The sequence below is a fragment of the Ixodes scapularis genome, unplaced genomic scaffold (genome assembly GCF_016920785.2).
Source record: "Ixodes scapularis isolate PalLabHiFi unplaced genomic scaffold, ASM1692078v2 PGA_scaffold3__209_contigs__length_174095766, whole genome shotgun sequence".
NCBI classification, from domain to species: domain Eukaryota; kingdom Metazoa; phylum Arthropoda; class Arachnida; order Ixodida; family Ixodidae; genus Ixodes; species Ixodes scapularis.
In genome coordinates, this window is record NW_024609868.1 from 40,442,846 (window position 1) to 40,558,601 (window position 115,756).

Genomic DNA, 115,756 nt, shown 5'->3' on the forward strand with positions numbered 1-115,756 from the left:
AAAATATTGATGGCTCGTTATTCCCACCCGCAATGCACCCAAAACAAAAGCGTCAATATGGCAGGATTACTCACCCGAAGGAAATCAAACGAGCAGCATGACGCTTGCGACTCTCCGGCAACGACCGTTTCCAGCTCTCCGTGAATTGGCGCGAAGCCTTAGCACCGTGGATTAGTGCGCCTGCCCCCCTCCTCCTGACCGAACTACATTGGTCCAGTTAAGAGGGACCGGTCCCCTCTTAATATGAAGGGACACGCGTGAATCTTTTTGTCTGTCTTTCCTGTTCAGAGGGACTAACGAAACGGCTTCCTTGGTCTCTCTTAATATGTTGGTGTCCCTCTAGATGTTGCTATTTTATTTTTCAATTTCCCTCTTAAAAAGGGCTGTCCCCCTGAAAGCATTGTTGTCCCCTCTAAAATCAGAGGGACAGCGTTTTTTATGAGGGACCGGTTTTAGAGTGTGGTGTTCCCGGCCAGGGGCCCTAAACTCGTGAAACACAAAGTTTGTCGAAAGTTCGCGGATCGCGGCGATTGGACGTTGGCGAAAAAAGCGCGAAGTCACCATCGTGATAGGCCAATCGGTGCGCTCCGTCGACTTCGGCCCCAACTCTGTATTTGACGAGTTTAGCGACCCTGGGCTCTGTTCTGGATTCTTTGCTTTTTCCTGGTTTATATAAATTATATGATAACGGATATACAATCGAATATTAGACCTTTTGCGGATGACAGTATTATTTATAGATTAAATAATGATTCCAATGATATTAGCATTTTACGAATGACCTCGAAACAACTTCTGTATGGTGTGACAATTGGAGGATGAATTGGAAAAATAATTAGGGCTAGTTCAAAGGTAATATACTTAAACGCCATGCTGTTCGGTGATTAAACTCGGAAGAATCGTGTCGAAATGATAACAAAGTAAAGGAAACTTTATATTTCACGTGTATTCGTTTCGTCCATTGCATACAAAGTGGTAATCCGCTTTGTTGTTCACGAGTATGCTGTTTATCGCTGCGGCCCACACATCCTGCACATGTTCCGCTCCGGCGTTCTGACTGGCTTGCTGGCGCCGTGGCGCCCGCTGTTTTCAAACTCATGCATGTTGTTTGAAACAACAAGAAAAAAAATATTAGTTGTTCGGGCAGTGATTTGAAGTTACACCAACAAAAGAGCTCCTCGGAAATTTCGGAACAGTTTCCGATGATACAAACGGAACAACAAAATCTGTCTTAAAAAAAAAAAAAAAAAAAAAAAAAAAAAAAAAAAACATTTAGCACTGCGTAATAATAATAATAATTATTATTATTATTTTTAAGGGGACGTTGCATTTTTAGTTATCCCGCGAACCATCAACTGAATGCTTGATTTCCTTGACTCGAAGCGGCGAGAACGTGGATAGCGGATTATACCGATTATACTACCTAACAATTAGCGAAGTCGCCTTGTGCATTTGCTCGGTCGGATGCCACGATGCATCTCCGGTTGTCCACGAATGAGCAGCAAAGCGAACCTCCTCACCTTGGCCCAAATGACCGCTCGCGGAGTGCCCACTTATCAAAGGATATCAGCTGCCCCGATCGGCGACGTCCGAGCACGGACGGGCTGACAGTCCGCACGGAGCAGACAAACTCACGTCGGTGTACACATGACACGAGCGGGCAGTAATTACAAGCTAAGCCTAATTGGGGAGCGAATGCTTCACGCGCCAACGCGAACTCTTCCCAACCGCAGTCTTCAACGGCAGACAGGAGAGCCGGAACAGTCTTCAGACCCTAGGCACAGACGTATACAGTGCCGGCGTCACAGCTACGATGGGGCCCTGTTATCGTCGCTCTGGTGCCCTCTTTGCCCCGCTGTTGTGGCTCCTGGTAGGAGTAGGGTCCCGGAGAAGGGACTGCGGGGACCCCGTGGTTCGGACCGCGGAGGCCCGGCTCACTTCGCCTAACTACCCGCTGGCGTATCCGGCGGGCGTGCGGTGTTCTTACAGGGTGCTGCCGTCGTGGCCGGGCGTGTGTGCTGTGCTGCTGAGCTTCGAAGACATGGACATCGAGGGCACGCCACCGAATTGCGAACGGGGAGACGTCCTGCGGGTGCCCTCCACCGGAGACAGCTTTTGCGGCGTCACGCCCCCCGAATCGCTCGGTATTGACAACTCCCACCCCGTGCCATTTAATCATTCCATTTTTCCTGCTGCACATGTCGGTCGCCAAGCCGCGCCAGTTTTCGCAGCGCACCTGGACAGGCGGTAGCTCCCGTTCCTTTGCTTCACGTCTTTTCCGCGGGGTGGTGCCGCCTTCTTTCATGTTTGAGGTTAAATCGGATGGGACGCAAGCCGCCGCCCGATTTAAATGGTTCGGCGGTATCCATCCATCCATCCATCCATCGTAAATACCCCCCCCCCCCCCCCCCTCGCCGGGGCCACAAACCCAATTAAAAAAAAAAAATATATATATATATACATATATCTATATTAGATGAATTACGCGTCGCCGAATGCACATTCTCCGCCCAAATGTAGCGCTAGCGCTCCAAATCGGATGTCAGAGTTTCAAAACTAACCAAATTCTTATTAAAAAAAAATATATATAAGCGATTTTTTTACATGTTGAATGGGAAAATGGAAACCGACGGAGCCTTTGCATACATGGATCTGAGACACAGAACGGGCCCTTTCCCATTAAACTTTAACGAAAATCACTTATAACTTTTGGATAGCGGTTGGTTTGAAACCTTGGCCCCTTAGCACCTTGTTCGGATCGCTAGCGCTACATCTAGGCGGAGGCTCAGCGTTCGGCGATGCATCGCTTAATTTTGCGGTAAAAAAAATCCAGTAATTTTTTTTTTTCGTTGGGGCGGGGGGGGGGGGGGGGGGGGGGGCACGTTGTATGTACGTATTTTCGCATGCATCGCTTTTCTTCTCTAAGTTCCATGCGGATAATTCAACTCTCTACAGATTTAGTTACCCCGGGCCGACACAAAACTCACAGTACGGCCGCTTGACCACAGCGCCCAGCGGAGAAGCAGAACCAAGCGGCCGGGGTCACAGCAACAAGCGTTGTCAGTGCTCGTAAACGTTCGACTCCTTTAGCAAGAAAAAACAAAACAAAAACATTTGCATCTGGTTACTTGATGCTTCTGCAGGCATTCAGTCTTTCGCGTAGCCTTCGTAGAAAAAAAAAAAAAAAAAAAAGACGGTTTTCTTTGGCCATCAACTGAGCCTGTTCCTTGACCATACAATTTACAAAAATGAGGTATACGTATTATATGTCGATTGACCCACATTAGTAACATACCTACTACCTTTTTCCGGCGAGCATACATTATAGGCAAATACCTCTTAGACCGAGCTTACAATAGTCATATGCATTCATTAAATCGGCGGTAATAAAAGAAAATAATGTTCAGTATATCGTTGGGCCGTAAGAAGCCGTTAATGTACAATATTTTGTTTTTGTGTATTCTACGGTGTTCCTCTTTATGCGTAGCACTTGAGACTTTGTGTTGTGTTGTCCTTCCTTTTTCCCCAGTCTTGGGGTTTTGTCTAAAATGTGAAACCATCACCAGCTTGTTTGCGCCCTTTTTGTTCGTTAGCACTTTCCGTTTTGTACACGTGCTCAAGCAGATGCAAGTTTCGCTTGGCAGACAACCTCACGAGGTGGTTGAATGAACCCACCTCATTTTCCATCCAGTGCTGCCGCTGCCGCAGGGCGGCCTTACCCTGGAGTTCAGTTCGGATACGGAGCGGTCCGGCGTCGGCTTCGCTCTACGCCTCGCCCAGGTCCCCAACTCATGCCCGACGGACGGTGAGACCGTGAGACTGAGCACGCGCTGTCGGTCGCATGCCAGTCGACTTTAAACCAGACAATCTAACCTAAACCTAACCTAACCTAACCTAACCTAACCTAACCTAACCTAAACCTAACATAGCCTAACTTAAAATTGATCCTACCCAACCGGTACCGAGCCACGTTGCGTAACGTGGCTCGGTACCGGTTAATAGGGACTTTTCGTAGATCGCTTTCGCTGTCCCACAAAACTCTCCGCAACACGACACCCGGAACTCTACAGCCAAGGCCATCGGCGCGCAGGCGCAGTAGCGGCTTCTTCGTTGCGGGAGGGCTTAGCGGAGGGAGAAACGCGGTCTACGAAAACTCCCTAATAGGGAATTGTAGTAGACCGTTTATCTCCTCCGCTACGGTATCCGGGAAGAAAACGCCGCAGCTGCGCATGCGCTCCGCCAGCCTTTTCTGCATAGTTCAAGGTCTCGTGGCTGATTACGGAGCTTAGCGGGCTGCGGAAACGGTCTACTGGATTTAGAGGGAGTGAAGATTTTCTGCCCCCCCCCCCCCCCCCCCCCTCGAATTCTGCATGTGTAAAAATTTAAGGCGAAAAGAAGAAAAAAAAAAAAAAAAAAGGGGGGGGGGGGGGGGGCGTTACGAGTCATTGGAACTTAATACGCTGACACCCCCCCCCCCCCCCCCCCCCAGATGGTATCTCCGTAATTAAAAATATGATGTTTTTTTGTTAACTAGGAAAAAAATAAAGGAAAATAACCAAATGGGAGAGGTAATACATTACGTATTTTGGAGAAAAGCAAATCTTCGATGAGACAAAAAGTATGCAAACCAAACGACAGTGTTCGATCAGCTGGCGTACTGATGGACAATCATGGACTTACGCAGGAACTAAAAGTATACTTTGAAGACTCTTCTCCATGTGCTCAAGCCGGCGACCGTAGAAAGTGTTACAAAAAAATGCCTCGTCACTGTAAAAAAAAAAAAAAAAAGAAAAAAAGTAATGTGGGTTTTAGCTTTCTAGATGGACCGACTATTCCTGAAGCTAGTGCATATACCGTATACCTTTTATGCATGTTTAAAAGTTGAAATTTCTGGCTGTGCGGACTATCTATACTCGTGCGGACTATAAAGGAACTTTGTTTTTCAAGATTGTTCATTGTGACGAGACGTCACGGGATTTGTGAATGAAAGAGTACGTTAATGATTATTTATGTACAATACAAGCTTCTTTGTGAGCTAAAAATCAGACATCTGTCAAGGTGTGCCGTGTATGAGTCCTGTCGACTAAGCACCAAGTGCGGACTATGCACGGCGTTCGGAGTATCGAAGCTAAAACTTTTGTTTTCGGTCGAAATCGGTACTCACATTTATGTTTCTGACGTCATGCCAAAACTATGGAGCCAGGTGGCGCTCGCTGTGGCGCGGAGTGCGCACAACTTTCGTGGGCAAGAAGGCTGGCTGATAAACAAGATTTGTAGCTTCCCATACAACGTGAATACTGTCATTGAGGGTCCATACTGCCTACGCGAAGTCTAGCCCCAAAATCGGACACAGCGGGATGACGTCATATGCCAGACTTTATGAAGCCATGTACTCAGCCGGTGCACTCAGAACGGAATAGTCAGTCCCCAGAGCACCGACTTTTGAACGCAGCCAAGTCGGGCAGCTGTACGCCACGTGATGGCACAACCAAGGGCCAGTGCACATAAGCAAGGTTTTTACGCCTGCATGTAGCAATGGGATAGAGGAATTTTTATCGGGGGGGGATGGGGGTGGGGGAGCTTGAAGTTCCATAAGTTCCTTCCTCCCTGGCTATGCCACTGGCACGCAGTGACGTCGCCGTGTGGAGGCCGCTTCTCGGAACAGGAGTTCCGCATCGAGGGCCCTTCGGCCAGGTCCGGGGCTTGTCTGTACCTGGTGACCAAGTTCCGCGATGATGTGTGCCAGCTCCAGCTGAGGTACGACCGCTTCTCGGTCGGGGACAACGCCTCGTGCACCCACGGACGCCGACTCATCGTGGCCGGCACGCCCGAATGCGGTCGCAAGCCCCCGGGAAAAGTGGGTGCGTGCACCGAGCCGCCTGCTTTCGCTCTCCGCACGCAGCGTGCGTCGCCCTAAACGTTAGGGAGTTTTCGTAGACCGCGCGAAACACATGTACGACGAAACCTTCCGATCCGACGTCCGGACTGCCGGAACGACCTTGGGGGGCAAGGGTGTTCGTAGCATCGGAGAGCGTTGAAAACCCCCGCCTCCACCGACCGTTGTATTGCCTGGTCGGACGTCGGATCGGACGGTTTCGTCGTACATGTGTCTCGCACTTCTCCTCAACGAAGAAGCTGCTACTGCGTCTGCGCGCCGATGGCCTTGACTGTAGAGTTCCGGGAAGGGTTGCGGATAGCGTTGTGGGACTCCGGAAACGCTCTAATGGCAAGTTTGAGATAGTGTACCTAAAGAAATTACGTCGCCGCCATGATCCAATCCAAAACGCGGTTCGAGCTCGACACACGCACCGTGACGTTCTTTGCGTACGCAAAGCATTAAAAGTAGTCTATTTCGCAAATCTCCGACTGTAATGCTGTGAGAGCGGGATCGAGCGCGATATGACAACGATAACCTAATTAAGACATCACCACAATTCCATGGCTACTTCACGCTGTTTAAGATTTATAGAACTTTTTTTTTTTTTTCTTTTTACAATGAAAGAATATTTTGAGTGAAACGAACGTTTCGAATGTCGTCGTGAGCTCGCCGTCAGCCCAAAATAGCGTGATCGACAGGCCGCGGCCATAGCTGTCATTGAATATCACCGACTGCGTATGTCGTTTCAAGAATGTTGTTCTTGGCAGACCAAGATATGCGGTTACTAAGCACCAGGGTGACCACCTTCCTGCTAGCGAAATGCGGGATACGCTGACCAGGAAAGGGGGGGGGGGGGGGGGTGTAAGAGAAAAGCGGTATTATATTTCGACTGTGGCAACTGCAAAAATTAACTTAGTGCGCAGTCGAGCTGGTGGAAGTTTACCATGATGCTTTTTAACTCGAGACTGGGGCAGAAGAAGGAAACATTTTTTTCCCTGCTTGTGCCCAAGTCTCAGGTTAAAAAGCATCATGGAAAATAATAGCTATTCGAGGAGATATATCAACAGAAGCCACGAAATGGGGCTCTGCTCTCACATTTAATATTGTATTGTCCCAAAGCATATTACACAGCTGCAAATTGTATTGCGGCAATTAAACTCAAATGATTTTCACTCCTAGAGATATATTTTAAGTTTCAATACAACATATGTTAATAAATGTGTCTTAGTGTAAAACATAAAATCGACTGCAGCAGAACTCAATGCATGAAAAGGAAAGAAGCAGTAAATCTTTTACGGCTTCTTGTTTCTTCTCGATTCTTAAATAAGTTTACCAACATGCTCCTAGAGAACTTTCGAACCTTATGTTGTTGTTTTTGACCGTTGTGAGTCGCAGTCCTTTTGCCTTGTGTAATCGTCTTCACTAAAAAAGCAATACATACAACAACAACAAAAAAAAATTCACAGAAACTTTTTTGCATTGACACAGCACGATTTGAAAATAATTACAATAATTTATTTTCAACTTTTGGCGAGCAATTTTTTCTCGCAATATCTCGCTATTAAGGGACGAGAGGCACAACGGCGCATGCGCGTCAGTTCTCCTGCGAGAACGACGGTCGCTTCCCGCAACGCTTGGATAGAAAATGCTGTACCATCGCGATTGCCAGCGACCTCCGCACTTCCCCGTGCCCTGTTGTTCAGCAGCGCCATGAGTTGCGTATAGGGAATTTTACAGCAGTGTGAAATGCGGGACATTTTGAAGATTCTGGTATTTCTTGCGAGACGCGCGACACGAGCCCCCAGTGCGGGACAGTCCCGCCAGTCGCGGGACCGGTGGTCGCCGACATAGAGATCAGTGTGGTCGCCCTACAGAATCTTCGCTGTGGCGATTTCTGATTGTCCGGTTATTTCAAGTTGCTGACGTGGCCACCTACAGTGGCTAAACAAAAGCGCCGTTTCAATCCACTGCAGATGTGTTCTATCTTAAATTGGCTTTAAATTGGTTGTGCCTTCCCAGGCGGTACCGATACAGTATATTATCATATAATGATTTTTTTTCCTCACTTTAATTTATGCAGATGTGTTCGAGTTTCCGTCCCGGACGCTGACGCTGCTCTACTTGGGCGGAGACGGCGCACACGATGACAGCTTTGTCCTCGATTTCTTCCAGGAGGAGTGCCCGGACACTCGCTAGAGTCGAGAGTAAATAAAACACGCTGCAACGTTTACACCTCGCACCTAAAAAAAAAAAAAAAAAAAAGTACTGCTGTGCAGTTTTGACATTTTGTTTGTCAAGAGGCAAGGATAAACATTTCCTATGTTATTCTTCGACACCTTTCAGCAAATTTCACATCTTCTCTACAAGACCGGCGATGTGGAGCAGTCGCGCGATGCGACTAGATCGCACCACGCTTTTTTCCGCGATGATCGCTTTTGCGATGAAAGTTATCACGCGAGTGCTGCACATCGCCGGTGCAGCAGCTTCACTCTGACAACGTTCCACGCACGGTATGTCAATGACATCTTCGTCTCTTTTGCAAGCGTCAGCTATGCTCGATGCATAACGGAGTGCGCGATGCATTGTGGCGGATGAACCGGGTGTTTGCGAACACCTGTAGGGGAGTTCCTCTTTCCACCCGTAATACTACGTTACGTTTCGCACCCTTTGTTGGAATTCGTTATACCAAAAGCGTAGTATCGGCAAAATTCTCGAGCGAAGCCAGGAGCCATATATAAAATCCCGTTCTCATATGCTATATTTACACTGTTTTATTGCTACTAAATACATGAGACCGTGGGACGTATTCGTTAGAGTAAAATATACACGTCTGTTGACGGAAATATTTTCTGTCAATGTTTCTATACCGTGCTTTTTATGAAGGCAATGGATCTGGCCGGAAATCCTTTGAAAATTACGTCCTCTATAAACATGTCAAACAGTGACGTGTGAAAACGACCGTGGAGCTACCTATGGTCAATTATTGAAAGAGCCGGAAATCGTAACAAAGCAGCGCACAAACACACGAAGACGAGCGAAATGAGTACATAACGTTCCGTGCCGCTTGTTTTCGTGTTTTTGTGCGCTTTTTTGTTATCGTTGGACTGTGGACATGACCCAAACTCGCCCACAGCGGCTGTCGGATCAGCAAGTCCGATCGCCAATGCGGACGGGCGCTTCAAACATTCACCAAGGTATATGTACATGGGTAGCGAAGCTTCGGCCAAAAAGCGGTTCAAAACAAATCGCCAGCGACATCGACCTGGAGGGTCACGTGAAGGATGCGATTGAAGCGCGACTAGGAGAGGTGGGGACAAACATTATTAAAATTAATTAGTTTGTGACTAGAAGTATAGTCATTGGTATTTTTAAACAAGCTAAATTAAATTATAGATAATATCAATCATATTTAACGTGCAACAAAATTCAAAACTGTTTTTGTTTTTGCTAATATTATGCATACTTCTTATTAGCGTCCTCTGTACGCCGCTAGCAAAAAGGCCGACTAGCAATAGTGATATTTGCAGTTTTTTTGTAGACCTCGTGGCGCGCGGAAAGGCAGTCTGCTGACGTCCGTCTGCTTGCTTGTGTTTGGGCCTCCACGTGCTCTTCGCTTTTAATTGTTTTAGCGGCAGTTAACACCGTTTCGGGAGTTTTGTTGTTTGCTCGGGCGTGTTAAGCCCAGTTACCTGCGCGGGAACTCGGCTGTCGTGCGCTTGGATCTTGGACGCTACTGCGCCCAAGGGGCTCAACGTCTTTTGCGATGATGAGCACAGCGCGATACGCAAAGAAACGGTGCTCCATGGAAATGTGTGAAAGCAACACCCGCACGGCTGGCATCTCGCTGCACCGGTTTCCCCTCGACGCTCGAAGGTGAGACTTCGCTACTGTCAGTGACATGCCTGGGGTGCTATGTTGCGCTTTTTGGACTCCCAGGAGACTAGGAAGAGGGAAGTGACGTCAACGACACAGCAAACGCAGATTGGATGTTGACAGAAGAAAACGAAATCAACACCCAATCTGCGTTCGCTGTGTCGTTGACGTCACTTCCCTCTCCCTAGTCTCCTGGGAGTGCAAAAAGCGCAACATAGCCCCCCTGCTGTGTGATGTATGCCCCTTGTTCGGTCTCCTCTTAACTCTTGCTAGTTTTACCTAAAACTATAAGGGTTGTCTGGATGTGCACAAGAAGGCGTAATATGTTATACTAGGAATGTTTTAAGTTCGAAATCACTGACTTCGCGGCGTTGTGTACCGTTATTATAAAAGTGCCCACGATATTAAAATTTACCTGTACCGGCCTGGCTCTGAGGAGCCTAGTGTCGTGATCATCGGCGTGGTTATCAGTGGTACAACACAGATATATAATAGCGCATCTGTGCGTAAGACTCGTGTTTTTACTCTTCATGATGTACACAGAGCAGTGATGTCATGCATTTGTTAAGGTCCTTGCACTGATTTGCTTTGGTTTGTGGGCATTTTGGCTACATTTTCTTTTCGTAAGTATTCATGGCACCCTCATAGCACCATGCCTTATCTGCAGGCGCGAAGCCTGGGTTCGGTTCTGCAACAACTGAAGTCTACAGGGGACGACTCCATGGCAGCTACGAGACAGGGTAGTTTTCTCCTTACATTTCGAGGAGTCAGCTCTCATGCGCCCTGGACACCTCCGTCACAATGCGTTGCTAAGTGTGCTTCCCACAAAAAGTAAACAGACCAATAAACATTCCGTGCACTTTGTGACTAAGCATGGTTAACCCGCTCTTAGAAAAATGGTTACCACATGGGGTTGAAATATTGCTTTTGTGGGCTCATAACATTTTTATATTATTTGCAAGGACGACATATGGCGACATTTCCAGCAAAAGTTCTCCAGGTTCAGCAGTTTTGCATGGTGAGCTTTTTCACTGAAACTAACATAAAGTGGCAGCAACTGCCAGCACCACTGCATTAACTCATGGTCTTCATGACTTGAGCATTTTGCAAAAGAACTAGGTGAGATTAGCTGGGAAAAGCTGGTTGAACAAGGACAGAGGTACTGCTAGAAGTTCATTTCAGCCCGGTTTATAATGACATGTTTTACTTGAGGTGACATAATCAACGTCACAGAGCATATTTTGCCTTGCCGACACCCAGTCTTCCATAATAAAGCTGCCCATGAAAGAAAGTGATTTAAATTTTGTGTTAAAATAGGCGAATTCACCATAAATTTGCAGAGGTGAGTGTGACACCCTCATTGAGCTACACATGCTTCGGCAGTTCAGACTCACGGAGCTTCTGTAGTCACCCTGAAGACCAGCCTTCCGAAATGAAACTTTCGTAGGAACAAGGTGATTTTCTTTGTCGTGTGTTAGAATAGACACATAGGAAGGAACTCAACTACTATTCTATGGCCAACTTCACGCTAAATTTGCAAAGAGGATTTCGCCAGCCTCATCGAGCTGCACATACTCCGGCCACTCAGACTGGTGGAGTTCCTGTAGACACCCTGTTGACCAGTCTTCTGAATTGAACCTGTCATAAAGGAAGGTGAATATAATTTTTATGGATTCGAATAGGGGAATAAGGGAGGACTTCCTCTTCTCCTTTGCTAAGTTCACATTAAATTTGCAGAGCGGATTTCTGTGGCTTCATTGGACCACACATACTCGTGCACCTTACTAGAGAACAGTCGACTAGGGGCCAATAATAAGTGGTGGCCGAATATTGCTTGTTCTATCTTTTTATTCCCCTTTCTTTGTGAGCTTGCTTTCTCAAGTGGTAAAAACAGCGCAACTTGACGTAAAACAGGAAACAAGGAGTATACAGACAGGCGCAGTAAAAGTGCATAGAGAGGCACTGTTTCTGCCAGCTTAAATGAACGACCAACTCGTCCAACTTTCCACTCTGTTGAACTTGCTTTCTTACTTGCAGTTTTCACAAAAGCTTTTCTTTCTTTCTTTCTTTTTTTTTTGCGGTTGATCACAGCTGCGCTCTACGTCAAGATGCTGCTCCTGCTCATGAGTCCAGCGGGGACGTGGTTGACATGGAGATTTTGGTTACTACACCGTCGCCTAGAGACTCTCTCTCTGGCTGTGCTGCTGGGCCTTCTCACAAATGTGAGTGCTTTCTATGATGCAAACTTTTTTCTTTTGCAGTTTTTTTGTGTGAAGTTATAAAAGATCAGGCCGCAAAAATAAAAAAGCCAAGGCTCGAAAAACACCAGGGGATACTAAACTTTATCTTGAGAGCAAATGACGCAAGGGGCCACATAACACCAGACCGACTAGCTGGCAGCTACAAACCGAAGTTTGTTCAAAGTTCACCACATTTTTGTTTCACGGTATTGTCATTGTCAAGCACAAAAAAAGACAAAAAGGAATGTTCCACACGCAGGTGTTAACACCGTCAAATCAAAACAACTGAACCGGTTTCACTGAATCACAAGTCTTCCCGCAAAACCTCACGTAAGACAGTGTTTTTTAAAGTTATCGAAAAGCTGCCGTGGTCATAGGTGTGGGATGCTGAGCCTGTCATGGTCCCCTGTCCTATCTGCCAAACTTTAGTTGCTTGTTGTTGTGCGAGCGCTTCACTGTTACAATGCCATGGGCATAAGTAAGGTATGGTCAAGTTTTAAGAAAATGCATTTCACAGTTTGGATGCCTATTCTGACTTGCATGTTTCTGTGTGCGCCCTTGTCTTTTTGGACTATCAGGTCTCTGGCCAACAAGAAGGGCCTAGTCGAACATAAAGATGTACTGTTGCTTTCCCAAACTTGAATTGCATGTGTAGTTTGTCAAACTTACAGTTCTTGTTTAAAGACACTTCAGATCATTGAGGAATGTTCTTGAGCGTGAATAGATTACACATTTAATAAATTGATGCCGAATGCAAGTTTTTCTTGGGGACCTAATCTGGGTCATTTGCCAAATTGCAGCACCCTGCAAAAGCTGCAGCATCGGCAACAAGAAGGTGAACGCCTGAGAGCCAAGGTGCGACAGCTTCAAGAGCGTAACAAGAGGCTGCAAAGAAGGCTGCAAAGAAGGCTGCAACGACAACGTCAGATGAGGACTGTTGCCGAAGTCGTTGAGAGTGTCCGCGTTCATGGGTCTCCTCGTGTCGCCGCACTCGTTGAAGCCCAGCTTAGAATGAGCAATGTGAGCCGGTTCGGCCAGAGATGGTGCAGCCACAACAAAGCCTTGGCTTTAGGCCTCTACTTTCATAGCCCCAAAGGCTATAAGTGTTGCAGGCGACTGCTCAGGCTGCCATCAGTAAGGTCACTGCAGCTATGGCTTCAGCGTGTGCCACTAAAGATTGGATTTTACCCTGGCATTTTCGAGCTGATAAAGAGGCGGGCAGCTGCTTTTCCTCGAGCCGATTGGGCCTGCAGCATAGTTGTTGATGAAATGCACATCAAAAAAGAGCTTTCATACAACCCCTTGTCTGACAGGTTTGAAAGACTTAAAGAACATAGTGGACAGCAAGGCGAAAAACTGGCCAATAAGGCTCTCATGTTCATGGCGAAAGGAGTCGGAACACCGTGAAAGCAGCCGCTTGGCTATTTTTTGCTCACAAAGGCACACCTTCAGATGTACTAAAAGATCTATTTTTCCAGTGCTACAGCGCCCTTGTGGACGCTGGCCTGAAGCCGGTAGCTGTTGTATGCGATGAACGGTGCCAGAACGTGTCTCTTTTTCAAGCATCGTAACTGCCGAAAAGCCTTACGTAGAGATCAATGGCAAGCCACTTTTTTTTTTCCTTTTCAATACTCCGCACCTTTTGAAGTGACTAAGAAACATGTTATTTAAATACGACTAAAAAGTTGGTGATTACATAGTGAAAAGTTCCTACATCAAGGAAGCTTATGAAAAGGACCGTAAACTTGAGATCGGTTCTATGCTAAAGCTGAAGGAGAAGCATTTTAATTTGACCTTCTCGTCAAAGATGTCGGTGAAACTAGCAGCTCAAGTGTTTAGCAATCACTGCGCAGCTGCAATGTACGCCCTTGTTACTTCTTAGCAATTGCCTGCCAGAGCTGTTCACACAGCGAGATTCGTTGAAAGAATCGACCGTCTCTTTGACAGCGTAAATAGCTCGCAGAAATCTGCAAAGACGCCATATGCCTCTGCAATCTGTAACGGCTCTACCCATGAGGAGTTTCTGAAAGAGTGCATTCTGGTTTCTAAGAGCCTGCAAGTACTCGGATGTGGAAGGCAGCCACACTGCATTCGTGGCTTCTGCTTAACAGTTAGGTCTCTACTGCTGCTCAGCAATCACCTCGCGGTTAATTGTGGTTTTTCCCACCTTTTAAACCGCTATCTGAACCAGGACACCCTTGAAAACACTTTTGCTGTTGTACATTCAAAATCAGGTGCAAACATGAACTCCACTTTCCGTCAATTTCAGGCTGCATTCAGGCACCTTTTGATTAGCAACCTATTCAAGCTGTCAGAAAAATCAAACTGTGCTGATGACATGTCTCTCCTTGCTACGTTCCCAGCAGGCCTTTTGGCACCTTCTCCTCGTCTTGCCTTAGGAAGCACAGTTTTTCTTGCCACGGCAGACGATTCGCCTTCAAACTACACTTTGGCAAAAGGAGAGAACAACATGGTTTATTTTGCTGGGTGGCTGGCATCGAAATTCCTCAAGGTTCATTCCTGTGTAGGAACATCCCAGAAATATGAGTTGAGGACAGAAAATGCGTGTTTTTCTGGGGGAAATCAAGTGCTGTTGTATTTGAGTGTGAAAGGAACTGCCGACTCCCACTTTGGAATCCTCTCAGTTCCTTCTGCTTCTTTCATATAATTTGTTGAAGCTTGTGAGGAAGTCTTCGAGACATGTATCAACAACCTAATTTCAAAGGAGAACGTAGGGCGGACTCTTTGTGTCCTTTTTAACCAGAAGCTTTCAAAGTCTCTGACTGTATGTGACGAAAATGTTTATGATAATTTGTTTTCTCTGATTGCCAGAGCCATTCTGCACTGGTTCGCGCGGAAAAAAAATGCTGACTATTTGATACAGTAGCAAAGTGTATAGCTAGGCAGCAAGTGCGCAGACTACGTATGTGAGACCACCCAGAGTACTGTTTAAAGCAGTGCAGGCATGTTCTATTCGAGCCTTTCATTTTCTTCGGTTTCTTGAGGAGTAATGTGGTCCTCTAACTTATTCACATATATAGAGTTTAAAGCTGTGAAGCAAAACTGGCTTATGAAGTGCAGCATACCACAGGGCTCCAAGAGGGTTTACTCCACTTGGCTTCCTTGACCTCCACCAAACAATCGCTGCGTTGCCGTGTAGCAGCACCAGCAGATGCAAGTTAAGATATTTCCAGCATTATGGTACCTTGCCCAAGGAATATGTAGAAAAGTGTACCTTTTCTGTGTATTACAGTGGTGGCCTGAGTTGTCGTCGGAACACTGTGGAACCTCCGAGTTATTAGTGGCTGCCTATCAACTGTCAACGTCCTCACAACGTCCAGCCGATTGTACAATGTCTTATGTTATAACAGTGTGCCTTATGTACCGATCTACTAATTTTCTTCGACCATGACCTTTTGAAAATAGTTGATACCGATTGTATAATTCTAGTGAGTAATCTGAGTGAATGATTGTAAGTGAATAAAACAAATAAAACGCGACTGTTAAAGCGACGTTGGACTTGCATTAGAGTTACTGTTGTGTATTTCATACGCCCAACACACCCCAGCAATTTGATTCACTCTTTTTTGTGACATTACATAATTTGCTTTCAGGTTTCTCACATATTTCCCAGGGATCCTGAAGGAACAAAAAGCAAAACACTGCAGCTGGAGTTTGACCACAGTGCAAAGACACGATGGTTGTGACGAAATGAAACTACTCTCATAGCAGGTCGGCTAACAAAGTCGGCTGCAGAAAAAAAAACATTTCGAACAAAATATAAGAGCAAGGGCAAATAAGGGTGTAAACGATCCAGTATTCCAGTATAGAGTAAACACAAGGTGTAAACACCCCAGGAAAAACCCGAGACTGCAGGTAAAAAGAACGACATATACACTAAAAAGCATCAAACAAAGCTCAAACACGGAGCTATGTTTGAGACTTTTTAGTGTATATGTCGTTCATTTACCTGTGATCTCTGGAATTAGTTTTGTTTAATTTTCGCGCCAAACCGCACGCACGCATGACGTCACGTTTTTTTCCGGAAGTGTCGTCATTTCCTGTTGATTTTTTGTTCCGCCGGAAGTGTCCCCACGACTCATAGATGGCGCTAAAGCAGCTCCATGGGCCGCCATTTTTTCGACATGTGGGCTTCTATGGAAGCTTCGCTACCCATGTACATATACCTTGCATTCACTGCAATAACTTCGAGCAGAACAGTACCCGTTACTTGTAACCTTATAGGTTCTTCTGACCCTAAATACGTCGGATGCTGCGAGCCATCGGAACCAATCCAAGACCGCGTTTGAGTTACGTGACCTTGGAGGAGGAGGAGGGGGGGGGGGGGGGGGGGGGGGGCGCAGTGACGGGCGAAGAGTGCAACGTTCACAGAGCTGGATTGGCTGAGATGGCTGATAGAGTCCGCTGCCGTCCGACGTAAGGTGAAATATAGTTTAAAGCCGACCTCTACTGCAAATTACCACTATGCAGCGATGCCCCAACGGGTCAGCTACAAGCGACCAGTCACGCCTGATTGTACCCTCTTTGCTGCTCCCACACCCGGACAAGCTCCGCCGGGTCCTGAAAGCCATGGGCCGCAATGAGGCCCACAAAGTCTCCCCTATCGCTGGGCTTGCCCCAGAAGCGGAAGGCATCGCTGTGGAGCGGCATCAGCCGGGCCTTTAGCGCCACAATGCCCAGGAAGATGTCATCGAAGCGGAACTGTCGCGTGTACCGCGCGACGCGGTACAGGTCCTTCAGGGCCGGCTGCGACAGCACGAAAGCGCCTGCCGTCACGTAGGGCGGGAACCTCGAGTAGGGATACTCGGACAAGGACAGGTACCACTTGCTCCAGCGGTGTCGCATAGGCCATGATCCCTCGAAGACATAGCCCGCCCAGAGGCGGCCGTCGGGCGCCGACACTCGCTGGGGTGCTTCGTCATCCTCCTGGGCCACGGCCGAGAAGCCCCAAGGGTTACGGACGAACTTCAGCAGGTTCTTAACAGACACGTAGTAGTCGTCGTCCACGAAGAGCACGAACTCTGCACTCGAACAGTAGTCCACGACCCATCGGAAGCCCTGCATCATCTTGATGGTATTGTTGTAGTACGAGTCCACGAAGTCCGCCTGAACCAAGTCGCCGTGGAGGGCGTACTCGGAGTCCACAGCGTCCTGCGTCGCAGGATCGTCGGCGTTCACGCCGAGAACGAAGACGCATCGAATCGGCACGTCCGAGAAGCGCTTCTCGAAGCCCCAGCTGTGGCGGATGGCTTCCCGCCGGTCCCGGTGAGACAGTGCCGATTTTACGACTAGCAGCAACTTGACCCGCGCGGGTGTCTTGGACTCGCGGCTCTCTCGGCATTTGTACTCGTTGCGGATCTTGAAGCGATAACGTTCATACCGGTTCAGCACGGAGTAGGGCGGCTGACCGCCTTCGTCGAGCACTCTAATCAACTCGCGTGTGTCCACTTCGAGCGGATAAGTGAACTTGGAGTAAGGAGTTTCCAGCAGGAAGTCGACGATCCCGGCGTGGTTCAGCAACCAGATTACCAGCGCAAAGGCCAGCAGGGCCTTGGCTTTGAAAGACGTAGAAGAGCGACGACATCGCAGCAGAGGAGACATTGCTGCCTCGCACTTTACTCGGGAAGACGTGCCGGAGGTGTCACCAGGAAAATGGGGGGCGAGCAGAGTCCATCCGGACTTGTTGCCGTCTTCGCCAGCGGCGGCTACTATGGTCATCGTTCGTGCACCGTTGCTCTAGTCCAACGCACGGGAACCATGAACCGGCGTGGCAGGCGCCTCGGCGTCATCGCAAATCAGTTAAGAAGCACATCAAAGTCACCAGAATGCACGATACCTGGCTGCCGACGATTCAGATCTCCACCTTCGCCAAGCATGTGCGAAACGCCCGAAACACAAATCAAGCCGTGGCGACATACCGCGGTCAGTAAGGCAACTACGTGCAACTGATTCTCACACACGTCCCTGGATGGCGCCACGGAAACCCAGAATTCCGCCTATGCTAGACTTCTGGTCGCCGCGGTCGCTGCTACCGAAAAATCCTTCCACCGTGCCGTAATAATAAGAATGTATGCTGCTTGAAAACCCTACGGGGCTCATGGCAAGCCAAGAAAGAGGTAAGAGCAACGCACTTGCAGCCGGCAGGCGGTGGCTGGAAGCCCACTTGTTCCGATTCCTTGTTGCCATTAGGTTCACTGACCCAGTATCGGGCTGACGTCCTTCAAGGGCGACCATGTATGCTGCCGCTCCAGAAGTCATCCAAGGAGCGCGGAACAAAACAAAACAATAATAGAAAATCTCGCGCGTGATGTACTTTAACGAGCAGCTGGGGGCGGAGAGTTGCAACAAACACGGTTTTAAGACGATTTCGTCTTCATCCGCGCGGTAGCTTCCTAAACGCTCTGTCAACGGAGTGTCAGTCCGCTGCGATCGCTCTCGATCTCGATATGCCGACACCTACTAGACGCTCCTGCTCGAAGCGAACCGTTGCCGGGCTTTGCGAACGACGTGCGCGATCGCGTTCGAAACGTCGCTCGAAAATAGGATCCACGTCCAAAGCGCGCGGTCGGTGTCTGTTCGACGCTGGTCGCTTGCTCGGGCTTAGGCTTAGTGGGGAATTTCGTGGCTTCCGATGATCGTGCCCCTTCTGTGCGCTTTATTTCTCTATTTTAATGGTCGTTCCAACACGTTTAGCCGTCGTGATACACTGCACATCTCGGAGTTTCGACAGGGCCCAATGCAACGCGTGTTGTTTTTCTTTCGAGTATGCGTTTTAAACTGATGAAGCAAAAACAAAAACAAAAAAAAAATATGGAACGCCTCTCTGCGGCAGGAGTGCCGCAGAGAGGCGTTTGCGGTAGTCTGAATATCGGAAAGCCTTAAAAGCCGACATATCAGCTGATCTCCCGGAATCATTTTATCCGTGCTCGCCTGTCTGTGGTTCATTCGGTCGCTGCTTGCCGTTTTGTCGAAGGGGAAAAAAAGCAATCACCTGCATTACTTTCTCCGAGATGGCGACACCGGACCATTTCGTCGATTTCGTCGCTACGTGCTGCCTGCATCTCGGCGAACTCGAAAAGGCACGTGCGGCACGTGGAAGAAAGTTTGTTATGAGCAGGAGACGGCAGTCTGCTAGAAATGACGTCACAAGTTTTGCTTGACGCCGAAAGAAAGGTCCAATCAGTTTGCAAAAGCGATAATGGTCTGGCACAGCTGCTGGGTATGCACGTTTCCGGCATGTTGCGCGTGACGTCACGGAGCTTTCTTTTGCTTTTCGAACCTCCGCCGCGGCCGTGCGAAGTCGCAGGCCGAGTGTGCGTCGACGGAGCAAGCCGGCCGCAGTACCTGTACTACGCGGAGCAGGGGAGCGGTTGCGGACCCGATTTCAAGGCCAGCCGGCGATGGAACCGACGATGGAACGATGGGGTACTGACGGGGGAAGGGGGTTCGCGGGCGACGAGCGGGTGGCGAGCGGGCGGCTTGCTAGCAGCATCGCGGATCGCGCGTGGGAAGCGGCGCGTTCACTCGTTCGGTCCTGGCAGCCGCGCAGCCGCGGGTCGCGACTCTCCCCAGACAAAAACAAGTCGTCTCGTGACGTCTGCGCAGTAGTGGGATGAGCATTGTTGGGAGTCGCCGTGGTTGCATCACAGTGACCTCGAGGGTTGGAAGAGTTGAATAACCGAATGCGGCGATTATCAAAAGAAACAGATACCCCCCTCCTCGTAGAAACGCCGGGCCCCGCCGGGCGCGGAATATGAGGAACCCCACAGTTGCGAAAGGATTCCTTTGGGATGGTTTCTGCGCCCGGGATGCGTGAAGGGCACTGGGCTAGCGCGAGCTCTCGCTCAGCTCCGTTCCAAGGTCGGCCAGTGCCAGCTGTTTTGCCGCGCCGATAGGTTATCGCGGAGGAAGTCAGTAGGGCGGTTCGCGCGTCGGTCCACATGTCCCATTTCGGAATTGGGTGTGGACGGGGTCCCGATGGGGGACCGAGGTGTGGGCGGCGTCGCTTCTGCGGCCGGCGGCCGCGTTGCCCCCCCCCCCCCCCCCCCCCCCCCCCCTTCTCGGGAGCACCCGCGGTGGTTGCCGTCGCGGCAGGCCGTGATGCGTGCTGCTTGACATGCCGCGCTCCCGAGCGCTCGGACGGTGACGTCGCGCGACGGCCTTGAGCGCGACAAGGCCAGGGCCGCGGAAAATGGGGGTCTGGCGGGAAGAACAACCCGTGGCCGGAGACCGCCTGGCTCCTCCGCGTGAGCCGGGCCCCAGTCGCGAGGGCCGGGACCTCCCCTCTCGGGGCGGGCTTCAACCCTGGGCCTCTCGGGACCCGGGGTTCGGTCCCGCGGCAATGTGTCCCTCCCAAGGCCGCCCCCTGGCGCCCCTCCAGCGGCGACCGCTAATTATACGCGGCGACGGGGTAGCGGTACGGGCGCCGTGGAAGCGGCAGCCGGTTGTTGCGCACCTGTTGCCTGCCACTCGCGCCGCGGCGGCATGTACAAGAAGGAGCGACCCAAGCTGTCCGTGACCGCGCTGCTGTACGGGTCGGGCGTCGGACCGCCGTCGCCGTCGCCCTGGGGCGCGCCGCCGGGCGCCGCCGGTAAAGAGGGGGGGCAGGGGGCACCCCGCGTCGCGGCACGGGATCCTGACCGGGGTCCGGCCTCGTTGCTTACGCAGCGCCCTCGGCGGGCCTCAACGGCAGTCCCTCGTCCAACGGCGTGAGCAGCAGCCTCGCCCAGCCGTCCTTCCTGCTGGGCGGCTACGGCGGCGGCGGTGGCGGCGGGGCCCCGAGCTCGGTGAGCCAGCGCGGCGATCCGCGGGCCCTGGTTGACCCGGGGCCCGCATTCGCGCAGGGCGGCTCTTCGCGCTACCCGCCCAACCATCCCCTCAGTGGGTCCAAACACCTCTGCTCCATCTGTGGCGACAGGGCGTCGGGGAAGCACTACGGCGTGTACAGGTGAGCGCACCACCCTGCACAGATAACGAGGCCACTTGATTTTCCACGCTGCCTACTGGAGCCCTGCACTTCGGTTGGGACTCTGGTCACCCAGTCGGTCTCAGCTGCTGGTGCAGCACTTGTGTCCAACACGTGCCCGGTGCTGACCCTTAGTAGGGGACATAAAGTACAGGCCTACAGCCTTCCTATCCAGGATTCATGGGAGACTCGCCGAATGGGAAGGTGGCGCAGCACCCTGCTGAGGAGGGACCACTATCCTGAGTATGTCAGGTGTGCGGTGTCCTCCTACAGTTTGTGTCGAGAATTGAAGGAGTGGATGCTGCAAGTGCAAACTTGTGGCGTCGACAGATGCTGCCACTGCTGCGTGGTATAGGCACGGCTACGGTGAAGGACGCTTTAACTTTCTCTGCACCACACGGTAGAGAGTGCCACTCCGAGGGACCTGTGGAATGTCGCAAGTGTGTAGAGCGGATTGTTTTTGCAGTTGTTACTCGATGTAGAAAATTATCTGCATCCTGTACCCTATACAGATCAGGAAAGTCTTAGAGCGTGTACCCTTAGCTTCGGACGTACTCCTGTCCCGCTAAAGTCCAAGCATCTGCCAAAGCTATGAGTTTGCACGCCTGCCAGGCGAGCTTTCTTGCTTCGAACCGTGCAGCGGGGCAGCGCTCTGCTCATCTGCGTCAGCTCGGTGCTTCACCTCGCATTCGGCAAGTCTCCTAAATTGGCAGGGTTGTTATGCACCCCCCAGCACGGCCGTGGTGAGCGTTCCCTTTGACCGGCCGTCTCCGCAGTTGCGAGGGCTGCAAGGGCTTCTTCAAGCGGACGGTGCGCAAGGACCTGACGTACGCGTGCCGGGAGGAGCGCAACTGCATCATAGACAAGCGGCAGCGCAACCGGTGCCAGTACTGTCGGTACCAGAAATGCCTGTCGTGCGGCATGAAGCGGGAGGCGGTGCAGGAGGAGCGGCAGCGCACCAAGGACCGGGCCGACAACGAGGTGGAGAGCACGAGTGGCGGCGCCCCGGCGGAGATGCCGCTGGAGCGCATCCTAGAGGCGGAGCTGCGGGTGGAGCCCAAGGGGGGCTCTGCTCCAGAGTCCCAGGACCCTGTGAGCAGCATCTGCCAGGCGGCCGACCGCCAGCTGCACCAGCTGGTCGAGTGGGCCAAGCACATCCCTCACTTTGTGGAGCTGCCCCTGGAGGACCGCATGGTGCTTCTCAAGGCTGGCTGGAACGAGCTGCTCATTGCGGCCTTCTCGCACCGCTCCATTGGCGTGCGGGACGGCATTGTGCTCGCCACGGGCCTGGTGGTGCAGCGCCACAGTGCCCACGGGGCAGGCGTGGGCGCCATCTTTGACAGGGTGCTCACCGAGCTTGTGGCCAAGATGCGCGAGATGAAGATGGACCGCACGGAGCTGGGCTGTCTCCGGGCCGTCGTGCTCTTTAACCCGGGTGAGGTTTCACTTTGTTTCTTTGTTTTATTTCATTTTATATGTCGCGATAGACCCTTTGCGAAATTCGGTCTGGCCACCTCGATAACTATCATCACCTACATCCGTATAATCTGTACAGGCTAATGGCAGCTTTTGATGGCTGATGAAGGAAGAATTTGAAGACAGGCACCAATGCAGGGCCTGAATATTCCAGACGTTTGTCCGCTGTATTATATTGTTTGATGTCAGCATGACGAGCCTTGTAAGCTTCTGTATGCCAACATCATGCATTTAAGGGTGTCGTGTGAATTCTCGGGATGCTCGTGCCCTCCTTTCACATTTCTGTCACTGGCATTGCCCGTTTCCATCCAAGACAAATCTCCTTGCTCCTTTTCGGATGCCGTGCGACTGTATGTAATGAGTGGTGCTTTTGATGTGTTAGCGCTCATGCAGTCGAGTCTGTTACACGCGTTCGCCTGTATCCTTGCCTCTGCTGTACACAAAAGTTTTTGCCACCATGGAAATGAAACTGATGTTGATAGCTTCGTTTCACAGTGTTCTGGGCAGATCTGCATGTTGCATATGTTTTGGCATCCATCAGTTCCATAAAGCTAGTGAGCAGAGGATGGTACCAAGGATATGTGCATTTATTTTGGCTAGCAGTTCCTTGTACATCAAATCTTTTTCTGGTTTTGCATTTGGGTGGTCGGTTGTTTTGTTCGGTTTGGTTAAAGGGGCTGTGCAACGACATTGGGTAGGAATATTTCTTACTTTACACCAGCTTCCTGGCACTAGTGGGACCCAAGAATACTCAAACGCAACACCACTGACCAAGAAGTGTCTTTGTCGCAGCGGAATTCAAAGGATGAAAGTGGAGCTTTTTTCTCCTTCCAAAACCGCCTTTTGCTCCTTCGCGAAATTTGATGACGGAGCTGTGGGGACAATGGCAACAGAACGATCCCTGGGTATGCGTCATCGGGCTTTGCGGTGACAATATTCAAATGCTGCTCACACCAGGCACGTAGCCAGGATTTTGTTTCAGGGGGGAGGGGGGGGGGGGGGGGGGCGGGGAATCATGACAAAATGCTGTATGAGGGGGAGGAAGGAAAGGAGGTCCCAGCAAAATCAAAGATTTCGGAAGGGGGGCCCGGTCCTGGGGTCTGGCTCACACAGTGGACATGAAGAGTGCATACGCATTCGATCTGGGCTCGTGACAATCAATGCCTCGACATGCTTTCAGGTAGTGGCCTTTGTCCAATTGCTGCAACGACAATAGCCGAGCCATAACGATGTCTGGAACTCAGCGCATGTCCTGTGCTTTGCCAACCCCAGCGCGTGGCTATGATCAACATTGGCGGCATACAGGGATGGGCAGTATTTCAAATACAAGTATTTGAAATACGTATTTCAAATACTTTGTGTGATTTTTTGCATTTGTATTTAATTACAAATTGGGTAATGTATTTGACATGTGTATTTAAATACGAAAACATGAGTTTTTCAAATACAATAGACCCTTTCCGGAATTCAGTCTGGCCACTTTGATCACTATCATCATCATCTAAAAACGGCATATGTGCTATACTAATGGCGGCCTTCTGTTTACTGATGAAGGAAGAAGTTGAAGATGCTCCTAAGCATATGATTCGAGGCCTGTATCATTCTAGATGTTAGCGCGGCGTGAAGCAGGAATTGGACGCAAGAGCTGCGTAAGCGTTCATTTCTAACTCCGTCCCAGTCAATGTGTTAGTAGCACAGACTCGGCTTCAAAGCCCATTGATGTATAGAACTCTATCAAGACGTCTATGTGGGTTGGCGCTTCGTTCCGACTGGCTGCATTTGTTTCGCCATCGACACTAAAAGAGACTGAAAAATAATTGTAGTGAAGTCCACATTCCCGTTTACCATTGACCTTTAAGTGACGGTGCCCCATTAAATACTGCAGACCACAGGTTCATTGCCGCCATTAGTATAATAAAAGATAAACTGCCATTTGAGTCACCAGATGGCACTGAATTCCGGAAAGGGTCTATTGTAATTAAATACAATTTTGTGGGCGAAAATACATCCCTCAAATTTATTGCCACTGCCCAGAGCAGAACAAAACTACGTTCTGCACCGAATTCAGTGTCTCTCAATCAAGCACAAGCGTTTAGTGACTTTATGGTTACGGTGCTAGTCCAGGGCAAGAATACTGACGAAATCGACGTTCACAGGCAGACTGGCTAAATAAGTGCCTGGGATAACTTGTGATGCTTTCCAGCCTGATTTCCATCCATATTTTTGCCTGGAACATTCTAAAGGCGCGGGTCGTCCAGATTTTCATGACTGGTGCGAGTTGCAACAATACAAAGTTCTCTAGCTAGTGCTGCGCGTCTTGGTCGTCTCGGTTGTTTGTCGTTCTTTGTTGGTCTATACCAAAATGTAATCGACAAAAAAAGCTGCTTGAAGCTTTGTAATTTTTTCACCTACTACGTCCAAGCTGATTACATTTTTTTGTGATTATATATCTATTACGTCACTAGAGCCTTGCACACTAACTCCCGAGTTTGCGATGCAAAATTAAAATGAGATATCCAGAAACCCGTTGCAGGTGCCCTGAAGTCGCTGACACAAATTTTGAGGAATGTATTTGTGAAAGTATTTGGAGGAGACCAAATACATTTGGTTGTATTTGTATCTTGTACTTAAATGCTTTTTTGGAAATTTAATTAGATTTGTAATTAAATACATTTTTGACGAAGTATTTTGTATTTGTATTTCAATACATATTTGCATGTATTTTGCCCATCCCTGGCGGCATGTAATCGGCTCCAGATCACGTGGCCGCTTGTTCTGGCTGCGAGTTGAGGGGGTGAATGGTGCTCGTTTTTCTTTAATTTTTTCTGGAACTTCTATTGCGTGGAGTGAAAAACGAATGCGTGTTTCATAGGTCATTAACGTCAGGGATCCGTTTAAGCGGTATTTGCGCAAAGTACAAAAATCGTTGCATCGCCCCTTTAATGAGCCATTGAAACTTCAATGCAGATTGCTCGTTGTTAACATTGTGCCTATAAGCAAATTTAATTTGTTTAAGTATTGAGCGGTTAATAGACCGATCTCGCCAACCAGTTTGACTATGCTGCCGCAATGCATCGAGGGTAGTTTAGTCTTTCTGCCCATGCAACAACCTTGCTGGAGCTCTATGCATGTGGAGCACAAGACGTCACAAGCCTTTGCATGCAAGGCCATCTGCCTCTTGTCAACTAAAGTTATGGTGACGTCACGCATGCCCTGAACGCTTAGTGAGATCGTTATATTTAAAATAGAAAAGTTTAGTGTCTTGCAGTGGATGTGAAGCCTTTTTCACTGAGCTCCTAAACTGAAGTGGTGCGAGTCCCTTATATTACATTTGTAGTTAGGGTGACCACCTTTCTTAAAAAAAAAACTGGCCATGCCGGGGGAGGGGGTTAATTATGTGGGATTGAACTAGTAACAAGAAAAATACAGTGTTGACAGTCTTTAATATACCAATTCAATTTATTTTGACACGAGCTTCCCAATGTGAAATCAATTAACGCGGAGATAATAATACAATAGTACATGTAAGTACAGGAATACAAAACAGTAAACTCAGTAACATGCATAGATATGTACCATTCAGTCAAAAGTAAAGTGCCAAAAACAAATCCCACACCTCTACTCATCCTGTGCAGCAAAGATGAGTAACCACTTGAGCGCTTAGCAAGCCGTTTCTATTGTGCACTGCTCCTGGCGCTTTGGGACACACGCAGGCTACATTTCGCTACGGATGTCACCCTTTCCAGGAGGCATCTGGCGTATGTTTCAGCATATCCTGATGTTCGACCAAAGACCCCAAACAAGTGCCATATTTAAAAAGACACGTTTGAGATTGAAAGCAATGAAGTAAATACATTTTTTTTTTAACGTCATGGAGACGTATGCGACTGAAAAGAAAAGAAGCGGAAGAGTTGGGAAGGAAGTGGAGTCTGCTCCATGAACGGGCGATAGTACCACACGTGTTTGTTAGGATGCTTACCATTGTTAAGTCATAGAACCAAGGTAGATAGGGCTGTGGCGATACAAAACCCTTCTTCTATAGGTGCTTTATTTAGGTACTGGCTTTTGATAGTGCTCCGAGAGTTTTTAATTGAAATGGTACCTTTTTATTTTTTCTTGTGAAAAAGTTAATCGTTCAATGAACTAATTAAACACTTTATTACCAAATACACTGTGCATCTCTTCAAATATAGGTCCTTTGACAGTGGCCATTGCCTATATATTTATTTTTTTTACCCTCAAAGCATAGGCATTATAAGGGGGAGAGGGGAATAAAAAACAACGAGGACAGTGTATGCGGTAGTTAAACAGAGAACTACTAGTTAGCAAAGGTATTGATGTCAGCGACTCTTGGGGTTCTGGGAATAAGTGCTCCACGAAATGAGTTAGGCTGGTAAAACAGGACACTACTTTGTTACTTTGTGAAGATGATGAAGTCGTGCTAAATCAAACAGCGGTGGAATTAACCGAGCCTTGAGCCAAGGACGTGGTTGTAGATTTGACGACAAAGACAAACACGAGATTCTGGGACAATGTGTGAGGTTTGGAAGGAGTAAAGTGTTTTCAGTTCACATTAGACTTGTGGTGCCGTTGTATTTAGCTTGTAGAAAACAAGCAGATTTGTTGGGGGCAACCTCAAGTGAGCGAGATATCTGGTAGGCGATCTCAGATGGGTGTTGCATACTCGAGTTGAGGCTTCACTAATGGCTTATAAAGGAATAGACTTAATGTTGAAAGGGCTAGACAGAAGTTATGTTTAAAGTGGCCCTGCAAGGACTTTTTACTGTTTTTTAATTTGCACCGAACCTGAGCGCACTAAACGTAGTAACTTAGTGAAACTTTTCTTTTCGCGAAATTCGCTTTATTTTAAAAGTTATAGGCAAATTAGAATTACAAAAACAAGCAAAAAATAATCTCCTTCATGACGTCGTAGGTCCTGGCTTGAGTGGCCGTGAGCTAGAGGAGGAATAGTGAGCTCATCGAGCGCTCACGGCCGCCGCAGTCCGTGTCGACGGCGCCAGAGGGCGCCACTAAAGCATGTTCTGGATAGGTTGTATGCAGCGGGCAGCCAAAGCGGCTTTCATTGCGTTTGCTGCGCGATTAAACACTAAATCGGCATGACCCTTCATTGGCCACGAACGACAGCAAACACGGGGTAAAGATCAGTTCAGAATGGGAGCCACTTCGCGCTGCCGTACCGCGAAACGGCTAAACCGCAAGACAAAGCCTCTCGCCGAAGGCCTTCGGAACGCTCGGAGCCGGTTGGATCCTTCTGTCCATACGACTGCAGCGCCACCGCGTATATCCGGGATTTTTCTGTGTCGGCGCCTTATCCCACTACTCCTTTCTAGTATGCGCCGCTTTTGCCACCGCTTGGCGGCGGGTATGTCGACGGGTCATATCTTGTTTCCGTACTTTATAAACTACATTTCTTTCTTTTTTTCATCTATAATAGTGAGCAAAAACCACTTTTATAAATAATTGAAACGGTTTGGCGCCACTTATTTTTTATATTTCGACCAAAAAGAAGTTTTTGATGGCTCTGACCAGTAGTAAGCCCAGGACCAAAGACGTCACATTTTGCGCGCTTTCGGTACCGCGGGTCGCCCTCGTCGGTGGAGGAGGTTTCCGTGTCGTCTGGTTAAAATATGGCGCACTGATATTTAGCTACTCTTTCCTTGCCCGCTGGCTTGCCCGAACCCCAAGAGACGTGGAAACCGCATAAAAGGTAGACGCTTAAATATGATTGCAGGGCCCCTTTAAGGTAACCAAGCAATTTTGTTAGCATTGTTAATTACATAATTTAGATGCAGCTTCCAGGAGAGATTGGCACTTAAGATCACACCGAGATACTTATGGGAGCTTACAAGCTATAATGATGTGTAGGTGCAGTTAAGATGATAAGAGCAGGTGAAGTTACCTTTACGGGCTATGCACATTATTGTTTCCATTTGTCAACGAAGCGATGCAAACTGATGTTCGCTTTGGCTGAAAAATGGAATCTAAATCATCTTGTAGTTGCTGCGACCCTGGGTCACTGGATATAATTTGGTAAGTAGCGCAGTAAATAGTGTGATTGAAGAAGAAACCACTCCGTGTAAGTCGACAAGACATATAAGAAGAGTAATGGACTTAAAACGCACCCTTGAGGTAGGTCAGGAGAGAAGGATGCAAAAAGTTTATACCATTACGTGTTACAAATTGTGAAGTTTGTTAAGAATTATACCTGCCAGTTAGACATGTTTAGTCGGTGTTAAGTTTGTCTAGATTAAGCTATAGAAACATGTGTAATACTTTGTCCAGAGTATAAAAAAAAGTCTTTTGAGGTTTATGATCAAGAGCAGTACTAAAATCAATGATTAAGCAAAGAAGTAAGTTTATCGGAGAAATACTTTCTGAAGCTGTGCTCAGCCGAAGAATATAAATATTCTTCGGTAAAATATTGAGCATCTGCCCGTTCCACAATAAGTGCCCACCCCTACATTTTTTTTTAACATTTGGGAAAATACACAAAATACACAATACATATCGTTGTCCTAAGGGGTGTGCATTTCCCAGTTTTACTTAATCATCTCCAAATCTTAAATGGGCACTTGCTCAAGATTTTATGGTACATTTTGCAGGAAAATCTCGACTTAAGTTTGTGAAACACCCTGTGGGGGGGGGGGGGGTAGGGTAGGGTACAGTACGGTAGGGGGGCGGAGGGGAGGGAGGGAAGGGGGAGGGGAGGAGAGGAGAGGAGGAGGAGGGAGATGGAGAGAGGAAGGGGAGGAGAGGTGGAGGAGGAGGAAGGAAGAGGAGGGGAGGAGATGGAATAATGATTATAAACTGGAATACAAAATGACATGCTGTGGCAACCTGGCAAAACACATTCTAGTAATAAGCAGACAAGTGATTAAAACTGGTCACCCAATGGATAAGCTGTATACTCAGTATTTTTTTTTTTTATCATAGACTACTAGGACAAGCGATCTCCAAAGAAACAAATGTACTAGCTTAAGTGTTGCTACTTTGTTGAGAGACACTAGCTTTCGCTCGCCACCTGTTCAATAGGAGAAGGCTGGAAACAGACCTGACTCTGCGAACCATGTGTTGTTTGTTTGCTCGATTGACAGAGGCTTGATGCTTGCGTCGCTGTCCATGACATTCTACAGTTTTGGACTGGGGAATAGTGTTTGCTATATGCCAACACAACTGCATTCCCATTGTTGTGCGAAAGGTCTGCGGGAAGCGTTCCGACAATGCGCTTTCGTGTTGTTATGCCATCTAGAAGTTGAAAATGTTTTCTTAAGTTCTTTTAGTTGGGCAAGCTGGGGCTGGAAAGACGTTAGAATGCGACTAGATTTCGGCAGAAACGCGTTGGTACCGACTACATAGACTTTCAGGTGTTGGCATGTTGCTAGCATCTCCTATACTCCGTTTCACCTTACGTACGGGTGCTACAAGCTATCCTAGCCAATCCCGGTCTGTGGACATAGCCCGTGATACACTTTCCACGCGTTGCTGTGCCCCCTCTTAAAGGTCACGCAACACTCGCACGACCTTGGATTGGCTCGGATGGATCGTAGCATCCGCTGCGCTCGTACGTAAGGTCAAATGGAGTATAGGCCATTTTTGGGGTTCTTGTTTTGTTTCATTGCATTGTGACTCATCTGCCACAAGATGTAGATGGGCACTTTGGTGCTAGCCCGTCCTAAGACAGCCTTGAATTTTAAGTGCTTGAGGCCGTTTGCTTGACAGGAGGTGCGGACAGCATCAACGCCGACGTGATCGATGCCGACGTGATTCTGTGTAGGCTGGAGAAGCCTGCCTGAAGTGTTCACTTTTTTACACTTCAGAATTTAAATTCGGTGCATAAAATGAAAATGCAATGCATCTCTTTCTTCAAAGCCTTGCAGGTTACCTTAAAGGGACATTGGCACCCCCCCCCCCAAATTTTTCGTTTTATTACAGTGTCAGAAGACTACCCAATCAATATTTTGCTACAGCGTCACATATATTTTTAATGAAGTCAAATATAGCAACTGCTCAGAACTGAAACCGAAACTGAACTGGGGAGGAAGAAGAAACGTGGAGGAGGATAGAGGTGGCAGAAGTCACATGGCTGTGACACTTTTTTTTCCCCCAAACAACGCATTTGCAGCTTTTTAGAAGCCACAAAAAAATGGGTATCATATTTCTTTTCTATCTTTAATATTGTGTGTGTGCCTTCGGTGACCAATGGCTTTGATTATATTTGGTGGTTGTGTCTAAACCATAGAAAACAGCACGTGGCCAAGGAGAAGAGAGTGACTTGAAAGTAAACATCTTTGGCAGAAATTTGTCTGGCTTGGGGAAACAATCCGAAGAAAAGAAAACTCTAACCAAAAGCTCAGAAACAAACAGTTCCAAATGTTTCGGGGTCGACTTGGCTTCTTCAGGGGGTGACCAAATGAAGTGGGACAGCGAAAGCTTCAACCTCTTCTTCCTTTTCTATCGAGTTGATGTTTTGTTAGCGTGACGCAGGCCATGGACGTGAATAGATGGCAAAGCCCTGAGGGACCTGTTAATGTTCCCCGGTGTGTTCTGAATATGCCACGACTCCAAGAACGGACGTTTTCGGATATGTGGCTCCGTGTCTATCACATGCGCGTTCCCGAAGTCGATCCGATGATCAAGTACCTCTCAATATTCCGCGACGGCACTATGCTCGCTATTGAAATTACGCGCATCGTTCTGGTGCATGCGTTCGGGAAAAGATTTAGTTTCACCGATGTAGGCGGTGGGGCACTCTGCACACTGTATCTTATAGACCACGCCTTGTGCTTTCTCCTTTGGAAGGCAATCCTTCGGCCATAGCATCAGCCGTCCTAATGTTGACACTGACTTGTGCGCCACTTGAATCCCTTCTTTTCGGAGCACGCGCGCCAGTGTCTCGCTCGTCCCTTCTAAATAGGGGACACTGATACGTGCAATGGGGTGGGGCTATGTATCTCTCGGCTATCTATGATTATTGCACGTGCAACACTGTCGTCGGGCGACACACTGTACAGAACTGCTTGTGTTGCCGTTTCTTTGGAGGTCAGCAAGGATGGTGCGTTTCTCCTTTCTTCTATCCTTTTCCGACGAGCAGATGGTCATTGCTCTAGACAAGAAAGTAGAGACCACTGATGCCTTGTGACTCGCTGGGTGGTTCAAATCAAAATCGAGGTGGCGTCCGGAGTGTTTTGGCTTCCTTTCGACCGTGAATCTGAGCTTGTTGCCTTGCCTTCTCACCAGAGAATCAAGGAACGGCAAAACTCCATCTCTTTCGCATTCTACAGTGAACTGGATGGCCGGTTCTATGAATATCAGGTGTGCCAAAAAATGGTTCACCTTCGATTTCTTCACGACGCAAAAACAATCATCTACATAGCGGATAAACTCTTTTGGCCTGTTGGCAAAAGTGCTCAGCGCCTTCTGTTCAACCACTTTCATTGTGAGGTTTGCCGTCGTGACAGAAATGGAGGTGCCCATTTCTGTCCCACTGACTTGTTTGAAGAGCTCACCCTTGAAACTGAAGAATGTACTGCCGAGACAGAACTCGAGAAGGCGGCATAGTTCATCCACACTGAGGTTGGTTCTTGAGCCCAATGTTTAGTCTTTCTCGTGGACCTCTCTGGCTGCAGCAACTGCTAAGGGAACTGGCACACTGGTAAAGAATGACACAGCGTCGGAAGACATCATTGTGTCATCATCGCTGAGTTTCACTTGCGAGGCACGTTCCACGAAGTGGCCGGTATTCAGCACATGGGTCGGCGTATTTCCAACAAGGGGAGCTATAGTCCGGTGGAGGTAATTCGATAGCGCTTGGAGTGGTGAAGTCGTAAAGTCTACAATACGTTGTAAGGGGACGTTGGGTTTGTGGGTCTTGGGGGTTCGTAGAAGCTTGGCGCAGAACCATTCCTGTAGATGAGATGCAAGGAAAGGGCTTTCGACTCCGAGTATTGCTTGAAAGTAGAGTGAGCGCAACTCAAACCAGCCAGTTCTCGATCGGCTGTTTTCGGTCGGGAAGAAAACGAATTTCGAGCCGCGAATTGTTTTCTGGGCAGTTGGGCTCACATATATTGTCGCACGCAGGGCTGAGAAAGCAACGCTCGATCACGAACCTCTAGAAAGTTCTCGTTTATTCTTGTTCCAGACGTAACTTCTATCGTTTATCCCTGCTTTAGTTGTTCCAGAAAGTGCGTGTTCATTCTAGCCCGGGCGCGCTACGCTCGAACCTTCTCCGCCGAATCTTCGAGATAGTGACTCACCTTAGATAAGAGGCCGCCAGTTTCGCCCCAGCGTTCAACTCTGCTGCTACGCCGACTTCGACGCCCGCGACGCTCTGTTATTATCTTTTGTACCTTTTTATTTTTGGCACAAGTTCGCCACATTAAACGTTTAATTATTCCTGTTTATTTCTTGTTTATTGGTCACCACCCGTGACAATATATTTTACAAATAAAAACCTTGACGGGCATAAATACCTTGTCAGTGGCCTTCTACGCTTCCGGGGCAGGTTAGCTTCGAGATCAATTGCTTTGTGCCGTTGTCCTCAGTTGCAAGTTTCTTGGGGATGTTATTTTAGTCAAGTTCTACACATATATTTTTAACTGCTGCTGTTTATGCAAGTAATACCTTTTTATCTGTGCCTTTGAAAAGTTTTAGCTTCAGATTTCCGTTTTTTCGTACCATTTTAGAAGCAATAAAGGCCCGTTCACACTCTTGTGACTGCTTGCGACCTCTTAAACCTAGGTTCCTTAAAACTTCTTAAACCAGAGAACACACTGGCGCCAACTATTGGGAAGCAGTGGAAACTCGGCGGTCCGGCATATTTTTTTTTATTTCTCGCGCAATATCCTTTCTTTTTTGGCTCGAAAAGCTTTTGTCAATGTTATAAACGAGCCTTTCAATGGGTATTACGCACATTTGACCTCGGAAATCCCGCAAAACCTTCGCTTTTGTGAAATGCAGTTCTAGGGTCACCGCATAGATGGCGCCACAATGTCAGTGTGTCCCCTCATTCTAGAAACATTTAAGAAGTTGTAAGAGATCTCGTCTCCCTCAGTCGTACTCGGTCGCAAGAGTGTGAACGGGCCTTTAGTCTTTTTATTTTTTTTTGTATGTTTAGTGGGGCCCAAAAAGGTGTGCATCACCAAACTTTGTCCCGAGTTTGCTCCGCCCAAAGGTCTTTTGGCACGGCTTCAACATCCACTTCGAACAGCGTGACAGACAGACAGCAAACGATGCATACCTCACAAAGTTGAGCCACTTCTTTTGTACCAGAAACATACCCTTTTACACCTGGTAACTTGATAATGTACTACTCATTTAGACAATTGCACTTTTAGTTTCCTGAGATATCATCCTTTTAAACCGACTGCGATTTTTATTTTTCCCTGTACCAGATTATTTAGATGAGTGCCTTAGAAAGCTTTTCCCTCCTTTCTCGGCATTAATTTTTTCATTGCAACACAAAGTTTTGCTCTTTGGACCTAGAACTTAGATCTGAATACTTTTTTTCAATGGCTTTATACGTCACGAGTCAGAGTGCAAGATTTCTGGGAAATGTTAACTCTCCATTTTTTTTTTTTTAGTTGGCAATATTTTAAACAGTTTATCTCTGATTAGCAGTAAATAAGTTTCCACATGATACTTTTTTTTTAATGATGCTAAAGTCATAAGATTGATTTTGTTGCTCTCTTGTGTTTGTAGAACGTGCAGCATATTTTGTGCCATAGTTCTTGATGGAGATATTTTTAAAATGTTAGGCAGAAATATTTGTGGTGAACTGGGATTTTGTTTCTTCAACTGCGATAGATCAAAAGCAAATAAGCTCTCCAAAGAGAACACTAGTGCAAAAATGATTGTAATATACTTTCAGTAATGTTTTAGAATATAAAATATTGCCTGCCTAGCGTTTTATGAAAACTTAAGTATGTAATTTCTCAAGTTTATAGGTGAAAAAATCTGGAAAAGTGTGTTGGACGGAAAAAAAAAAGATAGAATTGGACACGTTTTTTAGATTTCCATCCATTCGAGGCATCACCAACAGCTGGCAGGCCCAGATAAATGTAGTTGTGTTAGGCTTGCTTCTAGCTATCAGCGCTGCTCTCTACGCTCGGCAACAGCACAGGCGTAACATTCTATGAAGTCTGCAAACAAAACAAAAAAATTGACATTGGCAATGTGGTAGAAGTCGCCACATGCTTTGAATGTGTACTATCGGGGAAAAATGAAATACGAGCAGAGGAGCGCGTAGCTCTCGGTACAGGCTGTGCCGCCTGGAATTAAGCCTAGGGGCGAGGGTGTGTAGCCTACTCCGATGTGTAGCTCGCAGCTAGAGTGTGCGCTGGCTGAGCGCGCGCTCTAGCTGCTACTAGCGGCAAGCTTCCTTGCGCTGCATGCGTCAAGCGAGCAACGATAGCGGTGATAGCTTTCAGCACACTAAGAGGTGCAATGCCGATGCTTGGAAAGTGCCGAGCGAGGGGCATATACACATCGGAGTAGGCCACACACCCTCGCCCCTAGGCTCACTTCCAGGCGGCGCAGCCTGTACTGCGAGCCACGCGCTCCTCTGTTCGCATTTCACTTTTCCCCGGTAGTACATAGGGATAGCAGCAGCTTCAAATTCCTAAATAGGTGCGTGAACAGGTGCATACATTCTCGATTTTTGGAAGGTATGAAAATGGAGTGCCAATGAAATCAGGTGATCTGGGGGCCCCTAAAGTCGGCTCACATCATCCTTTATCTTCTTTTCTCTTTTTATGTTTTAGTGGCTTAGCACCAAAATGTATCTGATCAGGCAAAAACAGAATCCTGCATTAGAGGACTGCCATTCAAACTTAGCACCGTTCTTTTCTTTTTTTTTTATGCTCATTGACGTAATAAAAGCTAGATATTTAGAAATGTACTAGTCTCGAAATAATGATAATAAATTTATTTGGCTCTGGAGAGCCACGGTTATTTTGTCACTCAGCATAACGAGGTCTCCGTATGCGGCTTTCGAGAGCAGGCAATTTTGATTCTATTTTTTGATGATGAAACAAAATTACCGCAAAAATGGTTTAAAACGCTACCACTTTTTTTAAACTGGTCACTTTCAGTGACCAGTGTTCATCAACTTTGTCTGAGCATCTACCACAAGAGAAAGCCTAGAATTGTCTGCCAGTCTCCCAGGAATTTGGTACAAAAAGCAGCTAAATGTGAGGGAAGCCCGTAGAGATGGATTAACTTGTAGCTTCTTAGATAACCTTTTTCTACACTATAAAATGCCTCCACCTTTGGTTTTGTACTCTACATCTGCCAGACAGTCAGATACTAAAAATGTCAGTGGGTGCTCCAGACACTGTTTATCTCACTTCCAGAAAGGCCATCCCAAGATATACTGGTATAGTAGAACCGGTTTGGTTAAGCCAGGTTTTGCAAGGAAACTTTTCATTATACTGTATTTCGCAAGTATGGTGCCTAGAACGCGTTTTCGACTGGTGTGTTTACCGTATCCAAAAGAGTGGTCCCCCTGTTTCCGCCTGATGACGTCGTAGAATGCTGTCGCCAGTCGCGATCCTAAAAAGGGACGTCGAACGTGCCCTTTTTGCAGAGGCCAAAGGCCTGCGCAGCACTGCCCAGGTGGAGGCCCTCAGGGAGAAGGTTTATGCGGCGCTGGAGGAGCACTGCCGGCAGCAGTACCCAGAGCAGCCGGGCCGCTTTGCCAAGCTGCTGCTGCGGCTGCCTGCACTGCGCAGCATCGGCCTCAAGTGCCTCGAGCACCTGTTCTTCTTCAAGCTCATTGGGGACACCCCCATCGACAACTTCCTCCTCTCCATGCTCGAGGCCCCCTCGGATGCCTGAGGGGACTTGCCCCACCGCCAAGTCTCCTGGGGGGACTTCCCTCGCGCAGAGCTCCCCTCGTCTGTACCATAGCGCGCAAAAAAAAAAAAAATACATCCTTCACAATCCATTGCCTTCGACTCTTTCAAAACGAGGGTCCCTGCAGTGTTCTTGGCCACATTTGCCGATAAACCTCTTAAACGTTAACTCTGGTACATTTTCTCGGTTTCAGGTTACGACTGTTTTTAGTGAAGGAAGTGTCCCTAAACTACAAGGTGTCTTTTTTTTTTTTTTTTCCCCCGTGCCAAGTGTAGTTTTTTAGATACCTTGTCTCAAAATCTTTTTTCGGGGGTCTCCGGCGAAACCAAAACTACCGGCTCGAGCACGATGGCAACACTTGTGAGTGCCGCAGTACTGCAAAACGTACGACTGACCTAGTCACAAGAGCAGTCCTGATCAGTCGGGTAAGATGCTACTGCTGCTCTACTGCTTTGTTTCGTAAATATAAAATATCTGTAGCAATTATTAATACAGATTCATAGTTACAAAACTTGAAAGTATAAAACAGAGAGGACGAGGACGGGAACAGGACATCTTTCATTTAGCAACAACATAGAATGGCACAACGAATAAAACCGCCCCCCAAGGGTCTCAACGTTCTCTAAGAGGGAAAGGAGATTCTAGTTATGAAGGAAAGGGAATACACTAAAAGAAAAGTTTGAAAAGCGCATCAGTAATCTAGTTATTTTCGATTACTTAGAATTAACCTTGGTCATTGTCAGTGATAATGCGGAATTATTCTTGTTTGCAGTCCAAAAAGGGAATTGTACTATAAATATAAAAGTTTAAAAAGCTGTCTCGTCACGACGAGTCATTTGCCATGGGGACTGTTAACAACATTTCTGCACCGTCATTGACAAAGACAGAGGTCGAATTCCTAACACCAAAGATGACTAGAATATTGACACCTCGTCCTGACGCTACAGCTTTTTAAACTTTTATATTTATAGTACAATTCCCTTTTTGGACTGCAAACAAGAATAATTCCGCATTATCACTGACAATGACCAAGGTTAATTCTAAGTAATCGAAAATAACTAGATTACTGATGTGCTTTTCAAACTTTTCTTTTAGTGTATTCCCTTTCCTTCATAACTAGTATCTCCTTTCCCTCTTTGAGAACGTTGAGACCCTTGGGGGGCGGTTTTATTCGTTGTGCAATTCTATGTTGTTGCTAAATGAAAGATGTCCTGTTCCCGTCCTCGTCCTCTCTGTTTTATACTTTCAAGTTTTGTATCTATTAACCAACACGCTCGTTTTCAATTGTAATTCATAAAGTTGCCAGCAAAAAAAGAGTTTGCCACAAATGCAGGTTCTTGCCAGGCTCAAAGCAAGCCCCCCCTTTCTGAGAAGAACAATAGTCTTGGTGGTGTGCAATCCATGTAGCAGAAGCATTGTGAAGCTAATCATAAGCTCGTGCTGAGCAGGAACATACTAAGCTTTGGCCGCTAAGGTCCCTGGATCCTAGGAAAGTAGCGCCAAGCCCCCATATGGCCGTCATTTTGGTTCATGAAATGAGCCGATCTAAATTCGCTGGCGACTGGTAGCTTTATGGACTTTTCTTGAATACAGAGATTTTGTTACCCACACACTGGCAAAACAAGTGCACATCTTTGCATCGCCCCTAGATGCAATGACTGCCTGGCGGCATTGAAAAAAACGTTTTCCGTGTTTGAATATGCAAGGGCAACAATACCATTGTAAGTGGTCTGGGGAGAGAAGCATGATCAATAAGTGGATTGCATGCAGAGACTAAGACTATTATATTAGCGAGGAACGCTATCAGTACGATGGTGTTCCATAGCGATCTTGGTACGACTGGATCTAGCGACTTTAATGATTGCCAGTGAATGCCACCTTTGGCACCATGACTCGGTTCAGCGAGTATGAAGTCAATAATCTGTGTGCAATTGTTGAGAAGCACTTACAAACTACAGCCGCCAAAATATAGAACAAGCAGAAATAATCCGCTGGGACAACTGAAAACTCGGCAGGAACACGTGTAGAAAGAAGTGGCAGTACGAACATGACTTTGATGGGCAAAGTTGCTTGACAAACGGCCAATCCGATAAATGTCCACCGAGAAGCTGGTGGTAGCATTTTTAATATCGATTTTAGAGTGGATCGTGGTTTCCCATTAGTGTAATATTTTGGCAATGCTCGTATTTAATCTCTGTAAATTGATATTGATAATTTATTTTGAGTCGACTTTTGACCGAAGCTTCCCTTCACGGCTAGTTCACACATGCAGCACTGCGTCCTACAGCACTGCATTAACGCTGCACTGTGCGTGTGTTAACTGGCTTTTATTTGGTTCATGCTGCAGTGCTGTACTTCTGCATCTCCCAGTGAGGGCCCCTGCAGGGCACAGGTCGAAACCTGAGTGGTGCGTCGACATTCAGCTAATCGTGGTCGTATTGATTGAAGTTAAGTCTCTGCTGAATCTTGACGGTGCTGGTAATCTACTATGTGCTGATCCATCTCTGCTAAAGCATTCTTTAAATTGTACGGAGCCACCAGCGGAGAAGTTACAATCGTATGTAATGCATATGCCGAGGCTCAATCTAAAATGGGCTTTAGAAATCTGCGCCTGAACGTAGCAGTCTAAACCTTCCATCAGAGGTGTATTTTACAGGTTGGTTTGACCTTGTAAAATTACGAAGCATAGCTCTCTTTTTATATACAAATGGTGCCAAAAATGCGGAAGCATGTAAGCCGGTCGTTTGCTTCCTTTTTCGTCTGCTGCATACTTTTCGTCGCCGGTCAGCGCACGTGCTCCCCTGGTGACCTTGGATGCTCCGTGTTAACGGCGCGCCGATGGACACGCAGTGCCATGGGGTGAGCGGTCATGGAAACCAACGAGCGCAGCGGCCAATGGAACCGAAGGATCAGGGAAACTAGGTGCCGTTTTCGCGCTTCAAACTGATGACGTCGGCTTGCTCCATGGGACAGTTAATGCTTTCGCATTAAAGCCTTGCCAGGGTGAATGGCGGACGGCGAAGCAGACAAGAGTGTCAAATGGCGGGTTTGGTGCACGTATGGATGGACGGTCGGGAACAGCGTCGAAAGGTGTAACCGATCAGCGAAAGAGAGCATCTGCTGCAAGAGCACCGTCATTATGCAACTATGTTTTATTTTTGTTACTTCAAATTTTGCTATCAATGTCTGCATTACAAAAAGATTACGTTCATTTTAATAGACCACGGTCATTGCGGGCAGTCTCAATATATTTTTAAAAGCAAGCTGGGACAAGGAGGTGGCGCCATCTACCAATAAGTACGCTAAACGCAGCCCACCACTCGGCTCTGTCAACTGCATTGCCGTGGACCGTGGCAAGTGTTTTGACCTATTTTTTTTTTTTACAGGAAGGGTCCTGTAATTTTACAAGGTAAAACCCACATCTGAAATATACGCCTTTGATAAAAAATTTAGACTGCTACATGAAGGTGGCAATTTTTACGGCCCATTTTAGACAGAACCTCGTCATTTCGGACAACCTAAACTTGTTCTGTTTACAATGGGATTGGGACATGTTCCCGATTGGCATCCTGCTGTAGATGCTCGAGCAGCTGCTACGGAGTAAATCTGACAAATCGCGGTATCTTTGAGATAAAAACAACTTTCAGTCCTTTTGCTTTTGTAAAACTTGGTTCCAGCAGCAATCAAATTCATAAAATATTTCACTGGTAAAAAAAGTAATTCGTGGTATTACGTCGTGAATAGTTGGGTCACCTATAATCGTATCAAAGAGGAAAAAGTGCCTTTGCATTTCCCTGTACAAACACATTCAGCCATTTCGATTTTTAAGCTAGTGAATGGATCAGAAAACGCCACAGTCCGTGCCCATATTTGCAGCTAGGGGTATGCTCGCTTCACTTAACACCCCACGACAGAATCTTAATAAGTTACTTTATTATTTTTTTTTTTTTTCAAAAGTAGGAGCATTATCTTTTTACGAGACACTGTCCAGCACAAACGGATAAAGAACAAATAAATAGGTGGCACAACACTCGGCAGTTTGTCTGGCTTCCGACGCAGTGTTATTGGTGCAATCGTCGTAATGGGGCAAGCTTCACGGACGAGTCGCAGGTTGGCATCGTTGCACTGGGTATGCACTAGAAGCTTCGTTGAGTGCGACAGGTGAATGGATGCGTCGACATTTGAAACGGCTTGCAAAGCCCCGTTCATATCGCGTTGGGCAGTCTGGCAGCCGACACCCTGAGGTAGGAACACCAGTCGTGGGCGGAGCAGCCCCCGCTGCCTGGACGGAACTTGTAGCGGCTTCCCCTGGCAGGATCGAGCAGTTGGAAGGAGTCCGCGTCTTCGGCGCATGGCACCACCAGCCAGCCAGCCACGCTGCTCTGCTTGCAGGGCTGGCGCTTGAACTGCACGCAATGCTCCTATTACGTAACACCAAACTGCAGTGGGTACAAAAAACAACCCTCCAAAATGAGAAAGATTTGGTCCATGTAGCATGTAATGTGGAAGTCATCTTCGATCTGTACAGAGTAGAAAGAAATCGGTAGCTTAGCCAGTTGACAAAAGTGGTGCATTCGAGGTGTGGTCATCTAACCTTGACGAAGACAAGTGCCACCCCACCCGACAATTGATTTTTGTGGAACTGCGGGCATGCCTGTTGCCTCCATGAGTTTGTACTGTAAATGCTCTGGTACTACTGGTAATTTAGTTTTCACAAATATAGTGGATTGCATGAAAATCAATATAGCCATCACCAACAAGACGACACCAGCAGGATGTTCTCAGGTTGTCACCTTCTGCTGCGCTTTGCCTGCGCATACATGCTCGAGGCACATGAGACATTGCAGCATTATCGACGCAGGAAGCTCGTGCTGTAGGCAGTACGTACAACTGAAGTAATTCTTTAACGTTGTCACTCTGACAGCGACCACCACGAGACGAAAAAGAGGCTCAAGCACTTACGTCCGAGCGCTCCTTGGCCCTGAGGGACTTTGGTGAGTAGAACATGAGGCTGGTGCCCCTGAGCTCGACCCAGTAGCGGAGCCAAGACGAAACGGCGGGCCGCCTGCCCTCCTTGAGCACGGTCTTGCGCCTCAGGCAGCCCTGGCACACCACCGGCTGCCCACAGTCCTCTTCCCAACTGCGGGTGCGGTACTCGTTGGTGCATGCGCTCGTTATCCGCTCGGAAGAGAAACTTATCCACCCATGTGGATACTGCTCACCTATGCTCGTATTCACTTCGAGAATCTTGGTAAAACAAAGTCTGGCTCCTAAAGTGAAGCAGAAGTTTGTCCGCTTCTTGCACAGAAATTGCAACGATGGCCAATTGAAAAAAAATTCCAGGTAGACTGAGCCATCTAGCAGGGAGGTCTACCCACTATCTTTTCAATCAAAGCATTACTCCATTATATGGAGCATTACTCCATTTATTTGGTGAATTATACTCTGTTTTGTGATAACTTGGTGAACTGTGGCGTCTAGGGCCCCGCGACCCAGTAAGAGCGTCAGAGCGAGACACGTGACCCAACGTCACGGGAGCATCTGTGTCACTACGCCAAATGCAAGGCGAGAGGCCAGGAGGACCCGGCTGTCATCTGCTAGCTAAAAGTCGTCTGCTCAGAAACCAACCAACTTCAGGTGAACGTCGACCGCAGCGACATTTCCGTCAGCTAGAATAGCGCACACTTCATGAACAGCTCATGAGACAACCATACGCTCAACTTGGCCGCCAATTTATGACATGTGCTAATGCCAGGTACAGTGCAATGTTTTGAGCGGAAACGGCCAACTACACGGCTGCAATCGCCAGCGATCGCCACCGGCCACGGCGCTACAAGGAGAAAAAAATCGGGAGCGGATACGGATGTTGTTTTACTTTTTTGGTTTAATATAATTGAAACTCATAAATTTGTGATTATTTATTCCTTATTCTTCATAGCCTCTTGTTAGAGATGGAATCGTGCGATTTCATTGCCGTTAAAAGAAAAAAAAGCTTAGAACTACTTTCTGTCGCGGACAGTGCTATTTATTGCTGTGGCAGTAACGAGGTCTCTGTGACCTCACACGGAGTGTTAGCATGTGCCTTGCTTTGGCGCTCTTATTGGGTCCCGGGAGCCGCAGCCTCCATAGTTTGCCAAGTTATCATGAAACAAAGTACACGGTATATGTAGGTGCGTCTTAGAATAGCTATATAAGTTATTTTACTCGTACCTACACGTTTCAAATGCGAAAAGCATTGTTTCTTCCCCCGGCAACCAGGTCTTGTATGAGCTTTGCGCGGCGTATGAACAATGAACAAAACATGCTTTTTTCTCCATCTGACAATGAGTATAGGCAGGTACACTGCACGACACTGCTAGTTCAAACACGACGTTGGCTCTGTTTCACACTTTAATCCGAAACGGTGTTGGTGGGCACCAAACTTTACTGCTTAGTTTTGGGCCTCAAGTGAGCACTTCCCATCACAGTAATTATGATGACAGCGTTCTCATTCTTAAAAAGAAAAAGTTATGTTCGCACAGTGTATATGACATCTTTACCCACCACCCACCCATGTGGTGCGTTACTGACCCACTGGACGCGTTGCGCATACACATGAACACTCGTCCACCCAGATAGTGTGCTATCAGCGACTATATCGCATATTCATGCACGCACCGTTCAACCATAGTACTAGTACATCATTTACCCACACCGGCACACTACCCGCACGGCAAACTGTACAGTAGTGTAAGCTACCCATGCATGTGGACATCTTGCACATTTCCGTCGACACGAGTATGTCATCCGCGCACAAAAATGCACAATAGCTCTCAAAGTGACGTCTAGGTTAGGGTGTCTTCACAAGCACTTTGCTTAGGGTGGTGACATCTGGTCATTTTGTTTTGAACGAAGCACTTTGGCCTAGGCACACTGTATCTGGTGAGCCGGCGCGAGCGTGGAGGTGCCAAAACCGCAAGCTCGGATGGGGCAGACATACCCCGACCCCAGTGGGGTCCCTCCGGGAGGCTCCCAGAGCTCCAGGGAGCGAACCTGGCCCACCCCGGACCACCCGATGGTCTGGAACGGGGCGTCCCCGTGGGGGCCGACCGCCAAGGTGGGCGGGTGCTCCGGCACGCTGTCGTCGATGAGCAGCCTGGTCCGATGCTCCGCAGACGGTGCCGCCGCCTGCCCGCTGTGGCAAGGCAGGGCGCGCTCTAGTGCGGGCACGGGGTTTCCGTGCCGGAACGCGTCTTACTTGGATGCCAGCAGGGGTCCGCTTGTGAAGACGCTGCACACAGAAGAGAAAAAAGAGGAGGCCTCCAAAAGTGCACTCAAACACACAGGTGAGGTTTTGACTCTGTCTACGTGCGGCAGCAAGTTTTACAAGATGCGATTTTCACGAGTCTTTGATTTACTTTGAAGTTCATGAGAGCTGCCAGGAGACGATAAGAGGTGGGCTTAGCAGGATTTCGAACTTGTCTAAAATAGCGTTAGCAAAATACGTCTACGAATCGCGGCTTTACTGCATCTTATATCAAACCTCAATATCTGACTGATGATGTCGCAACTCTGACGCTGCTAAATGCAAATTTGAAAGCTTTACGTGCCAAGCCATGGAGGTAGAAAGCTTCTGGGGAGACACATGACGTCACCTGAAGTGTGGATGGAGTGACATGCCCCCAATGATGACCAATACCAAGAGACACTATTGGACAAAAAGGAGAGCCGACTTACAGCTGTTTTGGTCACCGTCGGTGGGCCGCAAGGGTGGTCAAAACAGCTGTAAGTCAGCTCTCCCTTTCGTCCAATAGCGTCTCTTGGTTTTGGTGATCATTGGGGGCGTGTCACACCACACTTCAGGCTTCATCTAAGGTGGCGTCATGTCGCCTCCAGAAGCTTCCTACCTCCATGTACTAAAGCAACGAAGGGCACCTGATATGCCCCAGAGGATGACTAGCTTCAACAACCTGGGTGTCTTTGAATGTCCAATCGAAATCTCGTTTAAGCAATGCCTTTTCCGCAAAGAAGCCTCTGTAGCATTACGGACACCTCGACCGGGATTTCAACTGGCCAACCGGGGATTTGTAGGCTGGTGCTTTGCTTCGAAGACACCAAGGCAGCTAGTGTAATGCCGCTGTTGGTTGCGATCCCGGCAACGGTACGAGAGTGTAGATGGCTGCTACGGACGTCTATTTTGCTTTAGCTTGCCCCGCAGCCGTCCAGCCAATGGTAACTACAACAACCACGGGTCGGTACGCCATGCCGAAGGTGACGGCTGTGCCCACTCATCTCTTCTTCGCCAGCGATTTTTTAGCCAGACGCCAGGATCACCGCAACGCATAGTATTACACGGCAGCTCCCGCGACACATTTTGATGCCGCTTTGGGGACACTCCATGATGGGTGGTGACATAAGGACGCTAAAGATACCAGGTGATGTCTTTTGGACATTTATGGTCTGGAGTGATAGGTGTCCCCTATTTGTCATTGTTTGGTAAAGAAACAAATGCCTAAACAATTAAAAATAGAGGTTCTTACACTCCGTTTCAAACATAGCGTGCAACGTAGTCAAAGCTAGCGCGCCGGTTTGCACAGCCGACCGCGACTACGTTCGCTCCACAAAATAGTACGGCCCCTGAAAAAAAAAAAAAAAGTCGAAAAGTGTACATCTTTGTAGCTAGTAACTAATAGTGGCGTTATGATTTCGAGGGAACACCGATTCTTTTTCAATAAAAAGGAAAAGATAATGTAAACTACTCCAAATTATTTTCCGTTTTCGTTCGTGCGGCACTCATCGAGTTATTATAATGTACGCTAGAGGTTCAACTGGCGCTAGTGTCTATGCGACTTCCGTGACGCAAATTGAAGCAGACAGCAACCAGTCTACTTTTGCGGTGCTCCTGTGCATTCCTATGGGAAAACGGGCGTGCATTTTGTCTCTTCGCCCTAAAATAACATGAAACACTTTGGTTATTTCGGTCGTACCGAATAGTATGTGTCTTAATTAACATTGTAAAAGTGTAATTGCTTTAGTTAGGGAATTTTTCTTCATCAGTGAGCGATGTTGAACTTCGCTGCATTTCAGTCCCAAACGTGTGTTCCGCAGCAGGTGTGTAAAAACAAGCGACGAGTCAAAGCAAAATTACGATCGAAACGAATATAGAGTGTGTTCAAGGCTCGCCAGCATTCCGGTGACGCTTGTCTATTGATAATATGCCAGTCCTGTCACCATATGAAAATGATCCCGTCGTGCATGAGCGCATAAAAACCTTCAACGTAGAGAATAAAGTCCGTGGGATATGAAAGGTGTCTCTTCGTATCGTTTTCTCTGCCGGGCAGCTTTTATTGCGCACTTGTTCTCAACGATGTCTAGCACGCGGGTGATATTTTGAACGTAGAACACGCAGCTTCGCTCAGGACAGAAAGAATAAAGCGGTACTCACTTATTTAAAATCGGAATAGATTACGTGGCCTTCAATTTATTTTGATCGTACATGCGCTGCGAGTTACTGATCCGGTGTTGCTGCGTAGTTCTTGCCGCCGCTCTTGATTTTCCAGATGTCCTTCGTTCGTTTGGCATGTATATCCCCCATGCTCGAAATCGCCGACGCCGCGTTCGCGCTAACAGTGTCCGACAGTGCACATAAATACACGTACGAAGCCGTTTTAGCACCGTTTTAGTGCGATGAATTCGAGAGAAAAACGCCGTAACTGACCAATTCTTTCGTCGGCCTGACTGAGAAATGTTCCAAACTACCTAGTACGTACGAATTATTTGGGATATTTGCTCTTATGATCGAGCGCAGGGAGAAAATGCACTCACTTTTTCCCATAGAAATGCATTACCGGAAGTCAATTTTCGACTGGTTGCTGTCTGCTTCAATTTGCGTCAGCACACTAGCGCCACTTGAACCTCTAGCGTACATTATAATAACTCTATGGCGGCACTCGCACTCGCTTCGGGTTTTCGGGTTGTGCGGCTGCCCCTGCCTCGCCGGTTTCGTGAAGATGGCGTCTTACGCGGGAAGCTTTCTTTAAAATTAACTGTTGGGCTAGTTGGTTACACATTGTATAAAAATTCAAAAGCGCAAACACCAAGGAAAAGAAGAGGGGACAGGACAGAGCGCTTACTCCAACTGGTAGTTTAATGCATTCCCCGAGGAAGACATAAAAGAAGAATTAGGTATGTGAAGGTAAAAAAGAAGAAGAAGAAAAATTATTGTTATAGTTTATAGACGCATTTAAAAAAATTTAAACTAAATCTTACCCCTTGACACTAGCGAAAAAATTTAATAAAAATTCAGAAATATATACAAAATCAGTAGGGCAAAGATAAGGTTAGAAAACACTAAAATGACCCGCGTTAAGGAAAAAGGTCGAGGTATCTCATCTCTTTCTCGGACAGCGCTATTGATGGTGCGCTTATGCAAGCTCCCCCGAGAGACAATATGGTTTTCGCTTCATAGAGTTCTCGGGATCTTTTTCTATGGTAATGCTTGAGGATCTTAGTCTGTTGGAATATGGGTGTGCAGTGGCAGTCACGGACATGTATGGCGAGATGTCCCGATGGTGATGATTTCAGAGAAAGGTGATGCTCTCGAAGTCTCACGTTCACACAGCGCCCAGATTGTCCGACGTAGACTTTTCCACATGTGAATGGAATTTCGTAGACTACGTTGATGTTGCAGTTGACGTACTTGTGCGTATGCTTGACGGTGCAGTTGTTGTTATTTTCATTTTGCGAATTAATCTTAGGACACAATTTTTTTAGTTTGTTTGGAGCTGAAAGTACCACTGGTACTTCATACTTTGAGCCTATCCGTTTGAAGTTGTGTGATATCTTGTGGAAGTAGGGTATCACTGCCGGTCGCGTTTTCTTGCAATTTCGTTGTCCTCTTCCTTTGGGAGTTGTCAGACATTCTGCTACATCAAACAATAATGAATTGGTGTATCCAGAATCCTGCAGCCTCTGCACTTGTGCTTCGAAACTGCGCTTAGCCGTGTGTTCACAGGACTTGTGCAGGGCCGCTTTGAAGCAACTCTGCACTATTCCTCTTTTGATGATCTTGGAGTGGGCAGAATCAAAAGGTAGGAGTCTTTTTTTGGACCGTGGTGCATAAGTCCAGCAAGTGTGCGATTTTTCAAAGGACAGTTGTAAATCTAAAAATTGAAGCTTGCTATTAGTAGGTAACTCATGTGTGAATTTGAGTCCTTGAGCTTGTGTCATGAAAGTGTTGCTTATGATGTTGAATGTAGCACAATCATATTGGTCAGGTCCGATGGAAAGTAAAACGAGATAGTCATCGACGTATCTAAAGATACGTGTTACAAGGTTTGTGGGAAGGCTCTGGGCTATTGCCCTGTCACAGGTGGAAAGAAAAATGTCGCATAAGACAGGTGCTACACAGGAGCCAATGCAAATTCCTTTCTTTTGGATGTAAGTACTGCCGCTAAAAGTTACAAAGGTAGATGTGAGGTAGAACCTAAGGAGTTCCATGAAAGATTCGGATGGTATGCCACATTGATTTTGAAATGACACAGTTCCATTAGCCTCTATGCAATCGCTGACTGCTTCAAACATTCTTGCGTGAGGGACCGAGTAGAACAAGTCCTCCACATCAAGGGAGAGTCCAAACTTTACTGTTGAAGCACTTGATTTAAGGTAGTCTATCAGAGATTCTGAGTTTGGAATTAGAAAAGGGTCATAGATGTTGAGGCTGTTCAGGTGGCGTAAAAGAAATTGGGACATAGCTCCCTGCCAAGATCCTCGTTCAGTTACTATTACACGAAAAGGGCAACCCTCTTTGTGAGTTTTGGCGGTGAAAAACATTTATAATTGATCACTTTTAGCAGTGTTTATCTGTTTTCTCAATTGGCTTAGATCTAGCCTGCTGCACAGCTGGAGTGCTTTTGCCCTCACTTTTTTTGGATTGAACCTCTCCAAGCAATTAAAATTCTTGTCTATGGAGAACTGGGCTTTATCAAGGTAAATCTCTCTGGTCGTCACAACAAAACCCCCTTCCTTGTCCGATATTAGAAGATTTAAATTTCTTTCTCGAAAGTGATTGACTATACGAGTGAAATGTATCTTCCTGTCGCTTTGAGGGCCAGTTTTTAGTAGTATTTCCATACAGTCAGAAACGCAACTCTGTCGGTTTTCTTCCCGAGCTTTAGAAGCGATATCATGGACGTTTGACACCATATGTATTCCTTGCTGTTGGGGCTCAGTACAAAATTTCGGTCCTTTTTCAAGAACACCTCGTATATCATCCGGAAGGGGCTCGCAGCCTAAGAGCGTAACGGACTCGCCTTTCCGCTGCGTCCTAGATGAACGTAGGTATTTCAGATGAGGGATGTAAGAGCCCCAAAGGAATTCAGTCTTTTGGCTGGCTGTAGTCAGGAAGAACCTGTATCTGGTGACGTGTCCATCATTGGGGATGCCGATGCCGGCAAGGGCGCTGAGACAGGTCCTGTCCCCTCTTCTTTTCCTTGGTGTTTGCGCTTTTGAATTTTTATACAAAGCTTTCTTTTCCTGCTCGGATATTTTCGAAGATTCGTTGTGTGAAGATCTCGCAAAAGTGCAAGCAGGTGATCGCCAACGTGTACGCGAGTTCAAGAACGTGTTTCCCGGAGACGTCGGTCCGTGAGGTCCTGGATCAGTAACGACACCGGAGTGTCTGGCAAGGTGGCGTCCCCGAAGCGAAGACCTCGCAACGTGAAAGTTCCGAGCACGCGGACAGTATTGTGAACTGCCACCTGTTGTTTCTGGTGTTGAAATCGGTCTTATGGCTTCAAAGTGAAACAAGCGTCAAGAAAGAACTGTGTCGGTGATGAATCGTGCCTACGGCTCCGTCTGCTTGCGGGACCTTACAGCAGGCGGTGCCCGTGATTGCATTCCGAAGCTTCTGGGTTCTTCTGCCTGCAGGACCGTAACCATGGTCGGCTCCGTCTGCCTGAGGCACCTTAACCTTGGTCGGCTAAGTAAACGACGCACATGCCCGTGTCTGTATTCCGAGGCCCCTGCTTTCCTCGAAAAGGAAACAACACTCGATCCTGATCTCGAGTGCCGTGTGTTGTGTACGGGGCGCCGGCACCAGAGCGCCGAGATACTGCCGTCTGGATGACTTCTTCCATACACCGGCGAGTATTCTGACTCTGAAGGAAACTTCCATGAAGTCACATCACGTGAGGGAATGCCAAGCCGTCTGAACAATGGCAGTGCGGTCCCCTAATCACAATATTCGTTATATAAAGGACCGTCCACCACACTCTCAAGGTACTCTCTGATTTTCACGCTACCATGTAAATAAACGGCTTTAAATAGAGACGCCCTGGATCTCGACCGTTCTTCCGTTTTGACGAGGCCGGCGCAAGTTCGAGCGGAACACCAGCCCCTAGTCTACCTTCTTATAAATAAAATCAACAAGAAAAGAGGAATTGAAATATGCACTTCCGCAATACGCACAATCTTGCACAAAAAATCGGTCGAGAAAAAAAAAACAAAAAAAACAACTTTGCGCTCTAAGTGGATTCGAACCATCGCCACCGAGATGTCGGAATCGCAAGAGCAGCGCCTTGTACCGCTCGTCCACGAAATCTCGCGGAGTAACACAATTTTGTGTGTTTTTTCATGCGCACTACTTCAGTAGCTTTCCCAGCGTTGCACGCGATGTTTGAAACGGAGTATAGATTCATAAAAGTATAAACTTAGAAGGACACCCAGCAATAAAAAAAATAAAAAAAGACAAACCCATTTTTAACCCCTTGTCGGCTTGGAAAGAAAGAAAGTTTTGCACATAATCTGCACGCCGCGTAAAATACTTCCAAAAGTTTGTTGTCAAAAAAAAAAAAGAAATATGCATTTTGCATTTGAAATGTGTACTTTTTGATCAAAGAACAAGTAACTGATCCTAAGCACACATACAAGTATCTTTATCCATCGCATAATTTGGAAAAAATAACACCCTGCAAGGAGCCAAACATTCTTTTACTACGGTCCTTGAGGTGGAAACGAGTATATATAAACCTATAGTTAAATGTGCACACTGAAAATCTTTTAAGGCATTCATGCCCTACCTATTTATACACTGTTTAGGGGTTAAAAGTGCTAAAAACGACGGACGAGTGGGAGAGACACACACCACAGAGCGCTCTGTGGTGTGTGTCTCTCCTACTCGTCCGTCGTTTTTAGAGAGCGCTCTGTGGTGTGTGTCTCTCCTACTCGTCCGTCGTTTTTAGCGCTTTTAAACCCTAGCGCTCTGTGGTGTGTGTCTCTCCTACTCGTCCGTCGTTTTTAGCGCTTTTAACCCCTAGCGCTCTGTGGTGTGTGTCTCTCCTACTCGTCCGTCGTTTTTAGAGAGCGCTCTGTGGTGTGTGTCTCTCCTACTCGTCCGTCGTTTTTAGCGCTTTTAACCCCTAGCGCTCTGTGGTGTGTGTCTCTCCTACTCGTCCGTCGTTTTTAGCGCTTTTAACCCCTAGCACTCTGTGGTGTGTGTCTCTCCTACTCGTCCGTCGTTTTTAGCGCTTTTAACCCCTAAACATGTTCAACCAACTAGCCCGAATCCAAACCCTTCTGCTATTTATACGCTAATGAAAAATATTGGCACACTGAATCGAGAAGGTGACTCTTTCTGGTTGACGAATTGACGGCAACATAAAACGACTGGACGAGCGTGTCGTCAGTCTCCCCCGCCGTGAGAGAAGGGTGCCAAACTCACTTGGTGCCCAGGCTGCGTGCCTTGCGGTGTCCGGGGGTGAAGCGGGGCTGGGGCCACGGTAGGCTCAGGCCGGCCGCCGAAGCTCCAGGCTCGGGAACCGGAAGGAGGGTCAGGCTGGCCTGACGTCCCGGTGGCTCCAGTCGCAGGGACTCTCTGCAGTACACACACAACGCACGAGTAACGCAGAGCACGACGCTGCTAGCACGGAGATGCTAGAGTCCCTGAATGTTTCTAGAGTAGTGCATTTGATAGCGTCCGCTGCGACTGTTCTATTTTAGCTTTGATCGGCCATGTTGGCACCAAAATGTATAGTTTGTGGAAGGGGTTTCGGGGATGTCGAACCCCGTGTTCCAAGCGGACGTGCCGCAAATTAATTACCGAAGTTAGGATGTGCCCAGGTTGGGACGTGCTACCTGAAATCACCGGTGAGACATGGTTGTCTAAAAGCAATGTTAATGTGTCGCAAAACCTTGTAAACTAAAATTTTATGAAAACATAACGTGCCTGTCATTCTGTACTAACCTTCAATAAAGGTTCCTACAAAAAGAACTTTTTCCATTGGTTTTTACAGAAAAAACGTGCTTTCTAAATGCTCATGGTGACCACAATAAAAAAAAAGAAAGATTGAGCCGCCATCGTGGCGCCATCCAGCTTGGGAGCCTAGGAGTTTCAGGTACTCTGGGAACATTCAGTGACTCTAGGACAGGGGTCTCAAACATGCGGCCTTTGGGCCGCATGCGGCCCACAGGCAACTGGCTACGAGTCCTGGTTCCCATGTCTCGAGCGCTAAAAATGGCATGTGCCATAGTGATCTCATCTCGCTGATTCATTTTCGCTCGAAAGGCAGCTCTGCTCCTTTAACATAGGCACATAGTTTACACTTATCTGTGTTCATTTTCCCTTTGTTTCGCTTTATTTTTTGCCTCCCAGCTTTTTGTAACATACAACAATTTTGCCACTAGGTTGCAAGTGCCAGCTGTTTGTTAAAGGATGCATCTTGGCTGCGAGAACTCTTAATCAGCAGCAGCAACTGCCAAAGATAAAGCTACGAGCTTGAGATTCTTGCCTTAAAAAAAATATTGCCATTAAATGACAAGTACTTGTTAAGAGTGTTGTAATAAAAATCGTCAGGAAAGCAAGGACTGCCAAATTAACTGATTGTTTTTTTTAGAGATATGTTGAGCTTGGTTAATTCCTGAGTGAATTGAGCAACGGGAACGACAGTGTACCTGCTCTCTTGTTCTATTAAAAATGCCAGCACGTTGGAGGGGCCCTGTCATTTTAATTCTTGTTATCAGATCAAGTCAGGGCCAAAACAGACAACCAATAAAGTCCAAAGATGTCACTGGAAAAACTAAGTTTACAAATAGCATAGAGCATGAGATCTGTCTTTAAAATCTTTCGAAACCTCCCCCTTGTCTTACGTTGGCTGGCCTCAAACTTTTCCGTTGCGGGCCATCTGGCCCCCCTACTCAAATGAGCTATAAACCACAGCTCTAGGACAAGCAACTGTCTGTTCATTTCTTTTTAATGCGAAAGCATTAACTGGGTCCCATGGAGCGAAGCCGGTGTTGTCTGTAGCAGCAAAGCGAGCCATAAATTCCCATTGGCTGCAACGCGTTGTGTGGCTTCAAAGCAACGGCGTCATCGTTGCTAAAGAGCCAGCCGAACTGCTGGCGGTGCAGCGGGAAGGGGTGAAGCAGGCATGTGCTGACCTGACGTTAGGCCTATCATTCCGCTTTGAGGTCTATTGTCGGCAACTGGTATGCACAGCTGTTTGACGTGAGGAGGGGACGCAAGTATGCCCCCCCCCGCTTCACGTCATCAAGCACGCGCCGCTCAATTGTATGCTCAAGGACGACGCCGTCCTTGAGGTCGTTCTAGAGGTTGTCCTAGACGTCGTCCTCTAGGCGTCATTCGCAATGACATCCTTGAGGTTGTCCTAGAAGTCGTCCTAGATGTCATTCTTGATGGCGTCTTAGAGGTCGTCCTAGACATCGTCCCCTAGGTATCGTCCTAGACGTCGCCCTCAGAGTGTCGTTCTCGACGCAGTCCTAGAGGTCGTTTTAGACGTCGTCCTCGGCGTTGTCCTAGATGCCGTACTTGGTGTTGATTTCTAGGATGTGGTCCTAAACTTTAATATGTGTAGAAACATTACTCAAAAACATTTCACCCACAAAACTATAATGCTTTCGCCTTCCTACATGTAAGCAGTCTTAAGTGCAGTGATGTGATTGGCCTAAGCAGTAGTGGAGCACCTTTTGGAGCAGCCAAAACAGTGTTTTGGAGCAGCAAAAGTGGCTTTTGGAGCAGATATTCTTAGAAAAAAAAAAAAACTGTTTCAAGTGCTGGACAAACCAAGAACACTTTGCTTACCGCAATAAACAAATTATAGTCAAGTTAGACCACCTGGGAGTCTTTCAACACGTAACTGAAATGCCAATGACATGAGACATTTTGCAATGCTTCAGTTAAATGATATGTATATATGTACCTGCTATAGGTAAATAAGAACCAAAGTGCACTTATTAAAATTTATTTGAAAATGACCAGCTCAGTATAAATAGCACAGCATTAGGTTGACTAGTGATAAAATAAATGAAAGCAGTCTCCAACTGATAAAACACATGACGTAACTACTGCAGTGCAATGCGAAATTGTCGCACGAGCGGAGATGGCTGTTCGATCGAAACCATGCCATTCCGCTCCGTCGCCAACTGGTTCCCAAAATTGTATGCAAAATGTAACTGTCCAGCATACAAAAAAAAACAAAAAAACAACAGTCCAGCGGCACGTGCTTGCCAGGCCGGCAGGCGAGGTACCTGCTAAACACGCAGAAAAAAAAAAAAGAAAAGTACTTGAGCACATTTATGCAAGACACCACGAGCCAAGGTCAAAAAGTTCTTGGAGCGCTTTGTGCAACGACTGAACTCGAGACAAACAAGCGCGCTGTGCGGGTTGAGCGTGCAGACATTGCCTTCTTTTCTTTGACTCACTTCCCTTCACCAACTTTCTTTTGCGGCAGATTTTTCACAGGGTCCCTATCGAAAGAAAGCCCACCGAGAGAAACTATAGGTAATCAATACTTCGACACAGAAGTCTTTGAGCTAAAAAAAGATTTTTGTAGTAGCGTATTAAACAAGAACAGGAATGTTGATGAACATGCGGCGGTATTTAGTTTCGTTTTGGAAAGCGCCATATCTACAGCGACGTGGGGACGGCAACACCCGACGTCGCGCGACCACGGTGACTGGCAGGCAGGGACCAAATATAGTTTCCCATGGCCGTTGCTTTCAGGAGCGAGTGCTTCAGCTCACAAAGGAACTGCCGCCGCGCAAAAATGTGGTTTCGTTTCATAGCATGACGACATGGCTGGTACCCCAGCACGTTAGCGTCGGAGCGCCGCACACGTCCGCGTTTATTGTGAAAAAGAAAAAAAAATAATAAAAAAATTTAAAAACGCGAGACGATGAGGACGCGGAATGAGACATGACGAAACCATGCAAGACCGGAAGAACAATTGATGCAGAGTACTTTGTGTCAGGCGGCTGCTTGCGCCACCTAGCTCACTGCGTGCTCAATAGACTACTTCCATAAATCCTTGCATGCAACACGGCACGCGTTGCGCTCTGGGAACTAGTTGGCCAGGGAGGAGAGTGGCATGGTTTCGGTTTCGATCGACACATCGAAAGAGATCATACACAGAGCGTGAACTATTAACGGCCGTTATCTCATGCTTTCTCGTCTCGAGAGCGTCATTTGTGGTCTCTAAACTAACCTAAATGGCCAGACCTCGAAGCTTTAGCACAAGCTCGAGACGTATAGCTTGTCTTAATGCACGCTTGTTGTATTTTTGTACTTGAGCCTTTCTGTTAGCGTTTCGAGGTATGTGGACGAGCGAGTGCTGGGAATCTCGACGCTGCGAAGCTCGGGGATCTTGCTTGTGTACGAATCAGCAAGCTGTAGCAACCAATAAGTTTGCATACATCGAGCTTGTGCCTTTACATTATTGTTGTTAATCAGGAAGTTTTTTTTCGTACGTCCATAGACGAAATATAACTTTCTGCAATTACTGTTTTTCTTAATACGCCTGAGTATGCGAGGTAAAACTCGGAGTCGCCATTGAAAAGCACCATTTCAACACACTTCTCATCTCTTATCTGTACTGCCCTGCAGCACTGCACGAAGTGAAGTGCCCACCCGTTTGCATTCCACTTATATTCAACATCGCGTATGCCCATAAAATTATTTTGCAATCATATAGGCCCATTCACACATACAAACCGTTTTTAGAAAGGAAAAGTCGAGCACTTGTGTGAAGAATGTCGCACCGTTCGCCGGAAGTGCGCCGGACGGGCATGATCGAACCCCTATGCGGTGTGCCAAACGAACGAAATTATTCAAAGCGCATATGACGGTTGCTAATGGCTATAATATTTGTTATGTGTTTGCTTGCTTTATGACTGATTATGCCGAGATAATTTCAGACACACCGTTCAGGGACAGATCTTGGACGCCAGGAAAAGCTTGTCCAAAAGGCTTAGCGAGGAGTAGGGGACGCTTGTTAGGGCCTCCGTCGTAGCTAGCCTATCTCAGTGTTTGCGAAAACTTAATCTTCTATGAGCATAAAATTTGAGTGTGAGATATGTGATGACACGAGGAAGACATCATAGTAACTTTTGTACAGTAGTGAGGTCGAATTTATTGCGTTTCCTTAAACGTTCATCCGCCAACGCTGGGCTCAACTTTGATAATCCTGTGAGGATGCGGCTTGCTTTTCGCCCAATGAAGTATCAAGAAGCGGACGTTTGGTAGACAAAAATATGTGTAGGGCTCAAGGTGACCAAATTTCAGTCGTAGTTCACTGGTACTAGACGGGATTACTGACATTGAGCTCAAAGATGCACTCGTGGGGAGAGGTGACTAAGCCACGTCTTACTACGTTTGCATATGCACGCACAATATCTGATGTTTCGGGAACCAAGGAAAGTGCCCCGGTCTTCGTTTTGTATCGCTCAAGTATGAGTGTATTGTACATTCGTAAAAAAGTCAGATAATCGAAAACGCAAGCAGCACGTTCGGTCGCGGCGTGATAGCATGAGATGAACCTGCTCAGTCGAAACCGAAACTCAGTGGCCAACTAGTTCCCAGAGTGCACTGCGTGGTATTTCGCCGTGATGGGGCGCGTCGGTTTTGGAAGAAGTCTATTACGGGACTCAGTGTAGTTTCGGTTTAGAAAGGCAACCAAAATTGGTCCTTTGGCGCAGGCTTGGCGCAGATTACCCATATCTTGGTAAAATGCAGCAGGATGTAGCAGGGTTAGCCGCTCGGCGCAGTTTGGCGCAATTGGCGCAGCAATCACATCACTGTAAGTGCCCACCTGTAAATTTTTTTCACAGCAAGGGGGCTGTGCTTGGGACTTCTTACTATACTCTTTTTTTGCCATGACTTTGCAAACAACAAAAACTACTGCTCAAGGCACGTGAGAATGTATCGCTGGAGTGCACTCCCACAAAGAACTTTCATGCACTTCGCTTCATCCCTCCGATTGGCTCGAGTGAGCTGTGGCATTTGCTTTCCACCAGGTCATGTGGAAACGAAGTAGGGAAAATACGAAAGCTGTAGAATTCGAGGACTCACGCCGACCTCTATAGTAAAATGAGAAAAAGCGCCAATGCTGTGTTTGTCCTAGTCACATAGTGCAGTGTGCATTCACTGGGAATGCCAAAGGAAACATGAGACAATACCTCACTCATACATTACAAACTGCTTGCGAGCATAGTATAGCACGTAAGGCCAGGTGCTTAATCTCCACTGTGCAATTTTGAGGAGAAAAGTAAACTAGTTCTGGCATTCTTTCCTTTGGAAACCTTGTGGATATGAAGGGAGGACAGCGAAGCTTGAGGAAGTGCACAGAGCTCTCGGTGAACTCCACCGAGGCCTGTGCGTTTAACCGTGACATCAAAACACTTTGGCGTAATACGGCGCACGAAATGTAGCCCGGGGATCGAGTAGCAAAAATCCAAAAGGCACAGCTCAAGAGCTTGTGTGCTTCGCAAATCAGAAAATGAATGCGTTCCCGGCATACTCCCTCTTACAATCATTCATAATGAAAGGGGGTTCAAACCCCACTCCTTACATCATGTCAAAAGCAAAAGCCAACCAAAGTCGCAGACCTAGAGCCGCACAACCGTGCTTGGCGTCGGCTATTTTGTGCCACGCTGTCGAAGCTATCGTAGCTTCCATGGTGCTGCAGCCCCGTACTGCTGTGAGAGCCTGTGGCTTCGTTTTGCGCGCCATTCCCACGGACCCGCGCAAGTAGGTAGCCTTGACAGTGTCAGGCACCGGGGAAGCTATACCATATTCACCGACAAGGTGAGGAAGGTAGGAAGCTTGTACTGGAGGGGCGACAACGGAAACTCTCCCCTGCTGTTCCTACCCTGCCGCCGATTATAGCCTCAACAGCCCAAAGTAGTCGCTTCCGAGTGTACCGTAATGTCTCAAAAGATGCCCTGCCCTCGAAAGATAACCCACCCCTTTTTTGACACGATTTACTATTTTTCTACCAAAATGCCGAAAGATAGCTTCTTTTTTTTTTTTCGTCTTGTAATTGCACTGCCCTGATTAACGGTGACCTGGGCCGAAATGGGGTTAGTTAGCTAAAGCGCGAGATGAGCGAATATTGCTGACTAAGGACAGTTGTCTACGCTCCAATGACCCTCAATGTGAAAACAAGTTTCGCACATCACAGAATACAAAAGTAGCATTCTTTTAATATTTCTCGATTGCATACGGGAAGTTAGTCCACTCCTAGTTTTCATCCGATTTGCTTTCACTTTTAGGTTGGCTATCTCTGGGGATATTACACTGGCTCGTCTTTTTGTTCCCCCGTAAGCCCCGCCAAGCGGCCGACCTGTAGTGGTCTTCCTCGAGGAACTTCTGCAGCTCCTCCAGGTAGAACGGCCTGGCCAGCTGCGCCTGCAGGGGGGGCAGGGGGGTCAGCGCCAGCCGCAGGCAGGACCGCTGCAGGGACCCCAGGGCCTCCAAGGTCGCTCCCAATCGCTGCTCCCAGTCCGGGCCCGCACCCCTAGGGATGCACGGGGATGAACGTATTCGGTCAGTTGGCAACACTGGTGCCGTGAAATACTGAGCACCACCAACCGTACAGACGACAGATGGACACTGTGATACTGCCTATGCCTGCGAGGTAGTAGAAATTGGAAATGCAGACTAGAGGACTGGCGGGAAAAAACTGTGAAGAGGGAGGGGTGCCCCAGCAACAAGGCTTAAAAAGACACTGACACCCCCCTAAAAAAATTTTTTTTTTTTTGTCATGCGATTTAATATGGTGTGTGGGTGGGGACTACCCAATCAACTTATTGCTGCTGTCACGTATATTTTAAAGAAAGCAAAAAAAACTCAGCTGCTCCAAAACCGAAAGACAAGCACGGGAGCTCATGGCTGGAAAACATGTGACTACACCCGAACTAATTTTTTTTTTTTCGCTTCTCTGGTGTGTGAAGCGGACGATGACGCTGACGACAACGAACTTGCGTGCACCGTTTGTCGTGCGATTGTTTTGCGCTTATATCCCTTCCGCTCGATGTTATGCAGTTGAAGTTCGATAGGCCGGTACCATGAACGACAGTTCCAAAGTAGCGGCCCCACGTCCGTCGCAACTTTAGTCCGTCGTGCGCAGCCATCGCGTCGTCCAGCCCGCGGTACGTTGCCATATTCAGAATGACGTGCACATGTACTTTCTGTGATCTGTGCAACATTTATTTTTTCAATCAATGTATTTGTAGCTTCTTGGATGCTATAAAAATAGGGTTCATATTCTTTTCTGTTTTCAATATTGAATCTGTGCCTTAGATGACCCACGACTTTTAATATACTTGGTACACATAATTTGAACACCACGTGTCCATGGAAAAGAGAGTGAACGCGACTAAAACCAACCAACTCTGGACCGGCTGTTTTCGGATAAAACGAAAATTAATTTCGAGCCGCAAATTGTGTTCTGGGTAGTTGGGTTCTTATAGGCCATATTCAAATAAAAACCTCGGTGAGCATAAATACCTTATTAGTGTCCCTTTAAGCTTTTAATATTTTTTCGTCTAGATCCAGTTTTTTAGACTGCGATCACTCAAAACAGAGGGTTCTCATAATCCAACCCAATCAAATCTGAGCAAGCGCCCACCCAGAAAGATGGAGATTATCTTGAAGAAATTGCGAATAAACACATAAAGTGTGCCGCAATTGACAGCAGCTGCTGCTGCGCAGTCAAAAGATATCTTTTAGGATATTTGCTTTTAGTCATTCTGCTTTGGAATATTCACTTTCAGACAGTGTTCCCCAACCTCTGCTACCCTGCAACCTATCAAAACTGTAAAATATTGCGTAGTGAACCCCCCTTTTTACGATATCACAAGTTTTTCAATTTCAGTGCATGAAAAATACATAAAACTGACACTCAAGTTTTATTTGACAGTTAACATGGGCAGAGTCAATCAATTAGGCTCAACAACAATGAGAAAGAAAAAAGTGTCAGCAGGAATGACTGTTTTTAATGGCTAAAGTGAGCTCGATCATCGAAGCAAATTTTCTGAAAAGGAGGATGGAACTGGGTCCCCGCAACTCTCAGTTCTGGCTCAATGTCGAGCTGTGACCTGCGCCGTTTCATGGATGCCACTGCAAAAGTCAGGTTTGCATTTTTAAGTTTTCGAGCCGCGATGCGACGCGCCGAATATGTCACGACCAGTGCGTAAAATAGGCAGGTAGGAAAATGAGAGCCGATTGGGCGACCTGATTGTGTCCCCGCTTAAGGAAGGTTCGCAGTACTCCACATAGACAGCGCCGCGAAAAGAAAAAACGAAAAACAAAATATCCTCATTTATTTTGCAAGCAACATGATTCACCAGCAATTTATTTCATAAACAGTGCATGAACCAACCAATAATATATTTAATACATAGGTTCTGTTTTGCCCATTGTTTTACATTACAAGCTAAAACAGTCAAAGGGGCGCACAGCGCGACAAAATAGAGGCGAGCCGAGAAGCCAGACGAGGAGTTGAAACATGTCGTAATTGCGTCGACTGGGTCGATTCCACTCCACCTGCAGGTGCGTTCGGCAATCTAGCTTATATGTTTCTGCTGTTTACGTGCAAGCAACGTAAGTTTTAAATCAACATCATTTGCACTCAGCGGTATGCCGTCGCACTACCCTGCAGTCACATTGTGCCCAGCACGACGGAGTCATCTGAACTCATCATCGCTCGTACTCTGAAGTGTCGAAACATGTTATTGAGTGTAATAATTGTGTACCGCTTTGGCAGTCTACCTCTGCTATCTTAACCGAGAGAGATGACCACAAACGGTTGGTAAAGGAGTCTCTCACTATTCTTAATCATGGCAATGCAGTTAATACTCCATCCCTTAGTTTAGATACAAGGTTAGAAGCTTCCTACAAATTTGATCGCCTTGTTTTGCAAGGTCACTCACAAACCTTTGTTGGCTTTAGCCGACCTTCTTTTTGTATACTTTTTTTTTGTGTTCCTTTAAGTGTTTTAAAGTTTGAGGTGTTTGCCCACGGTCCTGTTGGTTTGTTTCCAAAAAAAAAGAAAGATTCTAGGTCCTTTGTGTGTCTTATCGGATGTTCGGCTAAAATGATTCATGTCGGCTTGGTGCCAAGTCCTTTGTGCCAAGAGTGTTCCCACTTTTCTTCTCTCTCCTCTCTTTCCTTCTCTTTTGGTTTGTGAGGGCAGAAAATCCCTACATAAACACAAACTACTGTGGAATCAATTTCAGCTGTGTTTGAGACTCTGCGTTGTGTTGTCCTTCGTCTTTTCCCCAGTCTGGGGGTTTGTCTAAAATTATGTGAAACCTTCATCAGCACGTTTGTGCCCCAACTTTTTGTTCATTAATAAATATCACCGCTTTTTCTCTCTTCGGGCTGTAACTCAACCTAGGGCTCAGAACACAACAGTAGCTGCCTGTTGCTCAAGTACCTTGGCTGTCCCCAGGCACTAAAACATGGTGCGAAATGTCAATTTCGTCTGCTACTGCCCAACTTGTCTGCTCCAAGAGTGTTTGAAAGAAAACCAAACAAAACGAAAAGCAAAGAGCACGTCAGATGTTTCGCAGACGATTTCACACTGTCAGCTGCTCACGCGGCTTGGAAAGTACAATAAAGATTTTAAAAAATGTTGATAGATAATCATGTTGCAACTTTATTTTTCCAGAATTTAGTTGATGCTACTTTAAATTGAAGAATATTGTTGACACAGTATGTTTTCTTGCAAAGTTCCATACAAACCCAAGTTCGTCGCCTTTTGTATGCCGCCACGCCATCTACCGTAGGCTGGAGGTGCTCTCTTAGCAGAAGCCGCCAGGAGCCCTATGCTACACGGTGGGACCAAGCGGGACCAAGACAACGTTGTCTGCAGCGATCGGTCATTGCTGCGCCGGTGACCAATCGCAGCAGATGACACTATCTTGGTCTCTTGGTCCCGTTCGGTCCTGCCGTGTAGCATAGGGCCCCAAAAGGACACAATTTGGTGGCACTGATGCAGCAGGTTTCAGTGGTCATTTCCTGACCTGCCAATCTTACACTTGGTCACGACCTCCCTTGGAGTCGCGACCCACAGCTTGGAAAACTCTAACTTTAAAAGCTTTGCTTTTAGTAGAACAGGTGCAGGAGATGTGCTTGAGGAGATGCATGCTTTTGTAAAATGCTTTTACAAGATCTGCTTTTGGTGAGAAAATGACGCTGAGACGCGATTTTTGGTTGAAACGCTCAATATAAAATGTGGTTTTGATTCATTTCTCTTTGCAGACATGCCAGAGAACCTTCCAAATCCCCAAAGTGGTTTCGAAGCTGCTGCTGTGTGGGCAGTGGCCAGGAGGTGGCGAGAGAGAAAGAAACGGAGCGTTACCTTGGGTAAAATGCTTGTCAAAATATTGCACCTGTGATTTTGATGGGGGGTGTCAAAAGAACTGAGCAATTACATTTATACGGGGGACACAAAAAAAAATAAAACAGCTATTCCTCGTCTTTCACAAGTGACATCCAGGATGTGAAAATAGCCCTCCAAGATATCTTGATGGCAAGCAATTAAGATGCTCACTAACTTTTCGCAACACAAGCTCGACAACCCACATAAAAGCCTTCAGTTAGCACAACTGTACTGCAGGAAACGGACGCATGTCAAAAAGATCCCACGGCTAATGCTTTGCTGCAGTGCGCCTCTATGAAATAGAGTGAAGCCCACTTCAGAGAGCAAAAATATTCCTACGTTACTTTTGTAAATCGCTAAAATTATTCAGTATATATACCTTACCAAAAAAAAGGGCTCTTGACCGGTTCCATTTCCAGTGTTTGTGCGTACAGCATGTGATTTGATCGCTTTCCGAAGCGACGAACATGCACGTGCTGGGCTGAGGAGAACACATGCTGGGCTGCGGACTTGTAGATATTGAAATGGTGTATACCATTCAATATTAATTTAATACTAAATCGCCATGGCATTGAACTTTTCAACAATAAATAATCACTAACTTCTCAAAACTCAAACACAGGAACCCACATAAGGAAGGTGCTTTCTCCAGTAAGCACAGCTGCGCCGTGGGAAAGTAACAAGATTCAAAAAGCCACGTGGAAAGCGCTTCTCCCCAGTGCACCCGTGCGCGAGGTGAAGCAGGTTTCGGGGTGCAAATATGTTCCGTTTTGAAGACCGACCCGTAGGATCGTTTTTTGCCGGGCAGGGAACCCTTTCCCAGCTTTCTTCTCCCCATTTCCTCTCACACTCTTTTCTCCTCAACTCCCAAAAGGACCCGGTGTCCAAGTTACTCTCCACAGAAAGGAGCAATTAAGGAGTGGTTTGCTCCTTTCTTGGACGCTCGTCGGACCCCAACTTACCTTGCAAGTCGCGAAAGCCATTGAAATAGTCATTTAATTATGACTTACAGTTGCATACACAGGAGCTCATAGTGCAGAATGTAGGTTTTCTTGGAACCCTGTGGTGGTTGTCCAGAGTTCCCTCCCTCGACCATCCCCGCCACCAAGTCTATGTTTTTCCAGATTAAATGGGTACTGCGGCAATTTTGTGAGCTACCCCAACAAATTATATTTTTGGAATCAACGGCCTTTCCCCTTTCCGGTATTCTATTTAGTATCCCGAAATTACGAATTAGTTATTCTGAAATTGGCAACAGAAAATAATGTCAAAACCAAGATTCAAATATATCCACACTTTTCAGTGCCGTGACATCAGGGGAATTCGTGCTGCTGCGCAGGTGCTGGAGCGAGCTTCCAAAGCATTCGTTTGACACCATGAGACTGCTTGTAATCACTTGGGAACAATGTCTACAGTCCAAAGGGTGAATCCCTGCCTTCCCCTGACAGCACTTTTCATTGTTGCCAGTAGAGACTCACTTTGAAAAATGTGGTGAGGACCAAGATTGTAAATTTAATAACTTAGCAAAAAAAATAATTTTGGCCTAATTAAGTTACTATTTGTAACCCAATTGGGATACAAATAGCCAGCCAAGTTTGTTGGTGTGTTTAGCAAATTTTCAGGCAAATTGGGGACTATGAATAAAACGCCAGAGTACCCCTTTGAGCACAATCTTAGCACATCTGAGCCATTCACTGATGCTTAACTGTAAGTCAGTCAAACACTCCCTACTATGTCCATAATTGTTTACAAAGCCTGTGGAACTTTCACTGCTTTATTGTATAAAAAAGTGTTTATTTCATTGATCACATACCTCTCCTACTTGCCCCCCCCCCCCCCCCCCCCCTTTTTTTTTCAGGGTCTGCAGCATGGTTAAATAAATAAATATAAAAATAAATATTGCGTCAATGCCGGTACTGGGAGGGGCTGCCTCGGCTTTCAGCCGAGCCAGATAGGGCATCCTCAATCACGATAAAAAAGTTTAAGAATGTCCGGTGCAAAATATTCGCACAGGCGCTTCAAAATTTCAAGAGCTCAAAAAGAATTCAGTTTCTTTTTTGCGTTGTTGCTAGCTAAAAACATACAGGAATACTGTGCAATTTGTCGTTTCATCCGACGATCCTTGCCCGTACCTGGGGGGTCTGGCGAGCTCCAGGTGGAGCAGGTCCCGCAGGTAGAGCCCCAAGTGGGGAAGGCATGGGGTGCCCACCGACAGGGCCGCCTCCAGGCGGCGCCGCAGGGCCCCGAAGTTGTCCTGCTCCGAGAAGAGGCGCGCCAGGCGGGCCAGGGACTGCCGCTCCCGACGCCCCACCTGCCACCAATGAGACACGGAGGTCTCCGTTCCTTCGTTCCGTTCGTCTGTTTCGATACAGCGCCTGGAACGAGTCTTCGACCAGCACGTTTACTGCGTCTAAAAAGAAGCAGTTCCTCGATTTTTTCCCAGACGCCGCCGTAGAAGCATCGCACCGTCACCGGTCGCCTGCTTCACTGCAGGTCATTTTCCGGCTTGAAACGTCCACGCAACATGGAGGTAGGAAGTTTCTGGAGGCGACAGGATGCCACCAGGGGTGAAGCCAGAAGTGTGGAGGGACACACCCCCAATGATGACCAAAACCAAGAGACGCTATTGAACAAACAGGAGAGCCGTTGGTGCCAAGTCAGCTCTCCTTTTCGTCCTATAGCGTCTCTCAGTTTTGGCCATCATTAGGGGCGTGTCCCTCCGCGCTTCTGGCTTCACCTCTGGTGGCCTTGTTTCGCGTCCGGAAGCTTCCTACCTCCGTTCCACTAAAGCTTCGGTAGGCGGGAGCTGGGACACCACGACGGCGTCAGCGCTCACATTCTCCCATCCTTTTCTTCGGAACTTGCACGAACAACCGCCGGGAACGGACGTCCAATAGCCACGCTCTGGCTTTTTGGGACGCCGTTTGTTGTCACTTCGGCACCATTTTCGACGCACGGGCGCAACGGGACGCTAAACGCACCGGTCCGAGATCGTTCCGGGTGCCGTGACATTGGACCGTCAGTCGTATTGCATATTAGAGACACGAGTTGTGATGCAGACGCTTTCATACCCCCCTTACCTTCCACAGAGACACAAATGCACAAACGTTTCCCAGCTGTATGCAACCACATGTGATACCGCCTTCACTTGAAATATGACACAATCCCATAAGTAGCAACGTGCATTCATAAAAAATTATTATTATTGCGTGAGAGTGCCGAAAATAATTACGAGACGCTGTACGGTGTCTCGGACCAATCGGTGTAATTCACTGGAATGCCGCAGAACTTGTAAGTGCGAGCGAAGATGGAAACAAAAAAGGGGTCCTTAGGTCACGCTGAGCGCATCGGCAAGATTTTGAGAGCCAAGCTGTGGTGGCAGATTCTGCTTTTATATGAAGTGCTTGTCCGTGTTCCATTCTTCGTGTCCTCTCTCTTTGCCCTTACAAGTACTGAGAGCATCATGCACCGACCAGCCCAATAACGAGCCTCGTTAAAACATGTCACTGTATCTTCGGGACGCTTTGTCTCGTTACTTACACTTCCCTGTTGAGAATGGCCATGTTCGTGTGGCATACTATTCACCATACTTGGTGGGAGCTAATATTAGGAGGGTGTCCTTGAGACTTCTGGTAGCATGTTAAGAGGAAACACTGGTTTTGGTGCTTTCTCTCTTAATTTTTGGCCTAACAAAATGAAACTATTTATGTCTGTGGAGTTTCTGTTGCTGGTTTCCAATATCTGGTCATTTCTTTCAACCGGTAGGCTAGTCCTTATAATAATTCAAACTTGCCGGTCTTTGTTTGCAAGAACAGTAGGAAAAAAACTGCTCAACAAAAAATTAAATTTAATACATGGCTAGATACTACAAAGTCTAAAAAATACAATGTTGGAAGTACTTTTGAAGTTCACTGTTCAATGTGTGGCCACCAAGTAATAAAACAATATATCAATAAAAATATTTCCTACTCCTATTTTGAAGAATTTACACTTCACAGTGTATGCTTTGCCATATTAACTAAATGTTGCAGAAAAAAAATTATGTTTCTATCAGCCCTAGATGCTGAGATACACTTCCTGCAAATTTGCTAACAGTAAAAAATGCATGTTTTGAGAAAGCTCCATTTTAACACAAGTTTGAATTCAAATTCGGCTGTGCAGACTTTGTAAATTGATAATACGGTTCAAACATCAGTCTACAAAATTAGAAACTTGGCAAATCAGGAGAAAGATAACTGCAAATTTCAAAATAGCCATCAAAAAAAAAAAAAGTTTTAGGATTTTTTTTAATGCCAATGACTCGCGTCTTCTCTTAGTTTGTTCCCCTGCAATGCACGCTGACCAGGAAAGACAACGTTTCTTTGGAAAACAAATATAATAGGTTTCTGAGGACAGAGAGCTAAAAAAATGTGAAACAAGATTGGGAGAAAAAACAAACAAATAAAAGTGTGGAACGGTCCACTGACATTTATTTATTTAGGACCACTGCCAATCTCACGAAGAGGTTCTAAAGGCCCTTTCACACACTTGCGTTTGCTTACGACCAAATTCTTGCGATCTCTTACGACGAGAGAACACACCGTCATGCTGGCGCCATAAACAAGGTGACCCTGGAACTGCATTCCACTAGAGCAAAGGTTTTGCAGTGTCTGCAGGATTAAATGTACATACTATCTATGAGGAATGGTACTTTATAGCCAGGGTTCTCCCCAGGAATTTCCGAGGGGTGGACATTACCGGAAGAGGGGGGGGGGGGGGGGGGCATTTGTTTTTTTGTTTTGTTTTTATTGTTCGTCGCGTCTTTTTATTCCCCCCCCCCCTTCGGGACACTGCCGGCGACATGCCGCTGAGACAGAGAAAGAAAAAAGAAAGAAACACGCCGAGCGCCCGTGCTCTTTGTTTGAAGCAGTGTGGCAGTGGCGGCAGTCAGCGATGCAATAGCGAACGATAACGTGGCGATGCGCGGATCTGCTGAGTATGACGGCGACAGTCTGCAACCATATGCGCAGGCAAAACCGCATCGTCATCCCGCGACATTAAAAAAAAAAAAAAAATAGAGTGGTGGGCGGTCAGTTGGAGGAGCGGGCGGCCAGTCGGAGCGGTGGGCGGCAAAGCCACTGCCGCCCAACGTGGGGAGAACCCTGTTTATAGCATTGTCAAAAGATTTTCAAGCCAAAAAGGAAGGAATGATGCGCGCAAAAAAAGAAGAAAAATTACAGAAGTCCCAAGTGTTTCACCACTACCCGACAGATGGCAGCAGTGTATTCACTCGTTGCGAGAGATTTTAAGAGGTTCTAAGGCACACAGTCATAAACAGTAGCAAGTGTGTCAACCAGCCTTAACAAATGGTATGAATCAACAATGACTAAAGGAAAACGGATAAAATGATGATGTATGCAAAAACATTGTATGAGAAAACTATAAAAAAAAACACACCATTTTTTTTTGCAAATTAACTGAGACACGCAACAACATACCTACGGACTCCTATGTGCAGTGCCGAGCTTGTTCACAAACAAACACCAGCGAGTAGTACACTCCATCAGCGCAGGCCAGTACGCTACAGTCCGCTTCACCTTAGGTCCGATCGCAGCAAATGCTACGAGCAACCAATCCAGCTCTGTGAACGTAGCACGTGATATGTTCTCCGCACGCCACTGCGGCCCCTCTTTAAGGTCATGCAACGCTCACACCAGTGGCGTAGCCAGGAATTTTTTTCAAGGAAGGAGGCGCTGAGGTGTCTGGGATGTCCGTGACTTGAGGTCCGAGGGGGGGGGGGGGGGGGGGTAAAAATGCATGCATATATTATAGCATTGGCTGGATTTCAGTGTGGTCTCTCTCCCACTCCCTTGGATTAGCTCTGATGGCTCGTAACATATTCGCTGCAGTCGGTCATAAGATGAAACGGAGGAGGGGGGGCTGCGGGCGAGGATGAGGCAAAAAGCAAAACCCCCGCAGACCTGAGCCCAGGTCTTGCCCAGCCGGAAAACCGGTGCAGACTGGAGTGCCGAGAGGACAGCGCAAGCGCCGTGCAGGTTGCCCAGCTCCTGGAGTCGCTTGCCCAGGCGCACAAAGTGCGACACCAGCTCTGCCCGGTGCCTTGTCGTGCGCCCTCGCAGCACCTCCCGCACCACCCACAGGCTGACCTGTGCCGGGGAAAACATCCAACGTGTTGAAGCATGCCGACGAATGCGAAAGTTGATTAGACGGCGTTAAAGTACCTGCACGACAGCACTCGTATGTGCAAGTAAAGCGTGCCCCCAAAACATTTTGTTTTTTTAACCGCAAAAGTTAGTTATGTTTCACCGAATGCTAATTCTCCACCCAAAGGTAGTGCTAGAGGTCCAAACTAGACGCCAACGTTTCAGCCAGAACCAATATCTTATTCAAAAGTTGTAAGTGATTTTCCGAAAATTTCAATGGGAAAATAGGATGAACATAGATAGAATTACGAGAGTGTGTTGGTTAAACATCTTAGTATGCGAAAGCAAAAGGAGATGAGAGACACACAAAAACACGCCAATTCGTGTCTGACATGTTTTGGTCTGTTCCTTGCCTCCCTCCTTTTGCATTCGCACACCAAGAAGGGGAAAATTGGGCCCATTTATGCCCTTTTCAGTTTCTGGCGTCATAGAGCTCAATGTACTCGAAAGCTCCATTGGCTGCCATTTTCCCATTGAAATTTTCAGAAAATCACTAGCAACTTTTGGAAAAGATATTCGTTCGGGCTGAAACTTTGGCATCTGGTTCGGACCTCTAGCGCTACCTTTGGGTGAAGAATGAGTGTTCAGCGATGTAAAGTTTACATTTGCGGTGAAAAAAAAATCTCTGCAAATTTTTTTGGAAGACAGCCTGTACATACCAGTGTTCAGCTCAAACATTAGTATGGGCACTAAAGTGTGCCAATATCGATGAGCTGCCATATATGAGCAAACTTCATTTTAATGCTTTCTTGACCTTTTGCTCGCTATTCTTTTTTTTTGTCCTAGTCAGCTGAGGTATGAAATTGGACACTTGGTGCTCTTGGGAAGATACATGCGTCGATAAGAGGGAAGCTTGAAAGAAACAGTGGGATTTGCTTTCAATTGTCCTATACAAATGTTTTGCACACTTCTTCTCTGCATCATTTTTGCTACGCATCAGATGACACGGTCACGGACAAATGCTGAAAACAATAAAAGAGACATGAAGGGTCAGAACAAATGATAAATAGCTTCCACCCCAACCGTGGGAGGCAAATGCGTGAAGGCCATTTACTTCTAGCGCTGTGGTATACTGTGGTTCGTGGCAAGTGGGCTACAGAAACCACCATTAACACTTTCCCATGCTGAAGCTAATGCTGTGTAGCTTTAGCCCACCTCTGCATCCTCATACCTTCCAGACAAAAATACCAACGGTGGTAGAAATGCAAACGAGCTGTAGATGGTTAAGCACACAAAACAAAACTTAAGCAGGGAATGTAAGCGAAGCATGCAGTACACCCTGTGAAATCTGTTTTGCTCCCTTTTTGCTTCAGAGTTGGGTTTTGTTCAGTACCTTCAGTTTGGCTGCATCTTTCTATCGCACGTTGCTCAGTGGCAATGTCACTTACATGGTTAAACCTGCAGGTGAAGGCAACCACATTAGGGGCAATGGCCATCTTGTTCCTTTTGTTCCAACCACAGCTGGTGAGTTCCTGCCAGGAATAGCCATTTAGCCATCAGTGAGACCAAAAGTGAAATGGCAAACCACATACCTCTGGCCTGATCTTCCGGAAAACATCCCGATCCAGCAGCGTCAGCTGAGTCTGCGAAACGAATCGACAGTGTTGGTCACAGCTAGTCCACACTGACTACTCAGTCACTCCAGGGTTTCCTTCACGACATCACAGGGGCTATGGCACTTAAGGAATTGTTTTAGCAAATATGAACAACTCATCAAAGGCTGAAAGGATCTGCCTTCCCTTTTTAACTCGGTAGATACACCGTTTCAGCATAATAGATCCTTTTCCAGACTCCCAGTTCGAGGGTTTTTTCGCTAGAAGATGTGGGCGTGGCACAAGCGCGTGCAAATGTTTCTTCGAATAAGGGCTCTAGATCCTGTTAGGCCCACTAAGCGACGGTGACCTGGATTTAGCTCCAGAGACATCACTTTTGTGTCTGTGGTGGCTTATCTTTTGCCAGAAGTTAGCACAAAAAAACTTGTCCCCTCTCCTTACTACTTGTGGTTTTTCATTCCACCTAAGATAATCCTCCAACATGGGGCAAAAAGAGGTGGATTTGGCAAAACACAAACACTTTGGTCCCTGTGAACCAATCAGACTCAAGCATGTGACAACTCCTCACGGGAGGAGTATGCAGGCTTCTATTCTTTCCCTGCACTTCTCCGTCTGCAAATGGGTTATGGCGGCAACAACAGCTAGACTCGCTTCACCCGACATTAACTAATTCAGTTGTCTTGCTTCACATTCATAGCGAAGTTTAGCGGAATATCTGAATAAAGTCAATTTATTTGACCACACTTTACTCGACGCACATGCATACAATTTGCATCACAACCATGGGTTCCACAGCATGATGACGGCCATTCACCTGAGACACATGGGAACTTACTGTGGCGTAATCAAATCTATTGTGGTACCCATAAACTGGTTGCTTTAGCCGAGCTATAGTCTGTGTCACGAGCAGAGCACAGCATTCGGCTTGAAAGCACATCATCCGCGGGTCCCTTAGGGGGTTTAAATTCCAGCCAATGTCGTCTGGCACCCGACTAAGAGCTCCAGAACTCCTTAGACTGGCCTGCAAGAGGGACGAGCGCAGATTTTCCGCACTTACCGCAAAGTCCTCCGTGTCCACCTTGAGGACGTCAAAAGGTGCGGTGTCCGGGCACTCTGTTTCGCAGTGCAGATTCCACACAGGGCCATCGTAACGCCAACTGCTGGCTTGTGAAGCCTGCATGAAGACAGAAGCAGCGTGTGAAAACCTGTTGTCCGATATTAAAGCCCCCTAAAGATAACAGGTGCGGTGTTTTGTGTTCTCTATCGGCCACTGTCCAACGCGCCCCTGGACTTATCTTTCTGCATAACAAGCAAGCAGGCGTTCCGATAAACACGGTGACCAAGGTCTTCAAAAACAACTTCCGTTGCCTTTATTTCTAATCTCAGCGGCAGGGAGAGATGCAATGCTGACATTACCAGCAGCATGACGCCGGCTTCAAATGACGCTTTTATTTACCGCTGTGTGGATAGTCCGTCCTATTAGAATACTTTCCTCGGATATGTGTAGGCTCTCGATGTGTCCGCTGCACGCCTCCGAGATGTTCATTTCGTTGTATTTCATTATCAGGTTGAACACCCGAGTTTCTTACAAACAGTCAACATTACGCAGATCAAAACGTTTTTGTTGTTTTTTTCGGTGAATTTTAACGTTTTAACACGAAGCCGACATATGCGGATTAGTCGCTAAAAGTATTATTCGGTGTTTTTGGTAACTTTGGCAAATCAATCCGTCGCAAAGAAAGTTCACTCAAGCACATCGCACGAACTGCACAGAGACGAGACGAAGTTGACAGATTGACGAAGCAACGACAGGCGAGCTGGGCGAGCGACGGGACACGGCGGGACGGAAACCTGCGGAAACTGCGGAAACGACGAAGACAGTAAACGCCGGTAGATGCTGCATCCGCATACCCTGTTGCAGGTCTTGTTAGAATTACTAGAATTTAGTGTGCCTATATTACAGAGTGTTTACAACAACTCCATCGGGATCACATGGTTTATGGCCGGCCGAAAGTGTCGAAAGTTGCTCCGCACAGCTCAGCTTCTCCATCAGCTTTCCTTCCTTTCTTCCTTCACACGCCGGCACGGCAACTGCACGAGCCGCACGAGCCGCACGAGCACCCGCGAGCACCTCTCCTGCGCGTTGGCAGGAGAAGCAGGAGGCGTCCGCCATTAAATTGCGAACTCTCTTTATTGTTTAAGTTGCCCCCTCTCCAAGATCCAGGCTTTCTAAAATTAGTAGAATGGTGCTGCCGTTCTGCGGTCGACTGGGATATGTGCGTTACATTTGTTACCTAGCAGCTATTTCATCAATTAAAAGCAAATAGGTTAATTTTAAAAATTATAATGCTAAAATTATTAACGCTAAAGCACACTTAGATGATGATGTTCAAAGCTAAATTTAAGTACCCGTTTATTACTTTGTTGCAAAAAAAGAACGCAAAACAAACAAACTTGAGAAGCAAAAACAAAAATTGTTCAAAGGATGCAAATAACGCAAATAACAGCTTGCAACCCAACGTTGCAACCCTGCGTTACAAACTTTCTATCAGCAGCACAAGCAGCACCATCAGTATCATTACGAACTACCACCTATTTAGTATCGGTTTCGTTTTGAAATAGAAACTTAATTGAACTCTCTTTAATTCATTATTATTTCTAGACTTTTTGTTTTGTTTTGTTTTTCTTGAAGTGGTTATATTTCTCGAAAGCTTCTGCTATTGCCTACTGAGCCAACTGCCAACGATTCCACGACGTTGGTATTACGGTGTTCACAATATTGCCTAATAAACAACGCTGCTAATAACAATTCAGCGTGTGCCGGAACGTAACTTTTGTCACACGCTGCAACCAAAGCTTGGGCGCTAAAATGAACGCTGAGAAAAAAAAAAAAAAAAGAGATATTGGGTGCGGGTATGTTTATACAGCGACTTGTCTCGCAGCTGTAGATGAGCAATTTAGCCAGTGTGCTACAACGGCTGCCTGGGGTCCTTGACGTGCATCACGCAGACACGACCGCACGCCGGTACGATGCTCATCCAGATCGAAACGGGCAGGGGTGGGGATTCAACCCAGGGATCCTAAAGCCCATCTATCATGGGAAAAGTGGCGCCATTCATTGTTGTAGAAATGCTCGAGACACGTGCAGCGCGCCAATTCAGGAAAATCCATGGCGTCTGAAATCTAGCTCAGTGCTGCGCTGTGCCGCCATGATATTCCCAAGGGCTGCACGTTGCACGTGCCTCGACGAGCCTTGCGCTACTTTTGAAACATGAAGGGGCTTTAAGGGATCCTGGGTTCTGTAGCTCGCGCTGCAGAACCCAGGATTGGTGCAAAGCAGCGGGCTAACGCACACCAGCTCGGAGCATGCGGAGCTTTCGCTCTACATGCTTGCCCACTCGGCCACTGTTGCCCTTTTGTGGCATTCAGAAGTAGTGAAAAGTGCGCGTGCATAGCAGTGGTGTTCAAGGTACGCGAACGCCCACAAATAACTCCATAAAAAAAAAGAAAAAAAAACTGCTGAGGTTGGAAACAGATAAAAAAGTGAAAGTCGTTTACAACTCCCTGTAACACCGAATTAAAACGCAGCTCTTGAGGAGGAGGAGGGAAGGCTACTGGGGGAGGGGTGAAGTGACCTTGGGGGGGTCACGTGACGATGCCGTCATCAGTGACGTCACTGATGACGTCATCTGTGATGATGCCGGTGACGTCACTGATGACATCATTAGTGATGATGACGATGCGGACGCCGGTGACGTCATCGGGGAGGTCACATGACCTCGTGGGATCACGTGACCTCGGGGGGTGTCACGTGACTTCCGAAGGTCACGTGACCTTGCGGTGATCTTGGGGGTCACATGACCTTGGGGGTCACGTGACCTTGGTTACGCCGACGCCGACGGCAACGGCGACGGAGACGCCGCTCAAGCCGGGAACGGGCCCCTAGAGCTGCGCTCTAAAATGGGTGACATGCACACACACCGTCCCTACAAATACAGCTACTGACTTTATTTCATATCGTCCAGCCTCGATCCCCGTAGGAGATCAATTTCCTGGCCTCTTGGTTGGCTTGGTTTTAGCGCGCGTGCCCTCTGTATGTCTTTTTAGAGCCAATACTTCGTTTTCGTATTTATTGTTTTGAGTTTTTTAGGCCGATTCTCTCTTTTCTGTTCTCAACTGTTCATGTATATATTGCACTGTTGCATTCAATAAAATATAGTTGCGAGTCAGCGCTCTGTCTGTCTTTCCTTCGTTCAGTCCGTCGTCTTTTTGCACTGTTTTTATCTTTTAGGTATAGCGACCTCCTCGCCCCAAGATAAAATGGATCACAAGAATAAGCATCCTTCCACCAGCTCTGCCCCTGCATTTTTACAACTTTCTTCGTTAGAAAAAGTATAGGAGTGCGAACGGTGTAAATTGAACACAATTACGAAAGACACCGAAACTGAGGTGGGAGAAGAACAGAGAACCACGAAGACTCATTGCCACAAAAAGTCTAATGTTTTTCTACCACTGTGCTTTGGCTATCTATGGCATGATGTTGGTGTTGAGTTTGTCTATTATTAAAAAAATAGACAAACTCGCACAACTTCCACCTCTGCAGATATTGCAAGGATGGAATCAAGATGGCCACCAGTGAATACTCAGCAGCACAAAAAGATCACTCTATTGGTGTATTCACACGACGGAGATTTCTTTCACTAAGAGTGAACGTCATCGAGCTTCGAGGTCACATGCGCCACATCACGGCGCGAGCTAGCCCACTCTCAGGGCTTTGAGACAGAATTGTCTAACACGAGCACTCGTTCTGCAGGACACTTCAAAGCCGCGATCTCGTGCTCTCATGGTCATCCACGAGGTGGCGCACATGCTCTTCTCTGTCCAAGAAATCTGTGGTGTAAATACACCATAAAGGTCAGTATGCAATAAGACAGAATCCCTGCAGTCTGTGGGGTATCTTCTAATGTCCACACAGTAAAAGGACATTCCTAAAAACAACCACAAGGCAACACTCTGGGAGGAAGACCAAGCACATGACACCATAGTACATTGCAACATTTGATTTTATTTTCACTTTCTTGAAGAACAGAAGAAAACAAGACGTTATCACCCCCAACGCCACGGGGTAAGAAAAACAACTGGTCATGTACGCTTGCAGCCCAAAACTCCTCAGCCAATACCTAAAAATACAGATGCAACCGGCACTGAAACATTTGCTAGCTTTGGCTGTTTAAATATTAACACATTCATACCACAGTTCCTTCCTTAGGACCACAGAAACACAAACACAAACACTAACATCATTTTGCCTTCCCACTTTGCAGGCTGCTTTGCACCAATCATGCAGATAATATGTAAGAAAAAAAGAACCCTTCGAAAGATAAATTGTCTTTGGTCTCCAGCCCGCTACAACTTAACCGGAAATTGCGAAGAGAGGCGACGATGATTAGTTTCTCGGCACCTGGCTACATTGGCGATGAATCCAAGGCAGAGGTGTCCTAAAGATGGCTTCAACGGGTCTGGCCTGCAGGGCTGGGGGATCCATCTTCGCAAGCTGCACACTTATTGCCGGAACTGTCCCCATCATTTTCTTTTTCTTGTTTCAAAGCTGCTTCCTTAAACAAGCCCGCATCCTTCACATAACGTAAGAATGCCAGCTTCCTAGCAAGCTGGCACCATCCTTAAAACATACAAGCACCGGTGTGAGGAAGAGCAGCGACTCGTGGACCTTTGCCGGCCTTGCAAACACTGGGTTAGAGAGTTCCGTCACCACAACATGACCGAGCTTGGCAAAAGATAAAACAACCATCTCAATAGACCGCGCCTAAAGAAAAAAGAAAAAGGGGACTGGAAAGATTGGAACGAAAAGGGAGGGGGGAAGGGGCAGCTAAAAAATAAAAAGGGGGTAGGGGGGCAAAACAAAAAACCACCGCGGCATTTATTAGCGAACCGATGTCGTCGACAACAACAATAACTTCGCCGTCCCACCAAGTCGTCGTTGACTGCACCGGATGTTTTGAAGGGGTAGGCTCTGGGGTCTGACTAACGTTCCTGAGTGGGGGGCACGGCGGAACGAGCCCCTGCTGCGAAGGCGCCGGCAGGGGGCGCAGGTCAGCAGGTGCGAGTGCCCGCGGTCAGCCCCCGGCTCCCGTCGCCTGTGCGCAGCATGCGGTTCTCAACCACGTTCGTGGGGATCTCCTTGCGATCGTAGACCTGCCCCAGCCAGGCGAAGAAGTCGATGAACCAGGTGGTGGTGTTGATGCGGCATCCCAGTTCGCTGGTGCGGTAGTCGTGTGGGAAGGTGTGGTGGTAGTTGTGGAAACCCTCGCCGTGGGCGCCCACGATGGTCACCAGGTTTTGGCGGGGGCTAATGTGCTTGTCGTACGGCCGGTTACCCCAGGTGTGGGCGGCGCTGTTCACCAGCCAGGTCATGTTGAGGGTAAAGCAGTACCGCGTCAGGGAGCACACCAGGAACGAGTACCACAGGGACTCGCCCCAGAAGTACCAGGGCCCCAGGGCGGGCAGCAAGAAGCAGGTGAGCACCATCAGCGGCATGTAGTACCTGGGGAAAGAACAGTGCCTCGATCAGCGAGGGGCCTCCCTCCTCGGAAAGGCATCAACGATTTTGCACTACGTGTTGAGGCCAGCGTGCTTTCCACAGTGCTGCAGTCAGACGCTGTTGCAAGAGCACGAGTCTTTGTCATGCGTCTCATTCGCACGAGCTTACACGCAGAGGAAGACACCAAATGAAGTCACTACTTCGCGAGAGTATATCCGTCGCCGATGCAACACTAAGGAAACTACGCTAGGCCTGACAATGTAGCATGAAACAATTGGCACCGGGTATAGTCAAGCCAACAAGTGAGGTGGGAAAACTTTTCTAAAAATTTCTAGAGAGCAGATACGATTTTCTTTTATATGCAGGGGGCACACTAACCAGAAGTGCTACGTTAAACTCGGGATGTGCCAGCTTCAATTGCCCGAATGTACAGTTGCCAAACATAGGTTAAAGGCTAAGTAGAAGGCTGGCGATAATTCAAACTCCAATATTTCATACTTATGGTTAATGGAAACAAATTTCAAAATTTTGGTTCTCCAGTTATGTTTTAATGTAATCATAAGCCGCCTAATTAGAATGGCGTTTTCGTGCAAGTCATACTTTTTGTTTTTGCGGCCCCGTTGAGTGCGCTTCTTTCCGAGCACCGGTGCACTGCAGGGAAGCGACTCCCGTTGCTTCTCCGCAGTGCACCGGTGCCTAGTAAGAAGCGCACTCAACGGGGCTCAAGCTGGGCACACGAGCTCTGAAAAGGGTCACAACGCGGAAATTTCCTCAACAACTTGCACGGACGCTGTGAAGTGGCGGCACATCATAGGTCCACGTCACAGCATCCGCGCAAGTTGCTATGAAAACTGCTGCGCGGCGCCCGTTTTCACCGCTCATGTGTCCACTGTTCAATAGTCCACATTAGACAACTTCTTGGCCTGATGAACAAACTTAATTTTGTTTTGAGTTGTAGCGAGCTGTCTAAACAGTTTACTGTAAACAACATTTTTGAGTGATAAATAAACTTATGCCATTCATTTCACAAATGTTTCGTGTGTGGCATACCTGCTCATGATCGGTAGGCCTGTGTAGAGGAAATAATCAGATACAGTAACTGCTTTGTATGTGCAGTCATTCATACGGCAAGTCATAATTTTATCTTGCATCATATTTAGATAAATTTCTGATAATTCAAACAAAAGTTGTGGCTTCCTGGAGTTTGAATTAATAAGAGTCTACAGTAGCTTTGAAGGCCTCCAATGGCATCTAACAGAAGAAAGTTGAATTATGACAAGGCTGTGGAGTGCACGAGTAAACTCACTCTCCACTTGGGCTTCGTTATATCTACCGCAACTGCTCATCGTGCTCATCAACAAACCACTGAAGGCTTTTCTTTGCAACTTTCAGCGCTGGTGGTACTACTGTGCGAGAATCACGCTCCCTAGCTTTTGGATAGTCAGCCTCAGAATAAAGGTATCTTTCCGACACTAAGGAGATATGAGGTAAGACTCTTATATTGCTCGTATTTCACAAAATTGGAATTAGTAATTATGCGTCGTAGACACAACCTCATACTGCTGTTCAACGACAATCAACCAGGTGCGAATATAATTGCGAGTATTTTGCCTAGATAGAAATGAATAGCCACTTAAAGTGAAACAAGAGGCTTCCATTGATGACTGAGCTTAATCAGTACAGATGTCTGCTTCAAAATGCTGACGATTGGGAAAATAAGACAACTAACAAACAAAAGAAAAACCTAACTAGTCGAATGATAGATTTTATCAAAACCAATATTTAACGTCAGCAAACTGCTGTCATCCAAGGCTAAGATATCTCCCTTTCTAGATTTTATTAAAGGGACAGTAAACATGATTTCGAGGCATTTAAAAAAATGGCCCCATTGTCTGCTTCCACACAATATTTCGCATTTGAGAAAGAAAGCAAACGTCTTTATTGGTGCACCTTCATCTGCTACCTTAAAGAGTAACCGGTTTGGATCAGAAACTCATCAGCCTTCAACTCATTTGCTACATGCTCACACCCAGGAAATAACAACCAAAAAATCTCTTTTGCGTCCCATAATTAATTCTCTGAAAGTTGTAAAAGCTTGGTCTGCTGGGCAAGTTGGTAGTGGACATTCATATTAAAAATAGCGCAAAAGAGACGGGACAAAAAGACGAAGAAGCAAACAGGACAAACGCTTGTTTGTCCTGTGTGCTTTGTCCTGTGTGCTTCTTCGTCTTTTTGTCCCGTCTCTTTTGCGCTATTTTTAATATGAATGTCTCTGAAAGTTGATTCTCTGAAACTGCTTTACCAAGCTTATGCACCCTCGTCCACACCTTTGTCTGCTTGCGACACACGCGAAGTTAGGTGTCAACCATTTTCCGATACGTTATCAAGGCCAGTGTAGCTTTCGCAGTGCTCAGACTTCGTCAAAGTTAGTTGTGCAAGCGCATGCAAGCGGGATGCAAGACGAAGCCACGCGCCCTCGCGGCAGTGCCTCATGAGCTCCGCTAACCTCGACAGCACGGCACAAAATAGTCGACGCTGAGCATAGACGTAGGTGTCTGGCAAAGGTCAAGGGTGCACCTACTTCCTCTGGAAGCGCACCACGGGGTCGGCCATGAGGTCACTCAGGTCAATGGTCTTGCCCTTGGAGATGACGTCCGGGTGCTTGCGGCACAGCAGCCAACCCACGTGCGAGAAGAAGAAGCCCCGGGTGGCGTCGTGGGGGTCCGCAGTCGTCTCCGAGAACTTGTGGTGCACCCGGTGGTCTCGGGCCCAGTCGTAGATGTCGTTCTGCGGGGCAAGAGAAACAAAACCATTTGAGCCGAAAAGTTTGATGCTACATAAGGAGGTAGACTAAATAAACGAGTTAGTCGAGTGTGAGTCGTCCCGTCTGTTCTCTGTTCCTTCTAGGTTTTGGTGTTTCCTTTCTAGCCTAGTCTCGGGTTAATTCAACATGGTTAAAATTCACCAACTTGCCTGCACCCTATATTTAAGCAGAGGTCACACTGTTAATTCGTCATACAAAAGGCAGTCTGCAGACAGTTCATGCAAAGACCACCTGCAGATACGTTCAAACACGTATGAAGCAAACACAAGCTTTTAACATGCTTGAGACGCAGATAGTTTCGTCATCATGTTTGCAGCGAACGACACGTCTCTCGTGCGATGTACGACCGGTGTGACTGTGGCTTTAGGGTCCCCGATCTGTATATGAAAAAACTTGGATGTGCGACACTTTTGTGCTACACTTTCTGGGAACACTTCGTTTTTATGAGACCTGAGTTATGGTTGTGAAAAGTCTTCCAGTGGATGCAAACAGTTGTCCCTAGTGTACACTGTCCTGCCACAGTGAGTGCGAGGCCACATACCTAGATGGGGAAATTAGTGGTGCGACGGAACGAAGTGCAACCGTGCACAAATGTTTGCTTTTTGGATCCCAGTCACCACATAGCACGGCGAGACCACTTTGGAGATATAATACCTTAAAAAAAGTGGGCGTCGGGCGCTTGTTGGGTTTGAGTACGAAAAATGCAGAAGGGGCGCACGACTGGGTGGACTTTGCCACTTTACGCCGGCGTGTTTAGAGAAGCGACATGGAGCAATTTGGTTAGCTTGGTAGGCTTAGAAGTCTGAGGTGGGTGCTCAATATGTCCTTCGCTTATTTTTTAAACATTTAAAAAATAGTTTATGGGTGCTTATTGGGACGGGGGCACACGCTCGGTACTTCACAATACACGCAAAAAATCTGTTTCATGGAATTCAATTACCCTACTACAGCGAGACTAACATTGCAGCTAAATGTAGGTACAGTCATGTCTCGATAGTATGGATATCCTGCTATACGGACACCACTTTCGGGGACAAACTGGAAAAATACATGCATTTTTGTCTCGTTCTCATGGACAAATCACATTATGGACGATTTTTTACAGGAACGGAGGTGTCAATATTAACGAGACATTACTGTATAGTACTATTCTTCACACTCCCAAAGCAGAACTGCTGCCAAGAGCCGTGCAAAGTGAATGGTTGGCAGCCAAAGAAAACAGCCATTGGGTTGCCTAAATTCATAGAGTGAGCAATCTGAGCACGAGGCAGGTGACCCACCTGGAAAGCCATGGTCTGGAAGAGCATGAGCAGAATTCTGTAGGGAAGCTTGGCCTTGTACGAGCGGTGAGACCAGAGTCGGTGGGAGCCAGCAGTTATTCCGATGCCAGAAATTGTGTAAAGGATGTAGGCTGTGGGAAACAATGCCACTCTGTTGGCAACAGTGGGCGAGAGAGGAAACGCTACACCCCCGACGCAATACTTCGTCTCACTGTAATTCGACAAAGGGGCCAAACGGCAAAGATTCTGGCCCCAGTGAGCCAATTGGCACGTTGGAGGGAGACATGTGGCTGTAGCCACGGGTGGGAGTAAGAGGAAAGCAGCTTTTGAACAAATTTTGAATGACAAACTAATTTTCTAGGGGGAGAAAAGGGACACCTGGGACGATGCACAGAAAAGGTAAGAGGAGAGTTCCTTCTTCCTTTTTTTATGGTTGTTTACGCTCTTGCACCTGTACCTCTGGTAAGAGCGATCACGTGCTCCATCCCCGTTGTTCCGATTGGCTCAAGGAGGTCATAGTATTTGCTCCTAGCCAGGTTACAGTGAAACGAAGTAGAGGGGAAAAAAAAAGCTCAAACGAGATCTTTTTATGCAGGAGTTAGAGTGACTGAGTAACTGCCTAAATCAGTTATTCTGCAATTGGCTTTACCCAAGTGAATCTTTAGGTGGCATATCGTAAACACTGTGATGCTACAAACTTTTGTCAAACCTGAGGGTCGACTGGTTCGGCGAACCTTCAAACGTCTGGCGAAATTCGGCAAAGCCCAACTTCTAAAAGTATTCAAAATTTTGGGAAAATGATATTTATAAAATAGCCCGTTTCAAATTGTAGGGAATAGCAACGAGTAGCTTCATTCGATTTACTTGCACCCTCTGCACTGGTGCAGAAAAGTGTAGAGCAGCGGACTTTCGGTATGTGTACTGGGATACGACCGGAAGTACACAGCCCTGCACTTTTGTGCACCGGTGCAGGAGGTACAAGTAAATCGAACAAAGCTTGTGTTTATATATTATAAAAGCAAACATATAAGCTTTTAATAGTAGTTTCGTAAATTGCTTCACCCCAGCAACACCAGGCAGTGCCAGCTCATTTTTAACCTATGCGCTTTTGCATAAGTGTCGAACTTGTGTCGGTTTCCGATGTAAAAGTTTCAAAAAGTCGAACTTGATCAAACCGGAACCTCAGCAAGTTTGTGACATCCGGCATTTTAAATGTATGATGGTTTAAAGAGCCAATGTTGCTCAAGTCAAGCATTGATTATGAAGTAGCAAGAGCAACATAAAAATAAGAGAAACTAGCAAACAACTATATGCATAAATTACAAGACCGAAAAACAACCCTTGACTCCACAAAAGTATTTTTAGCAGAGGGTTATCAGTCTGAAATCTTAAAAGGAAGTTGAAGAGGTTCTTAAAAAAAAAAATCGATTTAGAGGTGAATTTTAGAGTATTTTTCTCTTGTGAATCTCAATATCACATTTGTTTTTCTCGAAGACGTAACTAAACACGAGAAAACACGAAAAACCTCCGGCCAGTCGTTACATCATACTAGGATCTTTTGGCCGCCAAGTATGTGTCGCTTGTGTGGGAAGCGCATATAATTGCAACCTTGCCAGGTATATTCCCCTGCACCGACACCAGTCACGACGTCTTTTTCTGACCTTCTTGAGAATAGCAAGAGTGTGCGTGCATAACTTTCATAGGCGCTGATGATGCGCAAGAGCGGAGATTCCTAAAACTCCTAATATGACGTCACGCTCCGGAAAAAACTTCAGCGGTACTTTGAAAATGATTGCGTGCAGCCTCCGTGCACCGAATTGAAAAATAATCTCGATGTTCGTGATCCTAGAGGCTAAATGAAGACGGTTTAAGTGTTCTTCCTTAAATACAGAGCAGCTTCAGTTTCCCTTTAAGATATATCTGCTTTGTCTCCCGTAACACAGGTACATTCTGTTTCTCTGTATCCAAGCAAGGCATTAGAAGCTCACTAGCAGTGCCCTCTGTAGTCTTTATCTTCTTACTATTACTACACTACTGTTCAGTTCATACAATATTTGACAAAGATATGTTTAAAGTGAATTACGAGCTGAGAAACCTATGTATATACTCGAGTTTCAGAGAACACTTTTCAAAATTGAAGCGCATCTTTGATCCGGCAGCCCTGCCTCCACGTGGCCAAAGCACGCAGCTACCACCTTGCTTCCCCTCATAGGATGGAAGCAAGTACAGTGCACATGCATTGTGCACTTTAGTTGCGGGTGGCAGGACCGCGCTCCAATAGGAAACCTAAAAACTTGTCCAAATTTAGTGTTTTTTGTAATGCCGTAAGATGCTGTAGGTGCCTCATACATTTCTAAAATGAGTGGATTTAATGGTTTTTGGTGATGTTCAGTAAGTTTTGAATTGAAGCCCTATGTTTACTTTTACGGATTGAAGTTAATTAGTAAGTTTTAGTAAATTATTCAGCTAATTAGTATGTTTTTTTGCAGCCCCTGGCATCTGCCATGACAGGCAGTTTGTTTTCATAAAGGGTTCCTTTTTTCTCGGCCACCCTATTTTATAACTTTTTGAAAATATTTGCTGACACATTCAGTATAATGCAATTAAATCATGGCTAAATTATGTTCTACACAAAAAAAAAAAAGGAACTGCAAGCTAATCACAGACTAATCACGGAATAAAAAGCATTCTGGCAAAGCAAACTAAAACTAAAAGCTACACAGAGAAAGTCTTGTGGCAAAGCCACGGCACCCTTCAATTCACCACAAATGTTCTCCATCCTTTTCTTGAATATTATCTACAATTTTCATCAACATCACAAATCCTTTTTAGTTTCCCTTCCCTAGACTTTGCTTCGAGACGACATAGTGAAAGACAAGAAAAAAGGTACTACATTCAAGAAATGCTGAAAATGAAGAGGGAAATGGCACTGACCGGCAAGAATCGTCTTCCACTGGGCAGCAGTGAAAATAATGTAAAATCCATAGAGGGAGATGAGGTGCAGGTAGCCCATGAGTATCACATTGCGCCACACTATTTGCGCCTTGAAGGGCTTGGTTGCAGGTGTTGTGGCAGAGGCCGGCTCTGCCATCACTGTTTTCGTCATGGTCGCCATGGTCATGCCCTGCAGCCAAAAACAAAAAAATGTCGGGCATTGAGTAACAAACCTACGGGCCCACTGGCAGGTCAATATACACTAGCAACGTGCACCTCAAGAACTGCAGGGCATTTTTATGCGCTATTCGGGAGTAAAAAAGATGTCTATAAATAAACCAATAAACCGAGTGCAATTAAACTTATCAAAAAGGTGTTTTTAGGTGGTGCATTTGTCATACCTAAATTTCATGAGCGGAGGTTCTAAAAAAAAAGAAAAAGAAGCCTAAAATGTTTTTTGATTCTCTTTCCTATGCGCAGGGAGAAAAAAAGGTAAAAAGTGCCTGGTTGATGCTGCCACTCACAAGTGGCACCACATAAAGCAAAAACGTAAACTTCTGTGAGATGAACACCTCAAAACCTATACTCATAAGACTTGGGTACAATGAATGTACCTCCTAGAGACACTTTTGTGAAAAAGTTTGATTGCACTGAAATCATCAGTTTATTTATACAAATATTTTTATGTACAAACGGCGCTCAGAAACACGTTGTAGATCATGAACTCAACTATGCCAAAGGCAGGGGAATGAATTCTTGCAAAGCATACCTTGCAAAACCTACTCCAATAGACCCCTTTGGACATTCAGTCTCGCTACCTCTGTAACTATCATCACCAAAATGTATATTATCTGTACATGTTAATGGCCGCCTTTTGATAGTTGATGAAGGAAGACTTTGAAGACGGGCACCGATGCAGAGCCTCAACATTCCAGACGTCAATCCGCTGCAGTGTTGGATGTCAGCGTAATGAGACTCTTGCGGAGAGCAAGTCATCTGCTTCTTGCGCAGGAGTTGCGGTGACACCAGAACGACACCGAGTTCTGATTGGCTCTAATTGAAGGATAGTGGGTAGATCTCGATGCTAGATGCTTCGAGGTCTACCCACTATTTTTTTCAATCAGCCAATTAGAGCTCGGCATTCTGACATCATCGCAACCCCTGTGCAAGAAGCAGACGAACGTGCGCTCTGCATAAGCTTCTGTGCGCTACACATTTGAGGGTGTCAAGGAAACTCTTAAAATGTTCGGCTTAGACATGCCCAGACAGCTCACGACAATAAAATGTGGTGCATATTATCAAGCATTTTACTCAAGTAAATGTATTGTAGAGAGTGATAGTTTGTTACACCATTAAAACTGAAACAAATAAAAAAAGAGAGAACAGTACACCAAATAACACCGCAAGTTTCGTGCATCTGCTGTTAATGAATAGGTACTATAGATTTGAACTTCCATTAGCATACAAATTAAGACTGGTATTCGAGCCACTGAATTTCTAAAAGGGTCTATTGCTGCGGTTACCTCAAGGCAGTGTGATTTTAGTCGTCTCATTTCGATGTGGTCGTTCACAATATTTATTGATATGACTAGTCGACCTCCCCTTTTCACGCAACATATTACCGTAAATACTGACAAACTTGACTCACTGAGCTAGTAAAAACAAAAAAAACAAAAAAAAGGACGGTCCCAAGGGATTGATTCTTTAGGCTGCGTTGCTAAGATCTTTTGATGGCCTTTGAGATAATTGCCATATGACGTCACTCCAAATGCTGTTCACGTACTTGTCAGGAGGGGGCCACCGTTTTCTATCGTTTGCCCAGAACAAAATCATTGTCTTCGCGTCTGTCCGCGTTCACCGATTTGGTGACGGATCTGCCGTTTCCTTTCTGCAATCATACATACTCTGGCAGTGCACCAAAAAAAGCAACTAACAGCGCTAATACGATGTTTTTTTGTTTTTTTTTTTAATTTTTACTGAGAAATTGTTTGCGGCGATGAAGGCAGAGTTATAAGGTAAAGTGCCAGCGCTCACGTACCTTTGCGCAAAAAAAAAAAAAAAAAAGACAAGGGAGAAAAATTGATGTCATTTGAGAAACGCGGGCGGCATTCTAAATCGCAATACATCCAAGACACAAAATAAAAAAAAGAAAGAAAATAAAAATGCCGCGCACATTTCGATTGCCAGACGTCGCGAGCACTGTCGCCATATCCAGGATTGCGTAATTTCCGCGGCACTGTAGGGTCATCAGGGTCATCGACAGGCAGGTCTCGCTTGCCCATGCGTCGTGCAAACAAATCGCAGTCCTAGATATCGCATGCCAGAGCGGCCTTAGGTTGCTCCCACACCGCCGTTCTGAACACAGTTGCACCCGCCCGACTACAGCATCCGAGCATCAGACGACCGACGCAAGTGCGGGGTCGCTTTCGCCACATCGCACCTCGCCGACAACTCGATCGCGCGTTCAACTGCTCGCCCGTGGTTCCGTATAACCGAGTGCTCGGATGATTCCTTCGAACGGTTTGTGTTCGAAATGAAGCGTATCATCGTCAATGGGGTTCACGAAGTACAGCGACGTGCTGTGCGGCGTGCACACACAACAACGGCGAACTGCCACGCAAAACGCGGTTGCCATGCGGGGAAGCCCGACCCGATTTCTTTCTCTCGCGGTCGTGACAGCAACGTTAACACCGTGGCATAACTTTGCCTGCCCTCTCTCTCCCCCCCCCCCCCCCCCCCCCCTTAAGACAAATAAAATAAAACAAACAATTTTATGTTAGGAGAAACGTACCAGTAATGCGCTCAACCGGAGACAAGACAAACGGGTCGTCTGTTTGCAGGACGACGTTATATTGCAAAACGTCAAAAATAAGCACGGATAAGCGCAGTCTCTTTCAGCGAACCATTCGCCCTAATAGATTGTTTTCTACGGCACTGTATCTGGAGTTTTGCCAATCCGAGAGTCAGTCTGAGCTCGCCGCGCGAGTTATTTATTTTGCTACATTCCATGAGAGAAAGAAAAAAAAAAAAAAAGAAAGAAAAAGAACGGGTGTGGGCCTAAAAGTACGCGCCGAAACATAAAAATCACATGTCGACGCGACTGAGTTTACAGAAACTGCGTTTTCGGAGGAAAAAAAAAAAAAAAAAGAAAACGGTTTGTCAAAAAGCTAAAATTGTTGCTGCGTGGCGCAGGTTCAATGAATGAGATCGGGGCACGTTCGGGGGGAGGGGCGATAGGCTCACGAAGTGACAGACGCAAGGCACACGTTCCCCCGGCGCAGCGGCATCTCGACGACGTGTACCTACCGCGGTGACAAGTCCTAGCGCAGAAACTGCAACGCCAGCCTGTGCGATATCGAATCTGCCAGCCAAGAAAGGGAGATGGCATCGATCAAAATCATTCCTAATGCGGAGGGAGCCCTAAACCGACGATTGACGCGAGCAACCGGTGGTTCCGATCGACCGCCGCCGCGACCGCCGTCGACCGAGGTCTCAGGGGGGTATCCGAGTCGTAAGTGCATCCCGGGATACAAGGGAAGACCGAGAAGCGTCCACATCCAGGAACCGTGCGCCGACGAACCGGCGTTTAGAGAATGCACGAAATGGTCGCTTGATCGCCCCCATACAAGTAACCCGATTCCTACATGGCAGCCGGTTGGCCCAGCCCGTAGAACCACACTCGCCTGTGAATAATCCGCCGTCGGTGTTAGGTATCCAATGTGAAGGCTTCCAGTGCGCTGCCACGACAGTTATACTCGGTCTGTGTCACCGCTGGCGTCCGTCCAGAAAAAGAATGGATAAAAAAATCACGCGGCCGTAGACTGACCGGCCCGCCGGCGGAAAAAAAGATGCCGGGAATCACGTGACGCGAGGCGTGTGAGCACCCCTATTGGTCGACGCGATTCTATCGGATGTGACGTTGCTCCGGAACTCCTTTCTCTCGCGCGATCTCCTGAGCGAGCAGATGACGCGCCAGACGTCTGCTGGCACGCGCGATTTTGCCCCCGTTCCCCCTTCCCCCATCAACAGTCGGGAAATCCTTCGTCGTTAACGGAATTTTTCGGGGCAAATACTTTAATAATGCTGGCCGGCGTCTAAAATATGATACACGATTTCCCCGACCACCTCGTTGTTTGACGACTCGCGGAACCAAGAATACGTCGAGCGAACTCGAAAACACCGTCGCGTCGTCTGCTAGCAGAATGCTCCCGGTAGCAACGGGTGGCGTGATGCGTCTGGTGGCGTGAGCCGATCAGACGATGCTGCGCTCTCGCTTGGCCGCGTCTGCGGTCGCTTGCTTTGCTCTTTTTCTTTCTTCGCGTTTTACTGGGCGTCCGCTCACGTCTCAAGCCCTCAGCCGCGAACATGAAAATAAAAATAAAATAATCGCGCAAATGAACGAGCATCGAACCACAAACACTCCCGCAACGGGCGCGCAAGTGTCGTCTCGCGCCGGCAGTCGGTGGTTTGTTTCCGTTTTTCCTGGATACGACATGAACCGCAGGAAAGTGTCCGCTCGCAAGTTGTCGTTTTCCCTGTCCGCCACTGAGCCGATCCGGGCGGGGCCTCCGATGGTGCTGATGCAACAAGTGCCGGCCGGTGTGTGGGCTTAGTTCCCGCTTGGCTGCATCAGCTCCGCGCGTCGGGTTGATAGCGACTCAGGGCTCGCATGTCGCGACTGTCGGAGCGCTAGCATTTCGCGCCCACAATTAGACAACCGCAGGAACTGCTTTAGTCAGTGCGTGGAATTTTGTTAATTTTAATCAAAGCTGTAAAGGTATTTTATTTTCTCGGATGAAGAAAGAAAGAAAAGCGTCGTTGTTCGGACGGACATTAGTTCTGCGAAACAGTTTTTGCTGCACCAAATTCAATACTCCGACATGTCCCCTGACTTGCAGAAGAGGTAGACAGAGATGTTATGTCGGGGTTAGGCCGAAGACCAGTTTTGGCAAAACTCGTGATGACAGTCGTACGGAAATGTGCTACTGGTATGGCTTGAGCCCTTCGAGAAATTGAGAGGTTCCCACACTCAAATTTTAATTATAAACCCTAATGACGCAATATCATTATCCTGTGACATCGCAGAGCAAGCGAACACGTTTTTTTCGTTCCCCGCTCGCCGCTCCGATTGTTTCGAAATACCGAATGGAACAAATGAAGTATACATCTACACACACGACGTCGCTTATTGATCTTTTAATTGAAGGTATTATCATTATTATTGTGACCTCCACTTCAGTGCTGTCAAGTTCCTGAAAATTTCGCCAAACTTTAGGTTTAGCGAAACCCACCAAACCTCCACAGAAAGAAAATAAATATATATAACTTTTGAAAATCCTAGGCAATCTCTTCATTTTAGCGAACGTCGGTTTAGAGACACCTGTTTTAAACTCCGTTTAAATCAAAACGCGACGAGACTCATTTTAGAGAATTCAACACAATTAACCGAACTCGGCTGTAACTCGTTCCAACGTTGGCTCATTCGGCCGTTGTACCTGTGCCGACGACGTCTAACCCGAGCCAGCCAGCAAGTCAGTTACTTGGGGTCTTTAAGCGGCCAGCGTATTCGAAAAAAAAAAAAAAAAAAAAAAAAAAAAAAAACCTTTTGGAGCGCGGTTGACAAATTTTCATGCACGTCATATGCCGTGCTGTTTTCGCAACAAACCTTTTGCATCTCGCCTGGTTTACGCGGGTAAGGAAAGGGAAAAGGGGGGGGGGGGGGGGGCGAAGCTGAGGTAAACACGCTTCGGTGAATCACGCCTTTAGGGGCTTCCAGATTTGCTTACGACGGCAGAACGGATTCACTAAACAGAGAAGACATTGCGGAGAGCTCAAACTCAGTCAGAACGTAGCCCCAGCCGTTCGAGCAAGATGCCAAAGTTTCAGCACCAACCGTTATCTTATTTAAAAGTTATAAGCGATTTTCTGAAAATTTCAATGAAAAAAATGGAGCCGATTTCGCCCGTTTTCGGTTTCTGGCGCCCATATAGCTCCATGTATTCGAGAGCTCCGTCGGCCGCCATTTTTCCATTGACACTTTCAGAAAATTGCTGGGGGCCGAAGGCGTGGGGATAAATGAAAAGCAAAGAAAAGAAAACCGTTGGTGAAAACAGCAAGAACGGACGGTTTATTATATATATATATATACATGGATGGGCAAAACACATGCAAATATGTATCGAACAGGGGCGGATCCAGACCTCCATTTTAGGGAGGGCGGTTCCTTGGTGTAAAACGGCGGGGGGGGGGGGGGGGGGGGGGGTGTTTATATGTTTTTGTGAAGTTATCGTTTTTACTAAACTCTGATAACATAATATATATCTTGAGAGCTTTTGTATCGGTTTACCTGTCGGGGATGAATTCTTTGAAGTAAAACCTTTCGGGTGACCACGCTAGAGGTAAGTATCTAGAAAGAACGCAAGGAATTTTGTAGTTCATAGGAAACGGGATTACTCCATTCGCGTGGCAGTGCGCTAGAAATAGAAAAAGAAGTTTAACTACTTAGGATGAATGTTTGGTGCTATAGCGGCTGTGACAATTGCAGACAGTGTAACTTGATGGCTCATATCCCCGGCAGGCTACAACTTTTGGGCCCTTTTGCTTGAATATTTTTATATTCTCGTTACACCCGCAGAGCATGTACGGAGAGCCAACCTTTGCCAACTATACGGAGGAAGTTCATGCAGCTAATGACAATGCGAAAACGTTTTAATCTAAAACTCGGCTGTTCTTTGAGATTAAGCTTGGCATAATAGTTAGAACTTTATATTCAGGGCCAAAATGCAGAACGTGGTTTTAAAACATACTTTTCATTGTCGCCGGTTGCTTCAATGGAGCGAGTACGCTGCAAACAAGCGACAAAAATGGCCCGGCGGCTTCGACGCTGCTCGCGGCGTCAAAACACTGTTGACGCAGCGAGCGAAACGAACGCTGCCAGGCAAGTTCGTCGGTTGTTCGCCGTATATTTGGAATGTCCAGAGCGCAGCACATGCGGCATTGCCAACCCAAACTCGTGTTTTCACGTGTTCTGGATGCAACTCGAGAGAACGAAAGCGAATAATTGTTGAATATTTTTGAAAGCATGTTGCAGTTCGGCAACTCTAACTTTTAAACTTAGACAAGACCTTAAACCAGCAATGGATCCTTCCAAATTATATTCAATTGCACTTCGTCTGGATATTTTCTGTATGATAGGAACACTTACTTGTTTCTGGGTAGTTAGCTCATTCGTCAGGGTCGAGAGGACAGGTGCAGAAATATGATGCGGCAGAGCGCTTGTCCGATCGTCGAATCTCAACTGGGCTAAAGGCCGATCACGACTGCAGCATGGATGTTTGGGAGTCGGTGTTCACTCGAACGGGCACAGGCGCTGTCTATTTAGTTTATGTATAGTCGCATCTTTGAAAGGGCTCGTTTTCCCCAAGTCCCTAGGTAAGGAATTCGAAGCCGCAGTTGCAAACCAGCAAGCCGCGCCTCTGTTCCGTTCGACACACACATATTCGCTCCTGCAAAGCCGCGCGAAAGCTCTACCGTCAATCCACAGAAGCCGCGTTTAACTCGAGAAGTAAAGACGGCGCCAAGGGGAGACAAGGGATAGCGGGCGCCTTTCCTAAAATATGTCCCGCCACCCTAAGTTGAAACGGCGTTGTATACAAATAAATGCCTACGGCGTCGGCTTGAGGACCCCGTGTAAGAAGCCTCCAGCCTTTAGAGTGCTCGTACCTTTTATCTTTCTTTTATTAGCTTCCCGCCATGAGAAATCGTACCGCAGGCAGTACGAAGCCCATTAGTATAGTCTACATTAGTAGAGGAAACATCTCCCCCTTCTGGCGCTCGTCGGCTTCTTTCTGTATTCCGCGCTGCGGCGCTGATCCTCAGTGAGGGATGGAGGCGAGGACGAAAGCGGGCTTATGTTTACGCCAAGGTCGTGGGGAAGTCCGGAGCGTCTTCAGGAGAAGCTCAGACCCAGACTACACTGTACCCAGAGCCTTTGCTTCCTCTCTCAGTTGAGGAGAAAAGCAATTGGTCACCGGGTTGTACAAGCTGCATCCCCCCCCCTCCCCCTGGAACGTCTCCTCCTAGTACGTCCCCTCCGCACTTCCCTAGGCAATGAGCACACCGTGCCAATAAGATACCTTTAGTGAGCGCGTGGGCGACAGCCTCTCAAAGCAAGCCAAAAAAGACATGCCAAAAGACAAGCCCAGAACCACGAAGAAACCATCAAACGAAAAGTGATGAAAAGGCGGCCGCTGGAGAGGAAGGATAATCCGCTGTGTATAGGATCGCACCCTTGAGGAAGGCTGCTTGGCGTCTGCGTTTGGGAGCTTTCAGGGCACAAATTTTTCGCAGACAACCTCCAAAGAGAGAGAGGGAGACAGAGAGAGAGAGAAAGGGGACTAGATATGTTGAAGGTATTTTCCCCCCGTGCTCGACGTGCTGGCCTTGTTTGGAAGTGTGCCTGCAGTCGAGGACCCTGATATTTGGTCCGCCTCCCCACTGTCTCTCTACTTCAAAACTACTGGCGCCGTCCCTGTCGGGAAGACGTACCGTGACCTTGACGGAGATAAACCCCACTTTGGAAGCGCCCAGCAGGCGCGTCCACCCACCGCTGTTTTAATCTTTTGTCCCTCGCGTCGATTGCTTACGTTTTTTCTTCGAGCTGACGAAGAACCCCGGGGGGGGGGGGGGGGGGGGGGGGTTGCCTGGCGAGGCGTTTGGGGGGGGGGGGCGATATCTCCCACCGCCCCCCCCCCCCTTGGATCTGCCACTGGTATCGAAATACAAATACAAAATACTTCGTCAAAAACGTATTTAATTACAAATCTCATTACATTTCCAAAAAAGCATTTAATTACAAGATACAAACACAACCAAATGTATTTGGTCTCCCTCCAAATACTTTTCCAAATACATTCCTCAAAATTTGCATCAGCGACTTCAGGGCACCTGCAAGGGATTTCTGGGTATCTCATTTTAATTTTGCATCACACACTCGGGAGTTAGTGCGCGAGGCTCTAGTAACGTAATAGAAATATAATAATAAAAAAAGTGATCAGCTTGGACGTAATAGGTGAAAAAGGTACAGAGCTTCAATCAGCTTTTTTTGTCGATTACACTTTGGTGTAGACCAACAAGAACCGAGACGACCAAGACGCGCAGCGCTAGCTAGAGAATTTATTTTAGTTGCAACTCTCACCAGTTACGAAAATCTGGACGACCTGCGTATTTATAATGTTCCAGGCAAAAATATGGATGGAAATTAGGCTGGAACGCATCACAAGTTGTCACAGGCACTTATTTAGACAGTCTGCCTGTGAACGTCGATTTCGTCATCATTCCTGCCCTGGACTAGCACCGTAATCACAGTCACTAAACGCTTGTGCTTGATTGAGAGACAGTGCATTCGGTGCAGAACGTAGTTTTCTTCCTGCTCTGGACAGTGCCTTTGAAATAAAGCCGGAGGGGAAAAGAAAAAAAGCCCCATGGCCGAATAAAGGATGGAGACTATATCTTAGAACCACATGCATAAAAACAAGATGTATTTTTGCCCACAAAATTGTATTTAATTACAATTGTATTTGAAATACCCACATTTTAGTATTTAAATATACACGTCAAATACATTACCAAATTTGTAATTAAATACAAATGCAAAATACAGAAAGTATTTGAAATACGTATTTCGAATACTTGTATTTGAAATACTGCCCATCTTTGCATATATATATATATATTTTTTTTTTTAATAAATTATTTATTAATACATAGCGAAACGTCATGGCTCAGGGGTCTACTACGTTTCGTCGAGAGCCATTTTATCGAAACTCGTTTTAGAGAACGGGCGCGTTTATCGAAGCAGGTTGTAGAAAAAGCGGAGTTGCCGAAGAGTGTGGTTTCAACTACGAAACCGTTCGTGGCTTGTACACCGTTCTGATCGGAGTTCCAGTGAATCATCATTCCGGCTGCAATGCACACTATAAGAGGCTCGACCGATTTCCCGATATAGATTGGTCAAAATTATGTTTATTGATGAGCGTACACTCTCACCCGTCAGAAATCGGCACTGAGCGATAGACGGATCGATACTCCTCATCGTCAATTATGTCACCGATTGCGCGCAAACTCCCCCCAAGGTATACCGATGGGCACAAGCGGAATGTCACCTTGGGCGAATCCCCCCCTGAGAATGCCGATGTCGACGACACGAGCTTCGACGCAGTTCGGACTTTCTCCCCGGGGAACGCAACGCGAGAGGGACGCTTCTTGTTCGCCTCGACGGTCAACCCCGGGGACGGGCAGGAGGAAGATCGAACCGTCGCCGCTCAGGCGAGATCAGCTTTGTTCACACGGCGTGGTATAGCTGTGCCACGCGATTCCAGGAAACACAAGCTAAAATGCGACGGCTTTCCTTTTTTTTTTTTTTTTTTTTTTTTTTTTTTTTCTCACGCTGCGCAAGGACGCGTGTGCCCTGTGTGCAAGCGAAGGATAGATCTGAGAAGAACGTCGAATATGTCGATCCTCCCGTAGGGAGTTTTAGTGGATCGTTCCGGTAACTCCGATAACGATACTTGACACTCCGCCGATACCTTATCCCACGAGCGCCAATACTTTATCCCCTTTAACCTTCAATTTAAATGCCGGCCTACCCCAACACCGGGTAGCGACTTGTCCATTCCACATCTCTCCCGGCATCTTCATCGGAGCTTCCTCTGTGCAGTTTAGCAAACCGTTTTCGAGGCATGCTTTCAAGGGGCTTCAAAGCATGAACTTTTTTTACAAAGGGTCTATATACTGACAGCGCAATCACAAAGACAGAAAGAAGAATGGGACAAAACAGAGAGAGCTGTTCTGTCCGATTCTTCTTCCTCTTTTTGTGATTCCGCTATTTACCTCAGTATGTACAGCCATTACCAACAAGCTTTCAATCTCACTTCAAAGGCTCGTTCAAGTTGCACGTATCGCTCCACTAAAGTACGACTTGCTAAAACTGGCTAACAGCAAAAGGGGCGATTTTCGTTTTGTCAAACAAAACATCTCCCCTGCACCGTCTGCATGAGTCACAAAACAAACATAATAACGACCATGCAAAAAAAAAAAAAAAAAGTACGCATGTTGGCATTCTGATCAACAGAGCAACAATGTCACCGTCTTCACTTTATTTTTATTTTGTTAATAGGGAGTTTTCGTTGACCGCGTTTTCCCCTCCGCTAAGCCCTCCGCAACGAAGTCACTACTGCGCATGCGCGCCGATAGCCTTGACTGTAGAGTTCCGGGTATCGTGGCAGGTTGCGGAGAGCCGTTGCGGGATGGCGAAAACGATCTGCGCGAACTCCCTGATATCGTGCTCAAAAGCTGCGTTATTATTGGCTAGATCAGTGAAATAATGCCATCCTGTAGTTCTTTGTATGTTCTACTTGACTGATGTTTATTTGTTATTAACGGGGTGTCGACTAAAAGGATAACCAGGAGAAGTGTTCACGCCTCCGTTACGGGACAAACTATCGCCTTGCCGCTCCATAATACAAATACAAAGGACGCACAACCGTACGTTGTTTCGATTGAGACACACAACAAACCAAAACCGAAGAGTTGACTGAATCGATGGCGCATCGCCGTTAATTTCATTGTGTATTACTAAGTTAGCAGCGAAACAAAAGACGGAGCCTCTTAGTAGAGGTAACAGACACTTTCATGAAATGCGAAAAAAAAGAAAGAAATTAAATTACAAACGCGAAAAACTCTTTTATTAAGCTAAACATAGTCGATCTTAGCTAAAAAAAAACAGCAACAACAACAACAATAGAGCTTTATTTATTTATTGCTACATGCCAAGGCTAGCGTAGGCTCCACAGTGCTACAGCCCCGCAGTGTTGAGCACGTGGCTTTGTGGCACAAAGCCACGCAGGCATGTACGATTTACAAAAAAAAAAAAAAATTAAGTTAAGTTACTGAGAATTAGCCTCAAAAGCAATTTGAGTAAGGCAGAAGTTACTCAAATGGAAAGTAATTAAGTAAATTACTATCTACCTTAGCAAAGTAGCGAATTACTTTTAGGTTACTTTTATATTCTTATAGTAACAAGGAAGTACATAAATGTTTTGATTCGTTAGCGAAATTCTGCTAGACAAATATAAAGCGGCTGGTGTTTTCACATAAATGCTTTAATAGCTGGTTCTGATTCTGTGTGGTTAATTGCTTTGTACTTATTTGTTTTTTGCTTAATGATGTACTGCCTATGTATCATTTCTACTTTAAGGTTTAGCATTGCCTGAGTTTTATTTTGAAGGCAGTGCTTGCTTGTTTACAATGTTGCGTCAAGTACATCTAACAAGTACTTGAAGCTAAGTACAAAGTCAATTAGAGGTTATGTATTTCAAGTATAGTAAATACACCGGGTGCAATGTATGTGACGTGGAGTACTATGAAATACAACATACTTTGAACTACTGTACAAATACGTTTCAACAAAAGTTTTCATGATGCCCTTCATACGCTATTTTTTACGCTATTTTAGCTGGGATGTATTGCTCCAGGAGTAATCGGAGGAGCGTCAGTGTTTTCAGAACATGGCGGCAAATATTGGATTAAGTCAAGTCTCCACAGTGTAATTGTTTTAATCGCACTGACTAACTATTTAACACAGTATACTTATAAGGCACTTACTTGTATCGGTCTACTAGCCGTCATTACTTCACTTAAAGAAATGACCAGGTGACGTCTCGAAAGATGATAGCGCGTTTTCACATGACGATATGCCATTTTTTGTTTCCAATTTTGGGGAATAAACTTTGTAGTCGGGAGTTTTACTCTCTTCAGAAATTACGAGAAAAATACTTTCGTAAAATACAAGTACATGCTGAGAGAATGTACTTCAAGTACATTCTCTGAGTACAAGTTTTCTTGTCCAACTTGAAATAGTACTTTAAATGCCATGTTTTTAAAATACTTCTAAATTCAGCTCTTTCTTTTTGTCCTAAGAACGTTGGGGAAATTATTTAAATTCTCCACCGATTTTCTAATCTTAAAAGACCTGCATATGCTTGTTTTGGGAGGAAATGCAGCGCAAAAAGGTCACCTCTGCGTTGCCTTTTAGCACGCGATCCATCAAGTACAGCACAAACTACCGGAGCACCGGATGGGCTTAGAGCGGGCTGCATTTTGTTGACTCCTTAAAGTGAGGCTGCAGCGTGTACACCTCCTGGAGTGGGCTAGAGTTTCTATGTTGGGGAGAAGAGTGGGGACTGGAACAGCCTCCCCAAAGAAATTGCCTCCATCAGTGGCCATCAGTCTTTTGTCTCCGCTCCGAACATGTTAAACCTTGAATAGTCTTGTACCCCGGCAATATTTGTTGTTGTCAGTGTCTTGTTTCTGATGTATATGTTTTTATTGTGCGCCATCTTTTTTATATCTTATGCTTGAAGGTCAAAATTGAGCCAAATGCATTGTACCTTCAGTTTATGCTTTTTACCTTATTTTTTTTTTAATCTTCGTTTCTTTTTGTTGCCACTTGGTTCAGTTGTACGAATCTTTGTATCACGTTTTCCTTATGTAGTGCCCGAAAGAGCCTTCAGGGTTAAAAAGATAAATAAAAGAAAACTTTCTTTAAATACGTCTAGTCTCCTTGAGCTTCAGTACGCAAGGAAATGCCAGTCTGCGGCGCTAATCCCGCATTTACTGGGCCACCCTTGCGACGTGTCTGTACGTTTCCTGGCGCCTCGGGCTGTTGCAGTGGTGAACTCGTGGAAATTTTAGAGTGTTTTGGACCCTCCAAACAACTCCCCCCCCCCCCCCCCTTTTTCTGCCTTACCACATGCTTCCCCCTCTTTGCAAAAATCAGCTGACCTTCCAACATCTTATCTATGTTCGCGCAGAAATGTTTGTTGACCAGCAAACCTACCACTCAGATTCAAAAGTAATTTGTAGTTTGAGCTGAAGTTACCCGGAAAAAGTAATTAAAGTAAACTACTAATTACCGAAATAAAAATGTAATTGAAAGTTACTAAACTACTCAGAAAAGTTGTTAAACTACAGTAACTTGAGTAGAGTAGTTGAACTACGTACAAGTCTGCTTGAAGTTCGTGCTGAGACCTATTCGCACGCGCTCGCGCACTTTGACAGACTTCACAACGTGGCATAAAATAGTAGGCGCCGAGTATAATGACACTACTAGAACGTAAAAAAAAAGAGGACAAAAAATAAAAATAGTTCAATCATTTTTTTTTTCTAATTTCATTTTAATTGATAAAAAAACATTTTGTGTTATTTTTTTTTGCAGTAGGTTGCTCTATTTCGAGCGAATCGTTCTCCGTATTAACGGTTCGAGCGGTTAGGGATACATTTTAACCTTGAGCATATGTGCGGCCCCGAAGCATTCGTCCGACCGACCATGACCCCAAGGTCCACGTGTGCGAATCTGGGAGGCTACTGTTAGGATTAGAGCCACTGTAACGGCAGTGCAGTTTGCAGACATCTTCGGAGCGTCAGGGACTATATTGGAACATTTCTGGCGGACGAAAATTGCGTTTCCTGCGATCTCAGGTAAAGCTTCGGTTAACTGCAGCAACCACAATTTTTATTTTTTTTTAATTTTTTTTTTTAATACGAGATAGCTTGCGTTCTGTCACTTTGAAGCGTAGACTAGTTGTTAACTCAACTAAAAAAAAAAAAAAATTCGCTCGTTTGTTGTTTTGAAGTTTCGCGGCTACAGTTATCCTATACGGTGGAACGCTGGAAGCAATAAAATTGCCCACACAGCTGCAGCATCCTTTTCGCGGACGACGGGGCGCAGAAGTTTTTTGCTCGGAGCAAGTGTTTTTTTTTCCTAGTTACGTGCCCGGGTTGCAGGTTTCACGCCACAAAGGACAAAAATAGTACGACATTTCATCGACATCACCAGACAATCGATCGATCATTTTTACTGAACACACAAAAGATTTTTTTAGTTCCCTCTCGTCGTCAAATTCAAGAAATATGCCAGCCAGCAGCTTTCTGCCTAGTGACATATCGAACCAAGCTTACTTCGACACAAAAGAATACCTTCATCATAAAATGACTTGAAGGATGCTTATTTCAACTTCTCCCTCCTCAGTTTTAACCCTCAACTCAAAAGCGAAATGAGAAGGCACGTGGTCGTGATGTTTGGGCACCGGAAGCGATGATTCCAAGCTTCCACCCTGCTTTTTAGGCACACCATTTGATCTAGTCATTCTCAAGTGATGATAAGTGCCGTCACGGAACTCATTGGCCACGAACGTGCGTTCAAATATTCGTTCGCGGAGTGATTGTTGACGGGCGAATACGTCCGAGTTACGCGGTGCTCCTGTCCAATGCGTGAGCTGGGCTCGGCTGACGTGCTTGGGCGCCGCGGATGCATCACAGTGAAAAGGCGGAGGGCTTTCAAAGGAAAGGAGGTACAAAATAGTCCCCTATATAAAAAAAAAAAAAAAAATCAACCGAAAATTTTAGGTTTTCTCCAGTGGTGCACTAATTATATTTTGGTGCACCAAAAGATGCGCGATTGGTAAACTTTCAATTTATCCCAGCAGAAAATTCATTTCAGGGTCCCTTTAAAAGTGGAACGCGATAGCGTTATCAGGCCCCCGTTCGCATCGCATTCTCATTCGCTTCTCATGCTCTTCCTTCGACTCAACAGGAATTGCGGCGGACGATAACGTTTTGCTTCGTCACGCGGACGATATTGTAGCATTTCTGGAGGGCGAAAATTACGTTACCTGCGATTTCAAATAGAGCTTCGGCGAACAGCAGCAACCACAATTTTTATTCACTTCTTTTTTAAATACAAGATGGTTCAAGTGTCGTTACTTTGAAGCGCAGACTGGTTTTTGGCTCGAGTCGGAATAAAACGCTCATTGGTCTTCGTCTACAGTTCGCGAACGGTCGAACGCACGAAGCAATAAAATTGCCCGCACAGCTGCAGCATCCGGACGGTGGGGCGCGGAAGTGCATTCTTTTTGCTCTTTTTTGCTCGGAGCGCGGGTATTTCCAAGGCACGTGTTCGGGTTGCAGGTTTCACGCCACAAACGACAAAAATAGTACGTCATTTCATCGACCCCACTAGACAATCGATGAATCATTTATACACTGAACACACACAGTTTTTCTAGTTCCCTGTCGTCGTCAAAATATTACGAGGAGAACTATGCAAGCTAGCAGCTTTCGTGCCTAGTAACATATTGAACCAATCTTACTTTAACACGAAAGAAACCTTTATTATCAAAAGAATTGGCCGGTGCATAGGTGTACTATGCTGCATAAATTTCCGTAGAACTACGTGTAGGTGGCACAAGAAGTGAGAAGAGGGGGAGGGGGGTGTGCAACCTGAATTAAAACGGCGAGTTGGGCCAGTTGGTTGTTCATTTTTAAAGTTAGATGCCAAAAACAACAAGGACACAAAAAAAGATGCCACCTCGTCCTGTCTGCATCTCTTCTTGTGTCCTCGTGGTTTTTGGCGTCTCGCTTTAAGGAAATGTAACCCTTCGCCGAGTTGCGCTGAAGTGTCGCGCGAACTGCCCGCGCCGCGGAGCACGCGAGCTCGGTCGCTGTCCAGAGCGATGAGCGAAGATTGCGAAATCACGGGTGCCGGGGCGGCGTACCGTTTTAATCAGACAGGAGCGCGTCGCGTTGAAGCGAGCAAACGAGCAAGTAAACACATAAGAACTCGCTGCAGAAACCACTATTGTTGGTTGTCTATGAATTGTGATAGCATCCGTCTTGACAGCCTCAAGGACGACGTTTAAGACGACGCCGAGGACGACGTCCTAAAGGGCGACATCAAAGACGACGTCTAGGACGACCTCTAGGACGATCTCAAGGAGGACCTCTAGGGCTATCTCAAGGGCGACCTCTAGGACGACGTCCTAAAGGACGATGTCTAGGTTAAACTCTAGGACTGCCTTAAGGACGTCTAGGACGACGTCTTAGAGGACGTCAAAGATGATGACAAAGACGACGTCTAGGACGACCTCTAGGACGATCTCAAGGAGGACCTCTAGGGCCATCTCAAGGGCGACCTCTAGGACGACGTCCTAGAGGACGATGTCTAGGACAAACTCTAGGACTGCCTTAAGGACGTCTAGGACGACGTCTTAGAGGACGTCAAAGACGATGACAAAGACGACGTCTAGGACGACCTCTAGGACGATCTCAAGGAGGACCTCTAGGGCCATCTCAAGGGCGACCTCTAGGACGACGTCCTAGAGGACGATGTCTAGGACAAACTCTAGGACTGCCTTAAGGACGTCTAGGACGACGTCTTAGAGGACGTCAAAGACGATGACAAAGACGACGTCTAGGACGACCTCTAGGACGATCTCAAGGAGGACCTCTAGGGCTATCTCAAGGGCGACCACTAGGACGACGTCCTAGAGGACGATGTCTAGGACAAACTCTAGGACTGCCTTAAGGACGTCTAGGACGACGTCTTGGAGGACGTCAAAGACGATGACAAAGACGACGTCTAGGACGACCTCTAGGACGATCTCAAGGAGGACCTCTAGGGCCATCTCAAGGGCGACCTCTAGGACGACGTCCTAGAGGATGATGTCTAGGACAAACTCTAGGACTGCCTTAAGGACGTCTAGGACGACGTCTTAGAGGACGTCAAAGACGATGACGAAGACGACGTCTAGGACGACCTCTAGGACGATCTCAAGGAGGACCTCTAGGGCTATCTCAAGGGCGACCTCTAGGACGACGTCCTAGAGGACGATGTCTAGGACAAACTCTAGGACTGCCTTAAGGACGTCTAGGACGACGTCTTAGAGGACGTCAAAGACGATGACAAAGACGACGTCTAGGACGACCTCTAGGACGATCTCAAGGAGGACCTCTAGGGCTATCTCAAGGGCGACCTCTAGGACGACGTCCTAGAGGACGATGTCTAGGACAAACTCTAGGACTGCCTTAAGGACGTCTAGGACGACGTCTTGGAGGACGTCAAAGACGATGACAAAGACGACGTCTAGGACGACCTCTAGGACTATCTCAAAGAGGACCTCTAGGGCCATCTCAAGGGCGACCTCTAGGACGACGTCCTAGAGGACGATGTCTAGGACAAACTCTAGGACTGCCTTAAGGACGTCTAGGACGACGTCTTAGAGGACGTCAAAGACGATGACAAAGACGACGTCTAGGACGACCTCTAGGACGATCTCAAGGAGGACCTCTAGGGCCATCTCAAGGGCGACCTCTAGGACGACGTCCTAGAGGACGATGTCTAGGACAAACTCTAGGACTGCCTTAAGGACGTCTAGGACGACGTCTTAGAGGACGTCAAAGACGATGACAAAGACGACGTCTAGGACGACCTCTAGGACGATCGCAAGGAGGACCTCTAGGGCCATCTCAAGGGCGACCTCTAGGACGACGTCCTAGAGGACGATGTCTAGGACAAACTCTAGGACTGCCTTAAGGACGTCTAGGACGACGTCTTAGAGGACGTCAAAGACGATGACAAAGACGACGTCTAGGACGACCTCTAGGACGATCTCAAGGAGGACCTCTAGGGCTATCTCAAGGGCGACCTCTAGGACGACGTCCTAGAGGACGATGTCTAGGACAAACTCTAGGACTGCCTTAAGGACGTCTAGGGCGACGTCTTGGAGGACGTCAAAGACGATGACAAAGACGACGTCTAGGACGACCTCAAGGACGGCGTCGAGGACGACCTCGAGGTACTTGGTTTCACAGTAGGTCCGAGCGCGGCCAACGCTACGAACCGACGGTCGAAGACGTTGCGATTGTGAAGGAGTGTGAGAATGGGAACTGAAATGGTCTAGTGCGCATACGTGCTGCGCATTAGGAGGCCAGAAAGTCCAAGAAATCCGGGGGGGGGGGGGGGAGCTAAAGAATGCTATCGCAAGTTAAAAGGACGCAGTGTGCGCACCCTGCGGTTCTCGGCAGCAGGCACGGCGTACCGACCGAGAGCGCTGCGATGCAAATCGGTCGGCGCTCCGGTGTTATCTGCGTCGTGTCACCTGGGTGACCAAGGTTTTCGTGACATCGATCTCCCAACTTTGCATCCCTTCCAAACGTGCGGAAAGGCGTAGTTCTACGTCAAAACATCGATAAAGGTAGCTCCTTTCTGTTTATCCATGGGTCTTGTTGTCATTCAGGGCATATAACAGAAGCAGGAGCTTTACTGCCCTCTATACGGTCAAGATTCTCGTAAATCACGTTTTCCCAAGTGAATTACCGTGGACGCGCGCACTCTCTTCCGCCTATACGTCGGCAGACGCTGCACTTTTTTTTGAGGGAGAGCTACCTGGTTTCATATTAGGTCCGACCGCGGCCGACGCTACGAACCGACGGATCTAATCAAGCGGCACCAAAAAAGGCATCGTCACAGCGCTCGTCGTCTTTTGGAGCGTTTGCTATGCGGAGCGCAAGTTCGTCTGCTTCTTTTGCAAGAGTTGCGGTGAAGTCAGAAAGATGCCGAGGTCTGATTGGCTCTGATTGAAGGATAGTGGGTAGACCTCGAAGCAAGCTGACTTCAGGTCTACCCACTATCCTTCAATCAGAGCCAATCAGAGCTCGGCATCTTTCTGACGTCAAACGAAGCAGACGACTTCCTCTCCGTATCTGCAAAACCAATCACGCAGAGAAAAACAGCCCAGGATCACGGAGCATTTACTGTGCGTGATTGGTTCGGCTGGTGACAGCAAACACAGATGGACGACGAGCGCCATGGCTTTTGGTGCTTCCATTATAGATCGTGACTTTGGCTGCGGTCGGATTGTAAAATGAAGTATAGAGCATATAGGGGGTATTCAATGGACGCCATATTTGAGGGCGATGTTTAGAGCGCATGCTCAGAACGAGCTCACATTAATAGCCTGCTAAGACCGGCAACCTTGATGGTGCTAAATGCACGCTCCAAAAGGACTGCGGAAGCACGCCGTCAGCACGCGCTCAGCAGCAGCGCACACGGATATGGCCGCCAGTGAATACTCCCTATTCTACCTCTCCACATTTAAAAACCCAGTCTGTCAACCGTGGGCGAGAAAAGTCTCTGCGTAGGCATTAATCTGTACACCTCTGGAGTGTTTCAGCAATTTATCGGGCATGTATAGACACACGCGCAATAAAATGGAGGCTCCCAGAAATTGTACATTTCATCGCCGTCGCCATTGAAAATCCAGCGCCATCTTCTGCCCCTTCCAAGCCATCAAGCCAACGTTACTAGAACCCTCAGTTGGGAAGCTCACCGCTGAAACCTGGGCCGCTGGCGTCCACCGAGACTGAGCTAAATACGTTTTATACAACCATGCCTCAGCGGTCATTTCAGGTAGCACGTACCGACCTAGGCGCATCTTAACTTCAAGTATTAAGTGGTGGCGTGTCCGCTTGGGAGAAGGAGTGTCACCCCCTGAAACCTTTTCCACCGTATCGGCATCAAAAATGATCGTGCAGTTCCTCGAACGGCCGCTGCGGGAGAATCGGCGGCGTTGTGATCGCCATTAGCTCGGTTCTAGAGTACGGATCGGTGCCACTTATTCAGAGCAGTCTCTATGGCAGTTTCCCTACTGAGTGGTTCTAGTAACGTTGCATTAAGGCGTATAATTCCATATAGGCTTGGCGATTGCTTTTCAGGAAGCGGCGCTCGATGTAAACATATTACGGAATTTGCGATATTATAAAAAAAAACACACACACGGCCATCTAGCCGTCGAACGTGCACGTAATATGGGAACGCGACAGAACAGCACATGACAAAATAGCACGCGACAAAACAGCACGCAACAGAACAGCAAGGTAACAAAACAGCACGCGTCAAAATAACACGCGACAAAACAGCAGAGCGTCAAAATGGTGCACTGTTGATGCTGCTTGATTGGCTGCCGAGGATAGTGTACGTCGGCTTCGCTCGGACTTGCTGTGAAACTGAGTATAGTTTTAATAATTACCTTTCCATTAAAAAAAGAGAAAAAGAAACGATGATAGCTTGTTTGTGCTAACAGTGCCGCGCAGTGAAGATGTTTCAGCTATAAATACACGTGAGAACATGCCTGCCTTGCGGCATCCTGTGGCGGCCAACAATAGAGGCGTCATGCACGGACGACGTCGCTTATCAAAAGGTCCTCCGAGGGCTTCCTTGTATATCGGAAGCCCGTTCGACACGACTCGCGAGCTTTCTTTGATTCCCCCGCCGATAATGTTTTTGTTGTAATAAGCCGTCGTATCATTGTGTTAGAGTACAATTTTTGTTGGACTGCCACTTCTGTTTTCCGAATTTTTTTTCTTCATTATTTCTATTTAACGGGGGTTTTGGAAATTTCGAAACTTATTTTTGATGATATACGAGGTTGGTTTTGTAATTGCGCTGAGCGTTCATGCGTTTGAATAAACTTCGTGCTGGTTCGCCCAACTCGCGTTATGTGGGTGAACATTGGTGTCACGCAAAACGACGTCGTTCTAGTGTTTTTAGTTTTTGTGTTATCTTCGATATTTCGACATTTTCGTGATTATGTAGGCAGAGGATTCTGCGCTCGCAGTGTTAACGCGGGTGTTCGCTCGTTAATCACGTCTCCTCTGCTTTTTCTTTCCTCCATCTTTCATCTCCCCATCCTTTTCCTCAACTCAGAGTAACCAACCGCGAGGCAGGCCGTCTCGATTAACAACCTCTGTTTTCTGCTCCTGCTCTTACCTTCGTGCTCTTCTATTTCAATGAAAATTCATAGCCATACCGGATCTCACAAACGTCTGCAGTGCTGACAAAGGCGTGGGCACGAGCGCGTGGCTTTTGAAAGTATCTTCTATGCTCGAGTACTCGTACAACCAGTATAGCATTCTGCTGTGATATGCTCACACGCCTGTGCCTTTCTCTTACTGCAGACATTTGTCACATGGAGCATATAGTCCGTCCTTCTTCCTCTTTCGCTTTCTCTTTCTCATATTTAGGTATAGGTAAGCGGCGTTTGGCAAGTTTCGGTTCCTTAGAGAATTTTGTTCTACTCTTGGCAAACGACGCCAATGAGCTGCAAGCCCGTGCTGAATGAGCTACGCTTAGAGTATCGGCCCTCTGTTCCCCGGTATTGTTGTGGTCGCCGCCATCTTGGTGCTTAGTGCGTAGCAGACACAACTGTCGATCGCCACAATTCAAAAATTAGACTTCCCTCAGCTTCAGATGCGGTGTTAGCAAGCTTACGTGATATCGTTTTGCTCTGTCGTGAACCGTTTTGAAATGTCTGGAGGACGGAAAAGCGTTTTATGCAATCTCAGATAAGGTTTCAGATAACTGGCCACCATGATTTTAAGCCACAAGATAAGTGTCGTTACTCTGGAGCGTAGCTTATTTAATAACTTTAGATTGTTTTAGACCCTACTTTTTAAGCACACCATATAACTTGTCATTCTCAGTGCTGTTACGGCACCTTTTGGCCACGAACGCGAATTCAAATATTCGTCGACGGAGTGATCGTTGACGAGCACATAGTGCCGAGTGGCGCAGTGCCCCTGCTTAATGCGTGACCTACGGGTCGTGCTCGGGCACAGCGGATGCATCACAGTGAAACGACAGAGAACGTTAGAAGAAAAGGAGGTAAGAAATAGTTGACTATATTTTCAAATTATTGTACTGAAAAGCAGGCTTCGGGCTTTCTACGCTCCTGCACTAGTTTTATTTTGGCGCACTAAACAATATGCAATTAATAAGATCCCAAATTATCCCAGCATGAAAATTCATTTCATGGTTCCTTTAATACAGCGAGTTGGGCTGGTTGGTTGTTATTTATATAAAAAAATGCAAACCCTATTTTCTTCTTCTTCAAAAAAAAAAAAAAAAAAAAAAAAAAAGAAAGAAAGAAAGAAAGAAAATTGAGGACAAGAAGATAAGTGGCACACAGGACAGGGCGTCCCTGTCCTCTGTGTCAGTCATCTTCTTGTCCCGTTTTTTTTTTGTGTCTAGTCTGGTTAAAAAAAAAAAAGAAATTTACACATTTCAGAAACACACGAAAGTTTCCGTGCTATGTTTGTATGCAGTAACGCTACAAGGGAACACGCTGCACAAAAACATTGTCACAAAAATAGCAAATGAATAAAAAAAAGTAAAAGCTCAATCGGTGAACTCGTGCTGGAAAATAAAACGAAGATGGTAGCGCGCATCCTGCCTGCGTCGGGGGCGGAAAGGCGCCTGATCCGAAGCAGCGCGCCCCGCTGCTTTTATTCACGTGGGACGTTTCATATAATGCTAAACAAACACGTACACGTTATTAAAAAAAAAGGAAAAGAGAAACAAGTAACCAAATAGCATTATTCGTTACTCGCTCAATAAGTAACTAAGTACTCGTTACCGAGATCCACAATGGACCGCGTTGCATAGTGCTCAAAAGTGGGCGGCGGAGAAAAGCTCACCGGCGAAAAGCTCACCGGAGAAAAGCTCACCGGAGATAAGCTCACCGGAGAAAAGCTCACCGGAAAACCGGAAGATGCGGAGAAAAGCTCACCAGCCTTTTAGCGGATGCGGAGAAAAGCTCACCGATTTTTTTCTTTAACTTAGCGGATTCTGAGTGAAACGTGGTAGTTTAACACAATTCGCATTCGTCACTTCATTAAAAATATGTCCTCTTTTTTTTTTTGTGATATCCTTGAAGTTCATTGGGCATATTTACTAAATTCTCAGAAATTTGTAATCACCCATTTTGTATATTATTGAAGCCGCAAGGGGGGGGAGGTATAAAATCAGAACATCGCTCACCAGTAAAAAAGACAACACTTTATTGACAACTGACAGTGCGCCGTTGGTAGCTCTGTCAAATAAAGAGGTTTGTTCTTTGCGAGCTAATATGAATAGCGGTGTGTGAACCGTTTCAGCTCCAAATATTGCGTAGTGCCTAATAGGTAAGTAGGTGTTAATGTAATCAGTTCGGCTACGCTGTTTTCTTTCTGTTAATTTCAGTAACAAAACTTCAGTTGCAAGAACAGCTTCGTCCTGTCGCGTTAATTGTCTTCACTCTGTCGTCGTCGCGTGAGCGGTTTTCATCATGTATAACGTTTACCAACTCGCCCTATTTGCTACCTTACAGAAGACTAGTTCTTGCATAGGTCACGAGTAACAACGGTGACAGTGTGCAGCCTAAAGGTCATGGGTGGCTCACCGTAGAAGGGCACTATCACACAAAGGCAAGGTGTGGAAACACCAGCACGAAAACACCAGCAGAAGAGAATTTCAGGCACCGCGTTGTTGCGCATGCACTTTCGACATTTATAGTTTTGATTTTTACGTTTTGGGCAGACATTATTAAGTTTTCGAACGTTTTCCTGTTCTTCAAGTTCATGAAGTTTTCAGTTAAGCTTTCGTTGCCTAGAGAGTAAGCCACAGAAGACACCCGCCGGCAATTATTAATTTGGGAGCAATATACGCAATAAGCTTGACAAATAATACAAAAGAGGACATTTTCTTTTTTACAAAGCTGAGGAATTTTAACGATAATAACTTGAAATATGTTATGCATGATCCAACAACCTCCATATAAAAAGAAGAAAAAAAATCGGTGAGCTTTTCTCCGCATGCGCTCAAGGGCCGGTGAGTTTTTCTCCGCATACGCCGGTTTTGCGGTGAGCTTTTCTCCGGTGAGCTTTTCTCCGGTGAGCTTTTCTCCGGTGAGCTTTTCTCCGGGATTCCTCAAAAGTAGCGAGCTCCTTTGAGTGTGCCATTTTTCTGCCGCAGTAGCCGCCTTTCAATATTTTGTGCCTTTAATAATGCCTAGTTTAGTAACGCACTCATGGGCATCTTTTTGTGTTTTTTCGCTTTCTTGTTAAAACTTTCTTTTTTTTTTCTGCGAAAGTCACAGGCGCGAGTTGAGATGAAAACCAAGTATACGGTAACTTGCGCTGAACAGAATCCTCTCTTGAAGTAATTGCTTACCGTTGCTCGTTACTCCATCGAAAAGTAACAGAAATACGTTACTCCTTCTCTCGAAAAGTAATTATACTCCGTTTCACCTGACGTCCGGACGAAGCGGACGCTATGAGCTATCCTAGCCAGTCCCGCTTTGTGGACGCAGTCTGTGATACGCTCTCCGCGCGTCGCTGTGGCTCTTCTCCAAAATCACGTGACACTCACACGGCCTTGGGTTGGCTCCGCCCCCTCGTAGCATCCGCCGCGCCAGGACTTATGGTGAAACGGAGTTCGTTACCGGAAAAAGTAACCAGTAGAAGTAACGCTTTTCTTGTAACGTAACGCGTTATGTGCAAGTCTGGTTCTGAACAAGCTGACACGATAATAAAGCGAGATATAACAAAAATAATTAAAAAAAATGCAAAAAACACACCCACACAGAGAGCCAGGCTGAGTGGGGTTACGACCCCATCCCACCGCATGGCCGCCGCGTGCGCTGCCATCTTCGCCAGGCACGGGGCAGTACAGTTCATAGAACGGTGCTTGACGAAATGGCACCACTGAGGACCACGCGGCCTCTTCGGCTCGAAATCATACAGACGCTTTCAGGCAGCTTTGCATGGGCGCCGCCATAACCGACCTTCAGTTTTTGTTCCCTCTTATTCCGTTCGCTCAACTTCATCATTACTACAGCAGGACAGGTTATTGCCATTTTAAGTGTTAATATATCCTTCTCCCCAGCGCAGGCCCTTGTGGACACTCGTCAACGTTCGCTTCAGTGTCTCGGCCTCTCGGTAAGACAAGAGAAGGTCGGCAATGGCGGCTCAATCTGGCGCGCGCTGAAAGCGTCTATAGGGTTATCAAAAAAAGTAAAAAAATAATTTAAGCTGAAAAAAAGGGAATTCTACCCAGGAGTCTCTTTCGCGAAACTCAGCTTTTACAGTGTTCTAGGAGACACGCGAACATAAACCCTTCACTGCGCTCGGTCTTACCACGGGGTATATCAGTAAGAGCCGCCCTCTCAAAGTAATAGCGAAAACATTCGGACATAGATCTTTATTTTTTTCCGCGCGGGATTGATAAAAGAAAAGTAATAATACACAAAAAACGAGTGCACGAAAAAAGAAAACAGAATCTAAAGGAAAAATTGTGTTCGCAAGGCCAAGGTTTACTTGATACGGGAGCGAAAATTGAGCATTGATAGCGGAGTGCATGAGCCCTGCTCGCCGTTCATCTCGAGCTCTCGGCCTATCAGAGAGGGCGGCTATCTTTTGCACCGATGCTTCACAATCGTCTCGCTCCACAACGGACCACAGCCGAAGCTGCACAGGCCACCAGGAACAGTCACGGGTCATCCAGAAACCACGCCGCGCGGCTATCTGATACACACACGGTTGTACCACGTGATCTCTAACTGGCTCGCGATTGGACCTGGCAGTCCGCAGCTTCGGGCCGTGGTCCATCGGCGGATTGAGCGAGATGCTGCGGTCCCTCCTAAGCCTGGAATAGTTACAGCGCCAACGCCCGGCGACGAGCGGACGCAGCAGTCGCCGGGTGCAAAGACAGGCTTGCGCTGTCGTCGGCTATCGCAAAACGGGCAGATTGGGTCTAGTACCGCTTCCTGATTTCGCTCGTTCGCGGATATCGTTTGGAAGTGAAGCGGCGACCTCCGCAAAGGGGAAAGCTTGCGTCACACTGCTCACGTATTCCACCGGACCAGAGGGGAAAGAATGGGAGCGGGGAGTGGCGGTAGGGTTTGGGTGCGCTCGCGGCCCTGACGGCCTGCCTCGGCGCATCGCACGCTGGAAAACGTTACACCGTTAAAGGTGTAAATCAGCTTATCGAAGGGGAAAGGGTGTCATAGCAACAGCTAGCTTGAAAGTAACGATAAAAGTTTTTTTTCTACTTTCAGTGAATGCCGGTTAGAGTTATTCCTTGTCATTCCTAACCTATGAAACACGAGTTCGATTTTTTTTTTTTCTACTCGCAACGGCAGTTGCGGGGAAAATTTGAGAAATACCAGCAGCGTTCACACGCTCAAGTCGCAGCCAGAAGAAGCGGCCACGTGATCTGGTGCCGATTATACGCCACCACAACTTTCACTCGGATTTACCTGCACCTCCGCACCGGTACAGAAAAGAGTGGGGCAGCGTACTACCGTGGAGATATGACCGGGAGTGCATCGCCCTACACTTTTCCTACTCCGGTGCAAGAGGTGTAGGTAAATCAAGCGAACCCGATACCTGTCATACATATCGGCAAAGCACACGGCAGGCACTGAGTTCCAGACATTGTTACAGCCGTTCCCGTCACCGCAGTGATTGTCAAGAGTTACTACCCGAATGCACGTCGAGGCACCGATTATCGCGAGTCCAAATCGAATGCTCCCGCGGCGTTCCTGTCCACTGTATTAAATGTCGTTACCGCGAGATCGCAAAGATTGATGACAAAATCCTGGAGATCGCGAAGTTGTTTACAACACAAACAGTTCGATCCCCACAGCTTTGTCATTAAATGTTACAAAAAAGGAAACTGTAGAAAAAAAGAAAAAAAAGTTCACTTTTATTTGTAAAATGGCGCGGCGACAAAGCTACGTGGTGAGTGGCGTCCCTACCGAGTGTACTTGGGTCGTGGCAGTAAGCTCGTGTAAGGCGAAGAAGCATTCCTACCCAATATCATATATGATGATAGAATTATGTGCGGTTCGAAGCACGTTTTATTCATAAATATGCGCGCTTCTAACATGCCTGTAGACAATTATTGTACGACCAGTATGGCAGAACCGGCATAAAGAAACACGCCCCAGACGTTGCTTGCAGTCTGTTTTTTTCTTCTTCTTTTTTAAATATTAACAGTTTGATTGCGGCTTTATGATGCTGGTCTGTTTGCCCACCCCTATAACAGGGTTGGCCAGACATACCTATGCAAATATCTTTTAAAGAACCATTCCAACTAGAGCCACTAAATAAGCTGCGCTTAGAGAATCGGCACTCCTAGAGCCACTAAATAAGCTGCGCTTAGAGTATCGGCACTCCGTTCCCCTACATTGTTGTGGGCGCCGCCATTTTGGCTCGTATGCAGAGCAGACGCAACTGCCGATCGTCATGATTCGAAAGTGCGACTTCCTCAGCATTAGATTCGGTGTTAGGAAGGTCATGTAATATTGCTTTGCTCTGCCGCGAACTGTCTAAACATTTGTGGAGGACAGAAAAGCGTTTCCTGTGATTTCAGATAATGCTTCAGATAACTGGCAACCATGATTTTAAGACACAATATGGCCAAGTGTCGTTACTCTGAAGCGTAGCTTATTTAGTGGCACTAGGCACTCCGTTCCCCGACATTGTTGTGGGCGCCGCCATTTTGGCTCGTATGCAGAACAGACGCAACTGCCGATCGTCATGATTCAAAAGTGCGACTTCCTCAGCATTAGACTCGGTGTTAGGAAGCTCATGTAATATTGCTTTGCTCTGTCGCGAACGGTTTAAACATTTGTGGAGGGCGGAAAAGCATTTCCTGTGATTTCAGATAAAGCTTCAGATAACTGGCAACCACGATTTTAAGACACAATACGGCCAAGTGTCGTTACTCTGAAGCGTAGCTTATTTAGTGGCACTAATTCCAACCAAACAGCAACAAAAAAAGAAAAAAGAGGGGGCCGGGGCGTGGGCCTTTATTTCATAATTTCATCATTAATTTCAGTTGGTGGCCACGGTGATTTAATTGCTTAAAGTTGTTGCTCATTATATGACTGATTCTAATGCCATTTATCCGGTCCGTTCGATGTGTGCATGGTGTCACGAGGCTGCCAAAATGCGAGCTATTTTTTTTTTACCATACCGTATTTTCCGGGCTATTGTCCGCGCGCTATTCATGTTTAAAAGTTGAAATTTTAGCCTGTGCGGACTACCTAATCGTGAGAACTATACGAGTATTTCGCTTTTTCATGACCGTTCATTATGACGAGACGTGACGGATTTCCCGAATAAAAGAGGATGTTAATAATGATTTATGTTTAATCCGAGCTTCTTTATGAGCTAAGAAAGCAGGCACTTGTCAAGGTGTGCCGCAAGAGAAGATTATCGTGTCCACTATACTCACCAGGTGCGCACCACGTCGTGCGGACCATACATCGGGTGTGGACAATCTAAGCAAATACTTTTATTTTTGGCCCCAAACTATGACCCGGCAAATACCTTTCTTACTCATCTATACTCGGCGACAACTTTTCTTGCCAATGCAGTGGAAGGTACAGGCCGCGTCCTCTCTCCCATTTTAAGTGTACGCAGGCTCTCCTCCTCTCCCCGGAAATGGGGGAGGAGGAGAGCCCCCGCGCACACTCAAAATGGGAGAGGGGACGCGGGACGTACCTTCCACTGCATTGCCAAGAAAAGTTGTCGCCGAGTATAGCGGGCAATAAAAGGGGGATGTGGGCAAGCTCGGGGCAAGCCCCGAGCCCCAGTCGAACCTGCGAAGAGCCGCATGTGGCTCGCGAACCGCGGTTTGATCACCCCTGCCCTATTCGCAACTTTCAGCGATGGTGGTACCGCGGTGTGAGAATCCCGCTGCCTAGCTCCTGGATGATCGGCTTCACGGTAAAGGTGCTTGCCACCACCTGGCTGACGTGAAAAAGTAAACTAAGGCTCTAATACAGCTCATATACAGCAAAACTGGAATTATTCACGCGTCGCAAGCCCAGCCTCGAACTGCTGTTCTACGACGATCATCCAGATGACAGCCATTTTGATAAAAACCAGTACGCACCCTATAGGTCGTGAAAGTTGCGAATAGATTAGGATGCCGGCGATATTCTTCGTTTCACTCCAAGGCCTGACGCAGCCGACGGCACGAGTTGGTGAGATGAATTCAGAGAACGTCAAAGGCGCAGCCTTATGTTCTTCGTCGTGTTTCTGTACGTGTCCTATTATCGCAAAATCAGTCATAAACAGAGAAGTCCTATAGTGACTGGCGCTTTTGAAGCTGACTAATTGATCCAATTACCTCGCTATAGCGGCAGCTGCGTCTGAGATTGAGCTGAAACGAAGTGGATATCTGTGTACGAGCAGCAAGTTTCGAAGCTAGAAGCACCATATGCGGTTCTCATACGCACAAAAACAGCAAATACAGACGCAATGTATGACGCACGAGAGGGCAATCACGTTGACTGCTACACCGCTTTGTACGCTCGGCAATACAAAGAATCTCATTCGTAGATACCCGTCTTTGCAATTTCCAAGGGAATATCGCTTTGCTCTCGTCAATATTTCACCGTAAGCATTTTCATATATATAAAAAAAGTATATTTAAGTAAAAAACAAGAATAATAACACTGTATGCAGCTAATAATTATCCGACATAGTCGCGAGAAAAACCTCCGCTAAGTTTGTCTGAAGACGAAATCAGTAACACCCTTCAAAAGCGAAGGGTGTTCGTTTCATTTCACCGTATACTTCTTTGCAGCCTAAATGCAGCCAACGCTATAGCGTTGGCTGCATTGATTTCTTTGGCTCGTATACGAGCCAAAGAAATCAATCGAGAAGCTTAAAAAGCGCGAGTCAGTGGGTCTTTTTTGTTTATGATTGGTTCAACGATGATAGAACACCTGCAGAAACATGGGGAATACCATGATCGCTGTCTGATTGGACCCATCAGCTGGTAGGGTCGGCTGCGTCTGGAATTCCGGTGAAACGAAGTATAGCGTACTTTTTTACGCTCTTTTTACGCCTTTCAACGATAAGGTGCGTTGCACGCAACGACACCCTATATTTCGTGGTTAAAAATGGTGTACGCATTACTCGCAGTAAGGGTGCTGAAAGGGTGTGTCACGCACCCTTTCAGCACCCTTACTGCGAGTAATGCGTGTGTGTAGCCATGGGCCTAAGTATCTGGAGACTGGGGACACTATTAGCCCCTGAATGGATGGATGAATGCGGCTGAGCCCTTTAGATCGGGCGGTAGCTTATGCCACCTAGCCATTTTGTTTTACCATTTAAGCTTAGAATATTTAAATATGAAAACGAGAAGTCCGCGTGGCGCCCTCTTACGGTGAACCGGGGTGACGTCACGGCGAGGAGAGAACTTTCCCCCGACTCGCCCCGCTCGCCCTGTGGAGGCTGGGACGACGCTAGCTGTCGGCGCGCTCGTTTCTATTTAATTTTTTTGGCGTGCTTTTCGTAGGTAGTGTAATTTCTTGTATGTGGCTTTATTGAGGTATGGCCTGTGGCTACAGGCGAAACTTCAACCAACATTTTAAGCATGGTTGACAGGGCAGGCAACGCATGAATCACGGCTGGTATATGAAAATAAAGAAATATGGCCACAATTGCAGGAACATCACTATAGATTTACATCTCGCACAATAAATGCTGCTGATGGCCTGGATGAATTGGCAGGTTATGTTTACTATTTTTTTTGTATCTTTGTTTTTAAACAAGAACGCCGAAGCAGAAAAGCTGCATGCGCTCGAGCAACATGCTAAATACAGTCTGGGCCATGGGGAGAGAATCACAATTGAGACAGCCCAAGTGCAGGGGCAAAGTAAAAAAAAACAACATAAAACATTTATTATATACATTGCTCGTATTTGACCTTTGTTGGATTCCGATAGTATTTCAATGGACTACACGTGTGGTATCCGTGGACTTGTTTATATCAACCATCAAGTAATTTATAAGAAACGTAAGCGAAGGTGTCTAGCTCGTTATTAGTTCCTTAAACCCTAAATTAAGATTTTACTTAAATCGAATTGCCCTGAAGCTGAAATATCAGAAGGTTTTCTCACGCAGACTGTCGCCCTTCACAGGTTCCACATTTTCTGCTACTAGTGCTGCATCTACCACTGGACAGACGTTCGAATGCTTGCTTTTAGTCCTGCTTTCCTCTGTTGTGAGAGAGTCCAGCTGTAGGGAGTTTGAAGGCCGAGGAAGCTTTTGAAGACCTGCAGCAGTGTCTCTTTTAATTGGAAATGACAATTCAGACTAAACGGTGTATTTTCCGAATACCCAAGGCTGGAATAAAGAATGTCAGGAAAAAGTATAAACATTCAAATTACGGCACTATTGCTGTGCATATTTTGGGCAGTTCAATACATATCATACACGCAAACTTGGGGCAATTCGGCCCGTTTTTGTATACCATACAAACGAATTTCCAGTAATTGTGCATTTTCTAAGAAATATGCTTGCATACGTGTATAAACTGTATAATTAATTCACGAAGAAGCTACATTTATGTAAAAACAACCCTGTTCTACGAGCGCATGCAGAGTGGCAGCGCGGAGTCGGGATCGCGAGCTCACTTGCCGACCCACCCAAAGGCCCATGATATAAATGCCACTTCAAATGCCTTGACAGCGGGATGTAATATCGTCCTAATCATGAACATGCAAGGAACAGAATTCCGGAGTCCGAAACACTTGCGCCTCCGACCCCTCGCAAGATTGCCTTGTGTCGTGTGGACGGACGGGGAGGTTCATTCGGCCTCCGCCGATAGCTTTCGGGATTTGTAACCCAATTTTAAAGGTAAAAGGGACAAGCAGGCTTATAAAATGTACGGAACCACGTCAATATCG

General features: G+C 46.8%; 5 protein-coding genes across 14 annotated transcripts; 2 read left to right on the plus strand and 3 right to left on the minus strand.

Annotated features, from left to right (window-relative positions):
* The first annotated feature begins 1,722 nt into the window (after positions 1–1,722).
* On the plus strand, positions 1,723–8,115 carry LOC8051434 (neuropilin-1-like). The gene is made up of 4 exons (XM_002435023.5): positions 1,723–2,144; positions 3,692–3,805; positions 5,631–5,861; positions 7,959–8,115. Exons 1-4 carry the CDS (start codon positions 1,814–1,816, stop codon positions 8,072–8,074), a joined length of 792 nt encoding a protein of 263 aa, XP_002435068.5. The 5' UTR covers positions 1,723–1,813; the 3' UTR covers positions 8,075–8,115.
* Positions 8,116–16,327: 8,212 nt separating this feature from the next.
* On the minus strand, positions 16,328–17,915 carry LOC8051435 (beta-1,3-galactosyltransferase brn). Its single transcript, XM_002435024.5, has one exon. The coding sequence runs from the start codon at positions 17,728–17,730 to the stop codon at positions 16,516–16,518; it is 1,215 nt and encodes a 404-aa protein (XP_002435069.4). The 5' UTR covers positions 17,731–17,915; the 3' UTR covers positions 16,328–16,515.
* Positions 17,916–17,989: 74 nt separating this feature from the next.
* Positions 17,990–36,418, plus strand: LOC8051436 (retinoic acid receptor RXR-alpha-A). Of its 8 annotated transcripts, none has more exons than XM_029971592.4 (5): positions 17,990–18,128; positions 20,680–20,798; positions 20,856–20,959; positions 21,754–22,412; positions 36,057–36,418. In XM_029971592.4, exons 1-5 carry the CDS (start codon positions 18,083–18,085, stop codon positions 36,305–36,307), a joined length of 1,179 nt encoding a protein of 392 aa, XP_029827452.2. In that variant the 5' UTR covers positions 17,990–18,082; the 3' UTR covers positions 36,308–36,418. The 8 variants fall into 8 exon arrangements, with proteins under 8 accessions (XP_029827452.2, XP_029827443.2, XP_029827460.2 ...); XM_029971600.4 differs by lacking the exon at positions 17,990–18,128 and adding an exon at positions 19,036–19,437; XM_042292405.1 differs by lacking the exon at positions 17,990–18,128 and adding an exon at positions 19,663–19,872.
* A 3,028-nt stretch (positions 36,419–39,446) lies between these two features.
* On the minus strand, positions 39,447–71,567 carry LOC8051437 (ras-specific guanine nucleotide-releasing factor RalGPS1). The gene is made up of 12 exons (XM_029971616.3): positions 71,229–71,567; positions 70,794–70,910; positions 69,716–69,766; positions 69,572–69,655; positions 67,941–68,126; positions 64,113–64,291; positions 57,937–58,110; positions 51,024–51,176; positions 43,563–43,595; positions 43,305–43,499; positions 41,288–41,465; positions 39,447–40,731 (listed from the first exon to the last, which is right to left on the minus strand). The coding sequence occupies exons 1-12, from the start codon at positions 71,295–71,297 to the stop codon at positions 40,531–40,533; spliced, it is 1,620 nt and encodes a 539-aa protein (XP_029827476.3). The 5' UTR covers positions 71,298–71,567; the 3' UTR covers positions 39,447–40,530.
* A 3,214-nt stretch (positions 71,568–74,781) lies between these two features.
* LOC8051438 (stearoyl-CoA desaturase 5) lies at positions 74,782–87,565 on the minus strand. Of its 3 annotated transcripts, none has more exons than XM_002435027.5 (5): positions 87,017–87,565; positions 83,334–83,523; positions 80,400–80,530; positions 78,877–79,082; positions 74,782–76,298 (listed from the first exon to the last, which is right to left on the minus strand). In XM_002435027.5, the coding sequence occupies exons 2-5, from the start codon at positions 83,518–83,520 to the stop codon at positions 75,848–75,850; spliced, it is 975 nt and encodes a 324-aa protein (XP_002435072.1). In that variant the 5' UTR covers positions 83,521–83,523; positions 87,017–87,565; the 3' UTR covers positions 74,782–75,847. The 3 variants fall into 3 exon arrangements, with proteins under 3 accessions (XP_002435072.1, XP_040355701.1, XP_040355702.1); XM_040499767.2 differs by having other exon boundaries at positions 86,978–87,148; XM_040499768.2 differs by lacking the exon at positions 87,017–87,565 and adding an exon at positions 86,640–86,948.
* Between the last annotated feature and the right edge of the window lie 28,191 nt (positions 87,566–115,756).

Coding starts and splice junctions, on each gene's coding strand:
- LOC8051436 (XM_002435025.5), top strand. CDS start 20,497: ATGTACAAGAAGGAGCGACCCAAGCTGTCCGTGACCGCGCTGCTGTAC. Junction 20,960..21,753: donor AAGCACTACGGCGTGTACAG/GTGAGCGCACCA, acceptor CCGTCTCCGCAG/TTGCGAGGGCTGCAAGGGCT. Junction 22,413..36,056: donor CGTCGTGCTCTTTAACCCGG/GTGAGGTTTCAC, acceptor CCCTTTTTGCAG/AGGCCAAAGGCCTGCGCAGC.
- LOC8051435 (XM_002435024.5), bottom strand. CDS start 17,730: ATGACCATAGTAGCCGCCGCTGGCGAAGACGGCAACAAGTCCGGATGG.
- LOC8051434 (XM_002435023.5), top strand. CDS start 1,814: ATGGGGCCCTGTTATCGTCGCTCTGGTGCCCTCTTTGCCCCGCTGTTG. Junction 3,806..5,630: donor CAACTCATGCCCGACGGACG/GTGAGACCGTGA, acceptor ACTGGCACGCAG/TGACGTCGCCGTGTGGAGGC. Junction 5,862..7,958: donor CAAGCCCCCGGGAAAAGTGG/GTGCGTGCACCG, acceptor TAATTTATGCAG/ATGTGTTCGAGTTTCCGTCC.
- LOC8051437 (XM_029971616.3), bottom strand. CDS start 71,297: ATGAAATACAACGAAATGAACATCTCGGAGGCGTGCAGCGGACACATC. Junction 43,596..51,023: donor GCACGCAGCCTGGGCACCAA/GTGAGTTTGGCA, acceptor TTCTGTGTGCAG/CGTCTTCACAAGCGGACCCC. Junction 40,732..41,287: donor GGGCCAAGGAGCGCTCGGAC/GTAAGTGCTTGA, acceptor CATTGCGTGCAG/TTCAAGCGCCAGCCCTGCAA.
- LOC8051438 (XM_002435027.5), bottom strand. CDS start 83,520: ATGACCATGGCGACCATGACGAAAACAGTGATGGCAGAGCCGGCCTCT. Junction 80,531..83,333: donor GTGGAAGACGATTCTTGCCG/GTCAGTGCCATT, acceptor TGTTTCCCACAG/CCTACATCCTTTACACAATT. Junction 79,083..80,399: donor TCCAGACCATGGCTTTCCAG/GTGGGTCACCTG, acceptor CTTGCCCCGCAG/AACGACATCTACGACTGGGC.